The sequence below is a fragment of the Schistocerca gregaria genome, chromosome X, assembly GCF_023897955.1.
Source record: "Schistocerca gregaria isolate iqSchGreg1 chromosome X, iqSchGreg1.2, whole genome shotgun sequence".
In the NCBI taxonomy this organism is placed as follows: Eukaryota; Metazoa; Arthropoda; class Insecta; order Orthoptera; family Acrididae; genus Schistocerca; species Schistocerca gregaria.
The window spans coordinates 771,278,992-771,423,170 of NC_064931.1; the positions used below are offsets into that span (position 1 = coordinate 771,278,992).

Below are 144,179 nucleotides of genomic sequence, written 5' to 3' on the forward strand. Positions count from 1 at the left end.
AGAACTATGACAGTTAGGCGGGAGGTGAGAAACCTTGGATTTCATGGTCAAGCGGCTGCTCATAAGCCACACATCACACCGGTAAATGCCAAACGACACCTTGCTTGGTGTAAGGAGCATAAACATTGGACGATTGAATAGTGGAAAAACATTGTGTGGAGTGATGAATCATGGTACACAATGTGGTGATCCGATGGCAGGGTGTGGTTATGGTGAATGCCCGGTGAACGTCATCTGCCATTGTATGTAACACCAACAGTAAAAATGCACAAAAGCATACTGTTTTTCAGATTAATCCATTTTATGTAGGTGTTTTTGTAAGTGGTAGTGAGCCTAAAGCTGATGATAATGTTCAATCTGAAGTGAAATATATGTCTATGATGGTTAAGAATATTGTAACACTAACATTTTGTAAGAGGAAGGGCAATATAACATTTTAAATAAAAGCATATTGTTCCAGCTCATGTCAGTGTCGTTATCTTTTTACGAAAACTGGGAACATATCATACATTATCCTGGTAGTCTCTGGCTTGCTTTCCTGGTTCCTGATAGCGACGCTCGAATCAACAAACTTGCAAGGACATTGTATGGAAACAAAATAAATGCATCAGCTGCTGTTATTGTATTAGAGGAGTTGTGGTATTACAAACCTAATTTGGACCAATTGCTAACACAATTTAGAGAAGCCTACCAAGAATATGGTATGGTGTGGTCGCGTTTTTCATGGAAGGGGCTTGCACCCCTTGTTGTTTTGCATGGCACTATCATAACACAGGCCTACATTGATGTTTTAAGCACCTTCTTGCTTCCCACTGTTGAAGAGCAATTTGGCAACTGCATCTTTCAACACGATCAAGCACCTGTTCATAATGTACTGCCTGTTGCGGAGTGGTTACATAACAATAACATCCCTGTAATGGACTGGCCTGCACAGAGTCCTGACCTCAATCCTATAGAACACCTTTGGAATGCAAACTTCGTCCCAGGCCTCACCGACCGACGTTGATACCTCTCCTCAGTGCAGCACTCCATGAAGAATGGACTGCTATTCCCCAATAAACCTTCCAGCATCTGATTGAACATATACCTGTGAGTTGAAGCTGTCATCAAGGCTAAGGGTGGGCGAACATCATATTGAACGCCAGCATTACCGATGGACAGCACCACGGACTTTTAATTCATTTTCAGCCAGGTGTCCAGATATTTTTGATCACATAGTGTATAATGTTTGACTACTGGTGTGTTACATTCTCAGTACAGATTCATCAGACAGTTGTACAATGGATTCATGACAGATAACAACTCTTTAAATTTAAAACTCCCTGTACAATTTTTTGTCTACCTCAATCTGCAGACTTGTTTGTGTTCCACAACTTTTTCAAAAACATGGTATCTCTTGCAGAAAGCTGTTAGCCACTGGTGAAGTGGAACACTGATAAGAAGAACCATAGTGATCAATTGAAGCAGTCAAATGCACTGCAACATGTCTTCCACTTGTATACCTGTACCCTTAATTTATCATATGTTGCCTGTTTTGACTCAATATACCATGTCCGTATTACTGTCACTACATTGGTTTTTCAGATACAGAGTCAACATTTGATGCAGATGAAACAGACTTATATTATGAGAAAATAAGAACAAACATGACTTTATTATATTACACAGCTCAGAATGACCTGCTTGCTCCTTGTGCAATTAATTTATTGTGTGGAGCTCATTTAGCATATGCAGTCTGAGAAGGATGGTAGCAAAGCAAAGCAAATTTATTGTAATAAAAGGGTTCTTTTACAGACACTCTTTACTGGCATGATTTTATTTTGTTGTTAAGAGGATTTGAATGTATGTCCTATGATGAGTAAGGGAAACAAAATTCTATCCAGACAGAGCCCAAATGCCCAGATAAGAATGCCAAGTGTTATAGAAGTTGAAGTGCTTTACCTTGACAGTTATTAATTTCATTAATGTATTGTGTCCTACAGGGATGCAAACAAACAATTAAATGTACAGAGCAATGAAACAATTATGAATGAAAAATCTAGTTTTGGTGGTGTTATCAAACAGAAATAAGAAGTGAGTGCTTCAAATGCATGCCAAAGGGACGTCATTCCACTCTGAGCTGCAAATTTTACTATGTTTGCAACTGAATGACATTACAGATGTGGAAAAAATACAATATTTGTCATGCAGAGCAGATGTGTTGAACAGTCCTTGCAACACGTGGACAAGTATTGTACTTTTGGAATATAGCTGAATTTAACAGTAAGTTAGCAGTAAGTTCATTAGATAAGACTCATACATTCAAATCTAAGTGTCAAAAACAGAATCAGTAGGGAACATGGCATATACCATTATCTTAAGATTTATGCCGAAACATCTACAGAAAACATGGAAAGTTTGATTTGAGATAAATCTACCATGATTTGAAATAGAATCGTCCCAGATAAGATGTATAGGCTTAGCCACATCACTCGGCATGTTGGTGGCAGGTATTTGCAAACTAAGTTCATTTCATTATATGTTATTATCCAGTGGTCACTACCAAAAGCGAAACAGTGTATGTATACCACAATTTATAAGCCCTAAAATTTGTCTTTACATGATTTTATGGAGAAAACTTTACAAATGTGAATGAAGAATGTATATGACACAGGATATACTTTATTCGTGCAACATTTACGTATCAAAGGTGTTTGTGATAAATACGCTCCACTTTTTATTTACCATGTTTTCCTCATACTTCATATAGATATTTAACCAATGGTACCATACAGAGGATATGCTTCACTGTAGGCAACATATTCATCCCGAGAGGCTCAGCAACTTTAGTGATATTTAAGATAATTCTCATTTATTGTTCAGTCTCAGTTGCACATTTTTAATTAGATGACTTGTTTCAATCACTCAATCACTCATATATAAATCACTTCATATATAAAACAAAGTAAAACTAAACATGTAACATCTAATATTTTACAATAAGTAGAAAAAAAGAACTTTACATAAATGTGGAATTTAGCTAAGTACAAAGGTTGTACCAAAAGTAAGGTTCCCAATGTGCTACAGCCTTGAGGGAAAGTACTAGGCTAAATATGGCAACAGCGCTATGCACAGTGGTTCCCTCACTCTTGAGCCTGTCTGTCCGCAATTCGCTATGTAGCTCAGTGTTGGCTTGGCAGCCGTCAGAGATGGAAGTGTTGATCGCTGCTCTTCCCAAGTGTGAGGTTTGAGCAGTAATCTGATTTCTCCATGCAAGGAAATTATCACCCGTGGGGCTTCATCAGCAACTCACTGAGGTTTATGGCGAAGAGTGCATATCTGTTCAGCATGTCCGCAAATGGTGCAGGGCTTTTGCTGAGGATTGCATGGAAGTTCATGATGAAGAATGGAGTGGAAGACAGCCGATTTTGGACGTGATTGTCCAGAAGATCAACAGTGAGCTGCTCAAAGATCAGAGGGTCACTGTCCATGAACTCGTTGAATGCATTTCTGAAGCTTCCCATGGCACAACTGAAAGAACTTTAACAGAAACATTGGTTTATCGCAAGGTGTGTGCTCACTGGGTCCCCCAGATGCTGACTGATGGACACAAGTAGAAACACCTTAATTGTACTCGCAAGTTTCTTCGACAGTGTGAGGAGGGGGGGGGGGGGGGGGCAACAAGGAAAAGTTGTTGGACTCTATCGTCATGGGAGGTGAAATGTGGGTGTTTCATTATACCCTCCAAACAAAACAACAATCTCATCAGTGGTGTCACTCTGGTTCACCACCACCAAAGAAATTCAGACAAACGCAGTCGGCAGGAAAGGTTATGGCGACTGTGTTTTGGGATTGGAAGGGGGTACTCCTCATCGTCGATTTCATGCAACTTGGGACAACAATAAACTCGGACAGATATTGTGAAGCATTGAGCAAACTCAAGTGAGCAATCCAGAATTGCCGAAGAGGACAACTGAATGAGGGAGTAGCGCTTCTTCACAACAATGCTTGACCCCACATCGCTCGTCAAACACAGGAGCTTCTGAAGAAATTTGAGTGGACTGTTATGCCCCATCCCCTGTACAGCCCGGACTTAGTCCTCAGCGATTATCACCTCTCCTCCAAGCTAAAGGAACACTTAGGTGGCAAACGCTTCAAAAGCAATGATGAAGTCCGAGCAGAGGTCACACGCTTCCTCAGCAGGTTGGTGGAAGACTTCTTCGACTTAGGAATACAAAAGCTGGAGCACCATCTTCAAAAATGTGTCGAAAAAATGGAGACTATGTTGAAATATAGACAAAAGTGTAAGCTTTTCAATGATGTATAAATTAATAACAATAAACAATGTTTTCTGTTTGTAAAAGATATGGGAACAGTACTTTTGGTACAAGCCTCATAGTTGTGTCAGCAAGCCATCTTGTCTGTTTAGAACCTCATATCAGAGTATTGTGTTTCGCAACTATTTTAAATAGATGTACATTGGAGGTATGGGAGGGGGGTGGGGGAAGGTGGAAGGGGGAAATGGAGTGAGAATGATTGGGGGATGGGAAAAGAAGCAGGGAGGGGATGTCATGAGATTAACAAGAAAGGTCTTGCTAAAATTATGGAAGGTATAATTATATAAAAATTCTCATTATTAAAAGTGCATTTTTTTAAAAAGCTTTGAAGATCTCTTCCACCTTGCTGCAGCATACATATCATTACAGTCTCACTCACCAAGAAGAGACAGCAGCAGTGGATCAACTTACAATGTCTAGAGGCATATAGGCAGTCATTTTCCCCTCATTCTGTTTGGGAGTGGAACAGGGAGAGTAGATATTAGTTGTGGTACGAGGTACCCTCCGCCACGCACCGTATGGTGGATTGCAGAGTATGGATGTAGATGTAGATGTACACACTGTCCTAGCAGCAGGCTGGTGTGCAGACTGGCTTCTGTACATACTGCAAAAAGCTCCGCACCGTACAACACCACCAAGCAGAAGCAAATGCATTTAACCATAACTGTCACACCCGGTTGCCTGTAACTTTAATTGCTGCACAGTTTCCATTTTATAATTTGTTGTTTTATAGTTTTTACAGTTTTATACTTTCAACATTTAAAAAAATTAATATTTAATGACACTTCATGCAGTTCTGTGTCCTCTACATAATTCCACTTCTGCAATTTTACGATCTTTATAGCTTTCACTATTTTTACATCCATTGTTCTAGGCCTATACTTGTAATATTTTTATCTTTTATACTTTCAGAGTAAGACATTATGGTTCTACACTTTCAAAGCTTCACACTTTTAATATTTTATGACACTAATTCAATTTTAGCTACTTTCTTTCCACTTTTATAATATACTATTTTATCCTCTTTTATAGCTTTACTCATCCACTGGTCTTCACTTATGGTATTTTAATAGAAGGTTTGTGACATAAATGCCTTTTTGTAATTTTAGTATAAGACCGTCTGTCTCTTGTTAAACCCACAGCATACTTGCAACTACCCCTCCCTCCACATTCCCTTGTCTTCTTTCCCCACTCTTAATCACTCTCATTGCATTTTATAATTTAACACTGTTTACATTTTACATAGCCATTATTCTACACTATTAGTATTGTAATGAGAATGTTTCCATAATCATACCTTCCATAATTTTAGCAAGACTCTCTGTTAAACTCATGACATCCCCATCACCCCCTCCTTGCTTCTTTCCCCTCTCCCAATTGCCCCACTCCATTTCCCCTTCCAACTCCCTCCCCCCTCCCCTATCTCCAAGATATAACTATTTAAAACACTGACCACAGTTGCAAAAAGTTGTACTCTGATATGAGGTTCTGAATAAGCAAGACTGGATGCTGACAACTACTTAGGTAAATTCTACATTTATGTATAATTCTTTTTTTGTTGTTGTTATCATTGTAAAATACTAGATGGTACATATTTAGTTTTACTTTATTTTAGATCTGAATATGATCTTCAATGATCAAAATGTCGTCTGATTAAAAATGTGCAACTGACACTGAACAATAAATGAGAATTATCCTGAATGTAGCCCTGTTGAAGTGATATTGTACCCAGCTATTACCAAAATCAGCAATACATCGTCTGTTTATTGTGTGTCACCAAAGGTAAACAAAAATGTGGTACAAATTTTATCTCCCATTCATCTTTCAAAAGGGAAAAGGAAGGAATATTAGAGTTTAATGTCTCCTCAATCAGAAGGTCATTATAGAGATGGAGCTCAAGCTTGGATTGAAGAAGGAAATTGGCCACACCCTTTCAAACAAATCATCCTGGCATATGCCTTACGCAAGTTAGGAAGATTTTGGAAATCTTAAATCTAAATGGCCGGATGGAGATTTGAACCGCCATCGTCCTGATTGTGAGTCCAGTGCCTTGCTTGCATAAAAGAGGAAAGACTTTAGGGAAATAAGACTACCCAGGAATTAAATGACAGTTTCATTATCTTTATCCCCCTATTCTGTTGGTTCTCTATTGGCTTACTGTGTAGGGGTAACTTCCCTACTTAATCTTTGAACAGTCTTGTTTCTTCAAAAGCTGTGCACTGCCAGATATAGCAACCTCTAATATAGTTAGACTGTCTCCCCTTCTGTGTGTGTTTGTATCTGCTACTGTTTTTTTTTTTCCTTTTTTGTATCTTTGTCGGACTGTTTACAATAAATTAAATCATTCACCAAAGAATTGGAATTGCACAGCACGCCGTCAACACTTCACATACAGGTGAAGGGTCAGTAGTCCTCTGAAAAATTGCTTGTGTTTAGTCAAGACTTTGCATTATTTTAACCCTTAACTGCTCTAGTGGAGGTCCTGGAGAACCCCAGGCGATATGAATAAAATACATAGTATGAGAACGGAACAACAGATGGCGTCTGTGTTCTTGGTAGTCCTCAGTGAAGTGATGTCATTTAACATGGAGTGTTGGATGCAGTGTTTCCGGTAATATTTTGTGAGATACAGACAAAGAGCTCTCAGAATACCCCACCATAGCATTAACGTAAGTTGTTTTTCATTATCTGAATTAGTTTTTTACACAACTGAAGTCTTAAGAGTACTTCGAAAAGAGCAAAATTTCAATGATAACATCAATTTTTAAGGTTATGTGAGTATGTATGCATTATTTTTCAGAATGGTATCATGGAAGTCATTAACAGATGAGTTGGAAAGGATAGTGAATAATCCTGCATTTTTGCAATCTGATGATGAGAGTACAGCAGATGAGGTTGAATTTATACTAAGTGATCGTGATTCCACCTCTGAAGTTACACCAGAAAGTAGTTGTGAAGAGGCACATATTAGGCCTTGCACTGACAAATATTTTTTTTGGAAAAAAGGAGTGCTACAAGTGGTCAAAAGAAGCTCCTCCTACAACTTGTAACCATGCTCACAATATAGTTAGTCGCCTTCCAGGTGCTGGGCGTGAAGCAAAAACACTTGATTCAGCTGACATATTATCTGCTTGGGAATTGTTCATTACTGAAGATTTATTACTCACCAGTATAAATGTCAAGATACACAACATGTCAAACAAATACAGAGCTCCTCTACCAGCATTCATAAAGCCACTAGATATAAGACAACTGAGAGCATTTCTAGATCTGCTTAATTTTTCCTGGCATAATGAAATCTAATTACAAAGATGCTGTTGGACTTTTTGCTAATGATGGAACTGGTTGTGATGTGTTTTGAGCCAGTATGAGTGTTCACAGATTTTTATTCATTTTGTCTTGTTTTCGTTTTGACTGTGCTACTACAAGAGATGCTAGGAAGGCTGATGACATACTTACAGCTATTAGAGATGTCTGGTAACTCTTTATAGATCAATGCCAAAAGTATTATACTTCAGGAGCAAACGTCATAATCGGTTATACGTTAGTATCCTTTCATGGTAGGTGCAAATTTCGCATGTATATGCCTAGGAAGCCAGCCAAATACGGCCTCAAAGTTATGTGCCTTTGTGATTCACAAACATTCTATTCATGCAATGCCATTTGTCTACACAGGCAAAGGGACACATAAAAGTATATTATCAATTCCAACACAGGGTGTTTTGAAATTAATAACACTAATTCAGGGAAGCAATAGCAATAGCAATTGGTTCATGTCACTTGAGCTCTGTGATCAACTGGAAACCAAAAAGTTGACTGTCTTAGACACTCTAAAGCTAAATAAACTGCAGATCCCAGAAGAATTCAAACTAAACAGAAAGAGGGCAGTAGAATCTTCATTATTTGGGCATAATGAAGGAAAGACAATTTGTTCTTACATCTCTCAGGAAGGTCGAGCTTTGTGTTGCTTTCATCTATGCACCGCAATCAGAAAATCAGTACTCAAAAGAGAAAACCTGAAATGATCATTGATTGCAATGCCACAAAAGGAAGAGTGGATGAACTGGACCAAATTTGCACCAACTATTCAGTATCAAGGCGAACATGCATGTGGCCAATGTCTGTATTTTATTCCATTTTAAGCATAGTAGGAGTCAATGCTGCTGTTTTACTTCAGTGCACCAAACAACTTGATCAAACTGAAGAGAATTGCTACAGAGGCTTGAAATGGATTTAGTACAACCACATACACAAGGATGAGATGTCCTGCCCTCTTCTCGTGAACTGAGAGACGTTGTTGTTAAACTTGCTAGTACTCCTCCTGTCTCAACATCTTCAGAGCCAGAACCCATGACGAAAGCAAGATGCCATATGTGTGCAAGAAATGTGGACAAGAAAACCAAAATAGTGTGTGAAAAATGCTCAAAACATGTTTGTCCCGATCACAGATTTTCAGTGTGCCAAAATTGTTTGTAATCATATCTCAAATGCATAAAAATGTTAATAATATTCTCCTGGAGGAGAGAATATGCTTGCTGATACATGTTCCTGAGCTACAGACATCACATTGCCAGCCAACATTTCATATGAAGATGTTGCAAAGACACAAAGTAGTGACCCAGAACTGACAAAAAGTGAAGAATTCAGACTCCTGTTCCACAGGATTTGTAAAAATATTGATGGATGACAACTACTTTGTGATAATTCTACAAGTAAACTGAGGCTGCATGTTCCTGCATTGTATAGTCAAAAAGTCTTCCATGCACTACATGACGTGTTTCACCGTGGCATCAATGTTATAGTGGACTTGATTCGACAACATTTTATTTGGCTTTCACCGAAACATGATATAGTCCTAGGGACTAAAATGAGTTCATTGTCAATAAGCAAAAATATCAAAACAGGCAACCAGTGCTTTTGGAACTTTCCGTGAAACTGACAGACACTTCTCACAGATACACATTGTTCTAGTGGGACCATTACCTTCTTCTCAAGACTTCACCTATCTGTTAACAATGATTGGTTGCTACATCCTTTATAATTTTACTGTCAGTCATGGAATAACCGATACATGCCATAAGTAGAAGCGCTGTCCTTGCACCGATTATGACGGATACCACTCGAAATCGATTTGCAACAAGATAAATAAATTATGTTTCTGCAACTTGTTGCTACATTCTTTATAATTTTATATTCCATGGTTGCTGCACAGAAAGGGAACCTTATGGAGCCCAACATTCAAAAATGATTGACAGGTTTGTACTTTGGCCAGAGGCAGTTCCACTGAGGGGCATCTCAGTTACTATAAGATAATTTTTCCATTATTTCCATTACTGGTTGACTTATGTGTTGCTCTGCTGAAGATTAATTTTGGTTTTCATGTACAGGCTCCAAGCCTGATTTCAGATTCCTTTTGTTATGTCAATACAGAAAGAATATCACCACAAAGTATTAAATGCTTCTTGTTCCTTCTCACAGATACCTTTCATGTGGTTTGAAGATTGGGAAATTACCTTTGTATGGAATAATTTGCTAAAGATATCAAGTAATGTGAAAGCAAATGAAAAAACGTTGTCATGAATAAACCCAGTTAAGAAAAGAAGTATGTCAATTTCTAATATATTTGGCAAATATGACATTCTTATCTGCATCAGAGCACTTGTGATTAACACAGGGTCAAATATTCCAGTTATAAATACTAATTTACTTTCTGGTTTATGACATTGTATGATTTTATTTGTGTGGCTCTTGATGCTCAGAGAAAACAAGACTCAGGAATTTAAAAAAAAAAAAACCTATGTTGGGTATTCCTGATGTCTAACAAAAAATGAACAATTTCATATGTTGCTGATGACGCTTTTTAAATAGTAAGGACTGATAAAAAAATAGTTGGGGGGGGGGGGGGGGGGGGAAGTCACTTGGCATTTGGAATTAAATTTAATCAATCTCAGCAGTGTGTGTGTGTAGCTACACAGGTGTGTGTGTGTGTGTGTGTGTGTGTGTGTGTGTGTGTGTGTGTGTGTGTGTGTGTGTGTGTGTGTTTCTGGGGGGGGGGGGGGGGGGTGTTTACTCCCTTACTCCTAGATTATTCATTATTTACATTCTTGCAGAATTTCCCCTACAATAAGCAGAAAACACGCAGTCATCTGTGCCTTACATAATTGTATGAAAATGAAAGATGGTTATAGAAGATTCACTTAATCCAGCAATACACATACATTTAAAACCATAATACAGTGCATGCTCAGTACAGGGTGCAGATAACATCAGATTTAAATTTAGAAAACATTTTGTGAATAAAATTTACATAAAATAATACAATGAGATTAAAGTGTAATTTTTACAATAAATAAAGATATATATGCTTACCTAATATTTACGTATCTCAACTTTGGAAAAACTCTTCCCAGGGACATAATGTTGTTAGGGTTTGCTTCTGAACACATATTCAAAATTGCACTTTTTTCCATTTTCATCATCAAAAATTAAGTCTTTCATGATTCAGAGTTAGTATAATTGAAAAGGGAAATCGATAGGTGGATAGTTTGAAGTATGATAGAATGGGGATTAATGAAGTTCAGTGGCTGGATGAACAGGACTTCTGGTCAGATGAGAACAGGGTTATAACTACAAAATCAAATACAGGTAATGCAGGAGCACATTTAATAATGAATAAGAGAACAGAAATGCAGATAAGCTATATGAGTAGTATAGTGAATGCATTATTGTACCCAAATAGACACAAAGCCAACACCCACCACAGTAGTAGAAATTTATATGCCAACTAGCTCTGCAGATGATGAATAGGTTTAAAGAAACTATGAAGAGATAAATGAAATTATTCAGATAGTAATGGGATAGTAAGCTTAATTGTGATGGGTGACTGGAATTGGGCAGTAGGAAGAGAACAATAAAACAGCAAGAGAATATGTATGTACTTGGGGGAAAAGAATTAAAGAGGAAGCTGCCTGATAGTATTTAGCACAAAGTGTAATTTCACCACAGCTTTGGCCGAGAATCATGAAAGAAGGTGATATATGTGCAAGAGACCTGAAGACAGTGAAAGGTTTCAGTCCGGTTTTACACTGAGGTGACAAAAGTCATGGGATCCCTCCTAATATATTGTTGGACCTCCTTTTTCCTGGCATAGGACAGCAACTCAATGTGGCATGGACTCAACAAATTGGAAGCCCCTGCAGAAATATTGCTCCATGCTGCCTCTACAGCTGTCCATAATTGCAAAACTGTTGCTGGTGCAGGATTTTGTGCACAAACTGGCCTCTCAATTATGTCACATATATGTTCGATGGGATTCAAGTAGGGCAATCTGGTTGGCCAAATCATTTTCTCAATTTGTCCAGAATGTTTTTCAAACCAATCACAAACTGTTGTTGACCAGTGACATGGTGCACTGTCATCTATGAAAATTCCATTGTTGTTTGGGAATGTGGAGTCCATGAGTGGGTGGGTGCAAATGGTCTCTCAGTAGCCGAATGTAACCATTTTCAGTCAATGACTGGTTCCGCTGGACCAGAGGACCCAGTCCACTCCTACCATCAGCTCTTACTAACTGAAATCAGGAGTCATCTGACCAGGCCATGGTTTTCTCATCATTTAGGGTCCAGCCAACATGATCATGAGGCCAGGCGACACACTGCAGGCGATAATGTCATGGTGTTAGCAAAGGCACTCACATTGGTCCTCTGCTGCCACAGCCCATTAATGCCAAATTTCGCTACACTGTCCTAACAGATACATTCATCATACCTCCCACATTGATTTCTGCAGTTTTTTCATGCAGTGTTGCTTGTCAGCACTGACAACTCTATGAAAATGCCATTGCTCTCAGTCATTAAGAGAAGGTAATCAGCTACTATGTTGTCTGTGGTGTGATGTAATGCCTAAAATCTGGTATTTTCAGCATGCTCTTGATACTTTGGAACTCGGAACACTGAATTATCTAATGATTTCTAAAATGGAATGGCCACTGCATGTAGCTTTAACTACCATTTCGCATTCAAAATATGTTAATTTCCACTGTGTGCGATACTACAACCAACTGTATATGTGCATATCGCTATTCTGTGACTTTTGTCACCTGAGTCTGTAATAGTATAACTGAGATTTTAAACTGTGAAGCACTTCCAACAGCAGATATGGTCCCTGACCATAATTTACTGGTTGTGAACTGGAGATTAAATCTGAAGAATCTGCAAAAAGGTAGGAAATTAAGGAGATGGGATCTACATAAGTTGAAAGAATGAGAGGTTGTTGAGAGTTTCAGATGGACATTAGGCAACAAATGACTCGAAAATGTGAAAGGAATACTGTAGAAGATCAATGGGCAGCTATGTGAGATAAAATAGTGAAGGCAACAAAGGATCAAATAAGTAAACAGACAAGGCCTAGGAGAAACCCCTGGATATCACAGAATATATTTATTTTAATTAATGAAAAGATAAAACATAAAAATGGAGCAAATGAAGCAGGTGAAAAATTAGACAAACATCTACAAAATTACACTGAAAGGAAAGCTCAGATGGAAAACAAGTACTAAGCAAAGAAGGGAAAGCTGGAAGGTGAAAGGACTATATAGAGGGGCTATAAAAAGGAACTGGGCTCGAAGGCAATATTATAGAAAGGGAGGAGGGCATAGATGAAGAAGAGATACAGAAATATGATGCTCCAAAAAGAAAGGAAAGAAGAGTCTGACAAAGCGATAAAAGATTTAAGCTGGAACGAGGCCCTAAAATACTGACACGAATTACTTACAGCAAAATAGGAAAACTGGTAGAAGCCGACCTAGGGGACAATCAGTTTGGGTTTCGAAGAAATGGTAGAACATTCATGGCAATACTGACCCTACGACTTCTCTTGGAAGATGGGTTAAGGGAAGGAAAACCTATCTTAACAGTGTTGTAGATTTGGATAAAGCTTTTGACAATGTTGAATGGAATGCACTCTTTAAATTTTGCAAGGTATCAGGCATAAACTTCAGGGAGCACAAATTTATTTACAAACTGTAGAGGAACCAGGTGGCCCTTATAAGAGTTGAGAGGAATGAGAGGGAAGCACTGCTTGAGAAGGGAGTGAGACAGGGTAGTAGCCTATCTCAGTCTGTGTACAGTGAGCAAGCTGTGAAGGAAAGCAAGGAGAAATTCAGAAAGGATGAGCTAACACATAATAGAGAGAAGAAATAAAAACATTGTGGTTTGCCAATGATACTGCAATTCTGTCAGAAACAGTAAAGGATTTGGACAGTTTTTTCAGAGGAAGATATAAGATAACCATTAACAACACGGTCTGGGCTTTAAAATAACATATTATGTCCAAAGTAGAGAGGATATAAAATGCAGAATGGCAATGTCAAGAAAGGCATTTAATTCCAGTGTTAGGAAGTCTTCTCTAAAGCTATTTGTCTAGAGTTTAGTCATTTATGGAACCGAAACATGGAAGATAAGCAGTTTAGACAAGAGAACAAAAGCTTTTTAAATGTCATGCTACAGAAGAATGGTGAAGATTAGATTGGTTGCGCACATAACTGATGCCGAGGTACTGAATAGAAGTGGACAGATAAGAAATTTACGGCATAACTTGACAAATAGAAGGGATCAGTTAATAGCAGATATTCTGAGACATCAAGGAATTGACAATGCAATACTCGAGAGAAGTGTGGGATGAAAAAATTGAATAAAGAAACCAAGAGACAAGTACAGTAGGCAGGTTGAAATGTGTGTGTGTAGCAGTAGTTATTCAGAGAAGAGGAGGACTGCACAGGATAGAATAGCATGGAGAGCTCCATCAAACCAGTCTTTGGACTGGTGACCACAACAACAACAACAACAACGTTCTGGGGGAACCCATCTTTAAGAAATAAAGTCTTCATTGCACAAAAATGTGCTATACGAATAATGTGTGGTGCTCACCCTCAATCATCTTGTAGACATCTGTTTAAGGAGGCATTCTGACTACTACTTCACACTATATTTATTCCCTCATGTAGTTTGTTGAAAACAATCTACTAATATTCACGATGAACAATGATGTATATAATTACAATACCAGAAGGAAAAATGATATTCTTTACTCCACATTAAGGTTGTCTTTCACACAGAAGGGGTGCACAATGTTGCAACAAAAGTTTTTGATCCCTTATCCAATGATATATAATGTCCGACAGACTGTAAAGTAAAATTTGGAAACAAACTGTGCAAGTTTCTTCTTGACAACTTCTTCTATTCTGTAGAAGAATTTCTATCACTGAAATGTAAAAGATGGTGAGTAGGACTTACTAACTGACAATATCTGTGTATATTTTTTTCTTTTTGGGAAGAAACTTTGTAAAGTTCAGAATGTAACCATATTTACAAATTAACTTGTGATGTGAATGTAGAATGACTCGTTTCACATCATTATGGTCTATGTGCAAAATGATACATGGTACATGTAACTAACAGCAAGAACAACATATTACATAAATCTCTCAAAAATATGGCACGAATAACAAAGAAACACATTCAAATGTAACAAAAGAAACACTTCAGATGAACAGTGTGTGGTAATATTTCATGTCTAACTTTCCATCTAATGTACACTTTTAAACTTTTAGCTTTTGGTCATTTAATAATTGATTATATTTTCAAAGCATGGACTGCAAAAGTGTGTATATAATCACAGTCATCAGCACATATTCTGCAAGTAACTATAAATTTTGTAGTCAGACAGAAGTCTGCGTAGTTAGGAACAATGCATTCACACACCACAGAGAAAGAAAAAATGTATTAATTATTCTATGCTGCTAATTAGTAATACAATAAAGTAAATAATTCTGAAAACACTACCAGGCAGTCAAACTTAAAGTCTTGCAACAGATTATGTTTTGTCAAGCAAAAAGCAGCATCCAAGTTCTGTTCAACAACATCCATTAACTCTTTTACACATATTCATATCACAAGCCTTTATACATACAAGAATATATAAAAAATAGTATGCTTTATAATGTGTGCCCTGTCTTATATTCGAGTATAGCATGTGCTAATTGGCTCCTATGTCCTAAATTAAAAGCTCTCTGCTGCTCACAATCCTGCAATAGCTGTAATCCATAAAGTACTGAACAGTTTCTTTCTCTGTGCCTGATTCTGAGGCCAGGCTCCACAGCACGAAGAACATGACAATTGCTTGCACAAACAAACATAGAATACAATGAATTTATAGAACAGCCGTAACTAAAATCTGATCCAACGAAAGTACGATTTCTCGTAGTTACAAGTGAGTTGATATCACGATCATTTTGCACAGTTGGAATGATATGTTCCACTTGTCTGCGAACTGCAATATAAAAAACAAAAGGTTAGCTTTTAAAGAATTTACGAAACAGTGACTGACATATTACAAACATCGGCATGTGAGTTTTAGTACGGTAAAAGCATTGCAAATATAACCAAACTCAAAACTGCAGTCTATGCTGTAGATTAAAAATTTGCACATGGCAACACAAGGAAAATTTTCTACACCTTGACAGACTGAAGCCACTAAACTGCTCACCACATTACCAACAAGAATTTTACTCGCACATATTCTCTCTAAAATATTGTGAGAAAAATAATTTTAAGAAAACAGATGCCTAATAACCACAATAAGACCCCTGTTATTTAAGACAATTAGGATTTGACAGTCAGGCAACCACTTATTGTATTTGTGAATACATTAACTTCTGTAAAAATTGCAATGTCAAGAAGGATGTGTCTCACACAAATGAAATTTATATCACAAATTAGGTACATGTCAACACAGAAAAAATAAGGACACAGGACTGTAGATGATCTACAACTTTGAGAATATGAATTTGGTGAAATGGGTTTTGCCTGAAACCAATAAATAATAATAAATAAAAAAACTCTGAGAATTCATCCTCTAACAATTGTAGCATGGAATCAAAAGGGGTGGGGGCTGGATTTGTTCCCAGGGCGATCTCCCTCTACACAGTTTTATATGAGTCCACAAAGTACCAACAACAGTCGATGGTGGACAATTAACCCTTTAACTGCTCTAGACGTGTTAACGCATGCACCTTTGTACTTGTCCCTGTGTGCTCTGAACGTGTTTACTTGTGCCACCAGTCCTTCTACCTGGTACTCTGAATGTGTCTACGCATAGACATGTTCAGAGTACCAGGTAGAAGGACTGGTGGCGCAAGTAAACATGTTCAAAGCACACAGGGACAGGTACAAAGGCGCATGCGTTAACACATCCAGAGCAGTTAAAGGGTTAAAAAACAAGTTGCTGACTAAATATATCCCAGTTATTTTGATGTGTGATATAGCAGATGTAATGTGCATTCCAGGGAATTGGTGTTTCCCTCCATTATTCAGAATAGGCTTGTACATTTCTCGTTACATGTGGATAGACGTTGCTCTGCAGAAACATAGCTTGTGGATTTGTCTGTGTGAATGCAATACAACAGGCTATAAAACATTTCTTATGCAACAGTTGCTGTTCAGACACACACACAGATAGAGTCCAAAAAGGCTATGTAGGCCCAATGGTACTGACTGGTCATCCTCATCCCATAGGATGTGGATACAGAGGGGCATTGGTCAGTGCATCACTCTCCTGGCCACTGTCAGTTTCCATGACCTGTGTCGCTATTTCTTAATCAAGTAACTCCTCAACTGGCAGTCATTAAAATACTGCACACAAAATGGAAATTGTCAACTTAATTGGAAACTTCTAAATACACTACTGATCAATCATGGCAAATAAACCTCAGAAATTATGACAATTGTTTTATGTTACTGTAGATTTTGAAGACATTAATCATAATAATAAATTTAGTTGTTCTGTTAACTTATTAAATGCATTTTACAATTACTTCTTTTCAAATGTAGCAAATTCCTGCTACATGGCAAGGATAAAATTTCATAGTCTGACACTAAAGACTGTTTTTAGGTGAAAATCCACAACTTCTTTCATGTAATCCTGTTTAGGGCAATGCAATTTTGTCCGAAACAGGAAAGAAGAAAGCTTAGGGTTTGAACTCTTGTATATGATAAGGTTATCAGAGACAGACCACAACCTCATATATGGTGAGAATGGGCTATGATATCTGGTGTATCCTTTGCAAGTGAATCATCCTGGCCTTGGAATTTATCAGTTTTGAAGAATAAGAGAAAACCTAAATCTGGATGAGGACTGGAATCTTGCTTCTCCCAAATGCAAGTTCAGTGTCTTATCGTTACTTGGTGTATTTTGTCCAACGTTACTTCAACGAGGCAGTCATGGAAAGTCTGCAAAACACCCACTTATAACTGCAACAATCTCTTCATTTGACATTTACCAGCCATAAAATTGTTTAGGTGTTGGAATAAATACCAAATTTGCTGAATAAAGTGGATGTTCCTGTTATTCATCCTTACCACTTCTCGCAGTGCCATGCATCTTTGTGGGCAAGTAAAATGTCTTAGTGAAATCTAAGACACTTCTTGTGTATATTGCCTTCAGATTTCCCAGAAGACTTGCATAATATTTGCCAATTATTGTTTCACCCTTTAGCATCCCAGAAACAAAAAACTAATCATAACATATAAACATTTTTGGCACTACTTTTACACATACTGCTTTGAGTGGTGTTTAATTTTTTGTATCAAATGTTGACCCTATCCAAAACAAATAATTTCATAATGGTCGGATCTTCTAATGTCTTGATTTGAACAAAACACAGACTACTTTTGAAAGCCATATAAACGCAAGTATTGCACAGATCATGTTGGAATTTACTTACATTATTGTTCAACATATACCAACAAAAACAATCATTAATATCAATGGACCAAGCCAAAAAAATTTCTGCTGTCACATATGTGTTAAAAGTCATATAATAAGTCATCAGCTACTAATATCATTTTTGCACATGTCAATATTCGTTTATCATTTATCACCTCATTGTGTACTTCAAAGTCATTGCATAGACATTTTACAGTTTGATTGACTTTTTTCCCTTGTAAATATTTAAATCTTAAATTTTTGTGCAGTTTATGGTGAAATGATCACGCAAATACCTGAAGACGTAAAAATACAGCAGTCTATGCTTTTTGAGTTTCACAAGGGTAGTAATACAACAGTTGCTACCACAAAACATTTGTGATGTTTATCCAAGACATTTGTAAATACCAAAGGTGGTTTTCTAAATTCAAATCTGGTAATGTTTATATGTACAAGTCCATTTTTCTTCATATTGAGAGTCCTAAAGTTAAATGAGTGCTGAAAAATCTGACAAGGGGAAAGACCAACAACTTTAGACAATGACATATTAAGGGCAGAAGTGGAAGCAAATCCGGTCAGACAATCGATGGAATGAAACTTCCTGGCAGATTAAAACTGTGTGCCCGACCGAGACTCGAACTCGGGGCCTTTGCCTTTCACGGGCAAGTGCTCTACCATCTGAGCTACCAAAGCGGTTCGCAGGAGAGCTTCTGTAAAGTTTGGAAGGTAGGAGACGAGGTACTGGCAGAAGTAAAGCTGTGAGTACCGGGCGTGAGTCGTGCTTCGGTAGCTCAGATGGTAGAGCACTTGCCCGCGAAAGGCAAAGGTCTCGAGTTTGAGTCTTGGTCGGGCACACAGTTTTAATCTGCCAGGAAGTTTCATGTCAGCGCACACTCCGCTGCAGAGTGAAAATCTCATTCTGGAATCAATGGAATGTTAAACGCTCTTAACCAACCTTGGTTGTGCATACAAGAACACTTGCAGCATATTGGTAAAGGCAAACAATGCTAACTGATACACCACATACAATTATTGCTTCAGCAGCACAATACGAAAGCTTTTTTTCTTTTTCTTTTTTCTATTTTTTAAAATTGCTTGTTCACTGGAGATGAAAAATAGGTCATGTATGATAATCTAAAATGCGAAAGGCAGTGGCTCTCTCTGAATGAATTACCACAATGTACAACTAGTCCAGGTTTACTCCCTAAAAAGGCACTTTTGTGTGTTTGGTGGAGTATTCAAAGGGTTGTTTGTTTTGAAGTGCTGAAAGCTGGATCAACAGTGAAAGAAGAACTTTACTGTCAACAACTGGATCGAGTAAATCGATCTTCAACTGAAATATGCTCAGTGATTTTCAACAGAAAAGGTGTTATTCTGCAAAACAATAATAGATTGGCACTGCACAAGACGAACCCAGGAAAAACAATTAATGAATTGGGGTGGGAGGTACTGCCTCACCCATCATACCTGCCCGATATTGGGCCATCAGATTTTCATTTATTGTGATTGCTACAATACTTTCTAAGTGGCAAGAAAATGTGAAACTGTGGATGAGATCCAAAATGCCACCTCCATATGAAGGGCTTATTTCAATAGTGGTACAAGTCCAGAGTCCTAAAGTTAAATGAGTGCTGAAAAATCTGCAGTTGAGATACCAGAAATATTCAAGCATATGGCTTCTTGCTAGAGATAAACCTTTCTTTCTTTTTTTTTATTTTGATCATTAATTTCAGAATCATTATAGGCAGAAAAGTGGAGGTAATTGACTTGTACCACTATTGAAATAAGCCCTTCACATATTTTCCTCAAAACCCAATTGATTTTTATCAATCTGGCATTGAAAATTTCCACACTAGATGGCAAAAGGTACTGAATAATGAAGGTGATTACATTGCTGGCTAAAAATAAAACTATGTTAATGATTCATCTGTTTTAATGTAATGTATAAAAATGACATTACTTTCCAGTCCCCCTAATATAAGATAATAATTGATGTCAGTTATCTATAACTGAGAAATGGGCTACAGAATGATCCAGTAGGAAAAGGCATGTATAAAGAGATGACCATTCTGAACACAAACCTTCAAATAAACACACATTTCATTATCAGCAGGCTTGTTGAAACTCATAATTTTTGTTATTTTGGACACTTAAATGGACAAACAGGTGACTCCTAAACTATGGTGGATAATAATTTTAGGTGACGTTTGTAACCTAAAATGCTGTTCAGTATGCCTGGCAACCATTTTATCTATCTAAGTGTAGTGGACAACCATCTTTATCACAACATGGCATCTTCAGTTTTTGTAGAATCTGTTTCTGGTATATTTGAAGTATGTTCTTTTAAAACAAGGACTGGAAGATTTTTGCAATAACCAGTGATACTGTATGTAATGAGACTTCTCTCTTATCTCACAGATTGGTTGTGCTGACAGTATTGTGTGCCTGACAAACATACAGCATTTCTCAATCTGATTAAAGTTCATTTGGTTTGCCACAAACACAATGTGCAAACAAGTAAAGGATTTCTTGCTTGTGTTTAAAAGCCTGTGTGCACATTAATGAAGTATATACACAGATGCTCATATTAGGAAAAAAGTATTTGTCTACATGTCTCAGGAGTTAATGAGAAACTATAGTTTGTATTGCAGGTTTTCCTTCAGAATGGCCCATGGTATCATCTTTCAGTATGTCTGTTTCCTTTTGAAGTACCTTATGTATGATAATTATAAGTACTTCCAGATGATTACCAACACATATCTAAACTGATAAGCCAAAGCATCAAGATCATTTGCTTATTAGTGTGTTGGGCCATCTTTGGAATGCAATACAGCAGTTAATCTAAGTGGCATGGATTCTGAAGGCACATGGTGCTAGATGTCTATGCACAGGTCATGCAGAACCCGTAAATTACAGGATGGTGGTTCGTGGGAACAGGACGTATGCCCAATAGAATCCCACATGTTCCACTGGGTTCAGATCACATGAATCTGATGCATTACATCAATGTGAGTTCACAATCGTGTTCCTAAAACCATTGTAGCACAATTATGGGCTTATGACAGGGACAGGTGGCTTGCTGCAAGAAGCCATCCACATTGGGGAAAAGATCAAGCATGAGGGGATGAAGGTCTGCAAATAATGTTCACATAATCCACAACTGTCATGGTGGCTTTGGTTACTACCCACAGGCCCCATGGAAGCCCAGATGAATGTCCCCCATAGTAATACTGCCCTCACTTACCTGCAACTGTGAAGAAGTACATATTTCGAGCAGCCATTCACAAGTATGATGATGTATCTGGACATGACCACTGACCTGGTGCAGCAGGAAATGCAGTTCATCCGAACAGGCAACATGTTTCCATTAATCTATGGTCCCATTTCAATTATCCTGGGTCCATTCCATTGTCATCGGATCAACATGGGAAGATGTAGGTGTTGAATACTGCAGTGTACTGTGTTCAACAGTGTGCACTTCAGAACACATGTGCTTGCATCAGCACTGTACTCTGTCATCAGATCTGCCACAGATCATTGCCTATGTTGCTTTACATAGTAGACAAGCCTCCAACCTCCACATCCTGTGATGATGCATGGACATCCAACACCTTGTTATTATGTGTGGTTTCACTGTCATTCAACTTCTTTCCATAGATGCTCACAACAGTAGTACGCAAACAGCCAATCAGCTTCTCTATTTCTGATATATTCATTACCAGGCACCTGGTCGTAACAATCTGCCTGTTTTCAAAGTCACTTATGGCAGTGAATTTCAAAACTGCAACATGTATTGTTGCTGGAATGATTGCCCATTCGAATATATATTTTTCTTACAGCTTGACATGCGTGCAACACCACGAGATGGCATTCAATTGCAGATGGGCAGTGGTCTCAATGTTTTGGCTCATCAGTTTATGTTTTAGTACATTGATTAGCAGAGTATTTTGAGATGAATGCTCACAAACTAAACCACACACTAGAAGAATTTCACCATACCATGAATTCACAATCAGTTGGGAAAAGTGCACTTACATTTTCATATGAGAATGGACTCTTCTGTATTTGATCATTATATGCCTTCCCTTACTTTCTAGAAAAGATGCAAGATTACTAAATATAACCTTCTAAACATTTGAGTGTTGATAATTCAGATGAGCATCTTTTGATAAGAATCAACATAATACACTGATTATATTTGTTACATAATATGTTCAACTCTGAGGTTTTAAATGTAAACTGGGATACAGTTATAGTGAAATAGTGTAGAGCATTATGAATAGCTGAACAGAGGAGCACTGAATAAACACACTAACTTAGTGACATGAGAGCAACAACAAAACCAATTGCAACCAACTTCTTCATTTCAGAGAGCAATGATTGGTACAGTTACTTCAGCAGCATTGAGAGATTGTTAAGTTATAGGTAGCTGTAGCGGTGTCCTGGATGGTTACACAACTTCGGTTGCGCAATAAGCACAACCAAATTGTCTTTCCTGCATTAAGTATTGTATTGCTATATGCAGTCATAACTACCTGTCACAATCATTGTACAGTAATGCCCCTGCATCCACAGTACTTCACAGTCATAAACATTTATTCACTGAACCTTGTGGGATTGGTGGAAAAAATTGTGAGAACAATGTTGAACCTCCTAGATATCATCTAATTTTTGTATCCTTTTCTCCTTTTTCTGTTCAGTAAGAAGTACATACTGAAGTAACATAATAAAGAAAATTAAATCACACGCAAGCCAATTTTTTCTAGTCTTACACGGATGTAGAGGCAATTGTAAATAAATTAACAAATTTTGTATTTTTCTTGCTACTTAAGATTCATGGATGGATACAATTTTTTAAAAATCTTCTCTTGGGAAAAGTTAAATGTATAGCATAAAATTAGACCTGTTTCACAAATATATAAATTAACAAGTTTTCCTAGGGCATATAACACACATTTTGGATGGTTAGTAGTGACTGCTCTCTTTCATTCTTCTCCTGTGCTCAAATACCTCTGATGCACTTCAGATTAAATTTAGATACTGCCTCAATACTCAAGCACATTCCTCTTCCCTCCACTGTGCTTATGCATAAAGTACAGCGTGCAACACGAGAATTTCCTTATTTAAAAAAAAAAAAAATCATAAAACAGGAAGCATTGGTGATATCAATTTAATTTCCTTTTCTTTACATAGAGGTACATTTAAAGTTTTATTTATTTTGAAAATGATATCTAGAAGGTGGCCTCCATTCTGCCCATTGCATTTGGAGAGTGTAAATTGGTAGTTTCAGTCCACTTTGTCCAACATGTCTGCATCTATGTTGGCAATAGCAGCACAAATATTGTCGCACAGCTCACCCAGGGTCTGTTGACGACTGGTGCACACCAAGGATTTAAGATAATCCCATAAGAAAAAGTCACAGGTGGGTTAAATTTGGTGAGTGTGCTGGCCACTGAAAATTGACATTCAAAGACATGAGACAGTCGGGGTTGTGTTCATGCAAGAATGTCATTGATGTTTGTGTCATACGAGCCATGGTGCTGTCTTTCTGGAGCCAAACAGTCCCCATATCCATTTCTTCAAGTTCAGGAACAAAAAAATTACTCAGTCATCATGACACAATGCTAAAAAGTGACTGTAACTGCCCTATTATTCTCTTTGAAAAACCATGGGCTAATAATGCCAATTGTATTTAATGCACACCAAATAGTCACATGTTCTGTATGCAGGGGCTACTCATTAAGTTCTCGGGGGTTCATGCAAAACGTCGCTGAAGACAAGGACATCATAAGGAAGGTTTTCGATCAAGACTTCACATGCATTTTTTCGTGAAAGAAAATCACACTGATTAAGTATGCACACTACTGCCAGTTTATATGGATGAAATTTTAACTCTTCATGAAGAATTTGTCTCACTGTGTGATCAAAAATTGCAAGAGCACCTACATGTTTGTGTCCAAATCATTTGAGAGAATTCAAAATTACCAGCTTTACTTTCTCGAAATTTCCTGGTGTCCGGGTGGTTCTTGAAGGTCCTGCTTTCTTTTTCTGCACACTACCAGTATCCATAAATGTGTCCACCCACATAACAATAGAATTTTGATCAGGAACATGACCTGCAGGTGTGATATTAAACTGTTCCCCAAATGCACACTGGGTTGCGATGACTGGCCATTTGAAAAGAATGTCGCCACAGCGGATGCACATTCCTCTCTCGTCGTCCACTGCATGACTGCTGCTGAACCAACCTTCGGAGATATATATCGTGCACGCACGTGCACATGCACACGCACAAATTCGCTCCATCCCACACAACAATGAGCAACAGCTACTGTGTGGCAAGTGTTTCAAATAAGGAAGTTCCTGCATCACGTCTTGTATGTTTTGCTGTTGTCCTACTTCACAACTCATTCTTCATTCGACTATAATGTTCAACTTAGACTCACAGCTCTCCATTACTCCACATTTAGCATCAGGGGGGCAAGATACACTAACTGTGTAATTGTATGGCACAAAAGAAACAAGACTGCTGGTACGCTTTTATATGGGTGCAAATTTCTCTAAATTTAGCATCGTGATAATTATGTCATATGTATGGTGGAGAAACTAGTATGTTTCTTGACTCATTCTGTAATGCATGCGATCAGAATTTTGGGAATAAGGCTTTCCTTGATGCACACCATCACACTTGCAATGTCTCCTATTGCAATCTGCTGAGCTTCTGTGTGACACTCACAGCACTTCCGTGATACTGAATTGACTAAACAAATCCAAGACAAATTGTGCAGTTCTTCTTCGAATCCTGTGTATTTCTTCCATTAATCCAACTTGGTAAGAATCCCAAACTGACAAACAATACTCATAATTGGTTGAATGAATGTCTTGTGTGCAAATTATACTTCCTCAGGATTCTTCCAATACTAGCATCTACCACTCCCATGACTTGATTTATGTGGTTATTCCATCTTAAATTTCTCTGGTTGGAAACTCTTAGATACTTGAAGATTGTTTATGATTTCAGTGACTGATCACTGATCATGCTTTCACACAATATCAGATCCTTGCATAAATTTAAATGCATTACATTATACAATAGACTCTCGCTAATCTGGCCCTCAGTAGTCCAGCCTCTCAGTAATCCGGCACACATCCAAAAACATGTGCACAATGAATTATCATGCACAACAATACTTAGTTAAACAACACTTTATATACTGTATTTAAAATTGCAGCTGAATCATGTCTTTTAAAAGGAAACACATTATGCTAGACCTCAAACAGAAACTCAAAATTTCAAATAAGTTAAATCAAGGTTCTTCGCAGAAAGTCATTGCTGCTGAGTTCAGTGTTGGACGAGCTACTGTTTATGACATTAAAAAGAAAGATGTTATTCGACTCAACACAAATGGATACTGAGTTGGGAAAATGGAAGGTTCTGCAAAAGAGTGAGAATGAAGAACTGGACATAGCTGTTTATAGATGGTTCATACAACAACGCAGTAAAGGAATTCCAGTCAGTGGCCAATTATAAAGTAAAAAGCAGCTGCATTTAACGAAAACTTGGCAGTAGTAACATGTTTTGCAGAGAGCGAAGGTTGGCTATCAAACTGTAAAAAATGACATGGCATTCAGCAGCTGACAGTCACTGGGGAAAGTCTCTCAGCTCACTATAAGGATGGGGGTGAGTCTGTAAGCAAGATACGGAAGATTATAGAAGAAGATGATTTAACTGCTGATGCTTTGTATAATGCTGATGAAACAGGATTTTTACAAGATGCTCCCTTCAAAAACATTAGTTGCTAAGGACGAGAAGGAAGCTTATGGTTACAAGCAACAGAAACAGGGCGTAACATTAATGGCATGTTGTAATGCAAATGGGAGTCATGTACTACCGCTTATGATGACTGGAAAATTCCCATTGTTTTCAACACACTGACATAAATACTATACCAGTGCAGTATTGTGCTCAGAAGAAAGTGTGGATGGACAGACAAATATTCTCTCTGTAGTTCCATGAAATGTTTGTACCAGCAGTGAGAAAAGAGCTAAAGAAAAATCTTCCACTGAAAGCTATCCTTATAATTGACAATGCTCCCAGTCATCCTTCAGATGTTTCTCTAAAGTCCAATGGTATACATGTACAAGCACTCTTTCTGCCAACCAATGTGACAGCCCTAATTCAGCCCATGGACCAAACTTTAACAGATGAAGAAATAATCAAAAGCGTGCAAGAAAGTAATGATGAAAGTGATGAAGAAGAAGAAGACACAGGAGGAGAGAGCATGAAGATTTCTCACACTGCTGGTGCTGAAGCTGCCGAGGTCTTCCTGGAGTACATTATGAAACAACCAGATACATGCAGTACCGATGTAATGCTTGTAAAGTGGTTGCATGATAAAGCATGCCACCATCACCTATCATCATTGCAACAGTTAAAAATTAGGGACATGTTTCAAAGTGAGTAATAGAACTATATAATTATGTACAGTATACACTCAAGGGCAAAGTTTTCTTTGAAAATTGATGTATTTTAAAATTTAATAAAATATATCCTCTATGTTTTTAAATTGTATCCCTCGGTTTAATAAAGAACCGTACACTATATCTCCTATGTTTTCAAAATAAATAAAAAACAAAATAGATGAATAAAATAAATTTCAGACACTCAATAATCTGGCACTTCCACTAATCTGGCACCCATATGTACCCAGGAATGGCCAGATTAGCAAGAGTCTAGTATATTTATTTATGTTTACAGTCAGCTACCAATCTTTGCATGTGGCACTGATCATCTGCACGTCTCTCCACATTTTGTAACAAGTTTCTAACAATGTCACCCTCATGTACAAAATTGTCTCTTCTAAAAACAGTCACTTAGTTGTTATCTGCCAAACATTTATGTACAGGGTGATTCAGGAGGAATATCACATAATTTGTGAGGTGGCCCTACATGTGAAAATAAACTGAAAAAGTCCTATAAACATGTGTCCAATTTTCAATCATTATGGAACTGGAGTGGGTTGAAGACTACGCACATCCATGAATGATTATGAAGATAAGTGTGAATATTACATACCGAAATGCTGTTTAGGTGCTGTGGTGGACAAATAATGGTGAAACAGGTGACTAATACATCCTGCAAGAGGTGTTCCCACCCATCTCAATGCACTTGTCAACTGATTGAAGGATAAACTGTGTTGCACATCGATCATCAACTCAGCAGGCTTTGATGTGGGCAACAGTGTCAGAGTAACAAGTTCTTCATGTGTATTCAACTTTTTAGCATCCACATCCCCCTTTAACCATCCCCATAAACAGAAGTATAATGGGTTAGGCCAGGTGGTCTGGCATGCCACTTAAGGGGTCCGCCATGGTCATTCCACCATTGAGGAAATGTGTTATTCAGAAACTGGGATACTTGTGTGGTACAGTGATTCAGTGAACGATCATGTTGCAGATACATTTGCCATCGTTGTGCTAATGTCACGGCCTCCAAAAGTACAAGTAGAGGTTCTATCAGAAAATGTGCACATGTTGCGACTGTCATGTAATTTGGTAGGAACACAGGCCATATCACCATGGCATCAATCATATCACACCAGATGTTCACTGAGAATCTAACTTGAAATCTTGTTTCCCTAGTGTCATGTGGGTTCTCCATCACCCATGTATGAGAACTGTGGGTGTTCATGATACCATTGCATGTAAAAGCAGTCTCATTTGTAAATAAAGTGTACTGCACAATGTCTCTGTTTACAGCCAACTATTCACAAAAGTTTTTTTTTTTTTTTTTTTTTGCTTACTGAGTCACTTGAATGCAGATGTTTAATGGGCTGCACACGGAATGGGTACAAGCCCTCAGAATGTAATGTATGCCACATTCACGTTTGTGGAATATGGAGCTGATGGCTAATGCATCATGTAGTGGTGGTGGGACTCCATTGTGCCATTACAATAATGTCTTCCCTTTCCTCAACTGACTGGATGGCCTCACATTCTGATGTTATGTATACCCTGGGTAGTGATCCGGATTCATAAAATGTTTGAACAACCCTGGGAAATACCCTGGCACAGTGGGTTTGCCAGTCAGGGAAACGTCTCTGGTATTCTGTTACAGCTGCAGGGGCACTGAAATTACAGTACCTGTACATGTCTGTGAATTCTGCATAGGTGAAAGTATGCGGCATGTTGGTACTAACAGACACAATGGACTTGCTCAGTTAAACAACACTCAAGCACGACATGCACACAGCCTCATGACTGCTCACTTATCCAACCCACAATTACACAATGGGTACTCTTGCAGCTGTTGCCTCAGAGCAACGTCACAGTGCTGCTATCTGTTGGAGAACCCCCATCTCTCTCTTGTAGGATGGATCAGTCATCTGTCCCACCATTATTCCATCCACCACAGTATCCACACAGCATTTTGGTAAGTAATATTCACACTAGTCTTCATATTTTTTCATGGATGTGCATAGGCTTCAACCTGCTCCATAATGATCGAAAATCAGACCTATGTTCCTATGATTTTTTCGGTCTATTGTCACATGTAGAATCGCTTCACAAATTATGTGACATTCCTCTTGAATCATCCTGTATATCGTGAGCAACAGAAGCCCTGTCACACTACTTTGAGGTATGCTGGGTTCTACTTTTCCTTCTGATTATGGCTCTCCATTAAAACTGATACACAGAGTTCAGTCTGCAAGGAAGTCTTAAATCCAAGAAAATATGTGTTTGGATATTCTGTATATAGGTTTTCCTAGCGACAGCTTATTTCCATTCAAAAATTAATCTGTGATACAGAAGCTGTTGTTAAGAAAATGTAAGTATAATACACATTCCAAAACATTTCTGCTGTCAGACATTTTATTCCCATGCACAGATTGTCAAAGGGTTATACAACTGTGTGTTTCACACATTTATCTGTCAAAGCTAGATTCATAGTTATGATCTATTATCAAAAATATAAAATGAAAGAAGTGATTACCTGCAAGGTAGTCCTTTGCATAAAATGCCAGATTACTTTTGCTATATGAATCATAATGACCATAATTTTTGTTTATGTCCAGTTCTACTGGTCTTTGTACGTCAGGTGTATACACAATATCAGGATGGAACTCTGTGAATGGTATAGGGCTAAACACCTGCCACTGAAGGACTGTATTCATCCGAACCTGTTAAGTATAATGAAAAAAAGCATACATTTAGAAACAATTACTTTGTCACACACTTTATTAATGCTACATGTTTTGTTAAGTGTAGGCAGTTCATGTATGATACCCAGTAAATAAACTACCATGAACTGAATATGAAACAGAAGCAATAGGATAACTTGGGGTATGAATATAGCTCTGGCTCCCCAATGTTCACTGCTTGGGAAAGAGTGTAAACTCACTTGTATATATGTGGCAGAACATTAATCAAGTTAAATACATATTTGACTATGTCTTTCACCCTTTGAATTTTAGGTTTTAAAAAAAACATTCACTCTCATTCTTTAAACTTCCTTCTCAACTTATGCATATATTTGCTCTTCCAAATTCTGAGGAAGGAGCCATAGGTTGCAATTATGTGTGTTGAACACACACTGAATTTTACTTTCATTAATAGTGAGTATTTACATTTCTTTTTCATTTTGACTTCACAAACCAGATGCTTCCATGCAGCTCAATTTTTACCTTTGCAAACGCATTCCTACAATTTCCATGCAGATGTTATAAAGATCATTTGTTTTCTTTCTCTGAACTTGTTACTTTCTTAATACTATTCCTACAGAATTCAAAGCTTCCAATTATTTTTATTTAATATTACTTATCAGATACATGTTCCATACAGTGATTACTTGCCCTAAATTTGGAACACGTCAAAATTTTACGTCGACTTAGTTCCACATCAGCACTAATAATGTTGTTGTGATATTCAGTCTGATGACTTGTCTGATGTAGCTAGTCTATCCTGCACAAGCCTCTTCATTTCTGCACGACTATTGGAACCTGTATACTGTATTCAAGCCTTGGTTTTGCTCTACAATTTTTACCCCCCATACTCCCATCCATTACCAAGTTGAGAATTCCTTGATGCTTCAGGACATGTCATATCAACCCATCCCTTCTTTTGCTCAAGTTACACCATAAATACCTTTTTTCCCAAATTCGATTAAGTTCATCCTCATTTGTTTACCAGTTTGTCCATTCTTTACAAACAATTGGTGTCAATATTTTGCAGCCATGACTTATGAAACTGATAGTTCAGTAGTATTCTCACCCGTTGGCACCTACCTTCTTTGGAATCAGGGGTATTATATTTTCCTAAAGTTAGAGGACATTTCGCCAGTCTCGTGTATCTTGCACACTAGGAGGATCAGTTTTGTCATGCTGGTTCTTCCAAGGATCCTTATATAGGCAGCATCTATCTTTCCCCTAGTTATGCGTGCTTCTACAGCCTTGCATTTGTCCTCTAGCCAATCCTGCTTAGCTATTATGCACTTTCTGTCAATTTCATATTTATAAAGTCTGTATTCTCCTTGCCCGCTTCATTTGCTGCATTTTTATATTTTTTTTTCCTTTTTTTCAATTAAATCCAATATCTCCTCAGTTATCTTGTCTTTTTATGTATGTGATACTCTGCTGCCTTCACTACATCATCTCTCAAATATAGCCATTCATTTTCTATTGTTCTTTTCCCCCATTTCAGTCCAACATTGCCTAATACTTCCTCTGAAACTCTCATTCCTTCAACTTATTCTTATCCTATCTCCCCAATTTCCTACGTTTTTTGAAATTTCTTCAGTTTTAGTCTGCAATCCAAAACCAACAAATTATAGTCAGAGTCTACATCTGCTTCTGGAAAAGTCTTACAGTTTCAAGTCTGGTTTCAATATCTCTGTCTTATGATTATATAATCAGTCTAAAACCTTCCAGTGTCTCCAGGTTTGTTGCACATATACCACCACCTTTCACGATTTTTAACCCAAGTGTTAGTGGTGATTAAATTACGCTGTGTGCAGAATGCTACCAGATGGCTTCCTCTTTCATTCCTTTCTCCCCCCCCCCCCCCCCCCCCCCCAATCTATGTTCACCCACTATTTTGCCTTCTCTTCCTTTTCCTACAACTAAATTCCACTCACTTATCACAATTAAATTTTCCTCTCTCTTAACTATTTGAATAATTTCCTTTATTTCATCATAAAGTCTTTCAATCTTGTCGTCTTCTGTGGAGCTAGTTGGCATATAAATCTGTATTATTGTGACGGGTGTTGGCTTCATGACTATCCTGGCTATGATAATGCATTCATTATGCTGTTCATAGTAGCTTACCTGCAGTTCTATTTTCTTATTCATAATTAGGCCTACACCTTCAATACCCCTACCTGATTTTGTGTAGATAACTCTCTACTGACCTGACCAAAAATCCTATTCTTCCTGCCACTGCATTCCCTAATTCCTACTATATCTAACTTCAAATTATCCATTTCCTTGTAGCCTACTTACTTGATTAAGGACTTTAACATTCAACCCATTGACCTGTAGAATGCCAGTTTCTTTTTCCTGATGACCACACCCTCCTGAGTAGTCCCTACCTGGAGATCCAAATGGAATACTTTACCCAAAAAATGCCATCATCTTTAACCCATATGGTACAGCTGCATATCCTCAGGAAAGAAAAATCACAGCTGTAGTTTCCCCTTGCTTGCAGCTGTTAGCAGTACCAGCACAGCATGTTTGCTAATATTACAAGGCCATGTGCATCAATCATCCAGACTGTTGTCACTGCCACTACTGAAAAGGCTGCTGCCCCTCTTCAGGAACAACCTGTTAGTCTGGTCTCTCCAGAGGTTCTCTCTGTTCTGGTTGCACCTACAGTACAGCTGTCTGTATCACTGAGGCATGCAAGCAACCCCACTTCATCGAGAGATAAATAATATACATCCACAATTTACTTACATTTACAGAAGATGCTACTGTAGTAATCTCAGAAGCTAAATAATAAATACAGTTGTATAAAAAATAAAGATAGGGTAATAAGACAAATTCTTCATAAAATTACGAATCACACAATAAGTACAAAAATAAAAAAATAACATAAATGCCGTAGTGACACATACAAAGCAGCATAAGGCTTAAACGATAAATTACCTTATGTACGCACAGTTCAGAAATATGAGCTGCTTAATATGTTCAATTATCTGGTAAACTTGATTCACAAACTTTTTAAAAGAATAGAAAGAACGATCCCACTTAAACTGCTTTAATTTTTTGTGAAATGTGGTTTATGTTTCCTTAGACATTTGATCTCTGTGAGAAGGAAATTGAAGATGTTTTCATCAGCATACTTGTCACATTTTTGCACCATGACAAATGTTTTAAATTATAATGGCTCTCATGTTTGCATCTGGTATTGTGACTGTGGACTTCTGGTTTATTTTCAAAGACATTTTTAAAAAAGATGTAAAACTTATATGAAGGATTATGTATAAGGAAGCAGCCAACAGCCTGAACAGTCTGTGGCAAGAAATTCTTTGGCTTCCTTTATGTATTTTCTGAACAAAGAAATACTTTTATGAATAGAGTTTTTATTGAAAAGACTCCATATGATGTTATAAAGCAAAACCAAGTGAAATGTGCTGTCTCTGTTACAGACTGAGCTGTAATGTGAGAAAGTATTGTTAATGTGAAAGCAGCTGCAGCACTTGTTGGTTTCACTTACCCAGGAACTATGAAATGTCTGCTGTCTGTTAACTGTAGGTTATTATATGCCACTGAGACTGATTCTACATCTTTCTGACTCTAGTGGAATTTAATGAACTTACTCTCACTAGTATTTGCCATGAGAGCGTTTATTGTGAAATGGTTGAGAAATTTGGATAGGATGTTCTTGCTGTCTATGATCGACATACTTTCCAACATAATGCTAGTGCCATTAGCAGACATGGTGAATTTACATTCCTGTTGGAAGATTATAACATAAATTGGGCATAATAAGAGACCAAGGACAGAACCCTGCAGACTCCATGGTGAATAACTCATCAGTCTGATGTAACAGCTACTCCCACTTCAGGAGTCCACAGCTTCCAGCACTAAGAGTGTTTCCTTTTTTAAGTTTTTACAAATGACCATTAGATGGCACTACAGAGGAGTGACATTACCATTGTTTTAAAATTTGTCATTTGTTATTGTTAAACTAATGACAGCTCAGAAACTGGCCAAGTAGTTTGTTTACAGTGAGCATTTAAAGAAATAGTGTTGCGAAAATATGCAACATTCACTTGAAGGTTTTAATTGGATTAGTTTTTTTTTTACAATTTTTATGTAGTCCTAGTTGAACAACAATGTCTCAAAAAATTTCATTCAACTTTTGGTAATCGACCACCTGAGGTACAGAAGAATTAAAGACATTAGCTGCCAGTGGGCACTGTCATATCAATGGAGGAAATTTAAAATTTTTGCCAGGCTGGGATTAGAACCTGGGTCCCCTACTTACTAGGCAGATGTGCTGATTACTACGCCATCTATACACAGTGGTTACCACAACTGCACAAACTACCCTAACACACCTCCCGTCACACCCAAATTCTCAACATATACCTCACACTACTAATGTAGTGGCCCTGCTCATTAGCCACATTACTTGTGACATCTCGCCAATACCCATAAGAGTTCGAGCTTGGCGTGCATCTGCACTGAAGGGAGCATTGGCCTTTATCGCCTTAATTATATATGTGGTGTCTGTTTTTCCAGACATGTTTGAAAGAACAGACCATTTTGATCCTGCAGCCACTATGAATCACAACACAAAGGAATTAAAGACAGTAACTGACAGTGGGTATTGATTTATATAATGAGGCAAGTTGGTTGGTTGGTTGAGTTGAGGAAGGGGACCATACAGCAAGGTCGTCGGTCCCATCAGATGAGGAAAGGATGGGGAAGGAAATTGGCCGTACCCTTTCAAAGGAACCATCCCGCCATTTGCCTGAAGTGATTTAGGGAAATCATGGAAAACCTAAACCAGGATGGCCGGATGCAAGTTTGAACCATCGTCCTCCCAAATGCGAGTCCAGTGTGCTAACCACTGTGCCACCTCACTTGGTGAGCCAAGTTGAAAATTTATGCTGGACTGGGATTAGAACCTGGGTCTCCTACTTCAGACGGCTGACCACTATGTAATCAATACACAGTTGTCACCATGACTGCACAGACTACCCTAGCTCGCCTCTCATCAAACCCAAATTCTCAACTTATACCACACACTATTGATGTGGCACACTGCTCATTAGCCTCATTACTCACGGCATCTCTCCACAACCTGTAAGAGTTTGAGCAGGGATCATGGGCCATCATTTCCTTAATTATACGAGGGTTGGAACTTAAATATTGGCAACTATTTATTCACAACTGATACAAAAGTGTTACATGTTTGCACCTGTTACAGTCCTTCAAAGTAGTCACTAGCATTGTGTAGAACCCTTTGCAAGTGATGTGGAAGCCGTAGTATACCGTTAGCAGAGCCTGTTTTGTTGATGATGCGAATGGAGTGGTCTACTGCCCATCGAATCTCTGGAACAGTTCGGAAGCGAATGCCACGAGGTGGTTCCTTTATCTCCAGAATCAAATCAAAGTAACAAGGATGGTGGATGGTACAGCACTTCCTAGTCCCATTGACCAAACAGAGCAGCCACAGCTTGCGCTGTATGTTCCCACACATTGTTGTACAAAATGATGGGTGGGTTGCACAGAAAGTATCACCACTTCTTTCGCAAAGCTGGTTGCAGGTGATGCTCCAAAAACAAACAGTAATACTGTGCACTAACGGTCTGCTGTGGATGAATGTAATGTGTTAGGATAACACCATCACAGCTGTACATGAGAATCACCATAAGTTTCACCATCCTCAGGCTCTAACACACTTTCGGCTTTTGCAGTGACCTATAATGATACCATTCATTGGATTCGCATTTCAGTTTTGGCTCGTACAATGTGGCCCACGTCTCATACAGTGCTACGATATGGTATAAGAAAGCCTCTCCTTCACGCTCATAGTGCTCCAAGTGTGTCTGAGTACCGTTGTAACACATCCATTTCTGCACTTCTGTCAAGTCATGGGGAACCCGTCATGATGCAATTTTTTGTATGTCCTGGCGTTCCTTCGGGATGCGAAGTACAGTCATATGCACTAATACGGTTTCATGGGTGAGCTCACAAATTGTATTGTGTCGATCACAGTCCACTAATGCAGCAACAGCATGCACTTCTTCTTCAGAGACACTAGGACGACCTGCCCGATGCATGTCTGCCGCAGTTTGCCGACCTTCATTGAAGGCTTTTACCAAATGTGCCACTGTTCTGCATGGCAATGCTGATTCCCCACATGCCTCTTGAAGACCTTGATGACACTGTCATGCTGTACAACCTCTGGCACATTCGATCTTGATCCAACTCCATTGTTTCTGTTTCGAAGGCATAGTGACACTTTTAGGTTAGACCTGACTGTGTTTCCCTCGATTGTGCACACGCCGGTGACGTGGGACAGGCAAGTCCATTTTCTCAGAGGTAAGGTAGGTATGTCAGCAACGTGTGCTATCAGTGACAATAGTAGCTTCCATTGCACAGTGTCTCCACAGCAGTGCTGCCACTATTTAAGTTCCAACCTACGTAGATGTGGTGTCTGTACTTTTGAACATGTTCCTTGATGTTTCACCCCTATGTCAATCATATACTGTTCAAATTTGACAGCATTCTGAGCAGTGATTCTCCTTCTACAGTGTTTAGAAATTGGAACATTAATTATGGACATTCTCTATTTGAAGAAGCCAGGAACTAAGCACAACTCAGTGGCTTGGATGTTCCAGCAGGAACCAACTAAAATAGTTCAGTCATGAAGCACTTCCAAGAAAATCATCAATTGCTTCTTTGTTACCCTGGACTTGACATGACCACTGTTTTATGAAATCTAACAGTAGCTAATGCTGAATGATATAAGACAATTAGTTTGCCACAGTCAATTAAAGCTGGCAAACAGCTGAAAATACCATATCACTCTTCATCGTGCCAATATCAGCTGCCACATAGCTTGGAGAAGAAGGTACAGTCTTCCCTTCCTCAGTTACTAACATAGAAAGTGCCTCATAATTGGTCTATAGTACTGAATTGTTTTTATTCCAAGACGGAGTGCTCCCTCAGGTCGTCCACGCCCGGCACTTCCACATCGTGTTACTTTCAACTGTTCTAAGGTGGTAATAACTGTACTATAAGTATATTGTAGTACACGAAAAAGGTAACCCTTAGCAAATTGTCAAAAAGATGAAGTACATATTTTTGCAATTACTGCATTTTAAAATATTTTTTATGGGTGGAAAGAAAGAAAGACAGAAAAACCAAACTTAGCAGAAACATGTAATTTTAAAACAAATATGCTTTCATCAGGTTGACTTTTCTATATACACTACTGACAGAGTAATTTCATTCAAAACAAATGATATGCAAAATTTAGTAGAATTTGTGGAGTTACATATTTCAAATTCTAATATGTTGGAAAGTTTAAAATGTAATGATATGGCGTGGCTTTTGACTACTCTAACAAAAATTTCAACTGTAGTCCACATTTTAAATGATTCTTTCAGAGCATGCAGGCATTTGCTTGACATGTTTCAAAATTTCTATTTGCTTTCTATTGTATAATTGGGTGATACATTTTACTATTCATCACTTGGGAAAAGATCCCGCATATCAGTAGAAAATTATTAGGACATTGCAAAGTACCAAATGGAAGGCAATGATTAATTTTAATAAGCAAAGTGGGTATGGCTACTAGAGATAGCTGTGGGCATTCACTATTAACAGCACGGTGTTCCCTACAATGCCCGTGGCCATCAATGAAATCTGCCCGTGTAGACCACCAGAGGAGTCATGTCGGTGATTTCTCTGCCTCGTGATGACTGGGTGTTGTGTGATGTCCTTAGGTTAGTTAGGTTTATGTAGTTCTAAGTTCTAGGGGACTGATGACCATAGATGTTAAGTCCCATAGTGCTCAGAGCCATTTGAACCATTTGAATCATGTCAGTGAGTCTCCATGTCTCACCACGTTCTGCCTTGGGAGTGTTATGCTTTGTTAAAAGTTTTGTTGGGATGGGCAGGAGGCTTCAATTTCTGAACATTGCTGTACCAGTTGAGGGAAGCACTCTGAATTTCTGTTACTTGTTTTCAGTACTACCATTGATGAAAAGTACCATGCAGCGAATGGATTTACAGCGAAACCCATATTTTATGTTTTCATTAAGCCAGACTTTAAAAAAATGCAAAACTGAGGAAAATGAAGAAATTAGGAGAATGTCAAAACCCCCCAAAATATGAGTAAAACACATGTAATTGGCATATATGATTTAAACCTGCAATCCTCTCCAATACTTTGTATAAAACCTATGCGAAGGAAATTAAATGTACAATATAATGTTTATACAATAATTTGTGGCAATGAATTTCATCAGTTCTTAAAAAATCACACAAGTGTAACAGCAAGTAAAAACCCGCTCTATCCAGATGACACATACACATCAAAGGGAACTGAGCATTCACTTGTTGGCAGAACTATCCCAGCACAGAGAAGTAGTTATTTAGGAAAACCATAGAAAATTTAAATCAGATTAACTACACTGACGGAAAAAATTGCAACATGCAAAAATAACTTACGTAGAGTAATGAAATTTTGGGAATTGTATAGGTAATATATTTAAGTGATTAACATTACAGGTTAATGTAAGCATGAGATAAGCCACTGGGAATGTGAAATGCTTGTACATTAATAGCTGGTAACCACCAGAATGTAAAATGCAAGCATGAAAATGTGGACGCATTGTGTTGTACAGGTTCTGAATGTACGTTTGTGGGATGGAGTTCCATGTCTGTTGCAATTGGTCAGTCGATACACAGACGGTTTTGCTGTTTGTGGATGTGTTGTCTGACGATGTTTCATATGTACATAATAGGAGACAAGATCTGGTGATTGCTCAGGCCAAGGCAACATGTCTACAATCTGTAATGCATGTTGGGTTACAATGGTGGTAAATGGGAGAGTGTTATCCTGTTGGTAAACACCCCCTGGAATGTTGCTCATGAATTTGGCAGCACAACAGTTCGAATCACTAGGTTGACGTACAAATTTGCAGTCAGGCTGCATGACATAACCACGAGAGTGCTCCTGCTGTAATACAAAATTGTATACTATACCATAACTCCTGGTGTAGGACCAGTGTGTTTAGCACGCAGATAGGTTGTTTGCAGGCCCTCAACTGGCCTTCTCCTAACCAACACACAGCCATCACTGGCACTGAGATGGAACCAGCTTTCATAAGAAAACACAACAAATCTCCACTCTGTCCTCCAATGAGCTCTCACTTGACACCACTGATGTCACAAATAGTGGTGGTTTGCGGTCAGTGGAATGCACACAACAGGACACCTGGCTTGGAGCTGTCCTTGAAGTAACTGATTTGTAACAGTTTGGTGTGTCACTGTGGTGCCAACTGCTGCTCAAATTGCTTCTGCAGATGTGGTACGATGGACCAGAGCCATACGCCAAACACGATGGTCTTCCCTCTTCACAGTGTCATGTGGCCATTGGGAACCCGGTCTTGTGACTATACAGTCTTCAGATCACTGCTGTCGGCAATCATGTGCAGAGGCTACATTCTTGCCAAGTCTTTCTGCAATATCACAGAAAGAACATTTAGCTTCTCATAGCCCTACTACATCACCTTGATCAAACTCTGTGAGGTGATGATAATGGTGTCTTTGTCAACTGAAAGGTATTCTTGACTAACATCAACTCACCATGTCCAATCTCAAATGTAAGTAACACTCATGACCTCTGCAGAGTGTATTAAAGCAAACCTGATTTGCACCCTCACAGTGGTACTACTGGTGCCACTCTTACGCAGCTGGTGTGAAATTTGTATAGATATTGTCTTTCAGATGAAGAAACACACCTACCAAGTTTCGTTTATGTCACAAAACGTCTTCTTGGTGTTGCAGTTTTTTTTTCGCCAATGTATATTGTGCTTTGAATCCAATGTCTCTTGAATATAAGTCCAGTTTCTTAAGCAGCATGCCAAAATACTCGATAAGTCATTAAGAGCCAAAGGCAAAATAAAAATGTAAAATAGAGAAGAGTGAAAAAAGGAGAAAATGGTGGAAGTATAATGTTTCCCACAGTGAAATCAATCACATAACATGGTTGTCTATGACAAAGAACTAACTAAAAAAAAAGAACATCAGGCTTTGATAAAATTTCAACTTGTCACAAAGACTGGCATTTGGCTCCAAATGCAGAAAAAAAAGTTGCATACACAACATTAAAAGAAAAAAAAAATCAGAGACATACCAGTGAGTATCCACTAGTAACGTGACTGACAGACGTTGGTTTCCTGAAAGCATATTGGCAAATACCAGTAGCAGTTTTTCTATGAAAGGAACTGCTTATAAAACATTTTTACAGCTAATACTGGAATACTGCTTAAGAGTGTGTTATCCACACCAGAGAACAATAAACACACACAATGATGGGCAATGTAAATGGTCACAAGTCTGTTTAACTCATGTGACTGTAACACATAAGAAACAACATACACATGCAGACACTCCAAAGGACTTTCCTAATATCTGCAAAAACTCACTAGAAACAGTTTTCAAGGAATTCTCTAAGAATATTCTTCAGATCCCTAGTATAACATTTCCATATTTATTATTTAAAGAGATTTATTTCCTTGATGGATTTTATGGTTTCAGGGACTGTGTAAAGAAGTTTCAAGTTCATGTGAAAATTTAATTCTTGCACAGTCAAATATTAGTGTGGGTTATATAAAGGTTTCTGTTCAGTTTGCAATTGTCTTTGTCATCATCACAGTTTCTTTGAAACCTTTAGTTCTTATCACATGTACATGATTTAAAAAACAGAAGTATACCTCTGATGTAAATACATGCTTGTGGGATTATATTTAACATTGTGAAACCAGGTTTACAATTGTCCCTTATTTTACTTCTCATTCACTATATTAATATCCCTCTTTTGAATTCTAAGTGTACAATGTAACACAGGAGTGTTTCCCCAGAGCATTACTCAATAATTTAGGAGGGACTGAACACACTGATGGTATGCACTCATAACAATCTCCATACTGGTGCATGGTTTTAAAGCTCTTAAGATATAATTCCCTTACTTAGTTTATCATTTGGTAACAATATAAGGATAAGATGTGCAGTCAAATCACACAGTAGTGTGATTGTCTGAAGTGGAGGAGTGAACATGAAGAACCAATGTTTGGTTTTCACATGAATGATTAATTCATGAATGTCTTGAAGAAAGGGAGATTAGGGTGTAACCCTTCATTGATGACAAGATCATTAGAGATGGGGTACAAGTTCAGATTGGGGGGGGGGGGGGGGGGGAGGGGGGGGACGTGTGTATGGCACATATGGTCTGGAGACCCTTCTGAGGAGTTTGGCCACCTGATGCAAGTATTTTTATGAGACCTCACTCCTGCAATAATGATGAAATGCTGACGAGGACAACACATGCACCCAGCCCCAAGTGAAGAAAATCCCCAACCCAAACAGGAATCAAACTCAGGGCCCTGTGATTGAGAGTCAGCAATGCTAACAATGTGGCCGTAAGCTGTTGGAATATCAGAGAAAGAAACTGGTCATGCCCTTTCTGTCCTGGCATTCACCCACATTAACAATGTCTACTTGATTATTTTCACAGAAAAAAAGAAACAAGATATACTTACCCTATTGAGGTAATCCTGTCGTATTTCCATATTTGGCTGACATAATAATATTAAGGAATCAGGTGGGAGCTTTTTGACAACAAGATCCACAACTGCAAAGTCAATGAGAGAACCTGAGTGGAGGACAACTCCAGTCTGGATGGGTGCAGGAACCTTTATTGACACCCATGCTATTTTACCACCATCTTTTTTGTACTTGTCACTCAGTGCCAATGCCATATTTTTGACATCTAAGAATACATCATCTTTGTTGCCCTTGCCCGGCACTTTTGCATCATACAGTAAAACCTGCAATGGAAAACTGGGTAACTGCTCACAAAAAAGAACTCTCAAACATATTCCATGTATACTAATCTGTTAATATATTGACTTACCTGGAAATTACACAGGATTGATGGTGTACTGACAAAAGTTATCAGAAAGAATTCTATAGAAGAATGAATGAAGAGTTTATTTGCTTGGTCTTCAGAGCAGGAAAACAGATTTAAGAGGGCAATAATGACTGAAGGAGATACTCCTTCCCTTCAACAAAATAAGCATTTTAACTTTATTGTGCATTCCAGTTAACTTCTGGTCTTCATATCATTCACATGCTTTTCTTAATAAAAACCAGTCACAATTTTCAAATTACTGATTTCTGCATTTGGCCCATCAGTTTAACAGTGATTAGTATAAAGTATTCTCAGTTTTTATCTGGTAGGCAGAAGGTTATTTGTTCTGAAAAAAAATCTGAAAAATGTTACGTTACATTTCTGTTCCCATTCAAACACTTACCAGCATAAGGAATGTTTTGTCATGTTTTTCCATACAAATTTTTGCATACTGCTCCATGAAGGTTTTAGCTTCCTCTTTCAAATCTGCTTCAACAGGAAGAATAAGATTAACCCGAGTGTTCTCAGTTACATAAGGCATGGGAATAATCTCTACTTTACCCAAAGCCTTGCAAACTTCAATCCTGTAACACAGTGACAATACTGTTTTAATAATTAATCATATTTTATGAAGTCTATAAAAGCTATAACATTCTGACACATTTTAGATCTTACACTAACCCTCAAAAGTAATGAGATATCATTACTACCAATAACAATCACCTTTTATGTACTTCACGCCCAGTAGTTGTACTTTTGAATGCCATATCTAGACGGTAGTCCATTCCACGAGACTGGTCAAATCTTCTGTAGCCATTTATGAGTTTACGAAACACCAACTGTCCATTGTACAGGTTTTCAATTTTCAACACAGCTGCTTTTAATACATACTGAAAAACAGATGTGAACTTGTAGAGAGAAAGTAACTTCTCCAGTGTACCAAAAAATTGTGAGTGTGAGGAAAAAATGCTACCAAATAAAAAGGTTGTGTAAATAAATTTCACTGATACTGCTCTCAACTGGCATGAACACATCCACAGGAACAGGCACAGAAAAAATGGAATTTTAACTGTGCATAAGTATCTGATCTGCTAGAACACCTGACATTTAAGACTTGTTGATTGTTATGTGAAATTCTGTGGCAAGTAGAAGTTATGATCCAAAGGATATAAAGACACCAGCTGTTATTGGTAATTGAAATGCATCAGTGGGGAAAGTTGAAAATTTGTGCCAGACTGTGATTCAAATTCAGATTTTTCGATTTCCTCATTCACCCAGACATGTCCCCTCCCTGACTCAAACTTCGAATTTATCCACACAATGCTACATCATGCCCCTGCCCATTACTTTCACTACTTGCAGTGATTCACTGACTCCTATAAGAGATCGAACACGCTTGTGCATCTGTGGTGAAGATATTATTGGGCCATCTCATCCCAGTTACATACATATGCAGTGTCTGTTCTTTCGGACACGTAACACTCAATCCTTTCTATCCTTGAAATGATATTCCTTTCCTTTATGCAGGTACTGAAGCAATAGAAAAGGACTGAGACTACAGGCAGTTGAATCAAATAATAAGGTGTCTGTGGTGACAATTAAGTTCTAATTTTTTTTAAATCAGTTGTCAAAGTGTGCGCCCATAATTATGGAGAGCATGTAGTGATTGGGTGGTTGAAATTAAAGTGCAGTTACTAAGGGAGGTCCAGTGTGGGGTGAAATTATTGTATGGCAGTGAAACTTGATAGATATGCCAATGTGTTAATGCAGAACCAATTTATGTTGAAAAAAAATTAGTTCCAATTTGGGCTACCAGGTCCAAATTTGGGATTGTACACTGTTTGTGTAACAGTATGACATACACAATGTCACTGGGCAAACCATAACATGAGTGAACAATATGGCTACTGAGAAGAGAGACCGTACACTGTTAGTGAATCTGTTTTATGTGAGTGGTAGCAATTACAGTACCTCACTGGGAGAGTATTGCTGACTGAAAGGTCTGTAGAGAGGCCTCATGTCATTAAATGGTTTTAAAAAGATGGCAATGAAATTCGAAACATAAGTCAAATTGGTGTGGCACCTGGAAGAGGGAGGCATCCTATTCTGGTAGGAGTTATTGATGAGGTTGCTGTTGCTGTAACTGTCCATGCAGCATATGGCCCAGGCAGTGCTAGTGCTCATGCAGTGTCATGAGAACTGTCCATCCCATGGTCAAGATTACAGAAAGTTTTTGCAGTCTTCACTACTCTGGTACCTGTACATGATCCAGATGGTGGAGCAATTAAAACCTAATGATCCACAGCAGTGTTCTGAATTTGCTCTTTGGTTTCTGGCTCATTTGACCGGGCAATATTCTATGGTGTGACAAGGTACATTTTACACTACAGAGTGCAGTGAATACACAGAAGTAATGAATTTGGGATACTGTTAAACCATGTGTTGTGGATGAAGATGCCATTGCACTTGTATGTGACTGTGTGGTGCAGGTTCACAAGCACCTTTATTCTTGATCCATTCTTTGAAGAGAATACACCCAGAGGGCCTGTAAGGTGTACCGTGATTCTGCACATTATGAGACTGCCTAGTACAGTATGTGATTCTTGTTTTAGAAGAGCACAACTGTGGGGAAATCGCAGTTTTCGTGCAAGATGGCACAACACCACCTTATGTCACCCATGAAAGGTTTGCTTCATGCAACCTCCCATGAACATGTTATCTTCAGAGGTTTTTCAGATGCATGGCCTGCAAGCTCACCTGATATGAATCAATGTGACTTTTGGCTCTGGGGATATCTAAAAGAACATATTTACCAGGGATACATTTGGCCCCTATGTGATCTGAAAGCTAATACACAGGAACACATTGCTCAGATTCCATGGGAACTATTGCAAGCAATTGTTGATCACATCATTATCTCCAGCACTCATATTGAATAAATTGTGCAAGCTGCAATTGATAATAAAATCAACATGATGCTTTTCTCACTTGTTTGATCTTTTCTGCCGAGATCTTGTTCCTAATCCATTATATATGGAAACATTTATATATGCATTTCTTGCATTCACATCAGCAAGTTTGCACCTGGTCACCAAAATTGGAACCAATTTTTTTCCAGTGTAAATCGGTTTGGCATTAATGCATTAGCATATCTACCACGTTTTACTGCCACATGATAATTACAGACTACACTGGGCCTCTGAGAGTTGCTGCACTTTAATTTAACCACCCACTATTACAATTTATGCAAATAGCTTCTAGTTCACAAGTCCAACCTTTCTGTCATGGTTATGGCTATGAAGGTTCAAAACACAGACTTGTGCCATTACTCAACTCTATCAATCCTTTTGAAACAAAATGTAACACTGAAAAACATTAAAACTACAAAATATTCACAGTCAAAGAAACAGCACACCTGCCAGATAATCCCTACTTAATTTCCTAATTTCAGATACTGTTAAAAGAAAATATCTGCAACACAGAATTCAAGCCCCAACTTATCATTTGCTATTAATAAAAATACAAATAAAAAAGATACATTCAATTTGTGATACTGAAACTTTTTACGCAATTTTCTGCCTTTTTCTTCCCTCACAACAATACCTTGGAAAGGTGGAAGGTGGAAGGGGATGGAAATGGGTCAAAATCCATGGGCTCCACCTACGCAGGCGGAGGTGCAAGCCTCTCTGGGTCCCATGGTTGCAGGTGACGGGAGGACTGCACAGGGCATGCAGGGGCAGCAATGAGGAGGCTTACCATGCATGTGGGAGCTCATCCCTGGAATAATGTCATGATCAGCCCTGATGCTCAGCTCACCAGAAGGCCACAGTGGCAATGCACCAACATGGCACAGTCACAACTGATTTGCATGACAGGTCAGCTGCGCCCCACCGACGTCCACTACAAACAACTGTTAAACATTTTGACTCACTACAACACCAAGCAGCTACCCCTGCCACTGGCTGAAGAACTGGGCCCAAATAGTAGTTCTGGGAGGAAAACGAAGTGGGCCAAAGTGGTCTGTGGCATGTGTCTCAGGGTACAACAAATACAGGAGACCCTGTGGTGTATGCCCACACAAACTTTCCACAGTGCTATCAAATTGTTAATGTCACAATTAATCACCAGCCAATAGAACTGATGTCATGTCAATGTCTTTATAAGAGTTATACCCCAGTGTGACACATGCAGCAACGGGGGTATGTGAAGACCCAACACCGGGGATATGAATGCTCGACAGCACTGCTCTCCATGGCAAGCATGAGGGTTTATTGGACAACACTGAGCCGATCACATAGGAGGAAAAATGTATGTCATGCCTCGTCACCAAGAGATGCAGTCTGGCCAACTCATCTGGATGGCTAAATGATTTTTTGGAAAAGCTGGTCAGCGGTCATAGAGGATGCGACTTCGCTTGCCATCAATGGAAAATCTGACAGGGTTTGCTGCAAGGCATCATACAAAACAAGAGCCTCCTGCCCACTGAACTTAGTATTGGGCCCCACCAGCAGTCGCAGTAGTGCATCAGCATTGGCAAGCTGGGCGATGGAGTGGTAACAAATATGATAACAATAGTTACAGTGAAAGAGGGCCTACCACTGCAACTAATGGGCAATTCTATCTGGCAGCTTGGAACGAATGCCAAATGAAACAAACAATGGCTTGTGGTGGCGATGAGGATGAACCTTGTCCCATACAAGAAAACATGAAATTTTTTAAGCCCAAAAATAATAGCTAGTGCGTCCTTTTCTGCCTGTTAATAATAACACTGTTCAGCAAAAAGTGTCTTCAATCCATAAGCAATTGTCTGTTTGGTGCCATCCAAGTTCCGATGTGACACAATGGCACCAATGTCATGCTGGGTCTTGTCACAGGCCAGGGTTAAAGGTTTACCTGTTGTAAAGGAAGCCAGACTCGTATCCAAGAACAAATACTCATTAAGAGACTGGAAATCTCATTGTCAATCTGCAGACCACACAAATTTAACGCTATTCCAGCGAAGCTTGTTAAGAGGCTGGCAGGTACGCACAACCTGGGAAATGAACAGAGCACAATATGAAATCTTAACCAAAAAAAGACTAGATCTCTTTCAGGTTTTCGACATGGGCAGTTTGAAGATGACTTTGATGTGGTCATCTGTAAGGATGACACCATCCTTAGTAAGCATCTGACCCGAGAAATACATCCTTAGGGAGAAGAAGCTGCACTTTTCCAGCTTGCAGTGAAGGCCATTCTTCAGGAGGTGTTTGATATCTGACTGAAGGTTTTGTAAATGCTCCTCATGAATAGGGCCCGCAACCCAGATGTCATCAAGGTAATTGATGCAACAGGTGATGTCCCGAATCAAGTGCTCCAAATACTATTGCTAAATTGCAAACACCATTGAGATTCCAAAAGTGATTAGCCTAGCGAAGCCCAAAGGTGGTGTTGAGGATCAGGAAAGACTGAGAAACAGCACCCAATGGTAACAGCAGGTAAGCAATGCACAAGTTGATATGCAAAAATGCCTGCTCTTATGTATTTAGGTGTTTTAAGATTTATTTTCCATGTCAAGTGCAAGAAGATAAATATGAAACACATATTACACCAGATAATATAAAAACTCACAATAAATATTAATGTCATAATTTAGACAGTAAATCCGCATGTACACTACATCATGACACTACAAACTTTATAGTCTAAAGTAACATTGGGGCGATTTGCTCAGCAGAATACCTTCAAGTGGATGTTTATTTACATTGGTAGTGCTAGAGCAACCAACTAAAAATGTAGGGGAGAAAAGTGCTCAAACTTTTTATAAGCCAACAGTCAGTCAGTCAGTTGGGGGGGGGGGGGGGGGTTTGCTGTTCTGGGTTGTGATAAAACTGAGATTGGACTTTTGTGTTACAGCAAGGACTGGGAGATACAGCCTTTATAAAGTCTAGTGGTCATATGCACAGAATTTTAAGGAAATGTAGTCCATGAGAAAATCAATATGTGTCCATACTTGGTGGAATGAATGATATTTACAGAAACAAACTGATATAGTCACGTTAAACTTTGAGGATCACAGTGAAAAAGAAAACCCGGGATTTCATATCTCCTCTCTTTACTACTAATGCTCATTAATTGCTTCTTTCTTTGTTTCATGGAGAAATGAGCATATGAAATGCAGCAGTGTAATTGATGAAACTTCCTGGCAGATTAATTTGGTTTTAATCAGTGAGGAAGTTTCATTCCAGCACACACTCCACTGCACAGTGAATATTCATTCTGGAGTATTATTGATGTATATAAGTCATTTCACATGGCTGTATCAAATTTTCATTTGTTTCATATGACCCAAAATTGAAAATAAAATAATGTAATTTTCATCACAAAATTATGATTCAGTATTTATGTACTACAATTTCTGCTTGACAAAAACTGTAGAATTTAAATAAAGTGTGTGTGTGTGTGTGTGTGTGTGTGTGTGTGTGTGTGGTTCTGGGCAACTAGTAAGTTATCAGTGCCCTTACAAATATTAAAAGAAACAAATGTAGCTAAGAGGGCTAAAAATGTTGTCACACAAGGAGTAAACCTACGAAATGAAGTTCACTCACTCACTCACTCACACCTCACTTGCACTGACCTAGACAATCACTCTATCTCACATGCCATAACACAACGGAGAAAATGGGAAAGGTGCTGTAGCTGAGATTAATACAAAAAGAAGACACAGAAGACCTGAAATAACAGCACAATGAAATGTGACTAACTGACCACTTAAAAAAAGCCTGAGACAATCACACTGGTAACACATTAAGAACATTTCCCTAAAATTTTTGGAAACAAGATGGACGTATCACAACACTTTAAAACTCTAACTACATTCATTTGAATGTCCAATAAGACAGAGCAACTTTGGTGGCAATCCTGCAGCTGACCTCTGGTCTGATAACAACACACAATCTAGTAAAATGTGGCACACAGTGATCTGTATGCCACAAGCACCACACATAGAAGGTCCTCTCACCAGAGCATGAGGCTATGAGTCATAGGGCTGTGGCCAATGCAAATATGAGTAAGGAGGACGTCATCGTGCATGCGTGGCTGGAAGGAGCTATGCCACAGAAATTTTGTGTGCTTCACTAGACACAACTTACGGTCTGTCACTTCCAGCCACTCATCTTGCCGATTATAGTGGGAAGTGTTGAGAAAGAAGTTATAAGAACAGTGACAGCAGGTAAAACAACACAGTCAGGACCAGACAACAAAGAAACAGCAAAAGTGACAACATATTCAGCTACAGAAACAACTACATTGTCAGATACAACAGTAAAAATATCCATAAGGACACAACCTGCTGGAGCGAGAAAACCACCATCAAGAAGTGAGAATTTTTACTGGCCACAGATGAAGACAGCACCTCCACAGTTCATTCCAGAAGTGTTCTTCAGATAAAAATGAAAGGAAGGCAGAGACAAATAAAAGTAAGTGATAAATCAGATATGCCAAGCAGAAACCTCATGTTTATAATTAGCCATCAAAATGTGCAGTCATTGCGAAACAAAATTAATGAGCTAGAAGTATTACTGTCAGATCAATTAAAATAAGTATTTGTAATGTGTTTTAGTGAACATTGGCTAACTGATGAGACGTTAGCAATCACAAGTACACAGGGTTATGTTATGACATCTTGTTTCTGTAGAAAAATATCTGCACATGGAGGAACATGTATATTTGTGGAAGACAGTATCAGCTACTGCTGCCTAAAATCTCTCGAAAAGTTAGGAAAAGAAGGTGATTTTGAAATTTCTGCTGTAGAACTAACCTCAATAAAAACAATCATTGTTTTCCTGTACAGAAGTCCAAACTCAAAAATATTCTTTAACCAACTTGAAGGTAGTCTTTACAGTATCAGGGACCTAAACAAAACAGTTATAATATGTGTGGACTTTAACATTAACTTTAGCAAAGTTTCAAAATATAGAGATGATCTTCTGGATATTTGTGCAACATAACCCGCACCAAATTATACAAGAGTTACAAGTGTACCCAGCACCACTATTGATATGACACTGATAAACAAGAAAAGCCATGAATACACAGCTAGAAACTTCAACACAGGTTTCAGTGACCACTATGCACAGCTTCTTGAAATATCTTCAATACTGAACTTAACTAAACGAACAGAGGCTATAAAAATACTGAATACTTTAGCAATTTACTAAAGAAGGAAACATAGACTGAAATGTACAGATACAAAAACACAGATGAGAAGTTAAACATATTTATAGATATATTTACACATTATTTTAACATGTTGTTTCCAGTTAAAAATCAGAAAATAAAGTGTAGTAGGCTTAACAGAAAAAACTGCTGGCTGACAACTAGTATAAAAAAGTCAGGTGGTGAAAAACGAAGATTATATGAGATCTCCAAGTCTTCTATAGTATCCAATGAATTCCTTGCATATTTCAAAAATTATAAAATGATACTTAAAAAAGTGATCACAGAAGCTAAAGTAATGGCAAATGACCGTTATATAAATAACTCCAATAAAAAAAAAGAAAGCTGTATGGAGTATAGTCAAACAGCAAACTGACAATATTTCTTCTCAAAATTCCAGTATTAAATTGAATTGCAACGGCAAAGAAATTAATGATCCTAAAGAAATAGCAAATGTGTTCAATACTTATTTTAGCAATATAAGTGAGCAATTAATCGCTGAAATCAAACCTTGCAATACAAACTACCCACTATCATCTTTAAATACCAACATAAATCCTACTTCGCTGTTTCTCAATCCAACAACCCAGAAAGAAGTCCTGTCAGTTATCAAAACTTTAAAAGTGAATCATTCCACTGGAATAGATGGCATCCCAGACAGCCTTATCAAAAAATGTAGAGATCTCATTATTGAACCATTAGCTCACCTTTTCTCCACTCAGGGACTGGGTGTTGTGTTATCCTAATCATTATCATTTCATCCCCATTGACGTGCAGGTCGCCGAAGTGGCATCAAATCAAAAGACTTGCACCCGGCAAATGGTCTACCAAAGTCACACGACATTTATTTATTTACACAAAACTAAACTATTGGCTAAGCTTGACAACATGGGGATTAGAGGAACATCTAACAACTAGAAGTCTACAACAGAGACACTGAACAATATTGAAAACTGGTTCAGTCACAACAAACTGGTAATAAATGGAAGTAGGACAGTAGCGATAAATTTCAGTAATGTGAAAAAGGTGAGAAAATTGTTGAGATTCAGTTATCTGACACAGAACTTCAGTATGTAGACAACATTAAGTTCTTGGGAGTATGGCTCCAAGATAATCTTAAATGAGGGACACATATTGAAATTGTCTGTAAGAAATTAAGCACTACATGTTACTTAATGAGAATATTAGAGGGATGCTGCAACAAAGATTCTCTGAAAATTGTGTATTATGCGTATATATACATTCACAACTGAAATACAGAATTATTTTCTGGGGTAACTCTTCTCTTAGCCAGAAGCTCTTTAGGCTACAAAAAAAGCAACTGAGAGATGCATACCAGATTTTTTTAAAAAACTAAGAGATGGTACTGGTCCACCATGGTACACAAAATAAATCAGAACACTGTTGCAGAAGCAATAAAAAAAGCATGCCAAATTTCAAAGGATGCAAAACCCCCAAGATTGGCAAAGCTTTACAGAAGCTTGAAATTTACTGCGAACTTCAGTGCAAGATGCTTTTAACAGTTTCCACAATGAAAGTCTGTCTCAAAACCTGGCATAAAATCCAAAGATATTCTGGTCATATGTAAAGTACACCAGAGGAAAGACACAATCAATACCTTCACTGCAATACAACGATGGTGATGTCACGGATGACAGTGCCACTAAGGCAGAATTACTAAATACAGTTTTCTGAAACTCCTTCACCAAAGAAAATGAAGTAAGTATTCCAGAATTTGAATGTAGAATAATTCCCAACATGAATAACTTAGAAATAGATATTCTCAGTATAGTGAAACAGCTTAAGTCACTTAATAATGGCAAGGCCTCTGGTCCAGACTGTACACCAGTCAGATTCCTTTCAGAGTATGCTTATACAGTAGTTGCATACTTAGCAATTATATACAACTGCTTACTCAAAGAAAGATTTGTACCTAAAGAGTGGAAAGTTGTACACGTCACACCAATACCCAAAAAAGGAAATTGGAGTAATCTGCTGAATTACAGACCCATATCACTAACATCACTCTGCAGCAGGATTTTGAAACATAAATTGTGTTTGAAGTTTATGAACTACACTGAAAAACAATTTACTGACAAATAGCCAACATGGATTCTGGTAATATTTTTCTTGTGAACACAACTAGCTCTTTATACTCACATTGTAATGAGGGTTATTAATGGGGGGCCATCAAACCAATTCCTTATTTTTAGATTTCCAGAAAGTTTTTGACACCATTCCTAACAAGCTATTTTTAATTGTGTGCCTATGTAGTATCGCCCCACAAGTGGTTTCACAATTTCCTGTCAGAAAGGCCTCACTACATAGTAATAAATGGGAAATCACTGAATAAAATGCAAGTGATATCTGTCATTCCCCAACGAAATATTATAGGCCATCTGCTTTTCCTGATCTGCATAAACAATTTAGGAGACAATCTGAGCAGTCCTCTTCAATGGTTTGCAGATGATGCTGTCATTTATCGTCACCAGATGATCAAAACAAATTAGACAAGATATCTGTATACTGCAAGAAGTGGCCATTGACTATAAATACTGAAAAGTATGAAGTCATTGACATGTATACTAAAAGGTATCTGCTAAATTTCAGTTACAGGGTACACAACTCTAAAGGATGTAAATTCAACTAAATACTTAGGGCTTACAACCACAAATAAATTCTGGAGTGACCACATACATAATGTTGTGCAGAAATCAAACTAAAGACTGCGATTTATTGACAGAACAGTTAGAAAATGCAAAAGGTCTACTAAAGCGACTGCTTACACTACGCTTGTCTGCCCTCTTCTGGAATACTGCTATATGTGGTGTGGGATTTGCATCAAATAGAACTGATGGAGGAAACTGGAAAAGTTCAAAGAAGGGCAACTCATTTTGTATTATCATGAAATAGGGGAGAGAGTGCCATGGATATGATACAAAAATTAAGGTGGCACTCATTAAAACACAGGTGTTTTCTGTTGTGGCAGGAACTTATAAAATTTGGTCAGCACCTTTCTCCTCAGAGTGTGAAAATATTTTTGTTAGTGCCCATCTACAAGGGTTGGAACTTTAATAGAGGCAACTATTTATTTACAGCTTGTACAAAACCTATACATGTTTCAAAGTTTTACTGACCTTCATAGTAGTCACCAGCATTGTGTATAACCCGTTGCCAGTGATGTGGAAGTCGTAGGATACTCTTAGCAGTGCCAGTTGTGTTGACAGTTCGAGTGGCATAGCTTATTGCCTGACGAATTTATAGCAGTTCTGAAGCAAGTGTTTTCTTCAGTTTAGAAATCGAGTTGAACTGACAAGGGCTTAAGTCGGGGAAGTACAGTAGGTTGTATAGCACTTAGCAGCCCCATAAGTCAAACAAATCAATAACAGCTTGCACTGTATGTGCTTGAGCATTGTCCTGCAAAATGATGGTCAGGTCCTGCAGAAAGTGTATCACTTCTGTCTCTAAGCTGGTCATAGGCTGTGTTTTAAAAATGAACAACATAGAGACAGAAGTGATGACACTTTCTGCAAGACCTGACCATCATTTTGCAGGACAATGCTCAAGAACGTACAGTGCAAGCTGCTACTGATTTGTTTGACTGATGGGGCTGCTAAGTGCTATGCAACCTACTGCACTCCCCTGACTTAAGCCCTCATAAGTTCAACTCGATTTCTAAACTGAAGGAAACACTTCACGGCATTCGCTTCAGAATTGCTACAAATTCGTCAGGCAATAGACCGTGCTGCTCAAACTGTCAACACCACTGGCACTGCTAAGAGTATCCTACGACTTCCACATCACTGGCAATGGGTTATACACAATGCTGGTGACTACTATGAAGGTCAGTAAAACTTTGAAACATGTATAGGTTTTGTACAAGCTGTAAATAAATAGTTGCCACTGTTGAAGTTCCAACCCTCGTATATATACAGGAATGATTACCATAATAAAATAAAAGAAATCAGAGCTCACACAGAAAGAGTTAAGTGCTTGTTTTTTCCATGTGCCGTTTGAGAGCGGAATGGAAGAGAAATAGCTTGAAGGTGGTTTGATAAACCCTCTGCCAGTCACCTAATTGGGAATTGCAGTGTAATCATCTAGATGAAGACATGTAGATGTAGAACACAGGGCAATTTGAACTTATACATTTACCAAGTAAAAACAAACAAAAAACCAACAACAACAGTTTCAACAAGGGAATAAAATTGTATAAAATTGTCGAAGGAGGTGAAAAAGATTACTAAAATACATCTTACATTCTCTGGAAATAATGCATTCTATAAAATTGAAGAGAATTTAGAGTAGGGGTTAATAATGATAGGGGACAACTACAATACCAAGTCACATTACAATATATGAACACAATGTAATGCTTTTACAAGAAAATCATGTACCAAGATCTACAATGCATGATACAAATGCCATGTTATTCTCCTGAGTTCATCTCAGTTACCATGTGCAGACTGAAGGCAGTGCAATGGGATAACAGCACATTCTTGATCCTGGAGTTGCCAGAGGATGTTTGTAGCATATGCAGTGATAGTGTAGAGATGTTTAAAGAAACAACGCAAAACTGTTTTTTATAATGTAAGTTATCTCATGCAAACTGTGTGTGAAAAACAGAACATAGTATCATAGGGATATCATTGGGACTGACTGAATGAGGCACTGCAATTGTTAAGACATTGACCTCATATTTGGGAGGATGAAGTTTGATATTTCCAGCCACCCTGACTTACGCTTTCCTAAACTATTTCAGGAAAATGCTGGGACGGTTCCTTCAGCAAGGCTATGACCTATTATCATAAAAAGATCCTTATATATTCTACATGAATGTGAATTTTGAGCTATTTATTTTCATTGTATTATGAGGACAAATGTTATATGGAAAGGACTAAATAAATAAAACTATTTTCACTGTTCTCTCTCCCCCTCTCAAAGCAGCCTGTTCTCAAGCTTCATAATTTTTAAATGTTATGATTTAGTACCTATTCTCTAGCCTTGCCTGCAAATATTTTTTTCTATTTCTAGTAGGCATCTCTACCCAGTCTGTCACACACTGATGTAATTGCAGAATAATACAAAATGAAGAAGATAAAAGTTGTCTGATTTGTTAAGGTAAAATTCTTTCTGTGATGTCTTGTTAGATTATACAATAGTGAAACCAGAGGTTTCATTTTGGCTCTACCAGCACACTGTATGTCACAAAACAGCTCATAATATTTCCAATTAAAAAGAATAGTATTTGTGTTTTACTTATAATAATTAGTTAAAACAGGCATAGTTAAAACAGGCACAACAGATCAAAAATACTGAAAAAAATTATATTTACCTCAATGTCACGTTTATCAGCACCAGTTAGCTGTTTGACATTGGTAAAGTCTGAACCCAGATACATTAATTTCTCAGTGAAGTAATCCCATCGCAACACGTCAAAACGTGTGCTTGGAATATTTCCTGGCTGGTTTCCCACAGGCCATGTAATAGGTACTAAGGTATGACTTTTGTTTGTCATAGAATGTCGCAAAGCATCTATTTTGTTAACAACATCATTTAAAGATGACTGAAAACAAAAACTAACCGTTATTAAATCAGCAAATGTAATTCATCTTCAAATACAGAAAACAGGAGCTCATTTAAAGCAATTAACTCTGTCTCTTAACTGATACAACATTATATAACCACAAAATAAAATATTAAATGATTCACTCTACATCATTCGAGAATTTGCTAGAACTTAGAAAGAACAGTTAAACACTATATCATTGATGAGTCTTCAACAGTTCATGTTCATGGATACAGGTAAAAATACACTCTATGATTTAATGGGTGGGAAGAGAAAGGAGGTTTGGTTTAGGGTTGGGAGGGAGAGGCAGCAAAGGAATCGGATAGGAATATGGCACCAGCGAGTTTGCTCTGAAGGAGACAAGGGGAGTTGTGTGTGGTGTACAGCGAAGTGCAGGAGTGGATTGGGAAGTCAATATAGTATATAGCAAGAGGGAGACTGCAGAGAAGAAAGTGGATGAGTCAACTGATGGGCAAGCTGGTCTTCAGGGAGGAGGATCCAGGGGACACTGTTTGTGAAGCAGCCACTGAAGTTGAGCATACTGTGTTCGCAGTGCATTTTGCTACTGTGTGGTCAGTTCTGCCCTCAGTCACAGTTTGACAGTGGCCATTTACTGGACACCAATGTGAAAGGCAGTGAAAAGTTACAGTATAGCTAGTATATGACATGACTGCTTTCACAGAAGGCTCTGCCTCTGATAAGGTCAGATATGGCTGTGGCAGTACTGTAACTGGATGTGCTTCAGGGTGCAACTGTGTAGTACAGATCAGACTGCTGATCACTACATTCTCAACTTCAATGACTGCTTCACAGCTCATGTCAATTTAAATTCCCCCACTAAGACTAGCTTCTCTGAACTACCTAGATGGGAACTACCCTCACAATACATACTCCAATCCTGCAGTACTCTTGCCCTTGATCTCCATATGCCCGTCTTACACTCATTTCCACCCCTCCCTCCCACTCTCCCACTTAATCTATGCTCACACATTCCTTTGTGCAGTCTTCACATTCCTCTATTTTATTTACCTCTCCCAGTCCACTCATCCAGTACAGGCACCACACATAACTTCCCTTATCCGTGCCAAGGCGAGCTACCAATGCCTCATTTCTGTCCTGTTTCCTTACTGCCTCTCCTTCACAGCCCTTAGCAACGTCTCCTTCCTCCTGCCCCCTGCCACACACTCCAGCTGAAACACTGCCTCATCCTAATCGAGCTGCAGTGTTGGGACAATGCACTTGTGTGTGTGTTGCTCTGTTATTTGTTTACTATTTCCTCATTTCAAAGAAATATTATTTTCTTCAGATCATAAGACCAGCAAGTACTGATTTCATGAAATGGACTTTAATGGTCAACATATCTTTCTAGTATAAATCACTTTTACACATGTCACATCTCACAATCAAAGTGCAACACAAAAGCAACCATACCTTACAAAAATAAGAATGCAACTTGTATGCCAAAGCTTCACTGACTGGATATATGGTCAGAGAAGATTCAAATAACTGATCTTGTTGCAATTTATCAAAATTTTTTCTGATGTCCATATTACTGTTCAGTTCAAAACTCGTAAACTTCTGACCCTGAAATAAAACAGAATTCATACACATGTAACAGAGATATAAAAGAAACATTTCATTACATATCCTAAGTAATAAACTACAAGTGGCAATTACTTACTTCTACCTACAAATGCTGCAAGTCACTTCACAGTTCGTGGTGAAGGGTACTTTGTGTAACAATATCATTTTCTCTTTTCTTGTCTCATTTGCAAACAATGTGCAGAAAAAACAACCGACAAGCATCATTATCCATTCAAATTTATCCAATTTTCTTGTCACAGCCATTTCACAAGATGCATGATACCCAATTCTTATTGTAATATTCATTTTAAGGCTTTTAACGTTAAACCTTGGTAATGCACTACACCTCCTTTGGAGTAAATGTCATTGCAGTACAGTGATCATTTCTTTGAAGTTCTCACACCTACTAAGTAAGCATGTGACAAAATTTGTTTCTTTTCTTTGGATTTTTTTCCTATCTCCTCTATTAATGCTACCTGTCTACTTTATGGGACAACTACATTTGCTTAGAATTCTTCAAATAAATCTTAGTCTGGTATTCACTCCTCTTACAACTAGTTTTACATTGTTGTTGCACGTAAGATCAATCTGGAATCATGTTTCTATATACCAAATGACTGTGTGTTTCCAGTGACTGATTGTGAATCACGTAATCAAATAACATTGAGCCTTTCTGTCCAATTATGTGCAATGTATTACATTAGTTTATGTTAAAGATTAAGAGCCAGTACCGGAATCAATTAGGACAGTGCAGCACAATTTGGCGTTAACAGGCTGTGGCTGCAGATGACCAATGCAAGTACCTTTGCTAACAGCATAATATTGCCTAGAGTGCCTCTCCTGGGCTCATGCCCACATTGGTTGGACCCTAGATGACAGGAAAACCATGGACGAGTCAGATGAGTCTCAGTTACAGTTAGTAGGAGCTGATGATAGGGTTTGAGTATGGCTGAGGCCCCATGGAGCTGAGGACCCAAGTTGTCAACAAGGCACTGTTCAAGCTGGTGGTGGCTCCATAATGGTGTGCACTGCATTTACATGGAATGGACAGGGTCCTCTGACCCAAATGAAGAGATCATTGACTGGAGATTGTTATGTTTGGCTACTTATAGACCATCTGCAGCCTTTCATGGACTTCATGTTTCTAAACATGTCACTGGACCACAACTGTTGGCAAATGGTTTGCAAAACATTCTAGATAATTTGAGCAAATTATCTGGCCACCTACATCACACAACATGAACCTCGTTGAAAGTTTATTAGACATAACTGAGAGGTCAGTTTGTGCAGAAAATCCTGCACCAATAACGCTTGCAATTATGGATGGCTACAGAGGCAACATGGGTCAATACTTCTGCAGGGAACTTCCAACAACTTGTTGAGCCCATGTCACATTGAGTTGTTACTCTACACCAAGCAAAAGGAGTTCTGACACAATATTAGGAGGTATCCCATGACTTTTATCATCTCAGTGTATATTATAAACAGTAAAACCTTACAACACTTATTTGGGGTATGGCCAAGTTACTTTCATTTCTAACAATTTCTTCCTATCATGAGCAACATGCTAAGTTCCATCTTCTGAGAAGTCCTCAATATGTCATAGTTAGTTCAATATTATAAGCTCATGTTTCATTTGTTGGGTAACAGCAAAGGACTGTATTAAATGCCTTCCAGAGGTCAAGGAACATGTTATCAATCTGGGCACCACTATTTACTGTCTTCTGGATCTCATGGATGAACAGCTTTACAGGATCCCTATTTGTAGAATCTATGTTGATTCTTAAAGAGTAGAGTTTGTGTCTCCATGTAGGTGAGAATAAAATATTTTTCTAATAATTTTATGACACAGTGGTATTTAGGAAGGAAGGTTAAAGTTTAATGACCCATTAATGACAACAGGGAGTACGAATTCTTAGTGGGGAAGGAAATCAGACATGTCCTTTTCAAAGGAAGCATCCCAGTATTTAAGCCAAGGAATTAAGGGAAACCATGGAAAACCTATATCTAGATGGCTGATGAGATATTGAACCTTGTTCTACCCAAATGCACTCAGTTATGTAGGCCTAGAGTTATGTGTGTGTATCTGATGACCTTCATTAAGAAGTGGAAAGGCCTGACATGCTTTCCAGTCACTTGTATTGCTTTATTGCACAAGTAACATGCAATAAAATGCTGCAAAAAAGGGAAGAAGTTCTTTTGCCTAACATAAAATCATAAAGGTATCCCAGCAGGTATAGCTGCCTTTCCTCTGTCGACCAATTTTATTTGATTTTCTATTCTGTGATCCCTTATCACAGTATTTATTTATTTATTTATTTGGTTGGTTAGTTGATTCAGAGGAGGGGCCAAACAGTGAGGTTATTGGTCCCATTTATTTATTTATTGAAATAGATCAGATCTTACTTCAGACCAGAGTTTCACACATGGAGTACATTTTTATATCATAGTTAGCTAAGAAATAAGAATAATTTTAATATAACAAATGTAATAAAATGGTATTAATACAATAAAAGTGATTTGAATGTATTTATAGAGAATGTGAATAAATAGCACTAACTAAGAATTAACAAAATTAATATTAACAGTACTATTGCTACTGCTTTTGCTGAATTATAGTGCTGAGTGATAGTGATAGATACAAAATGTACTTATGGGTGTACAAAGATATTTATGACAAAGTGAGATCTGAGGGAAAAACATTTTCATAGATTACACTAGCTAAGAACATTGAGAAATGAGGAAGATCTGGTTGGAAAGAAGGATGTAATAGGGTAACGAGTATTATGAGGGCACAGATAGACATTAATGTCGCTTCAGCAGGTATGTCATTAACTGTCTTTTGAAGCTGGAGATGTTATTCAGTTCTCTAATACAATGAAGGTGGACTCGACAGTCTGGTTCCTGTTACTAACAAGGACTTCGAGGTGGCTGGATGACAGAGTGGGACATAAGGATTTTACTCTGATGGGAATGAATATTTCTGCTATGTTGTTCACACAAGAGCATTAAGGCCAAGGAGGGATATGAGGGACAGCGTACACTGACAAAACCGTAGAGGACATATAGTATATGGAACACACTATACTTGGCTACACATTGCCAGGATAGCTGTTTATAAAATGGTAAAATAGGATTAAATAGTCAAACATTGCAGATTTACCAAATGCAGGCAATTCATCACCAGTTCCAGGCGTCATCAGCTTTCCTGAGAAAGACTTTCCAGATAAAATTGTTGCAATCAAAAGTTTAAGCATTTGTGCAGTTTCTTTTTCAGGTTGGAAGGGAAGAGCTTTTATATTTTTATAGAACACAGAGGAATGTGGATGCCTTCTTGCATGTTCCTGTTGTGTGTTCAGCACAATTTAGCTTTTCATCTGTTACTGTGTGTAGATTATTTGCTGAAGGAAAGAAGATAATATTTATACCATTTAAGATTGAAGGTGGAAGGGATTCAAGATGTTTTGGACTAATGAGCCTAATACGACCCACCAGGATTACGTAGGTTTTAATTTCTTAGACACTCATAGTTATTTGTCATCATCTCGCAGAATCAAGTGTACTGCCGGTGATCCGCATCTTCCCAACACGATCTTTAATGTCATAACTTGGCATCTTCATCAAATGTTTCCTGGGTTGCCTGGGTGGTTCTTTGTGTTCACTATACTGTCCATGCCCACTGTGGCTGTGTCTTCAATGGTATCCATATCCATGCATTCCCTCTTCTGTCCACACCTGCTGAAGTTGTCTTCTGTGGTGGCAGCTGTACCATGGTGTTCCATATTAGGTGTGTTCTTAGCATTAAATGATGCTAGAGATGTTTCTTATGCTGTTTGCAACTGCTGCAGCTTTCTATTGTGGCTACTTGTGGAGGTAGCTGCTGCCTGGTGTTCTGTATTATCTCTACTCTCAGGTTGTGCGGCGCCAGAGGTTTCAGATGGTTGATGTTGTTCCCTATCTTGTCCGTCACTGCTGTGGATGTCTCCTGAGGAGGTAGTGCCAAACTGATGTTGTGTATGAGGTCTGCCCCTAGTCATCTGAGTTTCATTACTGGAGAAGGGAACTTTTCCCCCTTGTTTCTGTAGTCTTTCCAAAGCCAGATTCAGTGCCACACTGTGCTGGTATCCTGATTCCTGGTTGATCAGGTTCTCTGCCATCTTGATTTCAATAGACTCATTGATGACACTGTCCCAGAATCTGCGGATCTGAGCCATGATCCTGTTTTGTCATAATTCATTATGTGTTCAAGCTCCAGACAATGTTCTGCTGTTGCTGATTTAGTGGCCTGTCATAGCTTGGTATGGCTCTGGTGTTCCTTACATTTTATGTCCACTGTTTAGGTGACGATTTAAGACATACCACACTCACAAGGTATATGGCAAATACCAGGTTTTCTTCACCCAAGATCATCCTTGATTGTTTCAAGGAAGGTCCTGATATTGCTAGATGAGCAGAACAATCTTTCAATTTTAAGTTTCTTTGGGATTCTGCTGATCTTACCAAACACAGGCCTTGCATACAGTAGAAAGGCTACCTTCCTGGTCTCTTCTTCTTTTCCACTTCGATTGAATCAGGTCATCTGGTAGGATGTAACACGTTGCAGATGTTCCTGCTTGATTATCCACTTCCTGGTCTCTCCTTTTTGTTCCACTTCCACTGAATCAGGTCATGTGGCAGGATGTAGTACGTTGTAGATGTCCCTGCTTGAATATCTGTTGTTTGTGAACACTCGATGTAGATGTTCTAAGTCCATTGTCAAGCTGTCTGGGTCAGAGAATGTCTTGGCTCAGTGTACAATTGTTCTGAATACACTGTTCTTCTGTGCTGGGTGGGGGCAGCTGACACCTGTAGATATAAGTCGGTGTGTGTTGTTTTCTATACCCACTGTGGCCAAATATGCCATCTGCCTTTCCCTTCACCAGGACATCCAGGAGTGGGAGTTGAGCTTCATTCTCTATTTCCATGGTGAACTTAACGTTGGGATGTGTTGAGTTCAGATGGTCCAGGTACTCGTCCATCTCTTCTGGCTGTGTGGTCAGATGATGGACATGTCATCAACATATCTGAAAGAACATGTTGGCTGGTAGGCAGCAGTTGTAAGGATATCATCTTTGAATTTCTACATAAACAGATTTGCCACTACCAGAGGTAAGGAGCTACACATCATATTCCTTCAGTCTGCTCATAGAATTGGCCTTCACAGAGAAAGCAAATCAGTGTTCAAGTATGCTTGAAAAGATCCAGCAGAGCTTCCTCAAATCTCTCATTGATCAAATCAAGTGTATCCTGAAGTGGTACTCTGGTGAATAAAGACACAACGTCAAAGCTGACCAAGATGTCTGTGTCTGAGATTTGTAGGTTTTTGAGATGTTCCATGAAGTCTGGGGAGTTGTGGACGTAGTGTGTAACACTTATAATCAATTAGAAGCAGGTTTTTATTACATACTTGTGAATCTACAATTATGAAGTGTTTATTCTTTGTTAGTTAAGTTCAAAATTTTATAATATATGTAAGTTTATAAGATAAGCAATGTGAATTGGAAGCTGGTTCATGCTTAGGGCACTTGTACTGTAAAATGTTAAAGATGTAGGGAAGTCCCTCCGCAAAGGAAGTGGCTTGGCACGATGCAAAAGATAGTTTTGGCGATCGAACTGGATGGCTCCTTGGTGTGAACGGTACACAGTCAGTGGCTAGCTGTTGCGCGTTACACATCAGCAGTGCCAAGGGAGACAACTGGAAGCCGCTTTGCAAGGAACTTTGCCTCGGATGTGGATTTGGCTGTTGCTTGGTACTCTCGACAACAAGGAATAGCTCTAACACATTAAAAATCCACCGCCAAGAAGAAATTTTATAGAGCATTCAAACATCATGAGCCGTGAGTAGTTAGCCGCCATGTCGCTTGCCACCACAGCTTCACCACTGCTCCACAAACTTCATACATACAGATATGTATCAGAGCACGGACCACATAATTTGTGAGAGTGATTTCAATAATAATCCGAGTGCTATACATCTGTGTTTGGAACCATATCTTCTTTCCTGATCATGAACCTATGCAGTGTCCTCTCCTAAGTGTTCGAAGAACAAAGTATCCTGTTTCAAATGAACTAGTGATTTATTTATGTTTGTCAAACATGAAAGGATTAGCAAGAGTTGAAGTTAGTTAGAATGTTGCTAAAGTGCTCTCAGTTTATTGCAAAGTATCATTTTGCAAAAAGTTTAGCGCAAGACTGTGTAAATGTTACTATCTAAAACACCTGCTTCACAGGTAATGAAAAAGACACATCAGTTAAAGTTAGTTGAAAGATAATTTTGCTTTCTATGATTACTAGTCTGTGCATTATTGGTAACTGCTGCTCCACACAGTTCAGAGTGTCCTGTGTCAGTTTGTATCCTATGTGCTATTCAAAAAGAAATGTTAATGAAAGTCACTTCAATAACTAATATTCAATTTTCTTAAACATATATTTCTAAATTAATGTGCCAAATTGGGCTGGTGGCTGTTCTTTTTTATATTTTATTCATATATGAATACATATATTAAACCCCAAAGATAAAGCCTGTTTATTTTTTCTGTTAATTGCAATATATTCCAAATTATAGTCCAATATCTTCATCCATTAGATACACGCACGATCAAATTTCCCAAATCCTCTCGGAGGGTAAAATTAGCTTGTTTCACAGCAGGTTAGTGTTATAAATGGACACACTTCCCCACATATGGTGCTAACATCATCTTAAGGTAGGTGGCTGTATCAATATTGCTCATGATAGAATGAAGCAGTACATCCTCTTTATGGATCTTAGGTAATCCACACAATCTGGGTGGCACTGGTTCCTTAGCTTTCAGTTGCTTGGCAGCTTTCTCAGGCAATTCTGTTTCCTTAAGAAGAGCCTTGTTTTCCTGTCCACTCTATTGGTGGGATCATTCTATTATGGACTGTAAGTAGGGTCCTCTAAAAGTCAACAGATCTTCTGGTCATAGTTGGTCTTCTGCAGTGTGAAAATCGAATTCCCATTGTCCACTGGTAACAAAACTAAGTTTTCATCTTCCACTAAATTCTTGAAAGCCATCCACTAATCTCTTGAGATGTTCATTTTGGGCAGCCTGGCTTTGCTTATCACCCTGTATGTCTCTCTCTCTCTCTCTCTCTCTCTCTCTCTCTCTCTCTCTCTCTCTCTCCAAATCTCTTCTGCAACACTTGATGGTAGGGTGTTGACCTCTTGCCCCACAGAGCTGATGAAGCTGGAAACCAGTAGACCTATAGAAGTGACTGCAAAGTTGAGGGCCCTTCTGAGTATCTTTAAGGTGGTGGCATAATGTGCGACCAGTCAGGTTTACCACCTTGTGGGCAACATGTGTTTACTGCACTCCATTGTTCATGAACTCAAATTTTGCCAGTTGCAAAGCTGTAGTATTGTGTTTGATGCATGCCATCAGTGGGTAGTGACCATGATGCACCATCCATCCTGTCCCAGACCTCTTGTGCTAAGTTGTTTACCGAGTCCAGATGTAGATATAGTGGCTCCCTGGCGGTGATGACCAGTCTCTTCCACATGCCATGGATCCTATCCCTTACCAGTGCAATTCTGGCATGATGCCTGATCCTTTAGCCACCTTAGACATGACATTATGTTTAATTTTACCTGATTGGTATTTGTGTACAACAGTTGTTCCCTACCTGGGATAATTACCCTTGAGGGGTAAAATGACAATTTCTGAAGAGTAAAAAACAAAATGAATTTAATTTTTAAAAATAAATTTCATTTTCAAAACTGTGGTAGATTCTAATATAAAACACAGCATCATCAGCAGCAGAAGTAGCAGCAGCAGCAGCAGCAGCAGCCATTCGATACCCACTGTTGGGTAAATTAAAAACTTCTTGAAAATTTATTTATTATATCAACTTCACTCAGGTCAACTCTAGGCATTTCCAGGCATTGCAACCTTCAGAGATACAAATCAATGTTGTTCTTGCATATCTTTTAATGTCTCTGCCTATCTTCCATATATTTTCACTTTTTTTCTTACTTCTTGGAATGTGGAAACAATCTTCCTTTGACCACCTATCCTTCTCTCCCTTAGTAATGTAATGTCCACTTTCTCTATCTTTTAATCACTATCACAGTTGTCCCACATTCTAATCTGTTCCCTAATCCATTTATTTCCATGCCTGTCTCTCCCAGTAAATTGCAACATCATCTCATCAAAAGTTAATGGGCCACCCTCAAATTTTTGGTGTTAATCATGTTAAAAGATCACATTTCACTGTCGTGAGTTGAGACAGTTAATACAAACTGTTTGTTAATGTTCAGTTTCGTAAAAATTAGAAACTTCATTTTGAAAATTTATTTATTATACCAACTTCACTCGGGTCAACTTTACTCCCGAGCATCGAGTGACATTATACTGCGTGCACTATCCGAAAATTACCTCGAGCAATTAAACAGAAAACCGACTCGTGGAGATAACATCTTGGACCTACTGATAACTAACAGACTGGAACTTTTCGAGTCTGTAAGTGCAGAACAGCGAATCAGTGATCATAAGGCCATTGCAGCATCCCTGAATATGGAAGTTAATAGGAATATAAAAAGAGGGAGGAAGGTTTATCTGTTTAGCAAGAGTAATAGAAGGCAGATTTCAGACTACCTAACAGATCAAAATGAAAATTTCTGTTCCGACACTGACAATGTTGAGTGTTTATGGAAAAAGTTTAAGGCAATTGTAAAATGAGTTTTAGATAGGTACATGACGAGTAAAACTGTGAGGGACGGGAAAAACCCACCGTGGTTCAACAACAAAGTTATAAAACTACTGCGAAAGCAAAGAGTGCTTCACTCCAAGTTTAAACGCAGCCAAAACCTCTCAGACAAACAGAACCTAAACGATGTCAAAGTTAGCATAAGGAGGGCTATGCGTGAAGCGTTCAGTGAATTCGAAAGTAAAATTCTATGTACCAACTTGAAAGAAAATCCTAGGAAGTTCTGGTCTTACGTTAAATCAGTAAGTGGCTCGAAACAGCATATCCAGACACTCCGGGATGATGATGGCATTGAAACAGAGGATGACACGCATAAAGCTGAAATACTAAACACTTTTCTCCAAAGCTGCTTCACAGAGGAAGACCGCACTGCAGTTTCTTCTCTAAATCCTCACAGAAACGAAAAAAATGGCTGACATCGAAATAAGTGTCCAAGGAATAGAAAAGCAACTGGAATCACTCAACAGAGGAAAGTCCACTGGACCTGATGGGATACCAATTCGATTCTACATAGAGTACGAGAAAGAACTTGCCCCCCTTCTAACAGCCATGTACCGCAAGTCTCTAGAGGAACGGAAGGTTCCAAATGATTGGAAAAGAGCACAGGTAGTCCCAGTCTTCAAGAAGGGTCGTTGAGCAGATGCGCAAAACTAAAGACCTATATCTCTGACGTCGATCTGTTGTAGAATTTTAGAACATGTTTTTTGCTCGAGTATCATGTCGTTTTTGGAAACCCAGAATCTACTCTGTAGGAATCAACATGGATTCCGGAAACAGCGATCGTGTGAGACCCAACTCGCTTTATTTGTTCATGAGATCCAGAAAATATTAGATACAGGCTCCCAGGTAGATGCTATTTTCCTTGACTTCCGGAAGGCATTCGATACAGTTCCGCACTGTCGCCTGATAAACAAAGTAAGAGCCTACGGAATATCAGACCAGCTGTGTGGCTGGATTGAAGAGTTTTTGGCAAACAGAACACAGCATGTTGTTCTCAATGGCGAGACGTCTACAGATGTTAAAGGAACCTCTGGCGTGCCACAGAGGAGTGTTATGGGACCATTGCTTTTCACAATATATATACATGACCTAGTAGATAGCATTGGAAGTTCCATGTGGCTTTTCGCGGATGATGCTGTACTATACAGAGAAGTTGCAGCATTAGAAAATTGTAGCAAAATGCAGGAAGATCTGCAGCGGATAGGCACTTGGTGCAGGGAGTGGAAACTGAACCTTAACATAGACAAATGTAATGTATTGCGAATACATAGAAAGAAGGATCCTTTATTGTATGATTATATGATAGTGGAACAAACACTGGTAGCAGTTAATTCTGTAAAATATCTGGGAGTATGTATGCGGAACGATTTGAAGTGGAATGATCATATAAAATTAATTGTTGGTAAGGGAGGTACCAGGTTGAGATTCATTGGGAGAGTCCTTAGAAAATGTAATCCATCAACAAAGGAGGTGGCTTACAAAACACTTGTTCGACCTATACTTGAGTATTGCTCATCAGTGTGGGAACCGTACCAGATCGGAGATAGAGAAGATCCAAAGAAGAGCGGCACGTTTTGTCACAGGGTTATTTGGTAACCGTGATAGCTTTACGGAGATGTTTAGCAAACTCAAGTGGCAGACTCTGCAAGAGAGGCACTCTGCCTCGCGGTGTAGCTTGTTCGCCAGGTTTCGAGAGGGTGCATTTCTGGCTGAGGTATCAAATATATTGCTTCCCCCCACTTATACCTCCCGAGGAGATCACGAATGTAAAATTAGAGAGATTCGAGTGCGCACGGAGGCTTTCAGACAATCGTTCTTCCCGCGAACCATACGCGACTGGAACAGGAAAGGGAGGTAATGACAGTGGCATGTTAAGCGCCCTCTGCCACACACTGTTGGGTGGCTTGCGAAGTATAAATGTAGATGTAGATGTACTCTCCTATTTATTGCTTCTGATGTCCATCCAGTAGCAGTATTACTTGCCACCATTAGCAAATTCTAATAGTAAATAGTTTTTCAGGTTCGGAAAATTGACCTGGTTCTAAGACCAGTTTCTGTAGATGAAAGAATATTTTCAGGCACTGAAATTCACGCTACTGGACAGTTCCTATGGTCTTGCAAAGGCAACAAACTATAAAAAGATTTTCATACAACAACACTCATTGTTTTAGCAATTGGTCTGTCATTAGTAGCTATTACTGTTGAAAGACCTCTTAAGAATGCCAATTCCATTTGTCACAACTTATAGGTGTTGTAAAGGGACATCCCCCTCTAGCATATTTCATATAATTTTATACACTATGTATTATATTTAATGCTAAAATCTATAAAAAGAAATTACTTTATTTTCACTGCTACAATTTATATATACTAGCTTCGTATGTACAGTTAAAAAAAATTATTTTAGAAACATTTGAAATTAAGAAATATTTGGCACACTTAAAATTTCTTTTATTAATTATGCAATTTGGTACCATGTTTATTTCTGTATTCATTTATAAAATAATAATATAAACTACTAGAAATTCATCTGTCAAGAAAAATTGTAAACCCTTTGGAATCTTGTTATTAGTGCACAGTGTAGTAGTAGTGGTGGGCATGCCTCTGATGTGACTGGACCTGTTTTTGTATTTTGGAAGAACAATGTAATTTGGCTTTGTTAATGTGAAAATAAAAAGACAGTGTGATATAGTAAAATGTGAGAGAATACATTACCATGAAAACAAAAAAATTGCACAGGCATTCTTCAAAGTTAATTATGTCAATTGGAACCAGGAGAACCAACAATATGAAAATTTCAGCTTCAAGAAGCAGACCCCTAGACATGAAGAACTGGAGAAAAGAAGATACATAAAAAGCTTATGGTAAATCTTACTCCTCTCACATTTTTGAGGAAAAGAGTCTTTACCATCGACAATAGTAGTGACATCAACAAATTGTGGGAGGGTTAGATTACAGCATTAAAGTGGATTTCAACAGTGGTAGCAATGAAACAAAAGTAAAGATCTGAATGAACTTGGTACATGACATCCGATGTCCAATGGCCATTCAAACCAAATATAAGAAAGAATTATTAGAAATAATCAGAACCAAACACCCCATTGACTCATTATTTTTGGTGTTGAAAATGTGCGCGTTTCAATTGTTTGAACATTAATTAATTATTATAAATAATTTCTCACATTAAAGAAAGGAATGTTAATTTTGTTATACCCTAATGTTTAAATAGGTCTCATTCAGGGGTCTCAGAAAGGTTGGGAACCCCTGCTCTAGAAGGTTGGTTGTACTTAAGTAGTTAGCTAGCTTGTTCTGGACTGTATGTTCTATGGCATTGAACAGAGTTGCAAGAATGCAAATAGGTCAGTAATCAGAGGCAATGTCCTTTTTAGGTAGTGGCTTAACAAGTCCCTGTTTTTAGGCCTCAGGGAAAATACTTATGGTTAAAGGCTGGTTGATGATAACTGCTGTTCTGAGTGGTAGTGGGTGAACAATAAGCTTAATTATTTGGACTGTAATATCATCATGTCCAGTAAATGCTGATATAACACGCATGATAAACGTTTTGATAGTATCGCTAGTAACGTGCTTGGAACAAAATTTTTTGTGACCACTGTCATTTATTTCCATGAAGTACTCCATAAGTCTCTGTTTCATTTGTACCTGGAATTCTGGCACTCATGAGATGACAAAAAGGATGAACAATATTATTACTATTATTACTATTATTATTATTATTACTATTATTATTATTATTATTATTATTATTATCATCATCAGTGAAATGATCTTGGGAGGGGGAGTCCAAATCCAGCATTTTAGTCCTGGTTCATTTTGGTGCCAGAATGATCATGGTGCCAGAATGATCACAGAGATACTGTGTAGATGATTTTGACACATTTTGTGACTAAGACCTCAGTGAAACTTTTTCCTCAAAGACATTGACACCTAGAGCAGAAATTGATGCAATAATGCAGCTCAGTGAAAGAAGGAGTATTTTTAATGGTAAAGTGGTTTGTTACTGATGTAGCCAAAGGGGGGCACATGCCGAGGGATTGCAACACTCCACTGTCCAATATCTGTGAAAGATTCAGCTTCAGGAGTCAACACTCCCAAACATGAGGAAAAAAGGGGACATGTACATATAAAACAAATTCAAGATTGTTAAATGAGAACATAAGCACTTTGGCCACTGGGCAGCACTCTCCATACATCCAGCCACCACAGGTCAGTGAGCAGCTGTTATGGTCAAATTATGTACTAATGCAAAAGTAACATTTTATTAGATGCAGGGTCACAGATATTCATACTTACAGCACGAAAGTTATGTGTGGCCTAAAACCAAACAATCCATGATGTATGTAGACAGAATTATGTTTTTCAAGGATATCTAAGTGCACATATCCTGACGTGAATGAAGGTTGCTTTTGGCACACTAAGTGTCCTTGGAGGCATTCAACAATTGGGACATAGCACTGTTAAAAAAAACTGACCATATTCTTGGTTACTTCAAGTTGTAGAAAGTTACCCTATGATGAGTACAAAGAAGGAATTGCTGTCCTTCTCTGGCCTAACAGATTATTACTAGGACTTTGTGACTGGTTCTGTAAGGCCTTCGATTTAACTGCTAATGAAAGGGATAAAATTTCACTGCACTTGTGAAGAAGTCCTACCGCAGTTGAGAAATTTGCTAACAACCGTCTTGGCCTTACTTAGCCCAGTTAATGGCAACAATTTACTCTACCATATGATGCCTTGGAATGCACCTTGAATCAGGAAATAGGTGAAAACAACAACATGAGACCTCTTATGTCTCCCAATAATTGAACAGATCTGAGCAGAGCTACACAGTATCAGGGCAAGCAATGCTGAATGTTTTCTTGGCCTCAAAGATCCACACAGTTAACTAACTAGGTGGGTAACATGTCTCAGCAAATTTGTTTATACAGATGGACATGGTTGCAAAGTATCCCGAATACAGGGTGATTTTATTTCAGTAAAAGAATAGTGACATGCACAGAATTCTGATCCAAAATGTCAGCCCTTCATGTCACAAATGCAGGTATTTGATGATAATGAATCCTGTACAGATAAGTACTCATATAACCCCATGAGTCAAAGCTGATGGGACATCGAGGTTGGCCACAAACCTAAAAATTGTAAACTATTACTTATGGAAACACTGAAAGTAATATATAACACAGTGCATAAGAGACAATGTACAAAGTGCACAATGAGTGGAATTTAGTCATCAACTAGCACATTGTGAAGACTGCCAAGAGCTAATCAGCCATTACAGATGATCACATAAGAAACTTACACTCAATCTGTCAAAACATCTCTAAATCATTGCCAATGTGCTCATTATTATCAATCATTTATCCTTTTATCTAGCAATGAGAGATATCTCAGCTAAGCACACCAAAACTGTGGCACAAGCAATGGGGAGACAATGGCTACACAAGTCTGGCATACCAGATTCCCCTCTTACCAACTGGGACACTACATTTACTTCCGGATTAATTATACAGCAGTATCCAACCATGAAAATGCAGAAGTTACACACTAGTTTCCTGAAACCAGCTGCAAATAGATATATGCAATGTGTATACAGTCATCAGCATTATTATGAATCAGCATCAGCTTCTTTAATAAGTGGTAGCCATAGAAAATTCAAGTATCACAAGAGCACAGGGCTGTCCCTGTAAGAAGTCATGTTGTGTCCTTCAGTTTCAAATTACGGAAGACCTCACATTCACAAATGAAAAAGTTAAGGATTTTGTGGAAGCAAATGAAGAAACTGTAAGTACAGCTTTGAACAGCATGAAGGAATCATCACCACTGCTGTAGTGAGCACTAACTAATCCCTACATGGAAAAAAACATTGACACAAAGTGAAATAGACCACATCAGCTAATCAATAAGATCTCGCTAGTTAAAATCTAATTACAACGTCTTATTAGAAATAATACTGTCCATACAGATAGACTCTGGTCTCAAAGTGAAGAATCACTGTCTCATACACATACGAAAGTGAGCACAAAGAAAACTAACAGCTACATCAAAACAACAAAGCAGCCCTGAAGCACATAGAATAACGTATACACCTCCACTGTCATTACATTCACAAGGATGATTAATCTCTTCCTCCCTCCCCCCCCCCCTTTCCAGTTAACCCAGAGTTGCATTATTAATTCTTTCTTGGTCTGCCTCTTGAAATAGCAACATTCATGAGCTTCTCCAACCTCCTCAACTCAGCTTTCCACTCAACTGACACAATCAGTCCATTTCATCAAAAAGGAACACATGTTACAATGTTTGCTCAAATATAATTAAAGGTCTCAGCATGTAACTACCATTATCAGTCTGTTTTCCTCCACTGGAGCAGTAGTAATTCTTGCCACAGGAACTGTGATTTTTCACCACAAGCAAAATATATTTGAAAATGGCAACTGAATGCTGCAACAATTTTGAAATATTGTGTTAAAACATGATAGCAAGCTTGAAAGTAATTTGTGATTATTTGTGTTTTGTTAATTGTAATTTACAAATGAAGAAAAATACGGAGCTCAAAACTTGTGAATATGTTATAATTCTCACTTACTTTGTATATACAGGGTGGTCCATTGATTGTGACCCGGCCAAATATCTCACGAAAAAACTACAAAGAACGAAACTTGTCCAGCTTGAAGGGGGAAACCAGATGGCACTATGGTTGGCCTGCTAGATGGAGCTGCCATAGGTTAAACGGATATCAACGGCGGTTTTTTTTTTTTTTTGATAGGAACCCCCATTTTTTATTACATATTCGTGTAGTACGTAAAGAAATAAGAATGTTTTAGTTGGAGCGCTTTTTTTGCTTTGTGATAGATGATGCTGTAATAGTCACAAATATATGGCTCAAAATATTAGATGAACAGTTGGTAACAGGTAGGTTTTTTAAATTAAAATACAGAATGTAGGTACGTTCCAATGTGATACATGTATCTTTGTGAACTTATCATTTCTGAGAATGCATGCTGTTACAGCTTGATTACCTGTAAATACCACATTAATGCAATACATGCTAAAAATGATGTCCGTCAACCTCAATGCATTTGGCAATATGTGTAACGACATTCCTCTCAACAGCGAGTAGTTCACCTTCTGTAATGTTCGCACAAGCATTGACAATGTGCTGACGCATATTGTCAGGTTTTGTTGGTGGATCACGATAGCAAATATCCTTCAACTTACCCCACAGAAAGAAATCCGGAGACGACAGATCCGGCGAATGTGTGGGCCATGGTGCCCTGACGACCAATCCACCTGTCATGAAATACCATTTCAACTGCACGTGAGCTATGTGCCGGACATCCATCATGTTCGAAGCACATCACCATTCTGTCATGCAGTGGAACATCTTGCAGTAATATCAGTACAACATTACGTAGGAAATCAGCATACATTACACCTTTTAGATTGCCATCAATAAAATGGGGGCCAATTATCCTTCCTCCCATAATGCCGCACCTTACATTAACCCACCAAGGTCGCTGATGTTCCACTTGTCGCAGCCATTGTGGATTTTCCGTTGCCCAATAGTGCATATTATGCCGGTTTATGTTACCGCTGTTGATGAATGATGCTTTGTCGCTAAATAGAATGTACGCAAAAAATCTGCCATCATCCCATAATTTCTCTTGTGCCCAGTGGCAGAACTGTACACGACGTTCGAAGTCGTCGCCATGCAGTTAGTGGTGCATAAAAATATGGCACAGGTGCAATCAATGTCGATGTAGCATTCTCAACACTGACGTTTTTGAGATTACCGATTTTTGTGCAATTTGTCTGCTACTGATGTGTGGATTAGCCGCGACAGCAGCTAAAACACCTATTTGGGCATCATCATTTGTTGCAGGTCATGCTTGACATTTCACATGTGGCTGAACATTTCCTGTTTCCTTAAATAACGTAACTATCCGGCGAACGGTCCAGATACTTGGATGATGTCATCCAGGATACCGATCAGCATACATAGCACTCGCCAGTTGGGCAATTTGATCACACTAGCCATACATCAATACGATATCGACCTTTCCCGCAATTGGTAAACGGTCCATTCTAACACGTGTAATGCATCATGAAGCAAATACAGTCCACACTGGTGGAATGTTACGTGATTCCAAGTAATGTATACGTTTGTGACTATTACAGCACCATCTACCAAAAAGCGAAAAAAGTGGTCCAAATAAAACATTCATATTTCTTTATGTACTACACGAATATGTAATAAAAAAATGGGGGTTCCTATTTTTTAAAAAAACAGTTGATATCCGTTTGACCTATGGCAGTGCCATCTAGTGGGCCAACCATAGCACCATCTGGTTTCCCCCTTAAAGCTAGACGAGTTTCGTTCTTTGTAGTTTTTTCATTTGATACTTATTTCCTGAGATATTTGGCCCGGTCACTATCAATGGACCACCCTGTATATTAACTAGAGTCCTTTTCTCTCTTCATGGAAGGAAGGAGATGATGTGAGCTATGCTGATATGACATTTTGGTATAACCAGATGGCTGGATGGCTGCATTGGCACTGCCAAAGAGACTGGATGCCCAGGAGGAATTAACACTTACAAATTGAGTCAATACTCAGAATAATTATAGCAATTTCAACCTGACCAAACAGATGGGGCACTAGAAATGCTGCTGAGTAAGTGACTGTGTGAATGGCCAAATCACTGCTATACTACCTCAGTTCCCAGAGCCTGATACAACCACACTGTTGTATATTTGGGAGAGCAGGTCTCTGACTCCACATGAATGTAATACAATCTAGCTTTGTGAAATAAAATATCTACGATGAACAGTCTTGGGTTACTGGACAGTCACAGCAAACCAAACCTAAAAGCCTTGTCTAAAGGGACAGTTATAATTACTGCACCCATCATTATACCAGTTTTCACAACCATGCTGTTGTCTGGAGCCACTTAACTATAAACACAACCCAGCTCAGAAAGTAAAATCAAAGGCTGGCTATTCTTGACATTCAAGTCAGGTTTGAACACAGTAAATCCAACCATTGAAACATCACATTCACCTACCCTCAGAACTTCCCCCCCCCCCCCTCGTCTCCCGTCCCCCCTCCCCAATATTTCTCTGAGCAGTCATCCACTTTTATCCCTGATTTGATACCTACAGCCTCAACTGCATGCATTTACATGTTGCACAGTAGGTGTATTTTGGTGTATTATTATCCTTTCCATGTGCCGATCCACTGCTCATAGCCTCTTCTATTTGGGGAGTAGCCACCTGTCTGCAAGTCATCTCAAACCTGGAATTTCAAATCTGTGTTATTTGTAATATATAAGGAAATTCTTCTATGGAGCACAAGGAGTTGCCACGCAGATATGGTTTCAGCTTGTGTTTGAAGTTAATTTTATTTTCTATTACATTCTTTCCATTACTACATTCTTACACTATAATTACAATGCTGTTTTCAGATTGGGACTGACTGTTGACACACAGGAAGTAAATGTACTGTGAGGCTGTTCTCAGTGCACCCAAATGTTTTAAAAGCTGTATCTATAAAGATTTCCGAAGAATGTCAATGCAATAAAATCTTCAAGGGTGTCTTGCAGTGTAAGATTGCAGTGTGAGATTGTGGTGCGAGTATGACATTCTTTCGTCTTCTGGAGAAGTCCTGGTGGATTACAGTCCATCTACTTATGTAGGTACCAGTGGCAGGCACATAATCTGTGTTGCAATGGCCACTCCTCAGCAGTTTAACAGAGGTTTAAATGCCCTCCCCACTGATACCTACATAAGAAGTGGGACTGTGAGACATCGGCACTTCCCTAGAAGACAGAAAGAGACAGTAGCCTTTCCAAAATGATGTGCTCACACTACATTCTTATAAGGCAAGAAAACCGTGCAGATTTTATTCTTTCAAGAGCAGTCTACAAGAGCTTCTAGAATGGACACCACATATTATCTGTCTCACACACTTCTTGTCTCCTTAATGATGAGTTACCCCAGAATATGATCCCCATAATACATTAGATAATGAAAATAGAAAAATTAAGTCAACTTTTTGGCATTTTCATCTCCAAAATCCACAAGGAAAAGTTTGCAAAGCTAACACTTTTAAGAAGATATCTAACATATGGTTTCTAGTTCAGGTTCTTGACAGTATAAATACCGTAGAATTAAGAAGCTTCTGTTTTACTTATTGATTTACTCTCGTGCAGTTTTTCTAATGGTGTGGTCCGACATTCTGCAGATACTGCACTTTATGTAAGTTCAGTGATGGTACATTTGCAGAGATGCACCTATTTATTTTCAAGAAAATATTATTTACATTTTTAAGTGGTGAAATTTCTTCATCAGGTTTGATCATAATACATGCATAACCAGGATGTCTCTGTCTCTCTTATATAATGGCAGATCATTTATATATAAGAAGAACATGAGTGCCACAAATATTGAGCCCTGTGGGACAACTGTAGTGATTATTCCAAATTTCACAGAAATAGTTTTGTGGAGTACACGCGCTGCATTTCTTAATATGACACTCTGCACTCTTTTAGTTAGAAATGGTAATTGGTAACCAGTAAAATCTCCAATACCATATCTGAAGTCAGATAGAACATCTGTTGGCAATATTTTCTCATTTAAATTTTGTACATCTGATATGGGAACTGAAAAATAGCATGTTCTGATGACGGACTCTTTTAAAATCCAAACTGAGACAAATAATCTTATTTTAAGGGAGGTTTGTTAAGTTTCTTGCAAAAATAGTCTTTTCTCCTGACTTCATGGAGAAGCAAGATTGGTCAGTAACTATTAACATCTGTCCCACTATCTTTCTTTTACAGGGGTCTTTTTATAGCATAATTCAGTTTGTCTGGAAATGACATATGTGATAAAGGTGTATTGCATATGTAACTGAATGTATCTATCTATACACATAAAGAAGAGTGTTTGTCTGTTTGTTTGCAATTCATACAAATCTACAGTTTTATTCCAATCTTGATGAAATTTTTTACACTTTACCTTCAAGACAAGAGGAAGATTACTGTCTACATAAGATTTTGTAATCTGACTTGAAAAGATTGTTACCAAAAATCTCTAAAATTTATTGGCCAATTCACTTCAAATTTCTACACGAAACATGTAATGAACATTTGGGTGGACATATGAAATATATATTTTTAATATACACAACATACAAATATATATACAAAATACATAAAGGAGAAACATGACCACTCATCTTGAAAAGTACTTGTCCAATTTACTTCAAATTTTTACATTCAGATGAAACAATGACATAAATTAATGAAAAATTAAATGCTTAACACAAGAAATATATCACAGTAAACTGATAGTAATTCCTATCGCAAGAATCTCGTCTTGGAGATCGTACCATCTGACATCAATAGATCGTTGAATGAGCAAATGCTCAAGAATATGACAGAAACATGACTGCAAGCTCTTATTTACTGATAAGTTGCTGTTGTCATATATGCAATGGATCAAGATTTGCCTTGAAGAACCTACCGCTGAATGTAATAGAGGCCAAAATAACTCTTGGGTGTGCCGCAGACATATTTAAAGGCAAAGAGTATGGGCAGAGAATGCTGCTTGTGTCTGTGTATGTATGGATGGATATGTGTGTGTTTGTGTGCGCGCGCGTGAGTATATACCTATCCTTTGTTCCCCCTAAGGTCTTTCCGCTCCCGGGATTGGAGTGACTCCTTACCCTCTCCCTTAAAACTCACATCCTTTCATCTGTCATATCTGCACAATGTGTTCTGAAATCTTGTTTGAGAACACATGTTACTCTGGATGCAAAACAGTAATATGAATATGTAATATGTCAACCTCACACACACACACGTTCAATATTATTTTAACAATATCCTCATACTGATATTCTGCAGCTGTATACCCTAAGTGATCAAAAGTATCCAGACAGCCCCGAGAGATATGTTTTTCATGTTAGATGCATTGTGCTGCCACCTACTGCCAGGTACTCCATATCAGCAACCTCAGTAGCCATTAGACATCTTGAGGGAGCAACATGGGGCCCCCTGCGGAACTCACGGACTTTGAAAGTGGTCAGGTAATGGGTGTCACTTATGTCATATGTCTGTACGAGAGTTTTCCACATTCCTAGGTCCACTGTTTCTGTGTGAAGTGGAAATGTGAAAGGACACATGCAGCACAAAAGCATACAGGCCGACCTCACCTGTTGACTGACAGACTGCCAACAGTTGAAGAGGGCCGTAATGTGCAATAGGCAGACATTTATCCAGACCATAACACAGGAATTCCAAACTGCATCAGTATCCCCTGCAAGTACGATGATGGCCTTGCTTGGTGTAAGGAGTGTAAACACTGGACGATTGAAGAGTGGAAAAAAAATTGTGTGGAGTGACCAATTATGGTACACAATGTGGAAATCTGATGGCAAGGTGTGGGTATGGCAAATGCCTGGTGATCATCATCTGCTAGCATGTGTAGTGCCAACAGTAAAATTCAGTGGTGGTGGTGTTATGATGTGGTTGTGTTTTTCATAAAGGGGGCTTGCTCCCCCTTGTCGTCTTGCGTGGCATTATCACAGCAGGGGCCTACACTGATGTTTTAAGCACCTTCTTGCTTCCCACTGTTGAAGAGTAATTTGGGGATGGCGATTCCATCTTTCAACACGATTGAGCACCTGTTCATAATGCACGGCCTATGGCAGAGTGGTTACATGACAATAATATCCCTGTAATGGACTGGCCTGCATGGAGTCCTGACCGTCTTCATGCCAGGCCTCACCAACCAACATCGATACCTCTCCTCAGTGCAGCACTCCACGAAGAATGGGCTGCAAGAAACCTTCCAGCACCTGATTGAACATATGCCTGTGAGAGTGGAAGCTGTCATCAAGGCTGAGGGTGGGCCAATACCATATTGAATTCCAGCATTACCAATGGAGGGCACCACAAACTTGTATGTCATTTACAGCCAGGTGTCCAGATACTTTTGATCACATAGTGTATATGCCTCAAAATCAAAATGAATAAACTTAACCAACTGAAGAATTATTATGAAATGAAGTTACTGATTTTCAATTTACAACTGAATAATGCCAATCACATCGAAGAACAGCACGTCCCCTGCAAGTACATGTCACTTCAGCAGTGCCAGTTTTAAATTTCAAAGAAAGTAGTGCAGAACAGTGATGTCAATAATTAAATAGTGCTACACTACTTCTTTAATGACACACTGATTTTTTTCATTCACTTACAGTGCATTTGTGGATAGGAACAACAAAACATTCAGAGGTTTTCTGTGACACCAGCTTTTCATAACTGTGTTCTATTAGAATTATGCCACAAATTTTTGCAAAACAAACAAGTTTGGTTATACAGCTCTTCAAAGTTGTCATATGGTTTATGTGCAGTTCAAATAGATGAACTGCATTATTGTGCTTTGCATTGGACATTTTATAAGCAACTGAAATCCACTGAGAGCCAGTGAAGATTTATAAATAGTTTGATACTTCATTTTCAATCAATAAGTTATGGGCAACTAAATTCATGCATGGCAGTATTTATCTTGAAGATGATCCATTTGAAGGATATGAAAAAATTGCAATCACAGATGGAAACATCAAGAACATTTACAGTGTAGTACGGGGCAACAGCTGGTTGAAAGTGTACGAAACAGCTAAGGCCTCAAGCATATTGAAAGACCATGTATGGTACATGTTCCATGAAAAATTGGTTGACAGTCAGCTGGAATATACTCAAAGAGGGAAAAAAATGTTGGGCAAATAAAACTGTCATAAAGGGGGCCACACCTACAAATTAGTGTTTTAACCTAAAACCTAAAATCATCACTGGCAGGCCAAAAACTTGCCTCATTTCAGATTTTCCATTCCAAAGTTCACAGAAATACACTGTTTACTGATTATTTTTGTTTTGCTATTTTAGCTCCATCACTCTTTTCTTTCTTTTCACTTTCTGATTTTGTAGTAGTTTGTGTGTTATTTGGTCCACAATTACAATGAAATACATGATGAACTCTTATTAAGAAAATTCAGTACCTGATGTGTACTCAAGTTATTAACCTTTACAGTTGGGTTCTTTTGGGGGAGGAGACCAAACTGCGAGGTCATTGGTCTCATCGGATTAGGGAAGGATGGGTAAGGAAGTCGGGCGTGCCCTTTTCAAAGGAACCATCCTGGCATTTGCCTGAATAGATTTAGGGAAATCACGGGAGACCTAAATCAGGATGGCCAGACGCGGGATTGCACCGTCATCCTCCCTATTGCAAGTCCAGTATTAACCTTTAAAGTTACAACCATAAAGCCTACTTTGTCAACATTACTGTGGAACCACTTCCTGTCCTAGTATCATTACTATCATGTGACTTGAATATCTCAGGTATTATTGTACCATAATCTTACTTCACATTAGGATCTAGGGAGAGATAAGAAATAACTTGTTTTCACATCCATACCTCAACTCATCAAAATGTTCAGTAATGCGTTCCACATTCCAAACCTTGCTAAGCTAGTTCTTTGGCAACTTGCAGAACTAACTATTCCAAATCAATCCTATTTGCCATGTGAACCTAACAGCTGAAAACTCATCACAACACACCTTGAGACAAATTACCTTCTTTTACAAAATCGGCACACATTTCAGAAGTGATGAACATGTGGAACCAATTTCACTCATATTATATATGTCACAAAAGGCAGTAGATAATCCTGGTCAACTGTGCTTTTTGTACAGTGATACAATCAGTGTAATTAGGAGGTATCAATGTTACAGACAGTACCTACTATGCAAACTGTACAAAAAATTTCATGTTCCTACAATATATTACAATTCCGTGTGTGTGTGTGTGTGTGTGCTGGCGTGCACACATGTGTGCACACCCTCTGAAGGCTTTTTCTGATTGCTAAGCATCTTTGTATTGTCCTTCCTATTTGCTTGCCTGCAGTTATCTGTACTCGTACAAGTATTTTATTATATTTAACCCTAAATTTCTTGTTAAAAAGTGAGATTTTCAGCAAATTTTGTAAATGATGCATCTGCTTCAACAGTTTGCCTCCGCTATTATTAGGTAAACAAATAACATGGCAAAACATCACAAAAATATGCAGCTGAAGAAGAATTCAGAGAAAGCAAAAGAATGTGATACAGGTTTAGGAAGATCAGAAATGACACTGTGAGGTAAAGTTAAATTATGCACACACCACTTCCCCTTTTTGCTTAAGTGCCAATAAAACAAACTATAAAACAGGGAAGGCAATGTAGAATGGAAAGCTTGTTATCTCTGACAACATTATGTGCACCTCTGTGGCGAGAAAATCAAAGAATCTGAGGTACCTGGAATATGAATGTATATAGTGAGGGGCAGCTGAGTACATCAGATGTCAGCCACTTGACAATCACACAGTATTGTGAGTACCTACATGTTACACAAGACATGGTGTCAGAGAGGTTCAGGTTTTAAAGAACATTTCTGTGTGTGTGTGTGTGTGTGTGTGTGTGTGTGTGTGTGTGTGTGTGTGTGTGTGTGTGTGTGTGTGTGTGTGTGTGTGTGTCAAAAAAATCTAAAACTTTGATCTGTACACAAACAATAAACTGCTTGTTCTTTTTCCATTCTCTTTATCTCTTTTCAAATTAGTTACAATCAACATCAGTTATCTACGATACCCACAAACAGTTAAAAATTCTCACATTCAACTGTACTGAGTATAACACTATGTCACTTTGCTGTCACATACAAATGTTATAAAATTGTTAAACTGGGAGTGAAAATTTTTGGAATTACTAGTTTTCTTCAACATCTACATCTACATCCACATCAATACTCTGCAAGTCACCGTATAGCATGTGGCAGAAAGTACCCTGTACCATCGCTAGTCATTTCCTTTCCTGTTCCACTTGCAAATAGAGTGAGGGAAAAATGACTATCTACATGCTACCATACAAGCCCCATCTTATCTTTGTAGTCCATAAATGCAATGTATGTAGGTGGCAGTAGAATCACTCTGTAGTCAGCTTCAAATCCATGCTCTCTAAATTTTCTCAATAGTGCTCCTCAAAAAGAATGTCACCGTCCCTCCAGGGATTCCCATTTGAGTTCCGGAAGCTTCTCTGCAATATTTGTGTGTTGTTTGAACCTACTGGAAACTAATCCAGCAGCCTGCCTCTGAGTTGCTTCAACGTCTTCCCTTAACCTGACCTGCTACAGATCCCAAACACTCAAGCAGTACTCAAGAATAGGTCCTATATACAGTGTCCTTCGCAGATGAACCACATTTTTCTACAATTCTCCCAATATACCAAAGTCAACCAGTCGCCTTCCCTAGCACAGTCCTCACACGCTCATTCCATTTCATATCGCTTTGCAACATTATGTCCAGATATTTAAATGACGTGACTGTGTTGAGCAGGACACCACTAATGCTGTACCTGAACATTATGAGTTTGTTTTTCCCATACAGCCACATTAACCTACATTTTTCTACATTTAGAGCTAGCTGCCTATCATAACATCAATTACAAATTTTGTCCAAATCATCTTGTATTATCCTACAGTCACTCAACTTTGACACCTGACCATAGACCACAGCCAGCAACTTACCATACACCACAGCATCATTATCAAACAACCACAAATTGCTGCCCACACTGTCCGCCAAATCATTTATGTATATACACTTCCTTGAGGCAGTTCTGATGATACCCTTGCCTCTAATGAATAATCGCAGTTGAGGACAACACACTGGCTTCTATACCTTAAGAAGTCTTTGAGAGACTCACATATCTGGGAATCTATTCCCTATGCTCATACCTCCATTAACAGCCTGCAGTAGGGCACCATTTCAAATGCTTTCCGGAAATCTAGAAATGTAGAGTCTGCCTGTTGCCCTTCATCCATAATTCATAGTATATCACATGAGAAAAGGGCAAGCTGAGTTTTTCATGAGCGACACTTTCTAAAATCAAGCTGATTCATGGACATACGTTTCTCAGTCTCAAGAAAATTTATTATACTCAAACTGAGAATATAATCAATGTCTTTGCAGCAAACCAATGTTAGGGATATTGGTCTGTAATTTTGTGGGTCCTTTCTCTAGTACCTTCCGCCGCAGAAGTCGAACACGCGGCAGAACAAATGGACGTGGTCAGCCCATAGAGAGCTCCGCCTCCGCGGCGGCTATTCCACGCAGCGAGGGCGCCACCACTAAGCCACGTGCAGACAGCGGCCAATAGCCGCTCCCTCCGGTTTCGTATATAGGGACCTGCTCTGCCCTAGTCCAGCCAGTCTGGTACTCGCTCTGGATTTCGTTTCTACCTCGGCGGTACTGCGTTCTAGTCGTTACTCGTTGTTGACATTTGCCTGGCTCTGGTTTCGAGTGGATTAACGTTTGGTGTTTGGTGTTGTGGTTTCCACAAGCCTCCGTTGTTTATCTCTTCCTTGTTGTGTCGCTCATAGTCGGTTGTTGTCAGTTGTCATTGGTCGGTCGTCCAACTCGTCCTGTGTTTACCTGGTGGTGTGTGCTCCACCCCGGCGGCTTCCCAGACCTGGCGGCTCCGATCTGCAGCCCAAGGCGTTCCTGCTGTTTGTTGTGGTTACTACACTTTCTTTTATCTTTCTTATATACAGGAGTCACCTGTGACTTTTTTCTGTCAATTGGGATTTTGCACTGGGTAAGAAATTCACCATAAATGCAAGCTCAGTAAATGCTCTTTGTAAAACTGAATTGGGATCCATCCAAACCTGATGACTTATTTGCTTTCAAGTCTTTCATTTATTTCTCTCTGCCAGGGATATTTATTACTAAGTTGTCCATATGGGAGTCAGTTTGACGGTCAAATGACAGTATGTATCTACAATTCTCTTGTGTGAACAATTTATTGAATTAAGAAATTTAAAACTTTGGCATTTGTCACTCCAAAACATACTAGTTTCTGTTCTTGTCTTCTGAAATGTTTATAACATCTTTGAATTTCATTGCCTTGGTGAATTTATTATTTATGTCTATGAAACAGGGTTACTAACACTGCTTGTGCAACTCAGTTGGTTATCATACAATCTCTAGTACATTCTTAATAAATTTCGTTCTTTAAAAGATGACCTAGATAAGTTTTAAGAATGTTTTATCTTTCAACAACATCATAAAAACAGCTATATCAATACTTTGTGTATATATATATATATATATATATATATATATATATATATATATATATATATATATATATATATATATATATATATATAGTTGAGAAAGTGATCTTTCACCTAGGACAAATACTGTTGCAAATGTTTTACCACAAGAAAAACAGTATTCACACATGAAATTGCTAAAAGGCCACAAACTTCACAAAAATTGGTGATCTACATACACAAAAATCTTGTATAATCTGCTTTAGCCCTCTAGATCATATCTGGATATGTGCCATGGCATCAGGCCACAGGCGCACCACACTCAAATTCTCCACCAATGGCATGTGTGTGGTCCGGTCAACCAGAGGCAGCCTTCGACCTATGCACATGGCATAGCACCCACTGTACCATCTACCAGAGCTCTCCTGAATTTAAATACAGTGCTCCTTTTAGGACATTACGTAACACAGGATTGAAGTGCAACTTGGCCAAGTCACATTCTTTTCAGCCATCCACTGTGTATTTGGAGTTTGAGGTGTCTTAGGATGGTGCAAAGCCTTTATGTCATCACGTCACTGGTGCTGTCACCACTCTGCCTCACCCTTCGAATGTCAAAGAACTCCAAGCATTTTTTAGACAAAATTGCCAATCATCACAATTCATTCCAGGTGCAGGCACGTTAGCGCACCTTCCCCATGAATTGATCCACAAGGAGGTTCCTTTTTTGTGGGAGCCAGTCTGCGAGTGCACATTCGTACTTTTGAAATCTAAATTGCACTCTGCACTTTGTTTCACTACCTTCCATCTTGGCCACTGTCTGGTCTTGGCTACAGACCTCTCTCAGTATGGCCTTGTGGCTGTTCTTGCACATGTCTATGAGCATGGTTCAGATTGTCTGATAGCTTATGCGTCAAAAACACTCAACTTTGCTCAGCATTACTACTCCCAAGTCGAAAAGGAAGCACTTGCTATGGCCTACGCCCTCAAGAACGTTTGTGTATGCTTTTATGGGTCTAAGTTCCACATCATTATGGCCTACAAGCCCTCTGTTTTGTTATTTAATCCTTCTGCTTCATTTCCCAACAAAGCAGCACATTGCCTGCAGTGTTGATCCTTGTTTCTGTCTTGCTGCAACTATTAAATACATTTTTGGTCTACTGCGCAGCATGCCAACACCGATGCATTGTCCTGGCTTCTGATTGAGCTGGGCCTTATTTTTGATCAGGATGAACTCCTTTGTTTTGAGGTGCAATGTACAGTGGAAGTGTTTCATATTACAGGCTCCAGACCGTTGCTGGTGTTGCTGCCTATCCAGTTTTGTGCCAAGTTGTTCACCTCATTCAGCATGGTTGGCAGGACAGGTGTCCAGGTAGGGCATTGCATCGTTTTACGTAGCTATTTTGTCCTTCATCACTACCTTTCAGTGTTCAATGGTGGTGTTCTCTTAGCTATGGATAAGCCATCACCCAGAGTTGTGCTCACAATTGCTCTATGGCAGGATATAAGTCAGCTTCTACATCTGGGACATTGGGGATTCTCTCTTACCAAGTCACTGGCCTGTCACCACATTTTGGCCGGCATCGATGGTGATATTGTGCGTCTTCTCATGGCCTGCTCTCAGTGTGCTTCATGACAGGTAGTGCCACAGGTGACGCTCTCTCCATGGCTAGCACCGCAGAATCTGTGGGAAAACACCCATGTTGATTTTGTGGGCCCCTTCCTCAATTTTACTGCTTGGTGGTTTTTGATGCTTTCTCAAAATTTTCGTAAGTTATCCACTATTCTTCCATGACAGCTGTGGCTACGGTTCAGCCCCTCTCCAAAAAAAATTTCCATTGAATGATTGTATTATATGCCTGGGCTGGATAACAGTGCACATTTTGAGTCTCAGACGTCCCACAATTTCTGTGCCCATCAACATAATGGCCAAGTTACTGGTCCTCCATTTGATACCCAATCTAATGGTGATGCGGAACAGCTCATCCACATGTTCGAGATTCAAATGACGAAGTACATCGTGGACTCTTCCATGGACAACATCTTTACACACTTCTCGAGTTCTTACAGTGTATGTCAGTGGGAAATTGGAGTCTGACCAAGACACTCCATAATCACCAGCCACATATCCTCCTGCATCTTCTCATGACACCCCATCAATGACCTTTGGTGTGGGCCTCTTCACGGTTAGCTTCTGGTTCCAACAGGGTCTGGGCTCGGGGGTTTGGCTGCTGACCAAAGCGGATTCTGCTCATGGTCCATAGCTGACACAGCCATTGTCCTTGTACGGCTGGTGGTACACCACCATGATCTGCTGCGTCCTTATGCCATGGCAAGGGCTGCGGGTCCTCCTCCTCCTCCACCACCACCACCACCACCACCACCACCACCACCACCACCACCACCACCTTTTCCTCCTCCATTGGCACCCATCCAGACTTTGGGAGGCGTCCCTGCTGTGGGGGCACACCAGCCCTCTTTGTGGATGTCACCACCTCCAGCCTCTCCTCCAAGATCTGGTGCCCCAATGCATACTGCCCCAGCATGTCCCATGGGGCTTCGCTGCCAGCTGTGCTTCCACCACCAGCTGGACTAGAACTGTCAGGCCCACCAGCATCCCCAGTGCCTCCACCCACACCTTCACCATCAGCACAGTTCCACAACGTCAAGGACATGTATATCAAGCTGCTAACAGCACCCTGATTGACGGTCCTCCCTTGCACTTCACAAGAGAAAGACTGGCTGCTGCGCATGATTACGACTGCACCACTTCCACCTGTATTTATCAGTTCTGGCCCAGAATCTCCTCCTGTTGCTGCCGTCATCACCTGCCATGCCTGTCGCAGAGGCTATGGATGTATCATCAGTTGCCCTGATGCCTGCATCAGAGGAGCACTCTTTCCCCAAGGAGGAAGGCATGCTATAGCACTGTACATCATCTCTGAATATGCACTTCAGGCACACTACACTCAAATACTCCACCAACTGCACCTTTGTGGGCCAGCCACCAGAGGCTGCCCATGACTCTTGCACACGGCACAGCACCCACCACACCAGCTACCGCAGCTGTCCTCTACATAAAGATAATGCAGCCAGCTCAAACAAGAAATCCAAATTAAGATCTGCAATGGCTTAGAATTGACTCAATGGGGCTAATGAAATTAAAAATCTGTTTGACACTGTCTGGAGCAAGGTACGATACTTTTTAAGATACTCTGAAATCATGATTTTCTCTAAAACTACATGTGGGGGGAAAACGATCTAATCAAATAATCCTATAAAACCTGAAATCTTAATGTTCTATTTGCTATTTCTTTAGATATTATTACAGGTCTGCTCTTCAGATGAGCCCATGTTTTCATGTGTGAGGTGAACAGCCAGTATCTCAGAAGAGCTAGTGACTAGTGAGCATGTTGACTATGTCACGTGTGGCTCAAACAGTCAAGTGCCCAATTTCTGTTATGGTGTGGGGCATAATATCTGTAAATGGTATATATACACCATATATTGTTAAAGGTTCAATGAATCAACAGCAACAAGGAAAAAAATATACTGCTTCAGATGGTGGAGTGGTTTTCTCATGGTGACGTTGCATCATAAAGCCAAGTCAGTCAAACAATTCTTTGCTAAAAATGATGTAAAAACATTGTCATGGCCTGGGAACAGCCAAGATGTGAACCCAATAGAAAGTATGTGATCAGTTGTAAAGCAAAGATTGAAGGAAACCACCTTTACAACAAACGTGTAACTACTCGAGAAGCTTCCAGAAACATACACATATGAAAAAATTGGAAAATCTTTGCCCATACCTATCAGAATGCATGGGGAGGAAGACTGAAATGTTAATCAAGGCGAAACTCATGTACACAAAATACTAATGTAACATTTAACTGTTAAATAAATGAGTATGTAATACAAAATGAGTTCATTTTTGCAAATATTCTGTTTGAGTCCAATAATTTTCACACCATTATAGATTTCACAGAAGCTAAATTATATTAAGAATGCTGACATTATAAGAAACAAACTACAGCAATCTAAAATCTGGCCTCTATAGTTGTCATACCTATCTTAAATATAAATATTAATTCCATAAATAGGCTGTTTTGTAATATAAAATAATGTTAGTAATTTCAAGAATAAAACACAAAACAGTGAATATTCTACCTCCAGACTTTTACCTGAACAGAATCCTGGCAAGACAGTCCTGAAGCATGAACAATGCAGCGTCCAACATTGGCATCGTCAGAGTCTGAAAATGCATTCTTGACGCACCATTCCATGTTTGCTAACACTTTTCGTAGCACTGAATTGCTTAACAGTAACCCAGCATCTGAAAATTTATGGCTGTGTCTACAAAAACTGTCATACTACTTAATGACAATACAATGAAATATAAACCTGAAATATTTACTTTTGGGTTAAAGGAGACCACTCACTGTTAAGCAGAAGCATTGAGTTGTCAATAGGCACAGAGAAAAAGAAAGGAAACTTGGTAGCTTTCAGAGTTACCCTTCTGTGAGTTAGAGTAAAGGGAGGAAGCTGATCTTCCAGCTAGGTATGTGGGAGGGAGGAGTGGGAGGTATATGGGCTGCACATCTAATGAACAAATATAGGGGCCAGTGGGGAGTGGCCCATGCTGAAGGTGACACGGGGATGTGAATTGGAAGGGGCTGACAGGATGGAGGAGGTAGAAACTGTTGAGTGGAGGGTGCAGGGACAGGATGATTGCAGGTGCAAAGGATGTGTTGTAAGGAGAACTCCCATCTGTGTAGTTCAGAGAATATGACAGTGGAGGGAAGGATACAGATGACCAGGGTTATGAAGCAGCCACTCAAATTGAGCAGACTGTGCTCAGCTGCATGTTGTGCCCCCACCAGTTGCTCAACTTTGTTCTTGGCATTAGTTTGGCGGTGACCTTTCATCCTGGTGGACAGCTGGTTGGTAGTCATACCACAAAAGTCTGTGCTGTGATCATAGCAGAAATGTTCTACGACATGGCTACTTGCGAAAGCAAGTGATCCGGCCTCTGACGGGAGTAGGATAAGCCTCTGACAAGACTGGAATAGGAGGTGCTGGGTGGGTGGATTGGGCATGCCTTGCACGTTGGTCTGCCTCAAGGATATGACCCCTGTGGCAAGGGGTTGGGAGTGGGAGTGGCAAAGGGACAGGCTAGGACATTGTGTAGATTGGGTGGGTGATGAATGACCACTTTAGGAAGGGTAGGAAGAATCTCAGGTAGAAAGTCCCTCATTTTAGGGCAGGATGAGAGATAATCAAAGCCCTGGCAAATGATATGGTCCAGCTGTTCCAGTCCAGCATGATACTGGGTGACTAGGGAGGGGGGTGTTCCTTTGTAGCTGATTAGTGTAGGTTGTGGGAGGATTGGGTGTATGAGAGGATGGGGCACAAGAAATCTATTTGTGGACTAGGTTTGGGAGTGGGGGAGGTTGTATTGCCTGCCTGTGAAGGCCTTTGTGAGGCCTTCAGCATACTGGGCAAGTGAGTTCTGATCACTGGAGACACATTGTCCACAGGTAGCTAGGCTGTATGGGAGGGATTTTTAGTGTGGAAGGGATGGAAGTTGCTGAAATCCAGTTACTGTTGGTGGTTGTGGGTTTAATGTGGACACAAGTGTGGATATCAGTGAGGCAGAGAATAACATCCATGAAACTGACTCGATGAGTACAGGAGGATCAGATGAAGCAGATGGAAGAAAAGGTGTTGAGGTTGTGAAGGAATGTGTATAGGTTGTCTTCGCCCTGAGTCCTGATCATGAAGATATCACAACAAACCTGAACCAGACTAAAGGTTGGGAGTTTTGGGAACTAGAGACGTTTCTACTAGTTGATCCATAAATGTGTTGGAATAGGATGATTCCATGTGTTGCCCACGGCTGTGTTGTGGATTTGTTTGTAAACCTTCCTTTCAAAGGAAAAGCAGTAGTGGATCATAATATAGTAGATAAGTTGTATAATGACTGAGGTGATGGGTTTGGAGTCTGATGGATGTTTACAGAAATAGTATTCAATAGTAGCAAGGCCATGGGCATGATGGATGTTGGCATACAGGGAGGTGGCATCAGCAGTGATGAGTAGTGATTCAGGAGGTAAAAACCATTGGGATGGTGGAAATATTTGTTCATTTTATCAGATTCATAATGTATACTACAAGAGAGCCATGCTGATGTCTACTATGTCAATGTGGAGGCTGGCTGTGTGGCATCGCCCGCTCTGCCAGTGAGTGGACATGTGGCTGCTCCTTCAGCAAGGTCTGAGCAGGCACACGGGGGGAGGAGTTTATTAGTTATTGGGAGCTCCAACGTTAGGCGGGTGATGGAGCCTCTTAGGGAAATAGCGGAAAGGTCGAGGAAGAAGGCCAGTGTTCACTCTGTCTGCTTGCTGGGGGGGGTCTCATCTGAGATGTGGAGGAGGCCCTACCGGCGGCGATAGAGAGCACTGGGTGCACCCGACTGCAAATTGTTGCTCATGTCGGTACCAATGACTCCTGCCGTCTGGGTTCAGAGGTCATCCTCAGTTCGTACAGGTAGTTGGCAGAAATGGTGAAGGCAGAAAGCCTCGCTCGCGGGGTGGAATCAGAGCTAACTATTTGTAGTATCGTTCCCAGAACTGATCGCGGTCCTCTGGTTTGGAGCCGAGTGGAAGGCTTAAACCAGAGGCTCAGAAGATTCTGCGGAGAGCTGGGGTGCAAATTTCTCTACCTCCGCTATTGGGTGGAGAAATGTAGGGCCCCCTGAATAGGTCAAGTGTGCACTACACGCCGGAAGCGGCTACAAGGGTAGCAGAGTACGTATGGAGTGCACATGGGGTTTTTTTAGGTTAGAGAATTCCCTCCCTAGGACCGACAAGACGCCTCCTGAGACGCGGCAAGGCAGGAATAGGCAAAATGCAACAGGGAATAACAATATTAATGTGCTAATAGTAAACTGCAGGAGCGTCTATAGAAAGGTCCCAGAACTGCTCTCATTAATAAACGGTCACAATGCCCATATAGTACTAGGGACAGAAAGTTGGCTGAAACCACATGTAAACAGTAATGAAATCCTAAACTCAGATTGGAATTATACCGCAGAGACAGGCTGGACAGTGAAGGGGGAGGCGTGTTTATAGCGATAAGAAGTGGAATAGTATCGAAGGAAATTGACGGAGATTCAAATTGTGAAATGATTTGGGTGAAGGTCACGGTTAAAGCAGGCTCAGACATGGTAATTTGATGTCTCTATAGGCCCCTGGGCTCAGCAGCTGTTGTGGCTCGGCATCTGAAGAATAATTTGGAAAATATTTCGAGTAGATTTCCCCACCATGTTATAGTTCTGGGTGGAGATTTTAATTTGCCGGATATAGACTGGGAGACTCAAACGTTCATAGCGGGTGACAGGGACAAAGAATCCAGTGAAATTTTTTTAAGTGCTTTATCTGAAAACTACCTTGAGCAGTTAAACAGAGAACCGACTCGTGGTGATAACATATTACACCTTCTGGTGACAAACAGACCCGAACTATTTGAATCAGTTCATGCAGAACAGGGAATCAGCGATCATAAAGCGGTTACTGCATCGATGATTTCAGCCGTAAATAGAAATATTAAAAAAGGTAGGAAGATTTTTCTGTTTAGCAAAAGTGACAAAAAGCAGATTACAGAGTACCTGACGGCTCAACACAAAAGTTTTGTCTCAAGTACAGATAGTGTTGAGGATCAGTGGACAAAGTTCAAAACTATCGTACAATATGCGTTAGATGAGTATGTGCCAAGCAAGATCGTAAGAGATGGAAAAGAGCCACCGTGGTACGACAACTGAGTTAGAAAACTGTTGCGGAAGCAAAGAGAACTTCACAGCAAACATAAACATAGCCAAAGCGTTGCAGACAAACAAAAATTACGCGAAGTGAAATGTAGTGTGAGGAGGGCTATGCAAGAGGTTTTCAATGAATTCGAAAGTAAAGTTCTATGTACTGACTTGGCAGAAAATCCTAAGAAATTTTGGTCCTATGTCAAAGCGGTAGGTGGATCAAAACAAAATGTCCAGACACTCTGTGACCAAAATGGTACTGAAACAGAGGATGACAGACTAAAGGCCGAAATACTAAATGTCTTCTTCCAAAGCTGTTTCACAGAGGAAGACTGCACTGTGCTTCCTTCTCTAGATTGTCGCATAGTTGAAAAAATGGTAGATATCGAAATAGACGACAGAGGGACAGAGAAACAATTAAAATCGCTCAAAAGAGGAAAGGCCGCTGGTCCTGATGGGATACCAGTTCGATTTTACACAGAGTACGCGAAGGAACTTGCCCGCCTTCTTGCAGCGGTGTACTGTAGGTCTCTAGAAGAGCGAAGCGTTCCAAAGGATTGGAAAGGGCACAGGTCATCCCCGTTTTCAAGAAGGGACGTCGAAACAGATGTGCAGAACTATAGACCTATATCTCTAACGTCAATTAGTTATAGAATTTTGGAACACGTATTATGTTCGAGTATAATGTCTTTTCTGGAGACTAGAAATCTACTCTGTAGGAATCAGCATGGGTTTCGAAAAAGACGGTCGTGTGAAACCCAGCTCGCGCTATTCGTCCACGAGACTCAGAGGGCCTTAGACACAGGTTCACAGGTAGATGCCATGTTTCTTGACTTCCGCAAGGCGTTTGACACAGTTCCCCACAGTCGTTTAATGAACAAAGTGAGAGCATACAGACTATCAGATCAATTGTGTGATTGGATTGAGGAGTTCCTAGATAACAGAACTCAGCATGTCATTCTCAATGGAGAGAAGTCTTCCGAAGTAAGAGTGATTTCAGGTGTGCCGCAGGGGAGTGTCATAGGACCGTTGCTATTCACAATATACATAAATGACCTGGTGGATGACATCGGAAGTTCACTGAGGCTTTTTGCAGATGATGCTGTGGTGTATCGAGAGGTTGCAACAATGGAAAATTGTACTGAAATGCAGGAGGATCTGCAGCGAATTGACGCATGGTGCACGGAATGGCAATTGAATCTCAATGTAGACAAGTGTAATGTGATGCGAATACATAGAAAGATAGGTCCCTTATCATTTAGCTACAAAATAGCGGGTCAGCAACTGGAAGCAATTAATTCCATAAATTATCTGGGAGTGCGCATTAAGAGTGATTTAAAATGAAATGATCATATAAAGTTGATCGTCGGTAAAGCAGATGCCAGACTGAGATTCATTGGAAGAATCCTAAGGAAATGCAATCCGACAACAAAAAAAGTAGGTTACAGTACGCTTGTTCGCCCACTGCTTGAATACTGCTCAACAGTGTGGGATCCACACCAGATAGGGTTGATAGAAGAGATAGAGAAGATCCAACGGAGAGCAGCGCGCTTCGTTACAGGACCATTTAGTAATCGCAAAAGCGTTACGGAGATGATAGATAAACTCCAGTGGAAGACTCTGCAGGAGAGACGCTCAGTAGCTCGGTATGGGCTTTTGTTAAAGTTCCGAGAACATACCTTCACCGAAGAGTCAAGCAGTATATTGCTCCCTCCCTACGTATATCTCGCGAAGAGACCATGAGGATAAAATCAGAGAGATTAGAGCCCACACAGAAGCATACCGACAATCCTTCTTTCCACGTACAATACGAGACTGGAATAGAAGGGAGAATTGATAGAGGTACTCAGGGTACCCTCCGCCACACACCGTCGGGTGGCTTGCGGAGTATGGATGCAGATGTAGATGTAGATGTAGTGAGTCTGTATTTAAACAATATACCTGGGATGAAATTTATAATGAAGCAAATATTGACATAAAATTTAATTTATCCTATTATAAATTCATATTATGATTTGAAAAAAGCTTTCTGCATAAGCTAATCAGAAATGATATTACACAGCCTTGTAAAACCCCATGGATCACTGCAGGGATTAAAGTATCATGAGACAGGAAAAGGGAAATGCTTCTGCTAGCAAGAAAAGTAAAGATCTTGCAGTAGCTGCACATTACAAAACTACTCAAAATTAGCAAGAAAATGTATCAAAAATCAATAAAACACACACATTATGTCAGAAATCAGTAATTGTGACAAAAGACTTAAGGCTATATGGAGTGTAGTAAAAACAAGAGACACAACAAGATAACATCACTACTGAATTAAATGGATGGGCTATAAATGATAAGTCAAACGTAGAAGATAGTGTAATAATCATTTCCCAAATTTAGTATAAAATATAGGGACAAATAGTTGAAGACAAAAATCAAAATTGTATGTTGAACACCTTACATAAAATTCAATTATATAGATGTCTCACAGACCGACTTATCTTTCTGAAATTATGTAAATTAAATGTTCTCTCAAAAATAAAAGCTCATCTGGATTTGATGAAGTTTCCAACAAAGTACTAAGACTTGTTACCCTATAATAAACACTATCTTTTCTGAAATATCTAATGCACCATTAACTCAAGGCATTTTTCCAGAAAAATTGAAATATGCCACTGTTAAATCCTCTCTATAAGAAAGGTGATATGAGATATAAATAACTACTGACCTGTTTCACTACTGACATTATTTTCCAAAAGTTTTGAGGTCATATATTCTACAATAATGTCCCACCTGAGCAACAGTAATGTCCTCAGTTAATCACAGTCTGGATTTCAGAAGAGTTGCTCAACTGGTAATGCCATTTACATGTTCACTTACCAAATTTAACAAGCATTAAATAACAAAAGAACACCAGATGGTATTTTCTGTGGACTATCTAAGGCATTTAACAGTGTGAATCACAGTATTTTCCTAGATAAATTGAGGTTTTATGCAACTGATGGCACAGTCAACCGATCAATAATGTCATATCTAACCAAAAACAATGCAGAAAGTTGTACTTAGTAATTCAACTAATGTAATCAGGGGAGAATCTTCTGACTGAAGAGAAATCAAATATGGGGTTCCTCAAGGCCCAATCGTAGGCCCACTATTGTTCCTTATACACGCAATCAATCTTCCATTGAACATACAATGAGCAGAATTGGTTCTTTGTGTGAATGAGACTTGGGTTGTAATTAATCCGAGCATACATACAGCAACAGAAGAAATGGTAAGCAATGTTCTAAAATGTATCACTGACTGGTTTTCTCAATTTCAGACACAATGTATACAGTTCCATAAATCTTGAGGTACTACACTCACTGATAAGGGTAACACATGGTGAGAAATTCATAAAATGAAGCTTAAAAATGTTTAGATATTAATATTCAATGGAAGAAAAACACATTTTGTAACTCCTAAACAACTTAGTTCAGTGACACTTGCACTTCAAAGTAATGCAGATCTTTGGGAGAGAGAAATCTATAAGCTGACATATTTTGATTCAATAATGCCACATGGAGTAATGGTTTGAGGTAACTCATCTTAAGAAAAGTCTTTTGCTCAAAAATGTACTGTAAGGATAATATGTGGTGCTAACCCATGTCTATCTTGTAAGCATCTGTTCAAGAAGTTAGGCGTTTTCACTACTGCTTCACAGCCTATTTATTTTCTCATGAAGTCTGTTGTAAATAATGCGCTACAGTTCAAAGGGAACAATGACAAACATAATTAAAATACCTGAAAAAACCTAACATTCATTACTCCTTAGTCTTTGGCATGAAAAGGCGTGCACAATGCTGCAAGGAAAATTTTTGACCACTTACCCAATAACAAAAATTTGTCCAACCTACAGTAAAGTAAAATTTGAAAACACAATAAAGTTTTTCTTTGGCAACTCCTCCTATTCTGCAGAATAAATTTTATTATTGTAAACCAGTCTCAGAACTGAAGACCACAACAACAACAACAATATGTAAAGACAGGGTATGAGCTACTAAAAAATTTGTAGGCATGAAGACATATTTACACATAAATTTGTTATTTGAATGTAAATTGACTTGTTCCACATATGATTTATTGTGCAAATGGTCCATGTCCCATGACTAACAGTGTGATAATACTGCAACACACAATGATCAGAAACAGGTCCATTACGGGAAACAAAATTTATTAACAATATTATCTGTATAAATCCACTTATCTATACATCCTGCCAAACAATCTGATCATACTCCATGGGACATTTTAGGGTAACAAACCTTTTGGCATAATTAGTGGACAGGATTACATGTTTGTACTAATGTCAAATACAGGGTGGCGCACAAAATGTGTTGCCATTTTGTTTTTGAATATAAACTTTATTGTCAATACAATCCGAAAGGAACATATACTACAATGAAGAGCCGTCCAGAGAGATTTGTTCTAACTCAGCACATGCTCAATATGTCCACCATTTCGTTTCCTAACTTCCTTCAAACGAACACTGAAGTTAGTGATTACCCTACGGCACATGTCTTCCGTAATTTCACTGCAAGCTTAAAGACTAAGTCTTCTGAGCTCCATTAAATCACGTGGACATCCCGGGAAGATTTTTTCCTTTAGGTACCCCCAAAGAAAAAAGTCACTTGGCTTGAGGTCTGGACTATTGAGGGGCCAATGTTGTCCATCATTGAAACGACCTGGAAACCTGAGTGAAATGATCCGCATGTCGAAATGATTGTGTAAAAACTCCAACACAGTGTTTGCAGTATGTGGCCTTGCTCCATCTTGCATGAACCACTGTGTGTTGAAGGGCTAGGCAGTAGCAAGAAGCTGTGGAATGAAGCTATTGCAAGCATGCTCAAATAATGCTTGCTGTTCACAGTTTCTTCAAAGAAAAAGGTTCCAATAAGTCCGTGACTGGAAATTGCTGCCCACGCTGTAATCCTCGGAGCATAGTGTTGTCGTTTATGAAGCACTTGTGGGTTTTCAGTGGCCCAAAAGTGTACATTTTGTTTGTTAACCACACTGTCTAAATGAAAATGCACCTTGTCTGAAAACCAAACATTGGTGAGAGCTTCTTCCCTATCCTCTGCCCACTGAGCAAACAGTAGTCTCCGCTGATTGTGTTTTTCGGTGAGCTTCTGTGCACAGGTCATCTTGTATGGGTACATATGGAGGTCACTTTTAAGAATGCATTGAACGGAGCATCTGGATATTCCCAGTTGCATTGCTGCCTTACTACATGATTTCCTGGTACTTCTCCATACAGCGACTCGTACCGCTTCAATATTCTCCGGTGAACAAACAGGCTTAGGCCAAGGTCACTTTGCTTCCAATACTGTTCCTTCCTGTACAAATTTATCGTACAACCTGTGGATGGTCTTCTTGCAAGGGAACCATCATCTGTTAAACTGTTGTCGAAAACACCTCTGAGTCACAACAAGGCTTTTTGTTTCATGAAAAAGTAACAATTGCTGATCGTTGCTGTGTCGTCAGTCTTCCATTGTCAGCCATTGCTGCTGACTAGTCTCCTAGTGGCAGTATCATGAATTACATGCCATTTCATAAGCTCTGCTGGTACTGCTGTAGAGATCCCAGCGGGATATCTAATGTGTGTCACAAATTGTGAAAGAAACAGTTGGTAACACATTTCGTGCGCCATCCTGTAATTCTGCATACTAAAGTCCGAAACAAGGCCCACTCACTCTCACAGGGTCAAATGATAGGCTGATTGAAAAAATAAGCAGTGAAATTACCATACAAACTACAAAATATGATATTTATTATTTATTTATAAGTTATCTTGAAGTACGTGGGCTATTGAAGGGGGACGAGGGTACCATTCAAGCAAAGTAGGTTTCCTTAAATAATATAACAACATCTATGAACTATTTCACTCACTCACATTGAGTATAATAATTTAATTCATAATTCTGATACAGAATTAAGTAACCAAGAGTGCTTTTGCTATAACATTACAACTATGACTCTGTCACAAGTACATATTGGAAACATAATTAAACTATGCAAAACAGTCTAGGAAAAGCTCTTTAATTGTATGGCTTATTAAGGCAAATGAACAACATTGGGTCTGTAATTTTTCAAATTCTTCCAACATAATTCATGATGAAGTAGTTCACGGGTGACTGGCTGGATGCCAGTGTCCAATGGACACAAGACTGACAAGCGACCACACTGTCATCATCAGCTGTGCTGATGAACTGATTATCTAGGGACTGGCACAGGACTTATATCTCCTACCCCCTCCATCCGACCTGGTGCTCTCTCCGATGTCCATGCTCAGGCATAGGCACGAGACCAGCATCTCCTCCCTGTCTCCTCCTGCCAACATATTGCTCTGTATGAGGTTTGTGCCCAAAGACGCGAGTTGTCAGGTCTCTGCTATTGCTCTGCCACCCCTCAAAATCAGTTGGTTGTGGGATATCTCAATCTGACCACGAACAGGTTCCCAGACCTTACTAAGAATGTAGCCACTATTATTAGTGATCAGTAGTTCCCTTACTCAAATCTTGACAGATGCTTTAATGTTTAAAAGTTACAAATTAAAACAATCTTGGTCACATAAAACCATTTATTATAACGGTGACTGGTTTCAGTCTATTTGCAGACCATCTTCAGTCCATTCTCCTGCGGTGGCTGGCAGAGATGATGAACCGAGCAAGTACCATCTGTTGAGAGACAAACCTCAACTTTTTTATGACAGTGTCCCAGAAATTAGACGCTTGTGTCAGAACCTTAGTCTGGTCATAATAAATAGCCTGTAGGTCCAACAGGCAATGCTCTGCTACTGTCGACTTGTTAGGTAGCTGTGATCTGGGGTACCACTGATGCTTCCAGCAATGATCTACGACAGTACACACCATCTGATCTATGTATGTCATGCCAAATTAGCAGAGGGTATGATTGTTAAGGAGTTACTACAGAAAGCACTGGTTCCACCAAGACTTTATGGACTTTAAAACATTCACAAAATATGGAGTGCTTTTCAGCCCCATTGTTACCAACATCTGTGCTGCAACATACTCAGTCACTAAATATTTGAAGGATATGCTAAGCCTATACATCAGAACATGTCTACACCATATTCGTAACTCCATGGATTTTGTTGGGCGACTTCACAACTTTAAGCTTACAGATTTTGACATTCTTATGAATTTGTATGTTCTCTTTAGAAGAATCCATCGAACTTTTTGGCAAGGAAAATTGTGTTTATTCCATTTTTGTGCTGCATTATTGGTAAGGTAGGATTAATGCTTTGGTAATGCCAAGTGACTACTGTCTACTACCTACCAGCTAAAACATGGGCACTACTCAGTAATGTGAAGGACAACCTTGGACTATGGAGCTCCAAGGTCAATCAGATCCCCTGCCAGTGTGGCGTGACATTTATAGGTCAGGTGGTGTGTACTGTCAAAGCCTGTTGCCAAGAATACCAACAGCATACCAGACTGCAGCAGCCTAAGAAGTCGGCAGTAGCAGAACACTGCTTACTGAACCTACATGCTATGTATTATGACTGTTATAAAGTTCTGACATAGATGTCTATCTCCTAGGAATGTGCCATTAAAGTATCTACAGAGATTTGAGTAAGCAAACTGTTGATCAGTCATAATAGTGGCTACATCCTTAGTAAGGCCTGGGAATCTGTACTTAGATTAAGAAAAGGAAGGAAATATCTCATAAGAAGCTGACTTCTGTGGCTGGCGGAGCAATAGCAGACACACCAGCAGCACGTATCTCCAGGCACAAACTGCTTACAGAGCAATGTATTGAAAGAAAGAGGGGAGGGGTGGGGGGAGGGGGGAGGTACTGGGCTCATGCCTGTGCCTGCCATGACCTCAGACAAAGCACCAGGTCGGACAGAGGGGGCCAGGAGATATACGTTCAGTTTCAGCTCCTAGACAATCAGTGTACCTGATGATGACAACATGGTCACTTTGTGCCCTTTGGGCAGTGACATCCAGCTGTTCACCTGTGAAATATTTGATCAACATTGAATCTAACAAGAATATTCATACTCCTGTTCATCTGTGCTGAAACTAATGAAATATTAGACAGATAAGTTTGACAACATAATCAGAATGAAGTTATTTACAGCCTCTTGGTTAGAACATCACCATTGTGTGCTTTACAAGGCTTAGTCATGTTGAAAATAGTATAAATGTGCCTACATTTGGCCTGAGAATCAACCAATTGCAGGAGGAATTTGAACTACCGTGTAACCTTGAATTTGTACACAAATGAAGCAGTTGCAGATATGAAAGTAATATGCAACAGGTATTATTAGGGCCAGAAAGAGATCAAACCCTGAAGATTTCTACGTGTAGTCTGACATCTATCTCCTATCAAATATTTAAAATAAAATTTTGACTTCCACTTTGAAATGCTGTCAAAACGAGAGGCGTAGGGACAAAGGGGAATAAACTGTAAAGTATATTTCAGAAAACTTACAACAATTTGTATGATATAGCCTTTAACTATCTTGTATTTATCTGAGTAAGTACGGCATGTAGTACTCAGGACTGAATGCTTTCATGCACGTGGAAATGTTACCACCGTTTGCATGGGTAGACGAAACTGCTGTTTTCTAGTTGTGTGAAGGGATTAATGCTTACTTATACACTAACTATAATTGTAAGGCATTTTGTGTTGTTAAACATGCTCAAAAACGTCTCTCTCTCTCTTTGTCTGTCTGCCTCTCTGATTTTTTATTTTTTTAAATTTTGGGAGAAAAAAAGAGTAACAGAAGGTGCACACGTTTAACACACAAAACTATTTTTTTGCCACGTTCTTCAATGCTAATGATGGAACCACATATTTGCAATAGTTCTGATTTGAATACTGCTGCCGGGGGGCTGGGGGGTGGAGGGGGGGGGGGGTTGCATGAGCATGTGGCCAACCCAGTTTGCAGTGCCAGAACTTCTTGGTGGTACGTAATTGTTTTTTCCTTGGGGTCTATTCTATATGAATACACACACACACACACACACACACACACACACACACGTGTGTGTGTGTGTGTGTGTGTGTGTGTGTGTGTGTGTGTGGGTGGGCGCGCGCGCGCGCGCACACACACACACCAGTATGTGGATGCAATTACACCTGCAGCAGTGGCGGAACAAATTATCATGCCTGCAAGAGTGGTGGAGCAATTTATCATGCCTACCACAGCAATGAAACAGTGCCCCAATGAATTATCTGTGGATACAATTGTACACAGGTGACTGATGTGTGTGGATGCAATGATACACAGGTGAGTTATCTTGCCCACAGCACTTGTGGGCTCATTTGCTTCAGATGAATTATCTCACCTTCTTCAGTTCAATGGTTAACAAATACGTCACTTTAATCAAGTAATAATCTAATGTTATCTACACTTAGCATTCCTCTGTTCAATAAACACCAAAGTTTTATTCCATCAATTTATAACAAAATAGCAATGTTCTTTCAGAAGAGATAAGTAAATGTGTTTATACTGAAAATATGGGGTCAATGAAAGCATCTGATTCTATCCGTCTGCTTTGACCCATGACGTAAGGGCGTTGTGGTGTGGGACGTCACTACGGCATGGAGTTTAGGACTTGGTTGTGTTTGATGGTGCCCTCGGAAAGACATTAAATTTATTGTGTGACTTCTGTTGTTAGGTATGGAGATGATGATGAAATATAACAGTTCTATCAGAACTACTGTGAAGAAGGACATAGTGTTCATTATTAAATTCCTCCAGTTATTGGCTTGATCGCTGAAATAGTGAAGTGTAGTGGGGGAGAGAGAGAGAGAGAGAGAGAGAGAGAGAGAGAGAGAGAGAGAGAGAGAGAGAGCATGAGAGCATGAGAGCATGAGAGCATGAGAGCATGTCAGGGGGGGGGGGGGTTGGAGGGGGGGGGGGTTGCATGAGTATGTGGCCAACCCAGTTTGCAGTGCCAGAACTTCTTGGTGGTACATAATTGTTTTTTCCTTGGGGTCTATTCCTCTCGAGTTGCAATGTTTTGTGTATTTATGGTGTACTGATTTTGTTTTAATTCACGTAGGGAACTTTAATTTCTGGCCTTTTGAGGTGTTATAGTTTTGACTTTATTTTTTGTAGTTGAAAGTGTGTTTTTTGGTATCAATAGTTGTGATTGACCTATGCAGGTCAAGGGAAATGCCCGATTCCAATTTTCGTAGTTTTAGTTGTAGGCATTGGTGTGTTCGTGTCGTCAGGTGAGACTGATCTATATTGATCAAGTGATATGTCTGATTCCAATTTTCATAGTTGTAGATGTTGGTGTTTTGGTTTCTTCAGCTGTGGTTGAGCAATATATGTCAAGAGAAATGTCCGATTCCAATTTTCATAGTTGTAGGTGGTTTTTTTTTAGTGGTATCGATAGTTGCAGTTGAGCTATATAGGTCAAGGGAAATGGCCGATTCCTGTAGATTTTGTTGTTGTAGCAGACTGTTGTAATTTTTGTACAGTTATATGTAGCTTATCCCCATGCTAAAACTCCCAATTTCCTGCAGTTGTCCCGTTAGTTTGTTTGTATTTTTGGTGGGAGATGTTATTGTCTTATTTATGCGTATTTTCGTGTTTGTTGCCATGTGTACGTAGTGACGTCATAGGTGCAATATTGGAGATGCTTAGAATGGCCATTTCCTCTATTTTGATGATGTCATGGGTCAAATCAGATAGGTAGAATCAGACACTTCTGTAATCCCAAAATATGTATAAACTGACTCCACTCTCATCAAAAAGCAGAAAATGTGTGCCTCTCTTTTGCAATAATTCAATTCATATGGAAAGTGCAACCACTGGAGCACAGTAATTCACATCCAATAGGAACTGTGTGCCTTCAAACACAAAACAGTGTTCCAGAATTTCTCGGAGAACTAAATCTCATAACAGAGCTGACATTTCAAGCACATCCCTCCCAAGTGTATCTGCTACATCCTCAATGGAAACATTAAATAATTAATCCATTATAAACAAAAACCTGTACAAAATAAACCATATTTAGTTGGACATGCACAAATATGTTGAACTGTAACACAAAATACTGAAAGTCCACGTAACAAATGTGATGTACATACTAAAGTGCAAGATTACCGAATGATCAAATTGTTGTGAGGGAAGGGAGTAAATAGAAAGCTGTCAATGTCATATTACCAAACAGTGAAAATGAATAATAACTATCAAAAATGATTTAATCAGCACGACATTTTTGTCATCAGCCACCAAGTACGAATTCAGAGAGGGAGCCTAGAAATTAAGACCAAAAAAAAAAATCCACCATAAGAGGTGGGACATTTTACTGAATGAATACATAAATTGACTATGATTTCCCCGAATATATGTATTAAATGAGCTATTTTGTTTCCATACGCTTCTGGAATATTTCAAGCAGACAACAGTACATCTTTCCTAAAGGATGGAATGTCGAAGATACAGAAAATTACAGAATAGTCTGTCAGCTCTCTTTGTTCTCAAATATCTCAGAAAGAATTATGAAAAACAAAACAAAATTATATAATGATGAAGGCTTCCAAGTGAAGCAAAATTTAGTCTTAGGTATGGCAGCCATCCTACTGTTGTTGTTGCTGCTGTTGTTATTGTTGTTGTCGTCTTCAGTCCTGAGACTGGTTTGATGCAGCTCTCCATACTAATCTATCCTGTGAAAGCTCCTTCATCTCCCAGTACCTACTGCAACCTACATCCTTCTGAATCTGCTTAGTGTGTTCATCTCTTGGTCTTCCTCTGCGATTTTTACCCTCCATGCTGCCCTCCAATGCTAAATTTGTGATCCCTTGATGCCTCAACACATGTCCTACCAACCGATCCCTTCTTCTAGTCAAGTTGTGCCACAAACTTCTCTTCTCCCCAATCCTATTCAATACCTCCTCATTAGTTATGTGATCTACCCACCTAATCTTCAACATTCTTCTGTAGCACCACATTTCGAAAGCTTCTATTCTCTTCTTGTCCAAACTATTTATTGTCCATGTTTCACTTCCATACGTGGCTACACTCCATACAAATACTTTCAGAAATGACTTCCCGACACTAAAGTCTATACTCGATGTTAACAAATTTCTCTTCTTCAGAAACACTTTCCTTGCCATTGCCACTTTACATTTTATATCGTCTCTACTTCGACCATCATCAGTTATTTTGCTCCCCAAATAGCAAAACTCCTTTACTACTTTAAGTGTCTCATTTCCTAATCTAATACCCCCAGCATCACCAGACTTAATTCGACAGAAAAGTAACGCATCAGGCACTCAACAATGATAAAAATGTAACATGTATATTTTTAAACCAATTATTTGCCTTAGTTGATAGCTGCAACTTTTGTCCCGGCTACTAGTTTAGGTATCTAGTACCATCATCACATCATCTTAGGTGCACAGTCAATACTGACACCTCTACTTGAAAAGAGAGAATAATGACTGCATATCAAGGGATCGCTTGATGACAGTACAAGGTACCTGGTACCCAGTTGATAAAATAAAAATTGCGGCTATAGACTAAAGTAAATAACTTTTTCTTATTCTGCTGGTCATTGTTGCAAGAGACAGTGTGTTGAGAAAATGTGAAAAATGGGGCACATAGTTTTGGTATATCATACACTATGTGATCAAAAGTATCCGGACATGCCCAAAAACATAAGTATTTCATATTAGGTGCATTGTGCTGTCACTACTGCCAGGTACTCCATATCAGCGACCTCAGTGATAGAGCAGAATGGGGCACTCCATGGAACTCACGGACTACAAAAGTGATATGGTGATTGGGTGTCACTTGTGTCACACGTCTGTACATGAGATTTCCACACTCCTAATCATCCCTAGATCCACTGTTTCTGATGTGATAGGGAAGTGGAAATGTGAAGGGACATGCACAGCACAAAAGCATACAGGCTGACCCCATCTGCTGACTGACAGAGACCACCGACAGCTGAACAGGGTCATAATGTGTAATAGGCAGATATCTATCCAGACCATCACGCAGGAATTCCATACTGCATCAGGATACAGTACTATGACAGTCAGGTGGGAGGTGAGAAAACTTGGATTTCGTGGTCAAGCACCTGCTCATACACCACACCACTAAATGCCAAACAATGACTCACTTGGTGAGGGAGTGTAAACGTTGGACGATTGAACAGTGGGAGAACATTGTGTGGAGTGACGAATCACGGTATACAATGTGGTGATCTGATGGTGGGGTGAGGGTATGGCGAATGCCCAGTGAATGTCATCTGTAAGTGTATGTAGTGCCAAAAGCAAAATTCAGTGGTGTTATGGTGTGGTCGTGTTTTTCATGGAGGAGGCTTGCACCCCTTGTGGTTTTGCGTGGCACTGTCACAGCACAGGCCTTCATTGATTTTTTTAAGCACCTTCTTGCTTCCCACTGTTGAAGAGCACCTGTTCATAATTCACGGCCTGTAGCGGAGTGGTTACATAACAATAACATCCCTGCAATGGTCTGGCCTGCACAGAGTTCTGACCTGAATCCTACAAAACACTTTTGGGATGTTTTGGAACACCGACTTCGTGCCAGGCTTCTCCGACCAACATTGATACCTCACCTCAGTGCAGCAGTCCATGAAGAATTGGCTGGCATTCCCCAAGAAACCTTCCAGCACCTGATTGAACATATGCCTGCGAGAGTGGAAGGTGTCATCAAAGCTAAGGGTGGGCCAACACCATACTGAATTCCAGTATTACCGATGGAGGGCGCCACAAACTTGTAAGTCATTTTCAGCCAGGTGTCCGGGTACTTTTGATCACATATTGTATGCCAAATACTGTATGGGTAAAGTTATTAATGGCATACAGGGTTTGTCTGTGAAGTAATGAGACTGGGCCTGGCAAGAAGAATTTATTGATACAATCAGTATATATTGTGAAATTTCTTCAGAATACTGTCAACATGATTCCCATGCTGCATAGGGTCCTGGGAAGTCAGCTGCCGTAATCTCCTCCCGAGATTCTGTGACAGCCTGTTAGATGGCAGGAAAATAGTTGAAATGGTGACCTATCAGGCTTCTCTTGGGCTTTGGGAACAGAAAATGTCTGATGGGCTCATATAGGGGCTTTACAGTGACTGTGGCAGGTTACAACCCCGATATGGGACAGGTAGTCTCTCACAACGAAGGCAGTGTGGGCTGGAGCACTGCCTTGGTGGAGCTTCCAGTGATTGGCACTGAATAGGTGTGCAAAGGCTTCTTTGTAGAAAACAGCACTGACAGTTCAACCTGGAGATAAAAATTCTTTGTTTTTTTCACTTTGGCCACGTTTTGTCCCAACCACTCATTGAAGGGCATCCAGACCACTCCATGTCTTCAATGCTTGACAGGACACCATCTTTATAACAGCCTTTAACCAAGTTGAGTGTCCTGGAAGCGGTTTTGTCCAGGTGAAAGCAAAATTTAATCATGTGCATTGCTCCAACAGAGACACCATTTTTCATGTTTACTGCCATGACAAAATCTTGAAAAGAGCTTTTGTGCCCTGAATGAGCCTCAGTAGTGTCGGAGATTGGACGTGACTGCCGCCCAGTTTGTTGCTTAGCTTAGTCCCTCACACAAATTCCCCTGCCGGGGAGCTTGCTTCTGGCAAATCATCTACAGGAAAGCCTTTGACTCACTGCCTCATCACTGGTGCATAAACTGCCTGGAAACCATTGGAGTCATCAAAAACATTTGCAGGTTCGCAGAAAATGCAATGAAGTACTGAAAGACAGAACTTTTTGTTGGCAGATTGGCCATTATCAGGTTAGGAACCTTTCAAGGTGACTCTCCCCCCCCCCCCCCCCCCCCCCACTGCTGTTCATCATCACTACAATCACCCTATCCATAACTTTCAAAAAAAAAAAAAAAAAAAAAAAAAACACCTGGGTTATTAAGCAGACATAGATCAACAGAAAGTTTTTCATCTACTGAACACATATGACTTCAAGATGTATGGAAGATCAGATGCAGAAATCCAGTCACTGGCCGACACCATAAGGATCTTCAAGCTGGATATCACCATGGAATTTGGTCTGGACAAACGCTCAACAGTGATACTAGTAAAGGGGTCATTCACAGAAAGTGAAGGCACAGACAGGCCATTACGTACTGTAAGTTAAAGCATGGAATTCTGCAACTGAACAAACATTAGACACGGACATGTAAAAATTAGGGTCAGCAAAGAAAAAACCCTAAGGGCCACGAAAATTTTGAAAAATCAAACTAAATGGTTTAAATACCATCAACACAATAGGTCATACCTATCATCAGGTACACTGCTGCCATTTTGAATTGGACACAGGCAAACCTTGACAAGTTGGACAGGAAAGCTAGAAAAGTCATTCTGATTCATCGTGTGTTATACTCTTGTAGTGATGGCATTACATCCTCATAGTGATGTGAATAGGTTATTCTGGGATTCTGCACGTTAAGCAGCCAGTTGCAGAAGAAAAACTTGAACTAGTAGGCTACACAAAAATATCTGAGGAAACTGCTCTGTCAACATCCATACACTGCTGAAAGTGCAACAAATGAAGACTCAAACCTACTATGCGAACTTGGATGGACAGATGATGTGTGAAAAAGTTCGGAATACGAGGGCTATGCCGAAAGTTTTTAGCAGCCCGTAAATCATAAGGCAGAGGACAGTGGGGTTGTTTTCATTCAAAAGAGCAATGTTTTTCAACCTTGGGATGTGCGCGCGCAGCCACTGGCCAGCGGTGATCCCCCCACAGTGCGGTAAGAAAGCACAGGCAGTGCTGAGTCAGAGACGGGGCACGATGAAGCTGTCTCGCCGCGACTTTTGCGGCATGATTTTTTATGATTATAATAAGGGTTTAAGTACCAAAGAATGCCATTCTTCTTTGTTGCGTGCTTTTGCTGAAGCTTCCTCTTCTAGGGCCACAGTTGGAAATTGGTTTCGCGAGTTTTCGAGGGGTCGGCAGTCAATTGAAGATGAACCTCATCCCAGTCTGCCAGCAACAGCTGTGACTCCTGAAAACATTGATGCTGTGAGGAAAATGATCAAAGAAGATCCACATCTTACATTTTGCGACATTGAAGGGACCCTAAATATTGGATCAACAGCAGCGCAGACCATCGTTCATAGTCACTTAGGCCTTACTAAGAGATATTCCCGTTGGGTGCCACATTCCCTGACAGAAAGCCAAAAGGAGGCGAGAGTGGACTGGTGTCGTTTCATGCTCGAAAAATTCAATGGAGGGAAGTCCCAAGACACCTACAATATCGTCACAGGTGATGAAAAGTGGGTCTACCATTATGACCCTGAAACGAAGAGAGAGTCTTCTGTGTGGTGCTCTCCAGGGGAGGAACCACCCACAAAAGTTCAACGAAGTCGGAGCTCTGGAAAAAAGAGGGTGGCAAGTTTTTTTTCTCAAAGATCGGGCATCTCACCTCTGTGACTTTTGACACACATCGTACAGTCAATGCTGAATGGTACATGAACAATTGTCTTCCAGAAGTCATGACCACATGGAAGCCACAGCATCCAAAGTCCAAGAGCGGGCACCTTCTGCTGCATCACGACAATGCATTTGCGCACAGGGCTGCCAGAATGATGGACTTTCTGGAGAAGAGAAAAGTGCGAGTGTTACCCCCCCCCCCCCCCCCCCTATTCACCTGACCTGGCCCCCTGTGGCTTCTTTCTGTTCCCGAAGACTAAGGAAAAAATTTGAGGGCAGTAGTTTTCATCACATGAAGAGGCCATTGCAGTGTACGAGAGTGCACTAAGTGACATCCCAAAAGAAGCTTGGGCTGACACATTTTCTAAGTGGTTTCAGAGAATGGAAAAATGTATACATGCTAATGGAGAGTATTTTGAAAAGTTGTAAATGTTTTTTTGCAAATAAATTTTTTTTCACACATTCTGCTTAAAACTTTCAGCATACCCATTGTAAGATAGGAGACAAGAAAGAGACCTGATTGTTACAGATCACTGAAAACCTGCAAAAGTAAACAAGAGGACTGATTGTGGCAGCTTTAGCAGAAGTCATCAGAACAAGTGCTAACAAAACCAGAACTGAGAAACTAGCAGAAGATTCAAAGAGCAGAATCTGCAAAGAAGCTGATGAAGTTGTCAACATCCTGAGCTGCTTCAAAATAATTACACAGGTTGATTACCAGCAGCAGCACAACACTGTGGTATAAATATATACTAGAACTGTGTGTCATTTGTTAGAAGTAAATAGCTGTTGATATTATAACCCATACAAATTTGTCAAAAAAGAATAAGCCAAATTACTGTAGGACTTCCAACTGATCAACCACTGGGGCACAATATGCTGAACATTACAATCATGAAGAAAAAGGAGATGTGGATCATGAACACTTCTTGTTTCTGGTGACAGAAAAATCAATGAAAAACAGCTGGAAAATTTCCAAGTTACGAAGATGTGAAAATTGAACTTAAGCAGCTTTAGCATGAAATAGTGAGTGGTACTGGTGGGGTTTGGCACTCTGAATTCAACAGTAAATTGTATTTTGATTTTTTTTAATGGGCCTGTTTACTCCACTGTTTACAAATATCACAGAGTAGACAATTGTACAGATACTGTATATACACAACTGTTTATATTGTTCAGTTATTGCTTGTACATGATGATAGTCATGTTTCAGCTTCCAAAGGACCACATATTTCTTTTTCAAGTTCCTAACAGTGTAACTAGACACATTTAGCTTTTGCTCATTAACGTTAAAATTAATCATGTATACATACCCTGTAAACTGATTCATTCCACATCATTTCAATAAAAGAATAGTTCAAATGATCTATGGAACATGTAACTAACTAACTTGTAATCCCTCTGATGGAATGCCCAAACATGTGGTTGACAAAGGAGACACTTCACTACTTTGTGTTAAATAGATTTTGTTAAGATTTTTGTGAATGCGCAGCTGATAGTTTGGAGTATTGTGATTATTGAGATTTTTTTATGCTATTTAACAATGATATTTTTTCATGTTTGTAGTCATGTTAACAGCTCCATTTTGCAAAAAATTTCATCAACTCAGCTAGAAATCCAACAACATACAATAACATTGACTGTCTGCATATTTGCAAAACAGCTCCTAGTACTAAAACAAGTTACAATACCCTGTCATTTTTCCATACATTAAATAAAGCTCTGGCAGTGATAAGATTCTCACTAAAATTCGGATAAAAGGGATATTTACAACCTCAATTGTGTCAAAGTGGAATGTTTCAGAAAAGCTCCCCAGAGAACCGCAGCATAAGTCCCCAGATAATTAAAAATTTATGAGAAGCTATTTTCTCTGGGAAAAAATGGAATAATTTTCACAATTTCAGATTTACATTAACTGCATAAATGTTACAGTGGTTAGAACACAACTCTTACATCATTTCAGACGTGCCAAACACATTTATGTACCAATCACAGTGTCTTATTCAAGTATACTTAGCTTAAAGGGTTGACCTGATACAACTGCAATTACTACAGTGTCAGTGGAGTGTTTTCCCTCTTCAATCACTGTACCAACCAGCACAAATAAATTTATTTCATAATTTAATGTCCCTACAGAAACTGATGAAAGAAAACTGATTTAACTTACAATCAGTAAATATTATCAGCAATGTTGGCATGATTAAATGAAGGGACTCTGAAGTGACTAAACTGTACGCTTAATACATCCCATATACAGACACACTTACTGCACCAACCCCTCTGAAATCTGAGTGAAAAAGATAAATTCAGTTTCTATTTAACATAAGGGAGGAATAGTTGTTACGGGAAATTTGTGTATAATAGCAAAACAACTGTCAATCAGTATTAAAATGTAGCTTATCATCTTATTTTACAGGCTGCAAAATGGCGAACTGAAAGGCAAGCAAGGCTTGCAGGCAAAATCAGCAAGCAGCAGGGGAAAAAAATGAGGTACCTGCTACTGTCCTTGGAATATCAGCATACAATGTTTCTCTTGATATAAATGGAAATACAACAAATCCTAACCTTGATTCATGGGACAAAAAAAAAGTCTATCAGGAAAATGTGCAAAATAATATAAAAGCAAATAGGAAGCCAGTTGGAGTCCAACAGAAAACGGAAGGTAGACTGTGTATGAAGAAAGATAATATTATACTTACCACTGGGAAATGTATAGAATTAACTTCAACATTTAATGTAAAAACTCCTGCCTTATCATTGGTGAGCAGCACAAATATTACAATGAAACCATTTACAGCAACAGCATCAAAGCAATTGTTTAAGATTCAAACAGGAAATGAAAACAAAATTAACAATGAAAAGGAATAATTTGGGCCAATGCAGCAGAAGAGTTCTACACACATTATGAAAAAAACTCCCAACATTTTTACACCAGTTAATCTAATTAAAAAAAAAAGTTAATGCCAACATCAGTGATGTCTTAAAGCTTCCTCAGTCCACACACAAGAGTAGACCACAGCTCCCTGCAAGTGCGAGACAGAAAAATGTTCCTACAACAAATTGGCATACAGGACTGAGGCACTCGTCATTTGCTGCAACATTTCATTCACATGTTGGCCACTTGCAAGTACAGAGTTTGAGAAGCCCTTCAGTACCAGACATATAAAGAGCACCTAAAATTGGCCACACTTCAGCATACAAATCTGCAGGAAGACCTATCTGTACAGAGACTTGTGTGGGGTTCCAGATATCACACACCATTCATCTTTGCGGAAATCTCAAATATAAACACCTCTTAAAACTGTATCAGCCACACCACAGCCAGGTGTCTTCAGGAGAAATTTATTCAACAGATTGGAGAAAAGGGGGAAAGCCATTAAATGCATTCAGCCATCTTAGATGTTTTGGGCTTTACAAGTCAGTTTTTGAGGAACCAGGCAGCTATGTCAAAGAATTTGCATCAGCAACTGAACCATTGAAAGGAGAAGAAGAGATGGAAATTGCTAAAACAAGTTCTGAAATATCTCTGGCACACACTAACTAAGAAGTAAAGAAAAGAATAGCAGATGATGATGTTTTTGATAACTGCAATCTGGAAGACCTCAGAAACATCTTCTCAGATCTGCATTAGATCATTCTCCCATCATACCCAAGAGATCAATGTGAAGAATAGCTTCATTTAATACAAAGAAAATTTCGTAACCTGGATGAAGAACCATTTTACTTGGAATGTTTGGCTGCACTCAAGGAGACTACAGGCATTCACAGTCAAGCGATTGTCAGAGGTGCCGAGGCTGGAAGTTTCTGACAAGTCATTGGCCCTTCAGTGGATAAAGGTGACCTCTTTGAAATTACAAACAAAGGATGAGGAACTGAACAACAAGAAACAAAAGACTCCCCAGTGCAGTAATGGTCCATGCCAAATTTTTAAATCTTCAATAATAAAATTTGCACTTCAACAGAAAGCTGAAAAGCACCAGAGTGCTGACCTTGGTGTGGAGCCAAAATCTTCGCATTGTGTGCCAACTCCAGTACGAAGAAGAACAATAAAAACAAATAATAAATAAGTTACATTTATCGAACTGATAATAGGTATCTTTATAGAGTAGTAATCATTACCTAGTGAGCAAAATGCTGTATGTTCGTCGTTTTTCCCACTGCCTGCATGTACATCTTCGCTAACACTTATTGACTGCACAGTATCACGTAGCTTCCTTGCTTTTAGGTAAGTTGAGTCCCTCATTAGAAAAAAATAATCGTAATCTTCTAAATGATTGTCAGTGATGTATTTTAGCATATGGAATGGTTTCAATATTCGTCTTGTATCTGTAAAACCCACAATACCGGGCATCGTAATATTTAATTTCTGTGGTCCCAGAGCGTCGATGAAATACATTATTTTATCAACGAGATGTGCAACAGTTCTATTTACGCTGACGGCATTACTGAATATTGTACTCTGTGATGTTAGAACAGCAATAAATAACTTTTCGCGGATCCCTAGTTCTGTTGAATAATATCGTGGCCTAACTAGTGTTTGAGGAGTCTTCTGAGCTTTCTGTGGCTTTCCTGCCAGGTTTATTCTTGGTTTATATTCATCAGTTTCCATATCGCTTGCTGACTGCCATCCGCCAGTTAACCTGTCAGTGAAATAGCCGGCCGAGATCGAGCTATCGCATTCATTCTCAAGAACAGGGGACAAAATCAAGCTAACTGACACACCGACCGTCAATCCAATTATGAAATATATATTCTGCCTACAGTGAGAAATTATAAAACGAAGCATCGTTCCTATCATTACACGTCACTACAGCCAAGTTATCTTGTCAACAGCTCTACACTACCCAAGACATTTGTTGACATACATTGTTTGATCACTGCATCTGAATGTCAATTTTCCGGATTGCCAACATGGCAACACTTAACTCCCCAAGTTCAAAACAGGCGGAGTAATTTTTTTTTTGCTTCTAACATAACTATTTAGCCATCACAATTTTAAAAAATGACAATTATAGCAAGGAACAGTTTGTTGTTCCTTACTTTTGTTATTTGTTATAAATTGTTTCGATTTGTTACTTCTTGTTTTAAATTTATTATTTTATAATAAATGACGAAAGATTAATTGAAGCGGTCTAAAATGTACGACATGAGCGAATGAAATTTCTTGCACTCTGCTACATATAAAATGTGCGATTCTATCTCATTTCCTTACCGTATGTAATATTTTACAATGAAATGGATTCCTATATGGCTGCAACGTGAAGTGAAAAAAGTACTGCGGGTAGAATCAGATTGATTAGTGAGTGGAATTTATTTGTATGTTGTCAGGCATTTGTAATGTTTCGTAAAAAAATAGACTGAAACATTCAGACATTGCAACAGTCGCAAAATGCTTTGTTGTGAATTAAACATCAAGTTATGTATTATACACTCCTGGAAATGGAAAAAAGAACACATTGACACCGGTGTGTCAGACCCACCATACTTGCTCCGGACACTGCGAGAGGGCTGTACAAGCAATGAGCACACGCACGGCACATCGGACACACCAGGAACAGCGGTGTTGGCCGTCGAATGGCGCTAGCTGCGCAGCATTTGTGCACCGCCGCCGTCAGTGTCAGCCAGTTTGCCGTGGCATACGGAGCTCCATCGCAGTCTTTAACACTGGTAGCATGCCGCGACAGCGTGGACGTGAACCGTATGTGCAGTTGACGGACTTTGAGCGAGGGCGTATAGTGGGCATGCGGGAGGCCGGGTGGACGTACCGCCGAATTGCTCAACACGTGGGGCGTGAGGTCTCCACAGTACATCGATGTTGTCGCCAGTGGTCGGCGGAAGGTGCACGTGCCCGTCGACCTGGGACCGGACCGCAGCGACGCACGGATGCACGCCAAGACCGTAGGATCCTACGCAGTGTCGTAGGGGACCGCACCGCCACTTCCCAGCAAATTAGGGACACTGTTGCTCCTGGGGTATCGGCGAGGACCATTCGCAACCGTCTCCATGAACCTAGGCTACGGTCCCGCACATCATTAGGCCGTCTTCCGCTCACGCCCCAACATCGTGCAGCCCGCCTCCAGTGGTGTCGCGACAGGCGTGAATGGAGGGACGAATGGAGACGTGTCGTCTTCAGCGATGAGAGTAGCTTCTGCCTTGGTACCAATGATGGTCGTATGCGTGTTTGGCGCCATGCAGGTGAGCACCACAATCAGGACTGCATACGACCGAGGCACACAGGGCCAACACCCGGCATCATGGTGTGGGGAGCGATCTCCTACACTGGCCGTACACCTCTGGTGATCGTCGAGGGGACACTGAATAGTGCACGGTACATCCAAACCGTCATCGAACCCATCGTTCTACCATTCCTAGACCGGCAAGGGAACTTGTAGTTCCAACAGGACAATGCACGTCCGCATGTATCCCGTGCCACCCAACGTGCTCTAGAAGGTGTAAGTCAACTACCCTGGCCAGCAAGATCTCCGGATCTGTCCCCCATTGAGCATGTTTGGGACTGGATGAAGCGTCGTCTCACGCGGTCTGCACGTCCAGCACGAACGCTGGTCCAACTGAGGCGCCAGGTGGAAATGGCATGGTAAGCCGTTCCACAGGACTACATCCAGCATCTCTACGATCGTCTCCATGGGAGAATAGCAGCCTGCATTGCTGCGAAAGGTGGATATACACTGTACTAGTGCCGACATTGGGCATGCTCTGTTGCCTGTGTCTATGTGCCTGTGGTTCTGTCAGTGTGATCATGTGATGCATCTGACCCCAGGAATGTGTCAATAAAGTTTCCCCTTCCTGGGACAATGAATTCACGGTGTTCTTATTTCAATTTCCAGGAGTGTAGTTGTCTGTTCAAATAAGTGTTTGTGGCAGGCTTATTTACTGTTAAGTAGCTCCCTTGATTATATGTGTGAAAGAGTTTTGCGAGTATCAGTGGTCAGTATTTATGTGATTTCACTAGCTAACCCCAGTACAAGTTATGTACTTTAACTGTTAAAGACCGATTACAAGATGTAAATAAAACATGTAAATCTTGAAGGGAAAAGGTCTGAAGGAGAAATGATTATTGCACAAAAATTTGCACTTGACTTGCAACGAAACGTAACCTTAAACAAACCAATTTTCCATGAGGTGTGATGGTAGTTCGTAACACTGTGCCCCTTTTAGTAATTATGACAGCATTTGACGTATAAAATGTGAAAAAACTGGTGCTTTGACTTTCTAGAACATTTTTAAATGCGGATTCCTCTTCCTCAATCTCCTTGTGTAGTGTGTGAAATCACCGTTCTGTACCATATAATGATATTTTTCGGACCCACATTCTTTATTGCATGTTTTGCACTTTTGTCTTCCATCTTTAATATCAAACTTCCCTTGCAAGATGCAAACCATTTTAGTGTAATAAATGCCATTTTCGTACACATGTGGACTCTGGTGTCCAAGTATATAAGTTACCACACTGTGTAACTGCACTTTACATGTAAAAACAGTTGCAAATCATGTCGCGAAGATCGCAATTCTCGCAAAAATACAATTTAGCGAGCCATGCGAGTTGATATTACGTGACCTGAATTGACCTGATGTGCTGTGACGTGACAGACAGTGTGAATACACTTGGGCATGGTGGAGCTCTGACGTGATGGTCTAGATGGGCCAGTGTGAGTTGGCCTCTACACTTGCATTGAAACAGAATGTCATTGATATCACAAATCGTTCTTGAAGACAGAAAGTGTTCATTACTCAAACACGATTTATAAGAATAATATAGCCCAATTCACACTGACTGTCACATCACTTCCCATCCTGTCAAAACATTCTGTAATGGATTTCAAATGGCAGCATCCACACTGACCATCCATCATGTCACATCACAGTGCTGTCAACGTTTCTTGAGAAGAAAGTTTTGATGACTGACATTAATAGTTACTTCCTCATTTGAAATTCCCCTCCCCTCCCCCAAAGGTAATTAAAACCAAACAGAAGTCAATAAATAAACCAAGGAATGTGGGACAAAAAGGAAACTGTGTCTAGCATCTAGGAACAGCTCTGATGTTAGCGTTGTAACATATTACAAAGTATACTGCACATACAGAAGCAAGCAATGCTGAAATCTAGGTAGCTTTATTATGAAGAAGAAATGATTACAACAGGCAACAAAATAAAAACTATGTGTGATATAGTCAAGACCAAGGCAAGTGGGGTCATTAAGGAAGACGAACAGATAGCTTTAAAAATAAATGAGACATTGGTAACAAGTGCCTGCACTGTTTCAAACATCATAAATAAGTACTTTGTTTCTGTTACTGACAGCTTGAGATTATCAGTTTCAGTAAACAGTGGAACGTCTGAGACTGGTCTCTACAAATAATTTCAGGAAAATGAAAATGACGCTCACTTCTCCCAGAGACGTAGCATCCATCATAAAATCCTTAAAGATCAAAGTATTCTTGCAGTTGTACTAACATATCAATGAAGTTAATGTACGTGTTCATGTGCGTTCAGTTCTGTCTTAACCTTATGTGTGTAAACAATTTCTTATCAGCAGAGCATTTCCAGAATGGTTAAAATATGCTGAAGTTAAACATCCTTACATATGCAGTAAGAATATACTTAATTCATTAGGTAACCATTTAGAGGCGACTGGCATTTACTGTGACCTGTCAAAAGGCTTGGATGTGTGAATCACAGCATTGTTTTAAGTAAATTAGAATTTTATTGTATCACTGGCAGTGCTGCTAAATGGTTTGAGTCTCACCTAACTTAATAGGAAACAAAGCGTGTCATTGCAAGATACCTGTGGAATAAACAATCGGTGTTCATCTGATTAGGAATTAATTACATGTGGTGTTCCTCCATGCTCCATCTTGTGTTCTTTGCTTTTTTATTTTGTACATTAATGACTTATCATCTGTTACATTGCCAGATGTTAAATTTGTTTCGTTTTCCAGCTAATATGAACACTGCAATAAATAGCAAGCCAAGAAAGATTTAGAAATTGCTGCTAATTAAATTTGCACTTGCATTAATAAACGGTTTAAAGCTAATTCACTGTCATTAAACGTTGCAAAGACCTGCTATATGCAGTTCAGAAGATTTCTTTTCAGTATGTGTGTAACATATAAAGACATGCAGATAGAAGAGATTGACAGTGTTAAATTTCTGGGATTACAGCTCAATACCAAATTCAATTGGAAAAGGCATACCACAGAATTGCTGAAGCGCCTAAACATGTCTGTATTTGCAATGCGAATGACGTCAGTTGCAGGAAACATAATTATAAAAAAACTTGCATACTTCGCTTACTTTCATTCTGTCATATGGGATCATATTTTGGGGTAACACATAAAACTGAGCAAAAGTTTTTTTAGTCTAAAAGCTTGTAATAAGAATCCTGCTCAAGGGGCTGGGTATTCTAACTACTGCTTCTCAGTATATTTATTCCTCAGTGAAATTTGTTTGCCAATAATATATCTCTGTTTTCAACCAATTGCTGAATACATAGTATCAATAGTAGGAAAAAGAACATTCAGCATAAAGACCTAGAATTGCTTACCTTGGTCCAAAAAGGGGTCCAATATTCAAGAACACACCTCTTCAATAAACTGCCAGTAACCATAGAAAACTTGGTTTTGGAGAATGCCCTGTTGAAATGAAGTTTGAAAGACATTTTGGTAGGCAACTTCTTCCACTCTGTAGATGAATATGTTAATAGGGACTGTTGGACCAACTTAATTAAAAAGTTGTTAGGTTTCAGTTTTGACAGCACTTGGTAGCAACAGCGAGGAGTAGGTATTATGTGTATGCTAAATTTATTTAAAGTTTCATCCCTACAGTGTATTTATTCTTTAAATATTGGCAGTTCCATTTTACTGTAATGTATTCACGTATCTTGACAATCTGCTGACAAAAGATCAGAGAAGTGAGTATTATATTTAAATACTCTATGTTCCTTGTGTTATACTTTCTGACCTGTTCCACACCCTCGAGAATCATCTCATTTTTGGGTCTATGGAACGAGAACAGAATCGGATCTAATCAAACCTAATCCATCCTTTGTTGATTATGTTACTCCAAAGCTCATTTCCTCTTGATACAGCCATGCACAGATATCCACATTTCATTTTGTCATGGTTTTTGTGGTTGATATCAGTTTTTTGTTGATAGTTACTTGTTATAAGTTCTGTCATTTCACTATTTCTTTGTTAAAATTAAGTTTAATTGAAGTAGAAGTCTGAACTGTACAACAATTAGCATACCAAAATTACGTGACCTCTGTTACATTTATATAATTGATTTTTATACATGCTGGTACTGTATTTAATATTTTACAGTAAAGTGGATTGCAAAATGGCTACAACTTGAAGTGAAAAAAATACTGTGGGTAGAATCAGTAGATTAGCAATTTCCATGTTGTCTGGCACCTGTAGTATTTCACAAAAATGGACTGAGATCTTCACATATTGTAAGTTATTTCTTTAAATACATGTTTGTGGCAGGCATATTTATTGTTAACCACCTCCCAGGATTGTGTGCTAAACAATTTTGCAAGCATATGTGCTCAACATTTATGTGGTTTCACTAGCTAACCCCAGTATAAGTAATTGGCTCAAACTACTAAAAGTCAAATACAAGAGGTAAAAAATGGTTATAAATCTTGACGGGAAAGGTACTGAGCGAGATATGACTATTACACATTTGAGGAGAGCCATGTTGAGTTGATATCACGTGACTTGAATTGACTTGATGTGCAGTGATGTGACAGAAAGTGTGAAGACACCTTTATGTGACGGTGCTGTGATGTGCTGGCTTTCACTTGTTCCATTCCCCTACCACCTCTCAGGGAAATCCCCTCTGCCAACCAGGAAAAATGGCAGGAAAAATCGCTCAGTCTGTGTTGTACAATGGCCTGGGAGAATATCGCAACAGTAGGCTAATACATCGTCAGTCACACTGCAATAAAGAATTTAAGGCTTTGGAATATCGTCTGAACAATCTGCAGGTGACAAAGCAGTGTGGAATGTTGTTTATTTAACCAATTTACAGGATCTGATTTCAAACAGCTTATTTATTTCTAAAATCACAATAAAGCTCAAAAATGATGATGACACACAACTGGTGTTAAAAAAATTCACAGTACCACTATTCACGTTTAGCTCGAAATAAATAAATATCTCTATAACGCTAAATAGGCCGCTCACTTCAAATACAAGCCAAAATAAATATCTCTCTTTCAGTTACAAGTCGAAACACATCTCAATACAGAACGGAGGCGTCATGGGGGTTCACTCGCTGACGCTAACAGCTATTGAATGAAGACTGGCCAGAAATCTGGTCCCCAGCCGGAAGTCCGATACCCAGCAGTTGTGACGCCACGAATCACGCCATTGCATCCAGTACAAATACATGCTGGACACAACTCCCAGCTCTGAAAAAGAAGTGTGATATCATGGATCCCGCCTCCTTACACTGCGACAAGGGATTTCAGGAACTTTCCATCAACTGTCCTTCCTGCTTAATTTTCCATTTAACTCGAAGCTCTCTGATTGGCTGCCTGTGAAATGTGGGGAGTCTGTATAAACCACCTACGTCCCCTCATCCTCTCTCTGCTCCTGTCCATTGTGGAGACTATAGCTCCATGTCTGTCAGTGTATGTCTGTTTCTAAAAATGAAATGAAGCAGCAGCAGCTCTAACATTACCGGTATGTGCCATAGATTTATAGAAGAAGAACTACCACATGAGTAAATAACTTGTTTTTCTTAGATCTGTGATTATGGTGTTGAAATTGGGAAAATTTTGAGTGTCAAATTCTACATTGAATTTCTCGTCAGTACTGACTGATATATATATATAACTCTGAAAGTATGACAGTAGCTGAAAGTCTGAGGGACAAATGTTGCATGGGACAACGGGGCCATAATATGACGGTGTTTTATGTTGCTAGGTGGGATCGCATCAAAGATATGAAGGTCAACTTTGTTTTTTTTATGGGATGCTATAAGTAGTGGAACAAGGCGGGTGTATTCCCACTCTCCATTGTTGCCAGATGTATCCAAGATGGTGGCGATGATGTCATCCAAGATGGTGGCATGTAGACTTGGCAACAGCACATGACGTGATCCAAGATGGTGTCTGTGACATCATCCAAGGTGGTGGATTTTGACTGGACGATAGGTCCATTGCGCTATCTCCACTAGCCTAACCTCATCCCCCAGAAAATTGCGGCAAGTTCAAATTCCAATAATGCATCACACCATGGTTATCTCTACCAACTTAAGAAAATTGTGGGAAACAAAGCTCACTTCCACTAACCTAAGTAACCCTACCACCACCTCTTCCTACGGATTGGTGGGAAAAGTACTCAGCCTGCACTGGGCTGGTGGAGAGAGGAAGGGGTGAACTTTATTTCTATATCTACATCTACGTGATTACTCTGCTATTCACAATAAATTGCCCGTCAGAGGATTCAATGAAGGACCTTCAGGCTGTCTCTCTACCATTCCCCTCTTGAATGGCATGCGGGAAAAACGTACACTTAAATTTTTCTGAGCAAGCCCTGATTTCTCTTATTTTATCCTGATGATCATTTCTCCCTATGTAGGTGGGAGCCAACAGAATGTTTTCACAATCGGAGGAGAAAACTGGTGATACAAATTTCGTCAGAAGATCCCGTCACAACAAAAAACGCCTTTGTTTTAACGACTGCCACTCCAATTCATGTATCATGTTTGTGACACTATCTCCCCTATTTCACGACAGTACAAAACGAGCTGCTCTTCTTTGTACTTTTTCGATGTCATCTTTCAGTCCCATCTGATGCGGATCCCACACCGCACAGCAATACACCAGAATTGGGCGGACAAGTGTAGTGTAAGCAGTCTCTTTGGTAGACCTGTTGCATCTTCTAAGTGTTCTGCCAGTGAATCGCAGTCTTTGGTTTGCTCTACCCACAATATTATCTATGTGATCGTCTAAATTTAGGTTTTTGTACTTGTAATCCCTAAGTATTTAGTTGAATTTACAGCCTTCAGATTTGGGTGACTTATCGTGTAATCGAAATTTAGCTGATTTCTTTTAGTGCTCATTTGAATAACTTCACACTTTTCCTTATTCATCGCCAATCGCCACTTTACACACCATACAGATATCTTATCTAAATCATTTCGCAAGTCGTTTTGATCATCTGATCACTTTACAAGACGGTAAATGACAGCATCATCTGCAAACAATCTAAGATGGCAACTCAGATTGTCTCCTATGTCGTTAATATAGATCAGGAACAACAGAGGGCCTATAACACTTACTTGGGGAACGCTGAATATTACTTCTGTTTTACTCTATGACTTTCCGTCTATTACTACGAATTGTGACCTTTCTGACAGGAAATCACGAATCCAGTCGCACAACTGGGGCGATACTCCGTAGGAACCCAGTTTGATTAGAAGACGCTTGTGAGGAACGGTGTCGAAAGCCTTCTGGAAATCTAAAACTATGGAATCAATTTGACATTCCCTGTCGATAACACTTATTACTTCATGAGTATAAAGAGCTAGTTATGTTTCACAAGAACAATATTTTCTGAAACCATGCTGACTATGTGTCAATAAATCGTTTTCTTCGAGGTACTTCATAATGTTCGAATACAGTATATGTTCCAAAATCCTACTGCAAATCGACGTTAGTGATGTAGGCCTGTAATTCAGCGGATTACTCCTACTTCCCTTTTTGGGTATTGGTGTGACTTGAGCAATTTTCCAGTCTTTAGGTACGAGAGGTTGTATATAATCGCCAAATATGGAGCTATTTTATCAGCATACTCTGAGAGGAACCTGACTGGTATACAATCTGGACCGAAGGCCTTGCCTTTATTAAGTGAGTTAAGCTGCTTCGTTAACTGAGGATATCTACTTCTATGTTTCACGTCTTGGCAGTTGCTCTTGATTGGAATTCAGGAATATTTACTTCGTCTACGTTGGTGAATGAGTTTCGGAAAACCGTGTTTAATAACTCTGCTTTAGTGGCACTGTCATCAGTGAGTTCACCGTTGTTATCACGCAGTGAAGGTATTGAATGCGTCTTGCCACTGGTGTGCTTTATGTGTGACCAGAATCTCTTTGGGTTTTCTGCCAGATTTCGAGACAGAATTTCGTTGTGGAAATTATTAAAAGCATCTCGCATTGAGATACACACCATATTTCGAACTTCTGTAAAAGTTTGCCAATCTTGGAGATTTTGCGTTCTTTTAAATTTGGCATGTTTTTTTCATTGCTTCTGCAACAACAATCTAACCCGTTTTGTGTACCATGGTGGATCAGTACCATCACTTATTAATTTCTGTGGTATACAGGGTGTCCCAGCTATCTTGTTCACCTAAAATATCTCTGGAACAATAACAGCTATTGGAAAACGACTTTCACCGGTATCAATATAGGGCTGGGGCCCATGAATGTACATATTTGGAAACATTCTAAAACGAAAGAATATGTGGTTTTTAACACAAACTTACGTTTTTTGAAATGGACCTCCAATATTTTTTCTTCAGCAATCCATAGCATGACAAAGCACATACACAATGGCGTTGATTGCATCGCAATATTCCCATTACATCCCGAGATATTAAGATGCGAAGTTGACGCTTGAAACACCCGACATGCGCTGCTAGCGCACGTCCTGAGGCTCAGGCGTGAACCCCCTGCTTCCCGTAATCGCGATGTGACTGACATGTGTAATCACACTTCCATACTTATCAAGAGGTCTGAAACGAATAATACGGTCTGCTGCCATCCTGCATTAAATTCGTACATTCCAGCAGGTATTTATCCAATAGGCTAGGGGTGATACGGTTCTGTAACATATCTGTGTACCGCAAAGTTAGTCACAAAGTTAACTTCGCTTATCGTTAATCCGTTACTAAAAAGGTAATGCCGTTCAACGTTAAAACTTTACTTTACTGTAGATCTAGCGCAAGTGACAGTTAATCATTCACTCGTAATAGTAAAATTCATGTTGATCGTTTTAGTGAAACGAGCAAGTGGACTAAAAGTTTTACCGTTGTTTAGATAAAAATGTTTTGATTTGGGGAGTTCAGGTAGGACATAGAAGATGAATATAAACATGTTTAACCAATTAGTTTTATTATCCAATAGGCTAGGGGTGATGCGGTTCTGTAACATATCTGTCTACCGCAACGTTAGTCACAAAGTTAACTTCGCTTATCGTTAATCCGTTACTAAAAAGGTAATGCCGTTCAACGTTAAAACTTTACTTTACTGTAGATCTAGCGCAAGTGACAGTTAATCATTCACTCGTAATAGTAAAATTCATGTTGATGGTTTTAGTGAAACGAGCAAGTGGACTAAAAGTTTTACCGTTGTTTAGATAAAAATGTTTTGATTTGGGGAGTTCAGGTAGGACATAGAAGATGAATATAAACATGTTTAACCAATTAGTTTTATTATCACATAATTATCAATGTTATGTTTATCTAATGCGTTAAATGACAAATTGTTGCAAACAAATGTTTCTTATCATCACTGGGTAAAATGGCCCTCTGTAGAAACTTCCACTGTGATACCAGCACTACATACTAAACATAGCGTTCACATCTCCTGCTCAAAGTGATGCCCATTGGCTTGCATACATAGGGTCACTCTGCAGATGAAGTATGCCCTACTTCGTGCTACTATTTCCTCTTTTATGGCTGTACAAGCATCAATAATGCGTTGCTTCATGTCCTCTGGTGTTGTTGGTTCATGTTGGTAAACAGCATACTTCACTGCTCCCCAAAGAAAATAATCCAGCGGTTTAAGGTCCGGAGATCGGGCAGGCCACCTAACTGGGCCGCCTCGTCCAATCCACCTACCAGGGAACTTACGGTTCAGAAGTCGTCGTGCTCGTAAGGCGTTATGTGCAGGACATCCGTCATGCTGATACCACATGACCATTCTCCGGTTCAGAGGTATGGTGTCCAAGAGAACAGGAAGATTGTATCGTATAAATCTGGAGTATTGCCTGCCATTTTGGATGACATTTATAAAGAAAGGTCCGATAATGGTATCTCCAATAATCCCACACCAAACGTTAACTTTCCACGGACGTTGATGCTCTACCTGACGGAGCCATTTTGGATTGTCTGCGGACCAATAATGCATATTCCTCATATTGACAATTCTTTTGTTGGAGAATGATGCCTTGTCAGTAAAGAGAACATCTGCAAAAAAATTTGGATTAGTCAGAAGTTTTTGCTGAGCCCACCGACAAAATGTTACCCTATTGTGGAAGTCATTTCCATGAAGATCCTGGTGTAAATGAACATGGTAAGAATGAAATTTATGACGTTTAGGAATACGCTGTGCACTTGATTTCGACACACAAACTTCACGTTCAATTTGACGTGTGCTGATTTGAGTATTCACAGCTATGGTAGCGAGCACAGCAACTTCAGCACGTTCATCTGTGCGTGTTCTGGGACGATGTAGAGGTCTTGGATCTAAGCTTTCCATTTCACGTAGACGAGATGTGAGACGACCAAACATCCGGCGCGAAGGCGATGGCTTGTCAGGGAATCGTCTTCTGTACAGTCGTTTTGCCTGAACAGCATTTCGTCCACCTACAACAGGGTACAGTGCAGGTATGTAGAGTAGAGTAGTAGAGTAGAAAACAGATATACACTCCTGGAAATTGAAATAAGAACACGGTGAATTCATTGTCCCAGGAAGGGGAAACTTTATTGACACATTCCTGGGGTCAGATACATCACATGATCACACTGACAGAACCACAGGCACATAGACACAGGCAACAGAGCATGCCCAATGTCGGCACTAGTACAGTGTATATCCACCTTTCGCAGCAATGCAGGCTGCTATTCTCCCATGGAGACGATCGTAGAGATGCTGGATGTAGTCCTGTGGAACGGCTTGCCATGCCATTTCCACCTGGCGCCTCAGTTGGACCAGCGTTCATGCTGGACGTGCAGACCGCGTGAGACAGCGCTTCATCCAGTCCCAAACATGCTCAATGGGGGACAGATCCGGAGATCTTGCTGGCCTGGGTAGTTGACTTACACCTTCTAGAGCACGTTGAGTGGCACGAGATACATGCGGACGTGCATTGTCCTGTTGGAACAGCAAGTTCCCTTGCCGGTCTAGGAATGGTAGAACGATGGGTTCGATGACGGTTTGGATGTACCGTGCACTATTCAGTGTCCCCTCGACGATCACCAGAGGTGTACGACCAGTGTAGGAGATCGCTCCCCACACCATGATGCCGGGTGTTGGCCCTGTGTGCCTCGGTCGTATGCAGTCCTGATTGTGGCGCTCACCTGCACGGCGCCAAACACGCATACGACCATCATTGGCACCAAGGCAGAAGCGACTCTCATCGCTGAAGACGACACGTCTCCATTCGTCCCTCTATTCACGCCTGTCGCGACACCACTGGAGGCGGGCTGCACGATGTTGGGGCGTGAGGGGAAGACGGCATAACGGTGTGCAGGACCGTAGCCCAGCTTCATGGAGACGGTTGCGAATGGTCCTTGCCGATACCCCAGGAGCAACAGTGTCCCTAATTTGCTGGGAAGTGGCGGTGCGGTCCCCTACGGCACTGCGTAGGATCCTACGGTCTTGGCGTGCATCCGTGCGTCGCTGCGGTCCGATCCCAGGTCGACGTGCATGTGCATCTTCCGCCGACCACTGGCGACAACATCGATGTACTGTGGAGACCTCACGCCCCACGTGTTGAGCAATTCGGCGGTACGTCCACCCGGCCTCCCGCATGCCCACTATATGCCCTCGCTCAAAGTGCAGTGTCGTAGGAGACCGCACCGCCACTTCCCAGCAAATTAGGGACACTGTTGCTCCTGGGGTATCGGCGAGGACCATTCGCAACCGTCTCCATGAAGCTGGGCTACGGTCCCGCACACCGTTAGGCCGTCTTCTGCTCACGCCCCAACATCGTGCAGCCCGCCTCCAGTGGTGTCGCGACAGGCGTGAATGGAGGGACGAATGGAGACGTGTCGTCTTCAGCGATGAGAGTAGCTTCTGCCTTGGTACCAATGATGGTCGTATGCGTGTTTGGCGCCGTGCAGGTGAGCGCCACAATCAGGACTGCATACGACCGAGGCACACAGGGCCAACACCCGGCATCGTGGTGTGGGGAGCGATCTCCTACACTGGCCGTACACCTCTGGTGATCGTCGAGGGGACACTGAATAGTGCACGGTACATCCAAAGCGTCATAGAACCCATCGTTCTACCATTCCTAGACCGGCAAGGGAACTTGCAGTTCCAACAGGACAATGCACGTCCGCATGTATCCCGTGCCACCCAACGTGCTCTAGAAGGTGTAAGTCAACTACCCTGGCCAGCAAGATCTCCGGATCTGTCCCCCATTGAGCATGTTTGGGATTGGATAAAGCGTCGTCTCACGCGGTCTGCACGTCCAGCACGAACGCTTGTCCAACTGAGGCGCCAGGTGGAAATGGCATGGTAAGCCGTTCCACAGGACTACATCCAGCATCTCTACGATCGTCTCCATGGGAGAATAGCAGCCTGCATTGCTGCGAAAGGTGAATATACACTGTACTAGTGCCGACATTGTGCATGCTCTGTTGCCTGTGTCTATGTGCCTGTGGTTCTGTCAGTGTGATCATGTAATGCATCTGACCCCAGGAATGTGTCAATAAAGTTTCCTCTTCCTGGGCCAATGAATTCACGGTGTTCTTATTTCAATTTCAAGGAGTGTATTTCCCGTCAACGTACATTCTCCATAGATCAGCAGCATTTCTACCATATCTTCATGTGTGTACAATATACTGTACAGTATAAGTTCCACAACACAACGTTTATTCACAATGTGTACTACCTCCGTGCCGTCACCAGATTACTCTGATGCACGACTACACTGGCAAGCGGTGTACTGCACGCCAAAGCAACAACAAATGGGATGCTCGGAGGGTGGTGGAGTACAGGAGTTTGCATGGGTCGCAAATCATAAACAAGGAGAAGTGGTACCTGTGGCAGTAGTGGGAACTACGTTGGACACTTGACTAGGTAGAGCCAGGCCCTGCGTGACAGGCACGTTGGGTCATATAACGCATTAGATAAACCTTATTTTACGTGTGCAGGATAAATAAGACAACCTGACGGGTGTACACCGATCGGTAGTGGTTCATATTGTGTATGTAGATACGTAAAACGCGCAAGAGGGAAACCATTATGTGCTTATGAGAGTTGATGGCAGCAGACCGTATCATTCGTTTCGGACCTCTTGATAAGTATGGAGGTGTGATTACACATGTCAATCACATCGCGATCACGGGAAGCATGGGGTTCATGCCTGAGCCACAGGACGTGCGCTAGCAGCGCATGTCGGGTGTTTCAAGCGTCAACTTCGCGTCTCAATATCTCGGGATGTAATGGTAATATTGCGATGCAATCAACGCCATTATGTATGTGCTTTGTCGTGCTATGGATTGCTGAAGAAAAAAATATTGGAGGTCCATTTAAAAAAAACATAAGTTTGTGTTAAAAAACACATACGCTTTCGTTTTAGAATGTTTCCAAATATGTACACTCATGGGCCCCAGCCCTACATTGATACCGGTGAAAGTCGTTTTCCAATAGCTGTTATTGTTCCAAAGATATTTTAGGTGGACAAGATATCTGGGACACCCTGTATTCTCTCAATTGCTGACGATAGTATCCCTTTGAAAACATTCCACAACCTTTCTACACTTACATGATCAGATCGGAAGGAGTGAAGATTCTTTCTTAAAAAGGTGTTAAGAGCATTTTTATCAGCTCTTTAAAACAGTTATACTTTGCGTTTCCTTTTGATGGTAGTAGGTGTTACAGTATTCAGCCTAGCAGCAACTGCTTTGTGGTCGCTAATCCCTCTATTCGTCACGATACTCACTATTTGTCCAGGATTATTTGTTGCTAAAAGGTCAAGTATGCTTTCGTAACCATTTATGCATTTAGTTGGCTCATGAACTAATTGTTCAAAATAATTTTCTGAGAAACAGTTTATTTAGGGGTGGAGTACATTTATCACAGTGATACAGAAGACACGGTATGACACGCCACAGAGCATACAGACACCCAAACAACTAAAAGACTCTGCAAACGTGCTTGCTAATCGTCAACTGTCGAAATCATCCTCCAGTCTTTATTTAAACATGTTGGGTCACTACCGCCATACAGCGTGTGTGTTCGCCACAAGGTCCAGAGCCCAACTGACCTAGTACACAGTACCACCACCAGAGGGTGGTGTCGTCCGTTCCGTGACGTAATCCAAGATGGCGACGATGACGTCAGCTGATGACGCATGTACCATTGTCCAAGATGGCGGCAAACAGTGTGTTCACTACGAGGTCCGAAACTAGTACACAGTACCACCACCAGAGAGCGCTATCGTCCATTCCATGACATAATCCAAGATGACGTTCTGGGGTGGGGGAAGTGACAGGAACCAATATGAACCCTTAATACAGTCATGTGCTCTACGTCAGCCAGTACGATGGTAGTATGTGGTGACATAATTGTAGGGGATATTGTTGTGGTTGGCAGGAGAGCCAACACCGTGTTAGTAAAGGAGGCCGAAATGCACGCGTTTTAGCTCACGCAGACTGGCGTGAGGTCTGGAACATGACAAGGGACTTAGAATTGAGAAAAACGGACGTAGCTGGTGGAATACTTAACTTTAATCCATTAGTGGAGAACGTCGCTCTTTATGGTACATGATTCACAATATCAATAGTACGGATACTGGCGCCTTGCTAGGTCGTAGCAAATAACGTAGCTGAAGGCTATGCTGACTATTGTCTCGGCGAATGAGAGCGTAGAAGTCAGTGAACCATAACTAGCAAAGTCGGCTGTACCACTGGGCGAGTGCTAGGCAGTCTCTCCAGACCTGCCGTGTGGCGGCTGTGCCACCCGCACCCTGCCATTCGGAACGCGGGGAGCTAGGAAACGCCTGAAAACCTGCTCCAGGGTGCACGCCAACATGCGGTGTATGCGACCGTAGAGAGACAGGAGGGGCCAAAGGGTCGACCTCCATCGGGCCGGGGCACCCGACGGGCGAAGACGACATATGGTCCGGAGCGGGCAAGAGTTCCATGTCGTAGGACAACAGGTCACGGGAAGCGATCGGCGGCGCGTGACCCAGGGAGGCGCCCGGCGGTTGCAGCGACGCGTCCACTGCGGGCGTCGCCGGCGGGAGAACAGGCGGCGGCGGCGGTGGCGGCGGCGCGTCGCCATGGGGCAAAATGGAAGGCAGCATCGGTAACACCTGGGGCTGAGGCGAGCCAGTAGATGGGTCCCCGGGGCGCTGACCGGACGACACCGTCGCTGAAAGCAGAGGGCGAGCGGCAGATCCCGTGCGTCGACAGAGGCGCAGCTGATTGAGAATCCGACGCACCTCACCAGAGGCCCCCAAAACCAGATACATAGCGCGGCCGAGGCAGCGAAGAATGCGCCCTTCGAGCCAACGCCGTGAACCTCGATAGTGGCGATAGTAGACAACGTCGCCTGGAGCAAAAGCAGGTGTCTGCCGCTGCACAGGAACCTGAAGCGGCGGATGTAGCAAAGACATCAAGGTTCGATGAGGACGACCGTGGAGCAACTTAGCTGGCGAGCGACCATCTCGAGGCTGAGAGCGATACGAGGACAAAAAGAGCAATAACGCGTCCTCCCGAGAATGCGACTCTTTCAATTTCAACATCTGTGACTTGAAAGTCCTGACCAATCGTTCAGCGGCACCGATTGACTGTGGCGAAAACGGCGCGGACGTCAGATGTTGAATACCATTGGCGTTGCAGAATAACTGAAAATCTGCGGACATGAATTGTGGGCCATTGTCGGAAACAATTGTCTGTGGAAGACCTTCAATGCAAAAGATAGCAGATAACGCTTGGATGGTGGCAGATGACGTCGTGGAAGACGTCCAGACAACAAAAGGAAAATTACTGAATGAATCTACCACAACCAACCATCGAGCATTCCAGAATGGCCCAGCAAAATCGATGTGTAAGCGTTGCCAAGGGGAAGTGTCTTTTAGCCATGCAAAGAATTTCCGCGGTGGTGCTGATTGTTGTTCGGCACACACCATGCAAGAAGAGCACATATTCGCAATCGCGGCATCGATTCCGAACCAAGTACAGTGCTAACGAGCAAGTTGTTTCGTTCTCACTATACCCCAATGTCCTTGGTGGAGAAGCTGTAAGACAGAGGACTGTAACGAACGTGGTACCACGACCCGGGACTGATCATCATCAGAACGCAACAGCAAAACACCACGTCGTACAAAAAGTCTCTCCTTGTGAGCAAAAAATTCGTCGAACCGATGGGTCCCCGATCCGTGACTTTGACAAGGGCCATTGCGTAGCAAGAAAACGCAGAACGGGAGCAAGGACAGGGTCGGCAGCTGTGGCTGTAGCTACACGACGAAAATCAATCGGAAACGATTCGACCACGTCATCGGTTTCCGCATCAATGAACATGCAAGCAAGTTCGGAGGAATCGAATGTCCTATCCTCAGCAACAGGCAAGCGGGATAACGCATCGGCGTTTCCGTGCTTAGCAGTGGACCGATACAAGATATCTTAGCGGTACTGCGAGAGGAAAAAAGACCAGTGAATGAATTTCTGCGCTGTACGTGTAGGTACAGGCTTGGTCGGATGAAAAAGCGATGTCAAAGGTTTGTGGTCTGTGATTATGGTAAAGTGACGACCATACAAGAAATCATGAAATTTTGTAACACCAAATACGAGAGCCAATGCTTCTTTCTCGATCTGTGAATAATTTCTTTGAGCAGGCGAGAGCAATTTGGACGCAAAGGCAATAGGGCGATCGTTCGAGCCATCTTTGTGCGTAAGCACAGCACCGATCCCGAAATCCGATGCATCCACCATCAACAAAAGGGGCTTCTGGGGATCGAATGACGTAAGGAATGTATTGGAAAGCAACGCCGATTTCAACTGGCGAAAGGCACGGCCGCATTCCGTCGTCCAGACGAGCGGAACACCTTGACGGCGTAAGCGATGAAGCGGAGCTGAAATGGAAGAGGCGTGTGGTATATAACAGTGATAATAATTATTTTTTCCCAGCACACTCTGTAGCTGCTTCAAATTCTGCGGCGAAGGCAAATCTTGTAAGGCACGGAGGTGCGCTGGACTGGGATGTATGCCTTGGGCATTGAGTACATGTCCCAAGTATGGCAAGTCCCGCGCAAAAAACACACATTTGTCCTTCCGCAAGCGAAGACCATTTTGTCGCAAGACCTGAAATAATGTTCTGAGATTAGCCAAATGTTCTTCTTCCGTCTTTCCAGAGATCACAATATCGTCCAGATAATTTGCTGCAGTAGGGACCGACGCACAAATAGTTTGTAGATATTGCTGAAACAATGCAGGGACGGATGCACACCCGAATGGCAATCGTTTGAATCGATACAAAGCAAGATGCGTGTTAACCACCAAACGCGCTGGGATTCTTCGTCCACCGGTATTTGCAAGTACGCATCTGCTAGGTCAAACTTCGAAAAATATTTACCCGGGCACAGTTTGTCAAAAAGATCTTCCGGGCGGGGTGGTAAAGGAAAAGTTGCAATCACTAGTTGTGGATTCACTGTTGCCTTAAAGTCCACACAAAGTCTCAACTTTCCGGAAGGTTTTGGCAAAATTACTAAGGGTGATGCCCAGAGAGAAGCCTGCACATGTCCAGTTACACCTTGTGATTCCAAATCGTGTAATGTTTTTGCGACCTCATCACGCAATGCGTGGGGAACATTGCGCTCTCTGAAAAATTTCGGTTGCGCGTTTACTTTCAGTTCCAAATGTGCTTTATAGTTCTTAGCGCAACCGAGGCCCGGTGCAAAAATGTCTGCAGTCTTCACATAGACGAGAAACACTGTCTGAAGGCACAGTCTGGTTCACTGATTTACTATAGACAAATTAAACAACTGAAATAAATCGAAACCAAACAAGTTCACTGCAGAAGAAGAACGAAGGACGTAAAATAACACAAGTTTTGTTTGTCCTTTGCATGTTGCAAGAAGGCTGCACTGTCCTAACACAGGGATCTCTTCACCTGACTAGGTGGTTAATTGAACATTTGCGGCACGCAACGGAGGTGTGCCCAGCAGTTTGTAAGTGTCTTGATTGATCAGTGAAACTGCAGCTCCGGTATCGAGCTGGAAAGGTATCACTTTGCCGTTAATGTCGAAGTCTACAAAAAGTTTATGGTCCTGCTGACGAAAAGAGCGACTGTCTCGTGCAATGTGAACTGACACTGGTACATAATCACTTGCGACTTGACGGGAGTTCCGGCGATGTCGACGCACTCTATTTTTGGGACGAACACAGTCACTGTTAGAGAGAGTGGCACTGGGCGTAGTGGAATGAACTACATGAATTTCCATGGGCGAAGTTTCGCGAGCCTGAGTATCCTTGGTTCGATTCCGATTCCGGCGCGAAGCAAAGGGCCTGGAACGGTTTTGAGCTTCCGACCTGAGCTTTTTCTGGCAAACACTTTGAACATGTCCTTTTTTATTACAATAAAAGCAAATAGCTTGGCGTGACGGGCAATTCTCACGCGAATGTTTTGTAGCACACCTCGGACATGATTTGATCACTGCATTTGTTTGACGGCGCGGCATACGTGGCTGAGAGCCTGGCGGCAGCGGCGCAGCCGTGCGCGAGGGTTGTTTGCTGCTCCGTGCAGCTCGCCCGGCGGGCCGGTTAACCTGACACACTGCTGGCGAAGTTTCAAATGATTCCTGAGCAAAGTCAAGTGTGTCCTGCCGATTCAATATGTCCATCACTTGGTGAAGGGAGGGATTTACTAGTTTCAAAATCTGTTCCCTTATACGAACATTAGAAACGTTCTGTGCAATTGCATCACGTAGCATAGTATCTGAATAAGGGAGTTCACATTGACACTCAAAAGCACAATCCCTAGTAAGGCCTTGCAAGGTTGCAACCCACTTCTGATTAGTCTGACCTGCCGTACGTTTTGTACGAAAGAAAGTATACCGTTTGGCAACTACATTGACTGATTCTTTGAAATATGCATCTAATGCAGACAAAATTTCTTCGTAGGACAGAGTTGCTACGTCGCGTCGGGGAAATAATTTGACTATCACACGGTACGTAGTCACGCCTACTGAGGACAACAAAAAAGGCTGCCGCTCGTTACCTTGAATTCTGTAGGCGGCGAGATGGAATCCAAATTGGCTTGACCACTCCGTCCAGCTTTCCAGTGCAGCATCAAAAGGTCGAAAAGTAGGTGCAACAGCGTGTTGTGGCTGCGTTAGCGGTGAAGCGGCTGCTGCCGCATCGTTTTGCATCGCACGTTGACCTTGGACGAACTGTCCAAGGGCATCCAGTAAGGCCTGCGTCTACTGATTCTGGAAGCGGTAAAATTCGGACAGTACATCTGTAGATTGCGGCGAAGCCATTACACAAGTAAATCATGGCAATACCGATAAGAACACTTTTACTCTCGTCGCCAATGTTGTGGTTGGCAGGAGAGCCAACAGTATAACTAAAGGAGGCCGAAATGCACGCGTCTCAGCTCACGCAGACTGGCGTGAGGTCTGGAACATGACAAGGGACTTAGAATTGAGAAAAACGGACGTAGCTGGTGGAATACTTAACTTTAATCCATTAGTGGAGAACGTCGCTCTTTATGGTACATGATTCACAATATCAATAGTACGGATACTGGCGCCTTGCTAGGTCGTAGCAAATAACGTAGCTGAAGGCTATGCTGACTATCGTCTCGGCAAATGAGAGCGTAGAAGTCAGTGAACCATAACTAGCAAAGTCGGCTGTACCACTGGGCGAGTGCTAGGAAGTCTCTCCAGACCTGCCGTGTGGCAGCGCTCGGTCTGCAATCACTGTTAGTGGCGACACGCGGGTCCGACGTATACTACCGGACCGCGGCCGATTTAAAGGCTACCACCCAGCAAGGGCGGTGTCTGGTGGTGACACCACGGATATAGGTGAGGCTCAGCAGCTCTGGGACCTCAGTCTTGTCCAGTCAGTCAGTAGCAGTAGAAGAAGAAGAACTGTGAAGCGCCAACAGCAGTCGCACTCTAACATAATCAGCCACAACAGGATTAAACGGAAAAGTAAGTATTCCATATCCCAACATTCTCTCTGGTTAGCCTTAGTATTACTATTAATATTCAAAGTTTTCACGTCTTGGTCTATGTCTAATGCTTCCTCGTCTTTGTTCAACAGGGTTGAGCGTCAACATGCCAAGCTCTGCTGCTACATCTAGGCCTGTAGCAACCTCAGCTGCCATCTCGTCGAGACCTCTAGCAACAGCCTCCAGCACATCTGAACCAGTAGCAGCCACGTGGGATCCGGTAGTGCACTTAGCCCCCTTGGTGGAGCTGGACAAGGAGCTGGTGTTGTCCGTCCCACTCATCGATTTGTGTGATGAGGACATGCGATCTGCCCCCGACACATCGAATGCTGTCGCTGGCTGTGTTAAACAATAAGATGGAGGTCAGTACTGGTCACCAACATATGACACATGCCAGCAGAACATCCCTATGATAGTGCAACGACAGAGTGCAGATATTGTCGATAAGAAGGCGTCGAGTGCACCTACGCTTTTCACCTCCACATACAATTTAACTTCCAGTGGATCGAAGCGTGTGAACACTGCTGTAGAAGTACGTCATGTCTGGGGGTTGCATGCGAGAATGGAGATAGAAAATGTATCCAAGTATGGTAAAGTGCCAATTTCCGAGTTCGAATGGGACGAAATATGTCGTGCAGAGCGCTACATCAATCAGCAGATGACTACAGGGTATTATCCAGCTCGTTCTCCTGAAGGCATTCACCTTACTGGTGTGACACTTTCTATTACAACAGTGTATGGTGACTGTGCATTATGTGTGAAATCGGGTGACAACTGTGTTTATCTAAGACATGCCTCAGTTATGAAGTTATACAATCTGGACACTGGCATACGTCTTGCATTGGACAGACTGAACCGATGGTTGCCTAGTTGGACTCTGCAAACGATGATGTTGTAAACTCCCTATGTGTGTATAGTGTACATGTTGATGATCTTAAGCAGCATCTTTGTTCATGATGGACGCCGAACCTAAAGAGAAACAGATTAAATGTGTATGTGAAAAACCTGAGTACTGTGAGGCACCTATTGGCTTGAGGGAGATATGCGCTGAATTTATTGCATGTCAAAAAGCTTTATTTAATAATTATTAATTTGTTTTATTAATTTTTTCTATGCTTTGCGAGTTACTGAGATGATCATTGATCAAGTTACTCTTCATGGGCAAAATATATAGCTGTTTTCTCTGTGTAGTCAATATAGCTCAGTCGGTTAAGTGATGGAACTATAGCGGCTACACATTCAGAGTACCAGGTAGAAGGACTGTTGGCGCGCATTAACACGTTCAGAGCACACAGGAACAGGTACAAAGGCGCGTGCACTAACACGTTCAGAGCAGTGAAAGGGTTAAGGTGCCTCAATAATTTTTCGGCAAGCAACCTTTTAGCATCCAGTAAATTGCACTTCCAAGGACCCAGTAAGTGTTATTATACCTACTGAGTATAAGAAATTCATAAAGTTTAAGAATGTTCACCATCAGGAACGATGCCTCTTTGTGGTGTACGCCACCTCTGAATGCCTCCTCGCTCCTGTGACCCACTGTGAATGTGACTTCACAGCCTCACATGCTACCTTTACAGAAAAACACATATCATATGCGACTGCAAACCAAATTCTATCGTCCCATGTTTCGAGTCTTAACGACTACAAATCCTACGTGGGGGATATTCCCACAGTTTGGTTGCTCACTGAGCTCAACAAACTTTCATTGGAAGTTGATAAGCCTTACAGTACCTACATTCTCATGACCAAATGGAATGAGAATGAAGGTTTGTACAAAAACGCGGTTGACTGTCATATTTGTGGGTTGCTGTTATATTAGAAAGCAGAAACTCCTCTTAGGGATCACTTTCATCTCATAGCGAAATTCCGTGGCGCAGCTCACAATACATCCAGCTTCAAGTACCATTTACCAAGGCACATACTCGTCTTCTTCCAGAATTTAAGCGGGTATGACGCTGACTTCCTTGTTGAACACTTTGCTAATTTCGGTAAGAAGAATGATCAGGTGAGTATCCTGCCTGAGGGCGTAGAAAAATACATTTCATTCTCCAAACGAATGACGCCAAGAATTACGCTCCGCTTCCTTGACTCGCTACGTTTTATGCAGGCACCACTCCAGAAACTTGTTGAAACTGTGCCATAGGGGGACACGCGCATCACTCGAGCTGCATTTCCTGACTAGCAAAAGTTTTAACTTGTGACTAGGAAGGGAGTTTTCCCATACAACTATCTGGATAGTACAACAAAATTCAACGAAACTAGGCTACCCAACATAACTGTATTCTCCAGCAACCTTACAAGCGATGCCATAACAGATGCATAGTATGAGCATTCCATGTGGGAATTCCACATTTCCACTTTAGGAGAGTATGCATAGCTTTACAGGGGCACAGACATGCACTTGCTTGTGGATGTTTTCGAGAAATTTCAGGGTCTATGCATGACCACGTATTCTCTGACCTTTTATTACAAAGCACCTGGGTTGTCTCTGGATGCAATGCTCGAAAGAATGAAGTGCAGCATCGAACTATTGACCAGTACCAACATGCTTCTTTTCTTTGAGCGAGGGATCCGTTGGGGTCTTTGTCAATGTGTGCAAAGACATTCCAAGGCAAATAATCCACATATGGGTGAAAGGTTCAACGAATCCCTTGATTCAAGTTACATAATGTGCTTTGATGTGAATAACTTCTACAGACACGCCATGCAACAATCACTACCGGTTGCTGAGTGCCGATGGATGCCTGAGGACGAATGCAAGGGATCAGGTGGAAAAATCAAGGGTATGGCAGCTGATTCTGATGCGAGGTATGTAGAGGAGGCAAAACTCACATAACCTATTAGTTTGCATGACGCACATGTCGATTTGCAGCTATTCTGGAGCAACTAGCTCCGCAAGGAAGCTCCATCCTAAACAGAATACAATGCTAGGGAACAAGCGGAGGTATATTATTCATTACATAATCTCCAGCAGTGTCTCAGCTTGGAGGATGGAGCTGGTTAAAATCACCTGGGCTATCTCCTTCAAGCGGTCCCCTTGCTTGAAGGAGTATATTGAACTGAATAAGAGACAGAGAGCGTCCATGATGTGTGACTTTGAGAAAGATTTTTATAAATTAATGAATAATTAAATTTTCAAAAAACAAGGGATAATTTGTGGAAACAAAGTGTTATTTTAATTACAAATGAATGGGACGGGTTTTGACGTGTAAGAAAATGCATCGCCAGACGAAATTTTAAACCGGTCATAATATTTAATGAGAAATTTCTTGCTGTGGAGATGGCGGAGGATGCAGTAGATTTGAAGAAACCTATCTATGCGGGGATGTGAATATTAGACCTATCAAAAATCCACATGTACCACTTTTGTTATGCATCTGCAAAACTCATTTTGTTGATCCCAAATTACTTTATATGGACACAGGTAGCTCCATTTACTGAGTAAAGGACTACAATCTACATGACGTAGTGTGGTACCACAGCATTTTCAGTTCAACACATCTTCAAAGAGAGCTGATAGTCCTTACAGTATTGTTCCACAGTACAGGAAGGTTATCGGCCTTACGAAAGATAAGGTGAATGGATTGCTGATTGTTGAATTTGTAGGTCTGTGGGCAAAAATGTATGTGTATCGCACATTGGAAGTTGCCTCCCAGAGATGGGTTAAGGGTGTGAATCATGTAGAATTGAAACCCCTCTCCATCAAAGACTATTTGCAGTGCTGTACAGTGGTGTTCACAGTGCTCCACCTCAGATGCAGCATGTGGTGGGGCAAACCAGTATTCGATCAAAAGGACATGAGGTGCACACTGTACTGCAAACTAAAGTTGGCCTGTCGCCTCATGACGATAGAAGGGTCATTTGAAATGACAGGATTGAAACTCTCCCATACTCACAGTATGCACTTGTTGTGAGAGAAGGGATGGGGGCTCTGACTGATAGGCAGGGAATGAGACTGGGTGTGAATGTGACCAAATAGTATAGCAATTTTATCAAAGTTTAAGTTATTGTGTGTGTGTGTGTGATGTAAATACTTATTTATTCTCACCATGTGTGCTTGGATAGTTTGCGTACTGTGCACATGTCTACACATTTGTAAATATATATGCACACTATGCGTACTAAAAAAATTGTATAAATATGTAGACACACACCATCTGCATAAAAAGTATACAATTGCATGTCAGATGACAAACAAATGCAAATATGATATCTAGCATGCCATGTACCATGTACTTTTGTAAACAGAACAGTTTTTAAGTTTCACCTGCCACTAGCCATCCAAGACAGTTTTTAAGTGTACATAGTCAACAGTCCATCAGGATTGTTGCTCATCCATGCAACTGGTGCTGTTGGGACAATAATTTAATTGCAGTAAAAGTATCTCGGCATTAGCTTTCAACACACACACACACACACACACACACACACACACACACACACACAGAGATACAGGGTGGTCCATTCATAGTGACCGGGCCAAATATCTCACAAAAATAAGCATCAAACGAAAAAACTACAAAGAACGAAACTCGTCTAGCTTGAAGGGGAAACCAGATGGTACTATAATTGGTCCGCTAGATGGCGCTGCCATAGATCAAACGAATATCAACTGCGTTTCTTTTAAATAGGAACCCCAATTTTTTATTACATATTCATGTAGTACGTAAAGAAATATGAATGTTTTAGTTGGACCACTTTTTTCGCTTTGTGATAGATGGCGCTGTAATAGACACAAAGGTATAAGTACGTGGTATCACACAACATTTTCGCCAGTGTGGACGGTATTTGCTTCGTGACACATTACTAGTGATAAAATAGACCGTTTACCAATTGTGGAAAAGGTGGATATCGTGTTAATGTAAACTATTGTGATCCAAATGCCCAACGGGCGTGTGCTATCTAAGGTGCTCGGTATCCTGGACGGCATCATCCAAGTGTCCGGACTGTTCGCCGTATAGTTACGTTATTTAAGGAAACAGGAAATGTTCAGTCACATGTAAAACGTCAACCACGACCTGCAACAAATGATGATGCCCAAGTAGGTGTTTTAGCTGCTGTCGCGGCTAATCTGCACATCAGTAGCAGAGAAATTGCGCGAGAATCGGGAATCTCAAAAACGTCGATGTTGAGAATGCTATATCAACACCGATTGCACCCATACCATATTTCTGAGCACCATGAATTGCATGGCGACGACTTTGAACGTTGTGTACAGTTCTACCACTGGGCGCAAGAGAAATTATGGGACGAAGACAGATTTTTTGCATGCGTCATATATTTAGCGACGAAGCGTAATTCGCCAACAGCGGTAACGTAAACTGGCATAATATGCACTATTGAGCAATGGTAAATCCACAATGGCTGCGCCAAGTGGAACATCAGTGATCTCGGCGGGTTAATGTATGGTGCGACATTATGGGAGGAAGGATAATTTCTAACATTCTGCGTGGTGTCTGTTTGTTCTAAGTCGTGTCTCCCTACCACTTTCGCGCAACGACGCTCTGAGCGGGTTTTTTTAGGGAATTGCCTAGTTTGAACCTGGGACCTGTTGTTGGTAAGGAGACGCCAGACCACACATGACATGTAGAGTTCAGAAGAGTTCAGTGAGACTAGCGATGATATAACCAAATACTTAATGATTTCAGCGTGAGCTCCACTGCACTCCCTGTAAAAGAATCTTAACACTAACTAAATTTAGTGGAAGGGGTTCAAGGCTTTCCTATTTTTTAGTTAGCTGGTAAAATAACGTCGAGAAAGTAGTTAAGTTTACCATTACTTTGCAACCGATTGCACTGAACTGTGTTTTCAACTGACCAATCGGGATCTCAATGTTAACCTTAAGCCTGCCTACAAAAATTCTGTCTATCCAATGAGAAACGTTATACTTTTCGTGGTGGGGCAATGTTTTTAACGTTTTCAATGCAACAGAGATGCGTATAGTCTCACGCTAAAACTTTCAGCTGGTGTGGTCCTTTTAGTGTTATCGTAAGATCTATACTGTTCTTCTGGAGGGCTCTATTTTTTAACATGGGCTGAGGGGTGGTCCTGGCGGTCGGCTGGCGACGTGGGTGGCCGTCCCTTATCGTTTCTTCCCTCGGAACTGCGTCTGTTTCACGGTGGGAAGGTATGACATGCATTTAGGGGTTCTTGTGTTAGTCTGTGGAATTCCATTTGTTCAGTCATTGATCGTATTACTTTGATTAATTTAACGTCAGGATTTATTCAGAACTATGTGACATACAGCACTGAAAGACCTGAGTCGAAACAAGGCCCCCGGAGTAGACAACATTCCATTAGAACTACTGACGGCCTTGGGAGAGCCAGTCATGACAAAACTCTACGAGCTGGTGAGCAAGATGTATGAGACAGGCGAAATACCCTCAGACTTCAAGAAGAATATAATAATTCCAATCCCAAAGAAAGCAGGTGCTGACAGATGTGAAAATTACCGAACAATAAGTTTAATAAGTCACAGCTGCAAAATACTAACGCGAATTCTTTACAGACGAATGGAAAAACTGGTAGATGCGGACCTCGGGGAGGATCAGTTTGGATTCCGTCGAAATGTTGGAACACGTGAGGCAATACTGACCTTACGACTTATCTTAGAAGAAAGATTAAGAAAAGGGAAACCTACGTTTCTAGCATTTGTAGACTTAGAGAAAGCTTTTGACAATGTTGACTGGAATACTCTTTTTCAAATTCTAAAGGTGGCAGGGGTAAAATACAGGGAGCGAAAGGCTATTTACAATTTGTACAGAAACCAGATGGCAGTCATAAGAGTCGAGTGGCATGAAAGGGAAGCAGTGGTTGGGAAAGGAGTGAGACAGGGTTGTAGCCTCTCCCCGATGTTATTCAATCTGTATATTGAGCAAGCAGTAAAGGAAACAAAAGAAAAATTTGGAGTAGGTATTAAAATTCATGGAGACGAAGTAAAAACTTTGAGGTTCGCCGATGACATTGTAATTCTGTCAGAGACGGCAAAGGACTTGGAAGAGCAGTTGAACGGAATGGACAGTGTCTTGAAAGGAGGATATAAGATGAACATCAACAAAAGCAAAACGAGGATAATGGAATGTAGTCCAATTAAATCGGGTGATGCTGAGGGAATTAGATTAGGAAATGAGACACTTAAAGTAGTAAAGGAGTTTTGCTATTTAGGAAGTAAAATAACTGATGATGGTCGAAGTAGAGAGGATATAAAATGTAGACTGGCAATGGCAAGGAAAGCGTTTCTGAAGAAGAGAAATTTGTTAACATCGAATATAGATTTAAGTGTCAGGAAGTCATTTCTGAAAATATTTGTTTGGAGTGTAGCCATGTATGGAAGTGAAACATGGACGATAACTAGTTTGGACAAGAAGAGAATAGAAGCTTTCGAAATGTGGTGCTACAGAAGAATACTGAAGATAAGGTGGATAGATCACGTAACTAATGAGGAGGTATTGAATAGGATTGGGGAGAAGAGAAGTTTGTGCCACAACTTGACTAGAAGAAGGGATCGGTTGGTAGGACATGTTTTGAGGCATCAAGGGATCACAAATTTAGCATTGGAGGGCAGTGTGGAGGGTAAAAATCGTAGAGGGAGACCGAGAGATGAGTACACTAAGCAGATTCAGAAGGATGTAGGTTGCAGTAGGTACTGGGAGATGAAGAAGCTTGCACAGGATAGAGTAGCATGGAGAGTTGCATCAAACCAGTCTCAGGACTGAAGACCACAACAACAACAACAACATGTGACATACTCCCAGATTTGATATCATGTCAGGGTTTTCATGGAAGGCGTTGGATTTGCCTGACACCTTACATATCACCACCTTTCGAACTTAATTTTTGCACTGAAGTTAGGCAATGATTGTAACGTTGTCTAAGTCAGTCAAAAATTATTCCTTTATCTAAATTGTGTTGCCTACTGTTCAGCCACGTTACTCTAGTTCTATGTTACTTTGTATCACAAATTTATATTTTTATTTTCTTCCACATTATTCTCAAAAATATGTTCATATTGACAAGAGAAGAATATTTTTATGCTATTATCATTATTAATTTTTAATTATTTTCTCTCTTTATTTAAGTGTAAAGTTTGTTTTTTAAGAAGTTTTTTTATCGAAAGTGAGGAGTCTTTCACATCGATTTTCTTAGAAGTATTTTTTTAATAAATGTAGTAATTAAGTGAAATCTATTCCTAACACATTTTCTAAATATCATGTACAAGTAAATGTTTTTGTTTGTAGACACTCATTTCAACATTGTTACACTAACAAATAAGAATTATTTCCAAGAATTGCTTTGACAAAGAAATATACATACACAAGTATTGATATATTATCTTAACAAATGGTACAAATGTTAAAAAAGGGAAAAGATCCAACAAGAAAATTTTTCATTCTTTGTTTTTATAAGGAGAAAATAAGTAAAATATAGTTGTTAGTTTATTTTTATGAGGAGAAAGTAAGTGGCATATAGTTTTTTGTGTTTATCATGCCTTACTTTTGTTCTTTATATACTGTCCATTTCAGAACTAATGACTTATTTTGATCGATAGTCTATTTTTTACTTAGGTCCATAGTCAATGACTGTTATTTGGTAGTTTATTAGCTGTCTGGTATGCTTTACTTATTTAGTTTTTCACATGTGTCTTCTGCACAATGCCCACATCACATGCTTTCACACATGTTAATTATCCAATGGATGTTTATGCATGAGGTTGACGAATGTTTTTGCACGAAGTTGATGGACTTGAGCGAGATGGATGTGGGCAAGTATTTGATGTACAGCCTCTTTCGTCATTCCTTGTTGGTTTTACCACTGTGTGTTGCTGTTCTGGAGGTCCCATAATGGAATGGAGCTGTAAGTGCAGAATTTCGTGGTTTACTGGCTTTGTATGTGTGAAAGTCATCGTCATGTGTCGCTGAAAGCGGTCGGTTTTCGTTGTAATACTTTGCAGACGACTAGTTTACAATAGGATTGGGATTTGGGAAGGTATGTCGTCTTTTCTTCACCCATCTTCTTTCTTGGTCTCAATCTTGCAAATCTTCAACTTCTGTTCTTCCTGCTTTTGTCTCTGCTTCTTACTTGATTCTTGGTTATTCTCTGGGCAGGATATGTGAATATTTATTGATAACTAGTCGCTTTGAAGTTCTCCTCTTAGTAACAGTTTGATAAATTGTTTGGACATGTCAGTTCTATTCTGTGGGAGTTTTCTTCAGTTTCGTGCATCAGCATGCTGTTTAATAGCATTAGTGTGACTTTTACACATATTTATTGCCGGTGGTGGATTGCCCAAGTGGTCTTCTCGTCAGGCCGTTTTTTGCTCGCTTCACTGAGTCGGGACATCCCGGGACCTTTCAGGCCTTCCGTGTCGTGTCGTGTCCCAGCAGGGTTCACCTTAGCTGTAGATTTACTGCCGACTTCGGATACAAGTGCCCTTTGTTTGTTTTGCTGTCCTTTCCCTTCTCTTGGCGCTTCTGCCTTGTAGGAATCGTGTCTTGCTAATTACGTCCTTTCCTTTCTTGATACTTCTCTCATTGCAACTTGTGGGTCGTTGCGTTTGCTTCTTGCTGGGGTTTTTACAATGGTTCTTACAAAAAGTTTCACTTATAATCATCTACCATATGTCTAGTATCTACACTATTTTACGCCTTCTACAAGAATCCTCAAATTCGTTTTTTTATTTTTGTGTAGTGTCGTGGTGTATAGCATTTTAGTATTTCATGCTGTTAGACTATCTACGCTTTATCCCTCCACCTTAATCTATGCTACTATGGGTGTTATTTTTGTTTTTGTTTTGATTGAAACTACTTTCTTTTCCCCACCTTCCTCTCTCTTCATTCTTCTTTCTCCTGACGATCTTATCTGCAACATAAACTTGAAATATTATGCTAATTATTTACCAGTAATAAAATTAATCTTCAAACTTTTTGATATGGCTCACATGGTGAAGTCCTAAGGTTTTGCCTGTTTTCGTGTTCATTAGTTCCACAGCATTATCATGAGCAATTCGGCTAATTATGACCGGTCCTTTGTATGCAGCGTAAAACTTATGTATTTTGTATTTCTGTTTGCTGGAGAGATGGTGTGTTTTTACAAATACTTTCTGGCCTACTGAGAATGTTCTTTTAATTGCTGTTCTATCTCCTCTTTCTTTTCTTTTAATGGCTGCCTTTCTGATGTTGGAGAGTGCTGTTGCTATGACTTGTTTTTTCTGTCTACGTGGTACAATAGGAAATATAACATTTTCTCTGGTTATATTTG

General features: G+C 40.1%; 1 protein-coding gene across 1 annotated transcript; it reads right to left on the reverse strand.

Annotated features, from left to right (window-relative positions):
• Nucleotides 1-15,082: 15,082 nt before the first annotated feature.
• LOC126297771 (chondroitin sulfate synthase 2) lies at nt 15,083-112,675 on the reverse strand. Its single transcript, XM_049988947.1, has 9 exons — nt 111,882-112,675; nt 87,687-87,838; nt 56,425-56,577; nt 54,760-54,990; nt 41,955-42,121; nt 41,635-41,815; nt 40,861-41,148; nt 29,071-29,257; nt 15,083-15,644 (listed from the first exon to the last, which is right to left on the reverse strand). The coding sequence occupies exons 1-9, from the start codon at nt 112,558-112,560 to the stop codon at nt 15,310-15,312; spliced, it is 2,373 nt and encodes a 790-aa protein (XP_049844904.1). The 5' UTR covers nt 112,561-112,675; the 3' UTR covers nt 15,083-15,309.
• Nucleotides 112,676-144,179: the final 31,504 nt, after the last annotated feature.

Bases quoted from the DNA above. Each gene is read 5' to 3' on its own strand.
- LOC126297771 (XM_049988947.1), bottom strand. From the start codon at position 112,560: ATGATAGGAACGATGCTTCGTTTTATAATTTCTCACTGTAGGCAGAAT. The intron at 42,122-54,759 runs GTAAATATAATT...TCTGTTTTTCAG, and splicing joins CTGATAAACGTGACATTGAG to TATGTATTAAAAGCAGCTGT. The intron at 41,149-41,634 runs GTAAGTGTTTGA...TTTCCATTGCAG, and splicing joins ACAAAACATTCCTTATGCTG to GTTTTACTGTATGATGCAAA.